This window comes from Colossoma macropomum, unplaced genomic scaffold (genome assembly GCF_904425465.1).
Source record: "Colossoma macropomum unplaced genomic scaffold, Colossoma_macropomum, whole genome shotgun sequence".
Taxonomy (NCBI): Eukaryota; Metazoa; Chordata; class Actinopteri; order Characiformes; family Serrasalmidae; genus Colossoma; species Colossoma macropomum.
In genome coordinates this window covers 25,038,676-25,182,854 of record NW_023494804.1, presented here as the reverse complement: position 1 = coordinate 25,182,854, position 144,179 = coordinate 25,038,676, and the positions used below count along the sequence as shown (strand labels likewise).

Sequence of the window (144,179 nt, the reverse complement as noted above, 5' to 3'; positions counted from 1 at the left end):
TAATAGTTTTCTGTGAGGGTTTTAGAGGCATCAAACACTTCAGAGCTTTAGTTCCTGTCACCACCTCTGTGAGCAATTTCTGTCTTGGTAAGTTTCTCTAAAACAAACCATTTCACATCAAATTACTCTGAATGACTTTGTTTACATCTTAACCATTTAAATCTGCAGAAATTTTGAATTTCCGTTTTCAAAGGGGTGAAATTCTCCTTTAACACAGAGTGATTTTTGATAACCCATCATTATACATTCTAGAATGCTGGTACATAAACTAAAGAGCCCAAAACTGGCCCGCAGAGATGTTTTGGCCTGATAGAAAGTCGGCTAAGCCCCACTCCCCGAACCAATGAGAGAACATGAATTTGTATACTTATTATTTTTAGTTGCTTATTTTTCTTCTAAAATGTTATTTTTGAAGCACCCTTAATAATAAAACATACAATGTAATCAGGGGTGCTTTAACCTGCTCACGCACCCTGGGGCTACAGGTGGTCATGGGCCCTATGAGTCTAGATACACGCGGCATCCAAAACTTAAAACCTTTGTTTTTAATGAATGTGCACACACCGCCACCACCAGTCAGCGACTTCCAGCACTGCCATTCATGATCTTTCCATTACTGCATAAACTTGAACTAAGCTGGCGTGAGCTTTTTATCTGCAATTTTTTTTTTTTAATTCTCTGTTTCACCATAAATTGTGCTGCAGTTACATTCTGGCACCCGTGACTTCTGCACCATTCAAAGTGGAACGGAAATTTGAATAAGAAGTTGGCAAGTAAGATGTTAGTTTCAGTCATAGTCAGTTGGGGTTTGACCTTTGCATTGGTCTATGACAAGTTATATTCTATCGTTTGATCCAGTGGCGTACTCAGAAATAAATCATTGGGTAGGCCTGTTGAAACTTTTAAAATTTCCAAACGCGCGAACCCAAAGAAGATGACGTGACAATAGAGATAAAATCAGACACATGAGCTGTGCAAAGATGAGGAAAAGCAACACAGCAAACTTAAAAACCTAAACCTGATCATCATAAATAAAAACGCATGCTACGGTGTGCATAAAAAATGTTTATGATCCATGCATCTGTTACCCTTGATTCGCTGAAGCCACACTATATGTTTGCTTTGACATTTTCACAAAGCCCATTTCAGCCTTTAAAGTTAAAGAGCTTTGTTAGTACCAAATTTGCAGAAAACTGATGACAACGATGGTAGAAATCGACATATCACCGGTATGGTATCTCACTTTTACATATACTATTCTAATTTGACTGGGTAGACTTGTTATCAATCTGGGGAGGGAGAATAAATAAATCTTATTTAAAAAACAAAACACCAATTTCTGAGGCCCTGAATTACTTGGGGCCCTCTGGGCTTCTGAATGTAATATAATAAAATGAAATGCAAATCTGACCCTTTACGCCATACAATTGTCACTGCAACACACATCTAACAGCATTTATAAGTAGGCCGGTCACAATCATTAAATTTTAGCTGATTTAGCTTATTAACTGCTATATAAATAAGTGTGATTAACAATTTGATTATCTTTTCTTGTTCTTTGTATGCAACTGTTTGAGTACAAGCCTAAAGTGGCCAAATAGGCTGATTAGTTATCTTGCTTCTCAGCTATGTTTACTTGGTAAACTCTGGTTTACAGAGTAAACTCTGGCTCTACTGTTGAAATAATACAGTGCACTTTCACACAGTTACAGAGAATCATGTGTGGAGTCAAAGCGTATATTTTATTCTTGCTAGTGAAAATATAAGCAGATAAACACTCATTCTGCTAGCATATATGCTAACAACATTAGAACTGGCCTAGCTAACCACTAAAACTAACAGCTTACCATTAAACAAACCCACAATGTGTCTTTATGAATGCATTTAAGTAGCTAAGAAGTAATGAGAGCATATAAGTAATTAGCTCAAAACAAGCGGTGACTCCAAACCGCATTCAGTTGTTAAATAATCTCTAATAGACTTACGTGGTTTATGGCACTGTATAACAATGTTTTCTATAAAAATAGATATATATGGACAACTTTCAAACTTAAAGATGGTTTCCACTACTTTAACTGTCTTGTATTATTCCTATTTTGGTACTGGTAAATGTGTATATAGCTGAATATAGCTTATATCTCCTTTATTCCCTTTTTTTGTTTGGTGTTTAATATATGTTTGTGATGTTTTGTGTGTTTGTGAAGTTGTTTATGTCGCTGCTACCGTAACACTGCAATTTCCCCTCAAGATCAATAACATTCCTTCCATCCTTATCCATCCATCCAGCCAGCCATCCATCCATCCATCCATCCATCCACCTCTCCAGCCATCCATCCATCTATCCAGCCATCCATCCATCCAGCCACCTATCCAGCCATCCATCCATCCATCCATCCAGCCAACTCCCCAGCCATCCATCCAGCCATCCATCCACATGGCTGCATGTAAGCTGCATTTCTCAGCTGTTTTAAAATCTTTCTGATTGGATCAGCCTTCAATAAACAAATCATGGCCACTTGCATAAAACAACAAACACTTTTTGCGGAAACGTTTAAGTGGAAAGTAAAGAAAAACTCGATGCTTGTAAATCGTGATTCAGACCTTTAGTTTAAGTTTCAACATTTCAGTTTTTAACAGTTTAAGCAAGTTTAAGCTTTTAGCTTTAAATTAAGATGCGTACTTAAGATGGTTCATGCAAGCGGCTATTGGTCTATAAATGCATCCCAGCTAGACCGCAGCCTAGCATTTGGAGTGCAGCTATAATCTCACTGTTGTCATATCAAAACCAACTCTGTTTATTTATTCATTCATTCATTCAACATCATTTGAAAACAGCCCCTAAATGTTGTGTGAACGTTTCAGGACCAATGGACCAACAGAAATAGTCCAAAATTACATGGACTAAAATCTCGCTACATTACCGTAGATCCTAGTCCTATAAAGTTAACATTTCTAAGATGAGAGGTTTTTCAACAATTTAAGACAATATGGAAGGTTAAGAGCACTTTAGGGCCTTTCTAGGCTGCATCCAGCCACTGCTCACCCTGACTGAGATGAGAGCGTGTAATCACTGGGTTGTCTTTAAGCCCGCTGAGCACTGCCTTGCAAAGATGCTCCACAGGTGGCTGCCTGCAGGCTGGCTTTGATTTTAGGAGATGACAATCAGAGGGCAGAAGCTGTGGGCTCCCTGCTAGCTAACACTGCCAGGCCTGGGCTCTTCACGCCAATTTATGTCGATCGATGCTCCCTTCTTTTGTCTTCAAACGAGCTTTATTCGCAACGTCCGCGCTTTTGATACCACGTATTAGATCGAGAATGAAAGCGTGCAGCGAGCGAATGAGGAAACACGGCAGGAATGTCTGATGTGCATCTCAAAGCCGCAATTTTGGGATACAGGAGGTAAATATACAATGACTAAAGTCTTCCGCCATGTTCAAAGAGAGCGATCTCCACAATGATCTCTTCTTTTCCACCAAAGGCAAAGCTGTCATGTTCTGACTGGACTGGCAACTGTTCTATTGGACAAATCCCCTTTTTTCTTACAAGTGGTATCAGCTGCTTGAAAGCTTTTGCACAAATATTTTTTGATAGTGTTTGTTGTAAAGTTTTGAAACAAACTGCGGGGCCTTATTACACCAATGATTCAGACAGATTTCATGAAAAGCTTTAAAAACGTGGCAAAAATAAAGCTAGTTTGTGTACAGCTGGGTTCTTAGTAAAATAAAATACAGAAGGTTTATAGCACTATGGAGATATTCACTTTCATTATAGCCTACAAGGTCTTTAAAGAACAGTATGAAACTCAGTAGAACTAACACAATAAATGTTAATGAAAAGAATTGATACTAACATTTAATTAGTTTCTTAAGGTTTTTATTAAACCTTACCAAGAAAAGGTTTACTATTTAATTATTACTCTTTGTACTGTGGTAACACATTGTGAAAGCTCAGTGACTCATGAGTTAGGAAAAAAAACTCTTTTTTAGTTACCATCTGTTCAGATACTTTTCTATTACCCTCTATTCACATCCATTTATATATATATATATATATATATATATATATATATGGCCATACAGCTGTATATCCAACCCTGTGACTAGCAGTTAGCAATTAATTTGTGTAATATGGCAAACAAGACCATGACAAAGACAAGACCATTACTACACCTTGTTAAAGAAAAGCCTCCTCCCCTGCTAGCACATTCATTTAATCCCCATTCATTACACAAGAGACATCTGCTTTTATTACTTGGTGGGGTATTGTGCTTATTCTCTTAAAAGGGCCAGTATGCTAGTGCGGTCCACTTATAACATTTATGTAGTTCTATGTACCAAAAATCCTTTGTAATTCATTTTTATTTGAGCATTTCCAACCTCTCTTTATCACCTTATTAAGTGCCTAAACGACTGATATATGTAAATGACTGGCTGCCCTGTTTTGTGCCTCATTTAAAAAAGCAATACAGGCTGAAACACTCCTTATAACTTCAACATGAATGGGTGGAGCTGAAGAGACATATTTATTAAAATGTGTTGGTTTTTCATCATCACAATATAACAAAATGTTCCTTAATATTCCATAACAGCTTCTGGACTGTATGGACTTGCAGAGTGAGTGGTATGTGTTGAAACCTTAACAATGTTTACATAATACAAAGTGTTATTTAAAAAATAATATATATAGATAGATATGGGTTCTCTATCTGCTTGTGTGACTCACCCTCTGACGGCGTGAATCAGGCGGAGTGAGGGGTAGGCCATGCGCACCGGAAGCTTTCGCTTAAGGATGAGGTCATTGACGCCCTCTACGTGCTTCTCTCCGCCCTTCACCATGAAAGCGGGAATCCACAGAACGCTGTCGTTCAGCATGCTGAGCCGCTCCACAAAGTGTTCCCGCACCGTCTCGTTCCGCAGTCCGCCGTACACCCGCTGGATCACAGACGGGTTCATGGTGGTGAAATCCGACTTCAGGCCCACATCCTCTGCGAACTCAACCAGGGGGGCCAGGTTACATCTGAGCGAGAGCCGCAGGAAAAGACAAACGTTAGAGCTGCAATGAAAGGCCCTCAGGCTGCCTATAGGGTGTTAGTCATATGCAATGAAAGAGGTATGAGGCAGCATAAAAATGTGTGCTTCAGTGGATAGAAAAAGGAATGTCCTTGTTCATATGTCAAAGCTAGAACATTTATCAGGCCTGCGTGTCATAACAATAGTTTTCTTCCTTTTTTTCTTTTGGCGAGTCACTTTAATGCAGGGCAGTTTTACAGTTTTTCTGATATGTATACAGACCAGAGATGCACTGATATGGCATTTCTGGGCCAATATGTTAACCAATAATCAACACCCTGTTATGACCAATACTGATTTCAATAAACGAAAATTTAACTTTTTGTACACATTATAATTCATACACTACCATTCAAAAGTTTGTAATCAATGTCTTTAATAATTGATAGACTCAGTTAATTAGTAGGATGCTAGGAAGTTATAAATTAAGTAATGCTAGATGTGTCCAGTATGACAAATGCAGCCACAGACGACTCTAAAATAACTGAGAAAGCTAATAAAATAATCCACTTGCTTATAGAAGGGGCAGGGTAGACCACCAAGACTGTCAGCATCAGATAAACAGTGCTTTCATCTTTAAGAGAGTGGAGAAAACCAAGCCACAACAATGTGTTTATTATTGCTTATCATTACTGGCTCAGAAACTGCCTATCAGTGCAGCCCTACTACAGACAGTATGTATGAGCACTGCAGTGTATATAGAGCACATGTTCCCAAAGCTAGTTTAACCAAAGCAAATGTGAATCTGAGCAACGGCTCTTTATGGACTCTTTAAAAACTCTTTCCCATGGCAATTCTGCCAGACCAAAATAGGGCTGCCGTGATACATCATAGCATAGACCATGCTATTAAATTTTTAAGTAACCACTTAGGAGATCAGCTATCACTTGCAATCTGCCTCAGCCCCTATGTTACAGAAGACTTCGCCATTCAAGGCTGCAGCGAGTGGCTTCAAACCCTCACCTATCAACAAGCCTGTTTCCACACCACCAGATTACCCCAGCTTTTACCATGGGGAGCCAGAGCTTTGGAGGAACTTCAGAAGGTGAGTGCCTCTGCTATTTGGCCTACTTTAAGGAGTCATTTCAGTCTGAGGACTGCAAAGTGGTCTTCGTAAAGTTGTTGCAAGGGCCTGCCTTAGACTGGGCAGCTCATATGTGGGCCTCAAATAGTGAGGCGGCTCACTCACTGAAGAAGTTCTGGGGTCTCTTCCAGCCTGCTTTTGACCCATTGCCAAAGAAGCAGGAGGTTCCTCAAGTTCGGGGTGGGGGCTGAAAGGATATCTCACCAGTCTCTGTGTCGCTGGGTGGGACAATGGGGACATAGTGGACGTGGGGTCCCCTATGGCAGAAGAAGGTCTCTAAGTGCTGCCTAGTGCTCTGGAGATTGCTAGGGAGAGAGAGCATGGTTCTACGGCAACAAGCCAGTCTGGGTCCATGGACGTCGCAGCAGGCTCAGCCTGCACCCGAGGACGTCGGTGCAACCACCTTGTTCCCTGACCAGCTTGCGTCCGAGTTCCTTGACCTGCCTGTTGTCTCAGTTCCTGTTCCTGCGCCCCAGGCGGCTCCAGTTCCAGTTCCTGCGCCCCGGGCGGCTCCACATCCTGTTCCTGCGCCCCAGGCGGCTCCAGTTCCAGTTCCTGCGCCCCGGGCGGCTCCACATCCTGTTCCTGTGCCCCGGGCGGCTCCTGGTCCTATCCTCCAAGCTTCTTCTGTGCTGGTTTCCCGTGCGGCTCCTGTGCTGGCTCTCTGTGTTGATCCAGTGCCAGCTTCCAGAGCTGCTGCTCCCCCTGTTGTGGTCTCCTGTGCTCCTCCTGCACAGGTTCCCAAAGTCGCTTCAGCCAGTCTACAGTGCTGGTCCTGCCCCGTCCCCTCTTACCCAGTTGATGGATTGCCTGCCCCTCTGGAATTTCTACTCGTTGTGACCAGTGGCATCCTCATGGTCCGGGCCCATCCTCTGTGCGCTTCGGGAGCCATGCCTTTAAAAGGGGGTTCTGTCATGTTTCCTACCCCCCCCCACCTTTACGAGAGGCTCGACCTGGACTCCCCCTGGCTCCACCCACTCTCCTCCTCTTCCACACACCTGCAGCTACTTTTGGACTCATTAAGGCTGCAACGTATACTCCTTTTTTTCCCCCGCTGTGTGTTTGTAAAGTCTCTGTGTTCAGTGCCTGAGCCTTTTTCTTGTGTTTGGTTTTCACTGGTTTTGACCCCTGCTACTCTCTTTGTTTTGTCTGATTATAGATCTGCATCTTTTCCTGCCTGCCTGTGTCTTGACCCCGCCTGCTACGACAATGAGTATCGGAATGCCCTTTATAAAGTCACTTCGCACTTACAATCTGCCTCAGCCCCTACGTTACATAAAAAAAACATTTTGTGTGCGTTTCCTCTTCTATTTAGAAGAAATATTTACATCAACTTCCCAAATTAAAAGCTGTTTTTAACTAATGTGTTCTTGTTTTCTTCTATCAATCTTATGTTGTATAGCACATAGAACAAAAGGTCACCAGCAACGAAAAACAGTGACAGATTGAATCTGAAACTCTGCCTGGATCGCACTGACAAATCTCTGGCTTCAAGCCATTTTCCTGCAGACTGGATGAAAGGGGATTCATTTGATTACGCTGACTAAAGCTGCCAAAAATTAACGACTCAGCAGAGATAGGTTACAAGATTGGTGAAGCAATCTGTACCGACAGACTGGGAGACAGATTACGAGACAGGCTTTTACCAGCCGCTGCTTTTCACTCTCGTGCCCTGGTCATTTCTGAGAGAACTCAATACTTGAAGGGAAGCGATAAGTGAATAACAGCCAGAGGGGAAATTACCGTATAACGAAATCATGGCTGTCTATCTCCTTTCCACATCCGCTCTTGAGCAGGACCCCAGAATTTCCCACCACAGCGCAGGTCCTGAACCGCTTGTTCTTCAGCGGGGACACCTCGGGCAGCAGGCTGTGCAGAGTGTGGGACACGTTCAGCGTCCGGCGCCTGTCCAGAATGTAGTGGATAGTGTCTCCAGGTTTAAAGCTGCTCTTGACCACAGACACGTCTCTCTCTGCGTCCAAGAAGCGGAGGATGTCCTTCCTTTTAATGAAGCACAGAACACGTTAGGTGCGGACACATTTTTGCATTGGTGACAGGAACCAGGGGTTACAACATGTGAAACACAAATAAAGCCATTTTATTTCATAATCAAAATGAGCATACTACATACATACTAAATGTAATGAGTAATGCTGATTATGTGAACTTGTGATAAATCCTAAAGAACACATTTTTGCCTTTCAACACCCTGTGTTGTACTTCTCCATGCTGCAAAAGAAAACTGTCTCTCAAGACCACTGCAATACAATTTTTCATGCAATGTATTCATAACTATTTCATGTAAAAGCTTTCTGTGAAGTAGTTTTTAGAAGCATTAAAAAGTCTTCAGACATCTGGTTCCTATCGCCACCACTGTGAGCAATTCCGACTCTGCAAGTTTCTCATTTCACATCAAACCACTCTGAATGACTTTAGTTACATCTTAACCATTTAGTTTTGCAGAAATGAATAAAAAAAATAATAAAATAAATAAATAAATTAAATTTCCCTTTTGAAAACGCCAAGGTCACAAACGCTTGGAAGCAACAAACTTCGTAAAAATAATTTTTCTTTTCTTTTTTTAAAGGGATAATGGACAGTAATACGTTTATGCACAAAAAAAGGTTTTGCTAAATGTCTGCAGCCAGAGTGTACAACAAAATGATTCTTTATCAGTTTATCTCCTGATGATTCTCCTGCAGAGTTCTACTGCAGCTTTAATCAGACGCACCTGATACCCCATTAAGATGCTCCTGAAGGTTTGATGAACCGAATCAGGGCCCATACTTATCAAGGCTCAAAGTAACAACACTGACATAAGATCAAGTGTCATCTGTTCATGTAATTCTCTTTAACATTATGCGAAAGACACAAACCGATCCTGGATTAGCCTTCTTACTGTAAGAACTCTGATAATATGGTGTACCTTATTCTGAGTTTGTAAATAATCAAAAAAAAAAGAAAACAGCTAAGGATCCAGTGGGGGTAACTCCCACTGACTGTACACACAAAACACATGCAAAATGACTCACAGACAAGCAAAAAACACATCTTCATTGCAGCTCACACTTCCTTTAATTAAACAAAGACATAAAACCAAAGCACAGGGGGCTTACGCATATGCAAATGAGATAAGCAGAAAGGTAGGTGGGTGGGTGGATGGTTTATTGGGTATGTAGATAGTTAGCTAGCTAGGTAGGTAGGGTCATATGCAAAAGCTTGGGTGCCCCAGTCCTCATCTTCTCTCTACAGCAAACAGACTTCTTAACATTCTTATTGCATAATGGACCAACAAGGTAGGAGTGTCTAATAGAGTGGACAGTCAGTTGACTCTGTGTTTAAAAACTTCAGCATCTCTGCTGTGTCTGATCCACTCGTACCAGCACAACACACACTAACACACCACCACCATGTCAGTGTGACCGCAGTGCTGAGAATGAACCACCACCCAAGTAATACCTGCTTTGTGGGGGTCCTAACAATTAAAGAACAGGGTGAAAGGGGGCTAACAAAGCACCAATGGACTACAGTCTGTAATTGTACAACTACAAAGTGCACCTATATGGTAGTGGAACTGATAAAATGGACAGTGAGAGTAGATAAAAGGAGGTGGTTTTGATGTCATGGCTGATCGGTGTATAGGGGCATGAGGATATGTGACGTCATGGACAAATATATAAAATAATGTCATAAATACTTCCTTTATGAACCAGAGACTCCTAAAAGCTAACCATAATGACATGTACCAATCATTCATTTTAATGTCCTTATTGCAAAATTAGTTTTGAGGGGCCTAAACTTGATGTCAGTAAAAAAACAGCAGTGCTGTGTTAGTTGTTGGCAAATTTTTCAAACTTTAAAGATCGCTGCTTGCTTTCATGCTTTCGGCCTGTAGTCTATACTACAATTGTCTCATTCTTTTATGCCCCAGGATATTTTTGAATGTAATCTGAAATCTCAGGCATGAGTCAGAGACGGAATAACTGTAGGCTCCTCTGAATCTGATAAATGAGACAGTATTTGCAAGATGTTACAAGCGACTAATGAGGAAGTGTTTGTGACACCCATCTGAGGTGTCTGTGGTGTCAGTGGAGCGTGACATTTCCTCAAACACAAGACAGATAACACACTGCTCAGTAATTACAATGTGCTTGTTTTCCCATCAACAATTGGGAAGAGATAATAAGATCAGGTGTCTAGGGTTTCTCAAAAGCGGTTAAGCAACAGCAGCTAGCTTCCACATTTGCTAGTCAATGGCTGATTTCGCAGTGCTGGTTTAGTGTAGGTCTCTGGCCTAATGGTTATGGATTAGAAAATAGTTTAAGAAACTGTTTTGTTGTTTTGAGCCACTGTGGAAGCACAGTTCCAAGATCTCAACCTGAGACAAGACTGAGATTTTTTCAGAATAAAGCTAAAAATGAAGTAAGGTCATTGTACACTGATTATCATTAACACACACACACACACACACACACACGTTCACACAAATATACGTGTGTGTGTGTATATATATATATATATATATATATGTATATATATATATATATATATGTGTGTGTGTGTGTGTGTGTGTGTATATATATATATATATATATGTGTGTGTGTGTGTGTGTGTGTAAATGATTGTTAAGGTTCTTCTCTGTCTCCTCTTCTCTAAAACTTCACAAAGTCAACTGTATATAAACCCAACAACATGCATCTATTTTTATTATTAAATGAAATTACGCTAATAATAACATTCTGATCTGCCCTCAGAGGATGTTTGAATTTTGGAACATCAGCAGACAAATAATAACCCAACTAAGCCACCATGAAGAGGATCAACTGGTTCCTCAACTGACAGCGAACAGATTTTATTTAAACATGTAGAATAGGGCTGTTTTATTCTATTGAAAGGTGTAGTTGCTTCAGTACTACTAACTGAAAACTGAACTTTTTTTCTTCTGTTTCAGACAGAGGCATCGCATTTGGCTGATCTCCAGAACAATTTCCGAATTTTCCACCTTACCCCAAAACCAAGACAAGAGACTGTTAATGTATGGTTTCAAGACCGGTCTTGAGAACTTCAATTCTGAGGTACATCTGAAAAAATATGTCTTTGAGTATAATTTTGCCTTATAGTGCCCTACATTTACACCACCACCATGAATGTCTTTTTTAAAAATATCTTTTGGCCAAAAGCTTTGTCTCAGAGATCAGGTGACATATTTAAGTATTTCATGTAATAACTCTCTGTGAGGGAGCTTTTAGAGGCATTAAACACTCCAGATGTCTGCTTCCCATCACCACCACTGTGAACAAATCATAGTATAGGGAAATGCATCACAATTATTGTCCACCGCCATGGCCACTACAGATCTGCAGATAGAGATTAGGTTGAAAACTCTGGAGTATTCCTTTAAAACACACACACACTGCTGATATTGGAAGGCAATGAGTTTGTGTTTGTTTGTTTTGCTCTTCACAGTTCCTCTTTGAAAGGCCACAGTGATGTTCAAGAAAACAATAAAGAATAAGAAAGGAGGAAGTAGGCCATAGTCTGCTTGCAAATGATGCAGACAAACAACAATGCAGTAGTTCTGCAAAGTAGCGTAAACAATAGTTTAACTGCAGCCAAAAGCTGCTGTGCTGCACTAAACCAAACCCAAACTATAGCAAATACTATAATAAAAACTATGATAAAACTGTAATAAAGTAATCACTGGGTTATTTTACTTTTCGGATAAGTGCTGCATTTGTTTGTGAAAAAACAATTCAACAATTCAAAGCAATAAAAAGCCCATTTTAAACAGAATTTTCCCTGTTTCAAAATAAAAATGTTTGATGTACAAACCCAATTCCAAAAAAAGTATGAGATGCAAATAGAAACACAAAGCAGTGATTATAAATGTACTTTGACCAATATTTAAACAAAAACAATTCAAAGACATGCTATTTAATGTTTTACCTTATCACCTTCACTGTTTTTTGTAAAATACACGCTCATTCTGAAATTGATGCCTGCAACATGTTAAAAATATTAGGACTATTTAAGACTAGGAACATTGTAAATATTCAAAAAACATATTTCACAGGTGATGGTTATAAAGGGAAATATCCAGGAAAGGTTGAGTCCTTCACGAGCAAGGATCGGTCAAGACTCGCTACTTTGAAAAAAAATGCCAGCAAATAATATAACAGTTTGCAATTAATGTTCCTCAATGAGCGATATTAGGCGTTTCAGCCTTCTCAGTTCTAAATATCATCAAAAGATTGGAAGATTGGATATCAGGGAATCTTGAGAAATATCTGTCTAAAAGGAATGGGCAAAAACCCACAACTGAATTCCAGAGACCTTCGATCCCTCAGACGGCACTGCATTAAAAACCAGCATACTTCTGTGAAGGATATCACTAAATGGGAAAATTGTTGTCAGTTAACACTGTTTGCTGCTGCATCCAAAAATGCTACTGAAGACTGTACTGTGCACAGTGAAAGTCATATGTCAACAATGTCAACTAACACTATGACTTTTTTGGGCTCAAGCTCATCTGAGCTAAACTCATGCACAGTGGAAACATGTTTTATGGTCTGCTGAGTCAACCTTTCAGATTGTTCATGGAAATAGTGGATGCGGAAATAATGGCTGTGTTCTCTGTGACAAAGAAGAAAAAGATGATCTAGACAGTGTAAAGTTCAAAAGCCAGCATCTGTCATGGTACTTGGGGGGTGTATTAGTGGGTAACTTGCACACGAAAACACTATTAACGGTGAAAGATAAATACACATTTTGGGGCAATACATGCTGCCTTCTAGATGCTGTCTTTTACAGGAATTTTCATGTTTATTTCAACACAACAATGCCAAAAACATTCTACATGTGTTACAGCAGCATGGCCACATTAAAAGAAAGCGCCAGACTGCACAATGTGTGAAATACAACAACTTGTACGGCTGCACAGCTGAAGACATTTACGACTGAAGAATGGCAAAATATTCTGCTTTCAAAACTGGATGAGTTTCTGTCTTCAGTCCCCAAACGATTATTTGTGATATTAAAAGGAAAGGTGATGTGACATAGTGGTAAACAAGCTCCTGTCCTTTTTGGGAATGTGTTGCAGGCATCATATTTGGAATAAGCATATGTTTACAAGAAACAATGAAGTTCATAAAGCATAAAATACTGTGTTTTCAGTGAAACTGAATTTACTAATCACTGCTTTCTGTTTATTGGCATTTCACATACTGTCCCAGCTTTTTTGGAAATAGGTTTGTAGTCCATATGGTTAATATATAGTACATAAGCTGCAAAGACATTTTGAACGGACTGTTTTTTGATATGTCACAAAAGCTGTTGTCAGAAGAAAACCTTGTATCTCCAAAATGGTAACTTTACAGGAGAAGGAAAAAACCTACTTTACTTTTAATGTAAGTCAATGGAATCAGACTTTCTTCCCAAGTCATTTTAAGTTATTTGTTATAATCCAGGCAGCACAGTGGTGCAGTGGGTGGCGCTGTTGCCTAACACCAAGAAGGACCTGGGTTCAATTCCCGGCCAGGCGACCAGGGTCCTTTCTGTGTGGAGTTTGCATGTTCTCCCCTTGCCTGCGTGGGATTCCTCCGGGTACTCCGGTTTCCTCCCACGGTCCAAAGACATGCAGTCAGGTCAACTGGACATGCTAAATTGCCCCTGGGTGTGAATGTGTGTGTATGTCTGTTTGTCTGCCCTGCGATGGACTGGTGACCTGCTCCAGCACCCCACCGTGACCCAGAAGGATAAGCGGTTTAGATGATGTATGTATGTATGTTTTAATCCATTCATCCCGAAATTCACAGACAATGTAAAGGGTAACAGGTATTTTCAAATTACGTGAAAAACTGAAAAACATCAAAAATTGAGATAGAAGGTTTTCTTCCAACAACACGCTGAAGTTATAAGAAGTGTTTCAGCCCAGAGTCCTTTTTGAAACACGAACAAACTGAACAAACAGGTCATTCATCCTGAAAATGGTTTATAATTGTTCCTGATAAAAAAAAAAAAAAATCTACATAAGTGTCATAATGTCCTCAGGGAGAAAAATGTAGGATGTGTCTTTTGACATAACAATGCTGCAAACATGTAGTTATGCAAAGCAGCATATAAAAGAACAGCATGTGCACGCTGAGATATTGATGGTGCTTCTTGGGAAAGTTTAAGCCCAGTCTGTGCTGTGTGTCTCAGCAGTCCTGGTTTAACTATTCCCTCTGTGGGCAAACAGGGCCCAGCAGTCTGCACTATTCTTAGCACAAAGAGACATGCAGCGCACACCTAGTACATGTTCCGCTTTTTAGTTAGCACAGATCAAACATGCATAAAAAGCACAATGGAATTTTGTGTGGGACGGATAATCCAATTATTCTCTTTCCAACTGTTACTCAAAAAAGCCTTTTTTAAATCTATTACTGGATACCGTCAAGTGATGGCACTGATTCAATATTTAGCATCAGTCTCAGGTTGACACCAGCAGAACATGCGTCACTGGATATTAAAATAAATTTGATCCGATTCTGTAATAAATATAGCTTTAAAATATCAAAGAATTGTTTGTAGAGCAACAAAAAACAACCGGTGTTGACATATATGTCACCATTAAAAAGTGATTTTATACTATGATAAATTGATTTACATTTTTTTTGTTTAAAATTTGAAGTAGTCTAATTTTGCACACTCAGAAATAGTCTTTCCTGTAAGGTAGCAGAGTCTTTAAGCAGTGTAAATATGGTACTTTTAAGTCACTTTCACATCTATTTTATTCAGTGTGGACCAATCAAACTTGAATTTGGTTTGTTTTGACATCTAAACATAAAGTGTCTCTATATTCATGCAACATAATGCAGCAAAATTACTCATTTTATCAAGAATATATTTGAAGGATTGTGTATATATATATGCCTTTTTCAAACTATGCCCATGTCAAATTACATGTTTTGTTCATTTTCTAACTGAAAAGTCCACGTCCTCCCCTCATTTTCTGGCACTAATTAAAGCTAACAGAAAATAACAGAGCACTTGTGTCCCTGCCAAATTCCTGACCAATCAGTCAACACCCACATGTATTATTTAATGCACTTTAAAAACCCCAAAACCCAAACTCTAATGCGAACTTCATACTAGATATGAAAACAGCCTCAAACAGACAGCTTTTCTGAAGTGCTTCAATTAAAAACAGCTAATGTAAAGCTTTATTGCTGTTGGTATCAGCCAAGCCTTAAGCTTTGAGTATGCGAAGGGGGAAAAGAACAAGTAGTATCATTCTGTCTTCAATATTGACCCACACTCAAACAAGTTGACACTGAAATGTTCGGTGCTGTTCGGGAGCAAGGGCAAAGGTTTAGCGCTCAAATGCCAGCGCTCTGCTAAATGAGGTAAGTGACCTTGATTTTTCAGGGAGGCCGTGCCATCAGCTCATGAAGCTGGTGACACAGATAATGCTTAATGGCAGCTTTCAGAAAGAGCCGGCTCTCGCCTCACTCACCTTATCATGGCGACTAGAGTAGCATTGACCTTCCATCCTTCTTCTGTAGACTGCAAATAGGCAGGCAGGTTCTTGCCAAGGGCTTTCTCACTGCTATTGACCATTAGTCTGGAAGTGCTCAGCTCACTGTAAAAATAGCAAAAAGAGCATGTTGTAGTGGCGTTTTTCCTCAATTTTCACAATTTTCCCTGTCGGATACCCAAGTAAAAGCACAGAACTGCAACTGTGAGGCCATTACACATCAAGGAAGTAAATCGGCCGTGAAAGTCTCATTAATTCACTTTGTTGCTCTGTTGAACTTTTGTCTGGTTGTTAAATGGTGAAAAGCAGGTGAGATGTTCAGAGTACAGTAGTTTGACTCCATTCAGAGTTTACAATACGTAGCAGAAACCTCTTCCCTGGCATGCTGTGAGATCACCACAGACCCATGTTTTTTAGATCATAGCACTGATTACACATGGGTTCACACACATGGGATATGAACCTTCTGCCCTTCTATTGTGCTGTTTTTTTCTTTGTGGGGTTAAAACTGACCCCAAAGATAATAGGAGGGTTAATAGTCTCCTGGTCCACCAGGCTTAAAATAATCGACCAATCACAAGTCAGAATGCTGTCCAGGGTGAACACATGTACAGTGCTATTCTAAGAATTAGACTTTTACTGAGCAAAGTGATAGATTTGACTGATTAATCATTTGGTAAAAGTATTCTGTGGACAACAATACCTGATCTAAACCTTAAGCCAGGATGTTATATTTTAGTGCTTGAGTATGCTACACTCATCCAACGTTTCCTCTGAAATCAAGGCTTTTATTTATATAAATATAAACTCAGATTAATATCACAGTATTTTCTATGATACAGACGATAATGACATGTCACAATATCAAAAAAAAAGTAAAAAATGTATAATAGCAACAATAATAAGGAAAAATAAAAAAAACAAACATTATTAGTATGACTAGTGCTATTATTGTTGCTACTGTTGCCATTATTATTATTATTATTATTATTATTATTATTATTATTGCAGCAATAGCAGCACCCAAAAAATATCCTTCATTGTGTAAATACTACCACACACTCTTGCTTCTTCGGTATGGAAAGTTTTTAGTCTCTCCTGCAGCCTCTCCTCATGTTTTTCACCTCTTTATTCATCCTCAATCCTATTTTGCACCTTGTATTTGGTGTCTAAAGTAATATTCCACTGTTTGCTATATCTAATAAAGACAGCTCACTATTCCAGGCTTGTTAAGTTTATCACATTAAGTTGACTCTGCGACCGTTGGATGGGTTTTACCAGCCAATTCATTTTATCTTCCTCGTGCTTAACCCTCTTGTTGTCCTCAAATTTACTAACATCTTTTTTTTCCTTGCAGTAATTTTAACCTCCAGGTAATATCCGAGTTCTGGTGGGAATTCAGTTTCCCCTCCCCCATGAGGTGTGAACTATCAGTGGTTCTCGCTCTACTACAGGTGTTAGGACCCTAAAGCAGAGGGACGTTCTTTAAAGATTATAAAATGCATGTTATAGTGACTTCAATATCATCTAAAACTACCAAAACAAATGTGTGTAAAATATTGATATGTTTTTTTGTTTTATACAGTTAAAACAGCCCACAAAGAACAATATAGCATACAAAATGTGTACGGGACACTGAAAAGATATTGTGCTAACTTTATGTTCAAAGTGACGGAACTGACTGATTATTCGTTTGGAAAAGGTATATCTGTAGAACTTTCTTGCTGCTCTGCTCTGCTGTGAATGACCAGCGAGCTGTAGCAGTCTGAAACTGACCCAAAATGTCTCCAGACTTAAATGTCTGAAACAGTGTGTAAAAACACAATATATTGATTAAAATAGCAGTATATTTAGAAAGTAGTCCAAACAAAGACGTCCAGTGCCACTGTATTATTCCTACCTGCACAGCACTTTAGAATTAAGTTACCGGATTTGCCAGGAAAACTTCTGGCAACAGAGAAAAACAAGAGTTAAAATGGAAAACGCTGCAAAATAAAAATGCAAGTGTAACCAGCAAAAATAAGAGTGTTCATGATGCTTCACACATGTGGCACACGCCCAACAACGCACTCACTTCGTGCACGCCTGTGTAAACCTATACAGATCACCATAGGAGTGGCTGCACGAGTGCCTCAGCGGTGCAGTTTTGTCTGAAACACCACTTTGTTGAGTTTATAAGCGTTATTTAAGCCGTTCATGCTCATGTTTAGTGTGGGGCGGCGCTGTTTGTGGTTTACTGTATTTGGGCTTATCATGGTATCCATTGCAAAATTCATATCATGAGAGCACGTCACACTGGTATTCACTTTTATACCAGTATACCGCCCACCCCATGTTAATAAGGGGTTCACCAAGATATCTGTATCATATCAGTATCGGCAGATTATTTGCCTATGAAGAAAATACATGAACATTAAGACGTTTCTATTTGTCCGACATTTCAAACAGAGCTTTGATGGCATATTTGTAACGTTTTGTTGCAAAACACATTATAGACCACTTTCAAAAATGATCTTTTTTTCATGCCAACTGTTTTATAGAGTGGATATATGCTTTCCATCAAACATCAGCTATTACGCCTTTTAAAAACTCTATATTCAAAATTGTTACAAATGGACAACCCCATTTCCAAAAAAGTTGGCACACTGTGCAGAATGTAAATAAAAATCGAATGCAGTGATGTGCAAATCACGTAAACCATATTTTTAAAGGAAAATACTACAAAGACATCACAAAGGTACTAGATGGTCCAGAGAACACAGCTCCACTGCTGCTCTAATGCTGGGGGCTTTATACCCCTCCTTGCCAATGCTTGGCATGGGTCATGATGACCTCAGGCTCATATGCAGCTGCTCCAGAGCATCCCATTGTATTGGCAATGCTTCTTTATGGAGATTATATAAGCAGTATGCACAACTGAACACCTGTGTCAGCAATGTGAGCACCTTAAAGTAGCTGAATACACTAATTAGAAAGGATGTCTGAATACTTTTGGATATATACTGTACTTTAACATACAACTCTGTTTAGTTATTTCCCCTGCATCCCATTTATGTCATGTAACTCTATAACTAAACTATATCTTAACTTAAGTTCACCTTTTTGTCCCAACTTGCATCAGTTCTTAAAGTCTAGAACAACAATGTCCTCACACAATCACATTTCGAAGCATAATGGCCTCATGCATGTAGCTTTTCTTGCAAATCAATACAACAGATGTAGAGGCCAACTCTGAACCCACATCCTGTTCTAGAACTCACCTCTAACACAGACTGAGAGAGGTTTACTGCTCTCTTTTGAGATGTGGACACAGAACATCTATTGAGTTAAGTACGTTCAATCTTTAAATCTACACACAGTTATGGTACCACTAGCCGCGCATGAGTCCAGAAAGTGACAACGACTCTTTCTTAGAACAGTATGCAGCTGTTAAATAGAACAGGAACCGTACTCAAGCTTTTCATCACATGCACACCACAGGAAATTGCCCATTGTCCTCACACTAAACAAGCAATGTCACGTCAACAAAGCCTTCAGTAGTCTGGTAATGCTTGAAGATGGAAAATGGAGGCTTTCATTCTAACATTTTCTTTTATTTCTATTCAAAACCTCTTGTTCTTTTTTACCTTTAAATGCACAAAATATGATGGTTTACCCTGAAGGACATTTCTTATATTATGGCAATTGATGTAATTTGTAATGAGACAGTACTAATACCTAAGTACTAAAGGTATAACATCTGTCATATAGACATACATTACGGTGCAAAAGTCAGAGACCACCTGTCATCTTTTTAATTTTCAGTCCAAATGCCAAGTTAATCATTTTTCCCCCAGGAAAAAAAAACATATATTCAACAGAAAACTACGCAAGAGATATTTCTGAGGGAAAAGTCAACTATAAAAAATAAGAGAAAAAACAAGAGTTTCCAAAAGTAGAGTTTAAAATATATTTTAAATATATACAGAGAAAATGGGGCTTCTAACAACCATGCAAGACCAACACAACTGTCCCTATCAGATGAACAGCAATTAAAGCTTTCATCTTTAAGAGAGAGGAGAAAATCAAACTTCACTCTTGCTTCGGATCTGAAAAAATCCGCAAGTGTTTCTGTCCATCCCTCCACTGTGAGAAGATACCACGAGGATATGGGTCTAAAAGGATGTGTAGCTGTCAAGAAGCTGTTACTGAGAAAAGGAAATATATTTGTCAAATGGTCTCTGACTTTTGCACAATATTGTGTAACTAACTGTGTAACTACATTAATTAATTTAGCAGACGCTTTTAACCAGAGCAAGTAATGAAATGTGCAAACAAACAGGCACTGACTTGTCTACTGTAGGTCCTCCATGGATAACAGTGCTTTGTTTCATTCTCTTTTACCTTTACAACTATAATCAGCCTCTTATGTATTCACATCTAAAATCAGCTACTAAAGTGGCGACCAATTAACAGAAAACAGCAGAGAGTGAGGTGCGTGCGTAAGATGGGCTGACATTTGCTGAAGGAGGTGTGTTCCGGTTCTCTATTTTGATCTGTGGCAAAACCGTGAGTGAAAAGGAGGAAACCACATGTTTTGAACTGTCTGCTGCCCCCAATTTGCCCAGCTCATATAGTCATACACAGAGTTTGTGTAAACACAAGCAGACAAGCACGTACTTCCACATACGCAAGCTTGTATTCCTGTCTTTGTGGGGTGGATCCCCTGCCTTCTGTATGACTTAAAGCCATTATAAAAGGGCCCATATCATGGAAAATCTCATTTTTCTATTTTTTTTGTATAAACACTGTTAAAAACTTGGGCTTACTTTCCAGCACATATGGCCAATGTATAGAAAATAAGATGCATAAACAGCCCATTTTGAATAAACTGTTTTCGTGGTGTCACAAAAACCATATATTTACCTACGTCTGCCTATTCAGCCTGCAGTAGTTAAGCCCCGCCCATTCAGGCAGAAGTTATAAGGAGTGTTTTGTAAAACACACACAATAAAGGGCAGCCAATCAGAACATAAACAATTAGTATATATCTGCCTTAAAATTCACATTAAAAATGGCTGATTAATTCAAAGGGATAAACAGGTTGAAAATGGTCATGTAAAATTAATTCTGAATGTTTTTGGTACACAAAACCACACTAACATCATTAGTGGGCCTGCACAAAAAATGTAGAATATGGGCCCTTTAATGTTTATTAAAATATATTTTTATATTAAATGAATGAATGAATGAATGAATAAATGAATGAATGAATGACTACGTGTTTTTTCATGGGGAGCAGCCAAATGTCCCCACAATGTCATAATGTTTTCCATCATTTTGGGGACATTTGCACTCCTCAAAGGGCTAAGAACAAGAGTGCACACACAACACAGACCACAAGCACAATGTCTCAGCACTTCTGTTCTTGCAAGACAAACTGCTTCTCTTTCATTTTCACATGAACCTTGACATGAAATACAATCAACACTCAAAACGAAGAAAAATACTTCCTCACATTTTGCCAGGGACAGTAAGTAGGCTACCGCTTCCAGTCAGTGATTGACACTGGCTTAGTGTGAAGTCTAAAGTGAATCATAATCAGAACAAGCAGAAACTCGCCAGATCACATATTTTAGTTCCTGGAACCTCATCAGGCCTGTATATGACTGGAGGCCCTCACACCACACACAAACACACATTTCCAAACTTTGAAATCAGTCAAGCCTGTAACCAAAACTAAAACCAGAGCCTCTGTTTCATCAGCCCTGTGTCTCACTGTCTGTAATCTAAACAAGAATGACAATTCAACTGAATCCAAATGTAAAACCAGAGGTTATCTATATCTACAACAGCCAGCACAAGAAAGTGAACTGCTCCAGCTCCAAATCTAATCAGTAGCAGACAAAGCCTGATTCTGAGTGATATTTCTTATCTGCATTGGACAAAACGTGTTTGGAGGACAAAATGAGGGCACGGTGCTCAGATGGAAGAAGGGGCTGTAAAGAAATACAAACACCTCAGCCGAGATCATCCCAGCAAAGCCTACGAGGATGAAATGACGATCATGAGTCCAAACAAAGAAGAAATCAGCCTTCACCCCATCCCAGCAGCTAGAGACAGGAGGGAAACTGAGGCTCCAGCAGCTGCACACTGCTCACAGAAACACACAAAGTTCAGAGCTGCACACGAAAAGCAGGTGCTGCCTCGCTTCGAGACAAAGCCAGCCAGACTTTTTTCTTTTTCCTACACCAGCCGCACTCCACTGGCTGCATCAATGGCCACTACAATTGGCTTCAATGGCACGGGGAACGTGTCGTAGCCCCCCTTTACCTTGTGAGTTGGGCTTCCTGATGCTCATCACTTCTCGCTATTTCCGTCGTCTTGTAGAATATCAGGAGAATGCTGATGGTGCAGATGGTCCAGCGTTTCCGCACGAGCCGCATTTCGCACATGAGTCCGGCTGCCTTCGCTGAGATATGGCCACTTTGGTACCGAAGCGCGCACCGGGAGCTCCAGCCAGCCGCCCTACGCTCCCCATCACTCACCCAGCGGCCACTCGCCCTCTCCACACTCGCCGAGCAGCGCTCGGTGATTGGAAGTCGCGTCAGCCAATCCCCTCCCCGATATGCAAATTTGTTTTCCCATCGCGGCCAATGATTACTCGGGAGGGGCGTGTTCTTCTTTTTCCCTGAACTTGGAGATCAGTAGCTCAGACGAAAATGAGAAATCGATAGGAAAGTCCCCCTTGTCTACACAGCTGGTGGGCGCTGTGCTTTTTTGGTTCTTTTTTGTGCTGGGATCGTCAAGAAGTTCAGGCAAATATGCTCTGCTTTCAGTTTTCAGTTCATGCATTTTTAAAATGTACTTTCCTAGCCCTCTTTGTGGCTCCTAAAGTTTGAGATGAGAGATTTGAAATCAGTAATAAGGATAAGATGGTTCTTTAAGGATCCTTAAATAAAGGGAATGGTTGTATTTAGAACCATGAGTTGTATGTAGAACAATTTACATACTTACATACCCTTTTGGTTCCTTGCATGTTAAAATGCTTCTTCAGATTGATAGAGAATGCGTTGTATATGGTTCTCTATAGAGGCTTTTTGTAAACGGTTCTATTTAGCACCAATATACTATAAAGTATATTGTCAAGCTTGTAACAATAGAAGAACCCTTTGTGGTGCTAGCCTGTACAGAACTGTACAACGCATTCCTCATTTATCTGAAGAACCATTTCACAATGCAAATAGCCATTTAAGCATGCAAAGGGTTCTTTGAGTGACCATGGTTCTATATAGATCCATTGGCTTTACTAAAGAACCCTTTGAAGAACCGTCTTTTTTTATAGTGTAGCTCATAGGCACTGTTTTTTTTTTTTTACTTTTCTGTGCAAGGACTGTCAAGAAGATTCCCATTTCAGGAAAATCTACATTGTTTTAAAGTATCAGTGTAAAACCTTTCAAAATGTAGTGCTCCAATTCTCTACTCGGCGTATGAAGTTTGAGATTTTTTTGTTTCAAACAAATCGATGGAGGCCACTCTACCCACTAGGATCAATCTCCACCTAAATGTTTACGTTAGACCACCTATTTGGATTGCAATAATTCTACACAATACTTAGCTGTCTGACAGGCCACTGGCCAAATAAGAGGGTTACACAGGTTGTGTCTCATTTCTGGGAATGCAGCCTTTAAGAGAGCACTTTATGTGCATCATACATACTTTGATAACATATATAATTTGATCTTTTGTTGGAATGGTTTTGATCTTTTAAGTTTTAGAATTAAGTAGTGAATATATAGTGGGGTCCAAAAGTCTGAGCAGGAAAATGCGTCTGTTTTGCACTCTTTCTAATTAAATAGAAATATTTGCTTTACAAATTCTATTATCAGCATAACAATTTGAATGTGAAGTAGAATCTTTGAAATGTTAACATGAATTTCAAAATTGTACAGTATTTCATACGTCCTCCTTTGCTTTGATGACTGTGCACTCAAGCAGACACTGACAGTTTGTGCAAAACCCTCTGATGAGCAGATCCTCCTGAGAGTCGTCTGAACAAGCTTCACTGGAAGAGATCACGCTAAAAAAAACTTTTTGTGCAAAGGCCTAAACATGGTCAGTGTCATGAAGTTGATTCAATTTGAATCATGTGCAAAATCTTTAATATTTCTTCTTCATTTTACTTCTCATAACTTATAAAATTTTTTCAAAATTCTAAAGAGTTTTGTTGTTTATTTCCAAGTTTACATTAAAAACGAAAGCCTTTTGGACCCCACTGTATATTGTTGCAGGTTGTAAAGGATCCATTTGAAAATGGGTATCATGGATGAGATGCATTATGAATGAGAGGGAGATAGACAGTGCAGTCTGTGTAGGGTTAGTGGCGGGCAATATGGCAAAAATATTATATCACAGTACTTCAAGACATTGTCATGATGCATGATCTGCATCATGATATTTAGGTTTTTTGAGATTTAATAAGTTGGAACAGACAAAATAGAACCTGTTGTGCCACATACAGAGATATAACAACAACAACAACAACAACAACAATAATAATAATAATAAATAAACCCACAACTACAATGATTTTTGTTCATTGTTTTACAAACTGCACTGCACTAAATCCAAATAAACAGGCCTAAATATGCTCACTTTGTAATGAAACACAGTCAGTCAGTGTTCTTTAAGTACTGAGCATATCCATGATATGCTCAGAAAAGCATACTTCACATAATTCATCACAATAACGATACTATCATATTGCCCACCCCTAGGGTTGATGGAAGCTAACTGGTGAAGATTGTAGGGGGCCTGGTCACTGCAGGCATCCATTCACCATGGGCATCAGCACAGTTGCTTCCCCTGCTCCCCCCCCCAAGAGTTATGACACTGGGAAATATGCATTTGCACTTTTCCACATTTTCACTTTCAATTTAAACCATTTTCAAATGTTACTCCTAGGCTTCTACTTGGCCCCTGGAGTTTGAGATAAGTGACACAGACAAAATATGAAATCGATAAGAAAGTGCCTCAGCTGGTAGGCACTGTGCTGTCAAAGGATTGTCAAAAATGTCCATGTTTTAGGTGAATGCCCATTGCTCTGAGGCATTAGTTCAAAGCTGTTTAAAATGCAGCATTCCAGTCCTGTACCCGAGCCCTGAGGTTAGAGATTTTTTTCCTTTTTGTGGAAGAACTGTGAACAAGCTCTACAAGTCTTTCAATCAAATAAACTTTGCTTTGAGGCATTAGTCTAAAGCATTTAACATGTACTTTTCAGGGAGGACTGTGAAAAAGCACCCCTGGTTTAGGGCAAACAAGCCATGTTTGCGGACATCATTTTAGTCTAAATCATGTAAAACCCATTGAAAGTGTGAAATTCCCGTCCCTCTTCTTAGCATCGAAAGTGTGAGATCAGTAGCAGAAACAAAATGTGAAATAAAAAAGTCCCCCAGCTGGTAGGTGCTTTTTTTTTTTCTATAAAATGATTGTCGAAAAGGTCCATGCTGTAGTCCCAGCTGGATGACACTGCGCTTTTTGGTCTTTCTTTGTGTAAAGACTGTTAAGAACAGTTTTGAGGTGATTTAAAAGCATTTAAAAGGTGGTATTCTTCTCACCTCATATTGCATTTTAAACATTTTCCCCAATTAGTCATCATTGACATTAGTAGTGCGTGTGATAAGTAAAGGTTGCACAGACGTCCTCGTCTGTTCTTTATGACTCATCTTCTACCCCTTTTGTGGTGATGTACACATGCAATACATGCAACCAGACCTGTGCACAGACATTTAGACCAAAAAATGGCATTTCCCCTCCTTCCTGTGGCAAACCTCCAAGTAACGGTTTGTCTTTTATCACACATCAGAAATAGTGCTGTTAATGGTTAATTGGCAAAACTACTGCTTTAGAAGTAACTGTGCAGTTCTTGTAGCCCCAGATTGCAGAGACACTGACAAAGTTATTACTTACAACTGTATATTTAATTTATGCTCCAAGCTGAGCTAAGCACAAAACACTTTGGCCCTTATTCATCAAAGTTGCGAACACAGATTTGAGTGCCCTGAATGACGGAAACTGTTGTAAAGTGAGAAAGTAATCAGTGATTTTGACCACAATAGGTGAATCAGCTTGAATGCGTGAAAATAAGTGACACCACACAAGTATCTTATTTACATATCTTTTGCAACAGACACACCCCAATTTGCTCCATATGCATATCATTTACATGGAGCAAGCCTTAATTCAGTGAGCCAATAAAGCAATAGTATTTAGGAGCTCATGAGCCAAGTGCACTGCCCACCCACAGGACAGAGCTTAAACATGTTTATAGTGTTAAAATTACAACGATTGAAAATAATAAAATGTGAAATTAACAAACTGTCGCTTTCTTTTTTTGAGATAAAGTGATGTGACTGTAGTTTGATCATTTTCCTTAAACATTGGCTGCTTGAGCAGTAATACTACAGTATATGAGCTTCTGCTGTACTCAGTAAGCTATGTTGCAACATTTGTTTATATCAGTGTGCATGTAAAAAAAATAAGTACATACACTTTAGTACTATATGCATGTTAATGGTGTTATTGTTGTTATGTTCTATTTTTACTGTTATTGCAGATATTGTTGATTGCAATAATTTAGAATCAGGCATTTTTCAGGCTGTTGAAAAAAATTAAGCCAAATTTACATGCACTTCTACCAGACGTGTTTGATCATATAGAAGATGTAACTGATGAACAGCAGAACTATTGGTGGAATTTGCGTGCGCTCATTTTACAATCAAATCTGACCACAAGTTTGATGAACAAGAGTCGTCGTGTTATTTTTGGCTGTTGCAGCGCAAAATTCAGGTTAGTTTGTTCATTCTTCAGAGGAAACGAGGGGCACTTAGGCTCTTACTCCTCTTAAAAGGAGCTCACCTCGTTGATCACCCTTAAGTGCTTTTAAAGGAATTTTCAGTGTTTATTTTAACCTAATCTTTATCTGTAGCATATGGTCGATTAGCATGAACAGTCATTTTCATATATTTCCCCATATTTAAAAAAATGCTTGTATACTTACAATAAAGGTCAATGTATAGGTGCAAAAGCCACAAAGCATTTTCTGAGTCAGCATCCTGTTGTTTTCTATGTACAAGAAAATGCACTGAAATTGTTGTCTGTGGTAAGTGATGGTGCAATGCAGACACAGCAGACAGACATTAGGTTGAAAAAAGCTGGAGTACTCCTTTAAGGCCACATATCTTTTTTATCCTTTAGACAGTACGGCCACAAACCTCAGTGCTAGTTGGTTTACTGTATAGTCCGGCAGACCTGCTTCAGCTATGCCAGCCACATTTTGACTCCCAGCCAGTGACAGCCTGTGGGAAACGGCATATTTCATCCCAGCCATAGCAAATATCTATAATTTTCGTGCATAAAATATGTTCCTTTTGCTGTTTGTAGTTGGAGTGTGGGGTATTTGAAGGCCAGGGCTTAGTCAAGAACTGCATCCCAAAAATCAAACTCAGACCAAACTTAACTTACCTGAAAAGGCATAAGATTTGTCCAAAAAAGTGCTTTCAGTTGAAATTGCAGACACTATCATCCTTATAGGAATAAACTGAAAAGCTGGCACAGATAAAAGCACAATACAGGCATACATGTATGCTCTAAGAGCAGCACATCTGTGCCAGACACCACCCTTGAGAGAGGGGCTTCGGAAAGCAAGTGTGAAAGCATCCAATACAAAGCTGTTCAATAAGCTTTATAGAGGAAACAGGAGATAGCTCATATAGAAGAATGGCTCACTGCACCCACCACGCAGTCCTGCAATAACACAATTGTCTAGGATGCGAAGAGAGGTAAATAAGGCTGGGTAAAGAAAAGCATTATATAAAGGGAGAAGGTAAAAAAGAGACTAAGCCGGCTGCCAAAAGATGACTTTTGCTTGAATCAGAAGCAAAGAAGGGTAATAACACTTATCTGATCTACTGAAGAAAGCCAGGAAGTGTAATTAAATGAAATTGAGGAAGAGTGATGGAAGATGATGGTGATAACGGTTATTGTTCTGCATGGTGTTAATAGAGAGCCTATGTGGTTGGGTGGATCAGAGTAACATGATGTTCAAAGACACAGTACTATGTAAATAGTGGACACGATTCTGTCCTCTTTGGTTGCACAAAGACAGTTTCCTAAACACAAACTAAGGTGAGTTGTAAATTAAAGTGATTTTTCAACTTAAACCTCTGCATCTTCATCTATCTTCTGCATCTGCATGAGTACCAATAGTAATCATGAACAATAATTTCCATGCAAAAAGCTTGCTTAGATTTGTCATTATGAAAAATCTAGTTTTGGGGCTCCCAACCAGTGCTGTCTGTCTAAGGCTTGTTTCATACACACTACCTCTGCATGGCATGAGTGACGCAGAACATCTTGTTTTTCATTTTGGTGCTCATGTTAAGAGGAAATGAAAATGAGCCCAAAATAAAAACATCAAAAATACACCATTTCTACCATTATTACCAGTTCTACAGTTTATGAGCATTATTGAAGGGAATACTAGCAAAATCTTTTGTTCTGTAAATACATTTCCCATTATTAACTTTTTATTGAGAAACGTAACTTATTTGACTATTTTTTCATTTGTAAAAAGAATGTTTGAGAATTTGCTCATTGTTCTGCTCTGCATGCACATACTGTTTGTGTGAAAGACCAGTGCCTGCAAGCTGTAGCAGTCACGCTGCCTCATTGCTCATGGCATGCAAAGACAGCTGCATATAGGGCCAATTTTTACACATACTGCCTCTGCATGGCTTGAGCAATGCGCTATGACTACTTGCAGGCGCTGGTCTTTCACACAAATAGTGATTGCACTTTAGAGCAGTACATGTGTGAAAAAAGTGTTGGCCATATGCAAAAATTGTGAACTCAATTCCTGGTGATGCCGCAGCCATCGTATGACCAGAAGTTCAAACGAGCACATTGTTGCTGTCCTGTAAAAAACTTAATTTAGATTTTTTTCAGCATCATTTCAGCACAGCATCTGTCATTTACATTGTGTGAACTTTTTATGATGAATGGACCAATAAAAACAGTCTAAAATGACCTAGAAAAGAATCTCATTACAACTTACAATTAATTAAAAAAAAATACCTCCTCCTTTAAAGTTACCATTAAGGAGGTTTCCTTTGGGCAGTAACAATAATTGGGCGCATTCTTTCTGGGTGGGTTTGGTGACCCTTCCTCTCGCTCTCATCACTCAGCACAATGCCAGTCAATATGTATCTGTTAGCTAACATGAGAGAATTGGCAGTTAAAAGTCTCCAAGCAAACTGACCTGTTAAACTGTTAGCAGCAGTTTGAAAAGATGTGGTGGTGGAAGAAGAAGCGAATGCTACTGTTCACCCTCGCAGCTTGGTAGCATTGTGTGATAGGAGGAGATCTAGCTAGCAGGTGAAATTAGCAAATAACTAAAGTGAGTTTAGAAAAATCCATAGAAATCTATTCACTATTTTTCATATTCTTGTGTGAATTTTAGCATCATTCACCAAAGTTATTACTGGAAGAAATGCATTAACCCCTGTACATTAAACCTTAAGAGTGTGTATGTGTGTCCACACTATCATATCTACATAACTTACATATTAGTTACTGAATAAGAGAGCAGTACCTGAATAATACTTCATAAGATCAATAACTAAATAATAGTCCTTCAGTTAAAAGGGCTAAGGGGTTAACTAATGTGAAAGAAATGCTCATATTTACTCTGGCACTGCAAGGATCCTTCAGTTTTTGGGAAGTGGACAAAGGATAAATGTCTGTCTGGCAGGGGCTCAGCAGGATCGATGACTCATCAGATAAAGCGAGGAAGGCGAACGCGTCCCTGTGTGTTCTTGTGGCCGACAAATTCCAGTGACTGAATCAAACTAAGAGGACGTACAGAGAGGTGGCTCTGGGACATAGATCAAAGATAAGAGACAGAAAGGCTCTACACAAGTACAAGGGCCTTTCACAGAGAGAGAGATAGAACGGAAAAAAAGGATCGGATCGGATGTGAAGTGACACGGGCCATAAGTCAGTCCGCCTGAGTGGCAGAAAAAAACGCTCCGGCTATAGAGGGAAGAGAAACTACAGGGAAATAGAAACTTTTGAACAGTAGTAAGCCAGACTAAAGAAAATACAGCATTAGGCTGGGTGATATGACAAAAATATAATATCATGTTTGACAACGCTGAAGGTGTTTGGTATTACTAGGATTGTGAGAAGTAGGGCTGTATGATAAATCGTATGTATCATTATTGTGTTACGAGTTTCCGTGATAAACACATTGTTACAGCTGTAACAATAGAACAGAGAGATTAACTCATACACACAGCAGTCATTACATTGCTGGCACAAGCTTTTAGAAGCCTAATGAGTGCGTTTCTGTGCTTGGATTGAACCCTGCTCTCCCTCAAGGGAAATGAGTATCTTAACCATTAGGTTTAACTGCCAATTATAAAACACACACATACAAAGCTCAAACACCGCACCATCCTGTATTAGGATTATTCTCACAACCAGTATTTTGATTTAAGCGTGCAAGGCAATAATTGTTATTTCACAAAAAACATATTTAATAATCCATGCATAGTGGACTATGCAAATAAAGTGTGAACTTTTTTGGTAACATTTTATTTGGATAGTCCACTTTAAATGCTTTGTAGATACCTCATTTACTTTTAAGTTACACTCAAACTAAATATCTACTAAATTGTCTTCAACTCTAAACCTGGCTCTAACCTAACCCTAACCTTAACCTCAACCTAAAACCTAAACCCAACCTTCACCCTGGTCCTAGCCCTAACTCTGGTCCAAATCTTAACCCTAAACCCACCACTGTTTAGAATCAACAGTTTTAACATATAATTTGTTAACAGTTTGAACATCCATAGATAATCTATAGGGGACTATAGTGAACTGTAAAAATAAAGGGAGACTATGTTTTCTGCTTTTTACTGATGCTGAAAAATGAATAACCTGTACTTAGTGGTCCATTTTTACAGAAAATGAAATAAATGAAGGGTGATCTCTGACTTTTGCACACTACTGTACATTTTAGTCGCAGTTATTACTTTTACTTTTTACTTCATTGAAACAAGTCAAGAAACTGTTGAAGGGAAAAATTCAGTTTTTTCAGTTGCTACCACGTTTGTGTTTGCTACCAAAAAAGAGATCATGATTTGAATTTGATGAAGAGTTGTTGTTTGTACAGTCTTGTTTTGTGGAAAACTATACCATGAGACAGCCCACCGCTAAATCAGCGGAGTTAGTCAGAGGGTTAATGGTCCTATACAACAGCACTGTAGGGGTAATGAACTGTGAATACTCAGCTGATGGGCCCAGATTTGGCCAGATCTAAAGATTTGTCACTTCTAATTTGAAGGCAAAGATGACGAGAAGGGCAAACCCAAACAAATTACCCTGTAGAGGGGATTCTGTTCTCCTTTTAAATTGCTCTTTCTTTTTTCCTAATGACTCAGTGACCCATTAGTAATGTCACTGAGCACACAAAAAGCACTTAAAAATGTCAATGGGCTAAGCAGGCCCGTCAAATGGCTTCCTGCCAGGTTATCAATAAATGCTGAATGTTTTTTATTGCTCCAGATCGGTCAATTTGTGCAGAAAGACTTACAGTCTATACAAATTAGAGTTGCCGTAAACAATGTTTTATTTTTCAAGGTTTTCAAGCTGGTTCTTATTTGTACCCATAAACCTGTGAAATGAAATTGAGCTAAGGTTAAGTCTTCCTGCACATACACTTCCTGTATGTCATGTATTTTGCGGTTCAGTAGCTGCACTTCTTGCTGCAGACTCTGAAAGTAATGAAGCAGATGAGTGACAATGCAAACAAAGATGTTATCTCTGTTTATTTAACTTTGTTTAATTTAATAAGCTACTGAGTCATTCTTTGAGCCGTTGTTTGTTTGTTCTCTCACCATGCGACAAGTTCAGGATGTCCTAAGAATCTGATGTTCACCATATTGTTGCTGTTGTGACAACACCTCTTATCTCAGTTATGGTAACTCTCCAGGAGAAAGATACATTTCCTCTACTTTTAATGTAACGTGATTTTATTCCAAGTAATTTTGGAGCATTTAAATGAGTTCATTTATCTTGAAATGCACAATGTAAAAAGCAGCTGTGAACAAAAATCTAAGAAAAATCAAGTTTGGGTTTGGATATGAGAGCAATAACTCTAGAAGACAGCTGAAAGATAGAAGAAGCGTTATCAGTGGTGCATCTCTACTTCCTGTTCCACTGTGTTGTTTTCATGCATGTTGTCTAGTATGAGAAGTATCCCCAAATGAAAACCCCATTATTCCCTGTTCAGCCTTGAGGCAGGACTTCTTCCCAAACAGCACTGTCATGTGACACATTATCATCTATCTGTCTGTCCATCTCTCTCTCACTCTCTCTCTCTCTCTCTCTCTCTTTTATGCTGCTCCTCTCTTTCAGAATCTTCTTCCTTTCTGCTTCTGTCTCTCTCCTCTGTCTCCATCTTTGACTCTGTGCCACTTTCATTCTCTCGCTCTCTCTCACTCTTTCACTCTGTTTTTTGCTCGCTTGCTTTTTTCTCGTTTTCCTCTCGCTCTGCCTCTCCCCCACTGCTACTTTCTCTCTTGTGCCCTGTTCCTCTTTCCCCTCCCTTTTATCTCTCTTTTACTCTCTTACTCTTTTATTCTGCACCTCCCTCTTTCAGTATCTTCTTTTTCTTTGTCTATGCCACTTTCATTTTCTCTCTTTCTGTATATACCACCTCTGTTTGACTCCCACTTTTACTCTCTTACTCTCTATCACTTCCTTCTCTCGTGCAGTCTCACTCTTTGCCTCTCCTACTTTCTCTCACACACACCCTCTCTTTCCCTTTCCCATCTCTCTCCCTTGCTCTCTCTCTCTCTCTCTCTCTCTCTCTCTCTCTATTCACTCTCTTTTTAACCTTAAATTTCTCTTCATCTCTCTTTCTCTTCTTTCTCTCTGTCTCTCTCTCTCTCTCTCTCTCCACCTAATCCCTAAAACAATACCCGTTCATGGCTGCAGATCTCTCGGTCCACTTTAAATGGTGTCCTCCCAGCTGTGCTCCAGCATGACTCCTACCCCCCACCCCCCCGCCACTGCTCTGGATGTGATAAAGCTGAGAACAACGACGTATTTGTCTCAATCAAGCGTGTTTACCCAGCCTTTCACCTCATCGCCCATCAACCCCAACCTAACACGCTCCACTCCATCTCTCAGATCAGATCAAGGGTGTCAGACTCAACCACTAAAAGGGTCATATTAAAAATTCTCAACAAATCCGTAGGCCAGAGAACATCTATGTTTTTATTTAATTTTTAAATAATATTTTGCTGTAACCTGAACTGGCCACTGTTTCTTCAATATATGCCAAAACTGCAACAGCAAAATATACGCACTTGAACTATTACATGAATACATTAAATAAGTAATAAGCTACATTAACTGCAGCTAACTGTAAAATCTCTTTAAATGTCCCCAGGTGCTCGGTCTTTCAAACCTCCATATTTGCTTGAACTAGACACCTGGCATCTTTTCTTTTCTGCAAGTACATTAATTCTTGGGATCAATGAGCTGCTGAGACCCCGCTAAGACCTCTGGCATCGTTTCTGGGATGAAAGGAGGGAACTGGCCTGCTCATATGACCTGTACTTGGCCTTGAGTGCACCATTTCACTGTAGTTCTACCAGCTCCATTTGCATGTACATTGGTGCAAACGGATTACAGAAAACCTCAGAATTGAACTTCTGGGTTTCGAAGTCTGTAAATCGCTTTGCGAACTCTGTGTGATGTGTGACCAGTTTGATAGTAAAATGTGCACCTGGGAAAGCTGTGGTAGTGAGCTCACTTGTGATTGTTTGGCTGGTTGGAAACTGACCCAGGTTATGCTGAGGCATTTGATTCTTCCACAAATGTAGTTTGGTTTGCAAGGCTTTCAATGACCATGATCACTGATGATCATGAACACTGACCAGACGATCACGTCCCTGCATTCACAGGTTAAGCGTGTTTAGATGGTCCATGATGACACACAAAAAAGCTATACCACACAGCCATCTGTCATACTTTAGCTATGAGACTTCTTCACCCTTGCTTTCCATGAAATGGCAAATTTCCTTACACAATTTAAGAGATCTCCTTGACTTATCCAACACACTTCTGTGTGGTAGGGCACACTGGCATATTCAGAATTCATCTCATCAAAAAATTATGGAAATTGATTATGATTCAAACCCATTGCTCTGATGAAATTTCCTGCTTTTGTTACAGCATGCACAACCCATCCATTCTCAGCACCCTACCACAAACGGCCTCTTGGTGTATAGTACGGCAGAAGGCTGTCAGCTCAGATGCACAACTCTCCTCCCGAATTTTTTCTCACACTCTCCCCACCAGCCCTCTTCTATCACTGCACACTGCAGGTGCCCCATCTGTCATCAGTCTCGTAAGTTTCTTCCATGGCAACTTCATGTCATTCACACATTTCTCGACTTCCTGAAAAATGTCCCTTCCAGTGGTCGTGCCATGCACTGGTTTAACACCCAGAAGCTCTTCAGTAACCGATAAGTTGGACTCCACCCCATGAATGAAAATTGACAACTTTCACAAACTTTAAGCATGGACTGCTTCAGAAAAGCACTTTCAGTAAAAGGTCGGACTGATTTAGCTATTTATTCTGTGATGATGAAACTGGCTTTTACTGCAATATCACTCTGTGCTTTTGCCCTCAAAACCATAGCCTGCTATACTTCAAGGACCCTGTTCATCTCTGACACCTGTTGCCTCTGCTGTCTATCCAACTTTCCAAGTTTGTCAGTGTTTTGTCTCGTAATGCCGCCTAATATTGTATTCTTTTATTACAGCCAAACAAGACAGAAAAGTTTATCCTTATTGGAAGTAAAAAGGTATTTGAGCTCCCACCTGTCTTGAAAACTCCTGCATTCACTGTCCATTTTTCTTTTAGTCATTTCTTTAGCTAGCTAGGTGTTTTTTTGACTAACTAAGTGTTTATATTGGATGGACGGCTGCTAAAACCCAGCTAGTGTCTGATGTGGTGATGTGACTGGTGTCTTGTGGTGGTAATATGACTGACATGAACTGTGGTGTAACCGCTGTCTCATAGATTGTTGGTGGGTGAGGGGAGTCAGAGCGCACATTACGTTCCAGTGCATGCTGGGGATTGTAATGCAGCACAGTGAAACGGGCTAATATTAATCGAAAATTCTGCAGGCCGGTTGAGCCAGATCCAGGCCCACGGGCCTTGTTTTTGACATATGGGTCCAAGATTATGTGTTCCCCTCTCGTTCTGTGTAATAACCCAATGAGGGGGGTTCCAGAATGACTGTGGCTGATTTCGATTGCATTTCTTTGCCGTCGTTACACAAAAGCTTTTGCTGAGAACGTGAGCTGTTTACACAGCAAATCTCAGAATGAAAGCAAGGATTAAAGGTGTATCCTGAAAGGCCAGGAGATTCAATAGAGTCTTAATAGAGTATTAGGTGTTATTACTTATTGCATTAGTGCATCTGAGGTCGTGCTATAGTTAAAGGGAAGTGAGAGCAGATTGGCAGTGCTGCTGGATCTTCTTTCATGCATGAGTGTAGCAGTTTAAAACACAAATTGATAGCAGTGATATCTAAACTCTCAGTGTTATTGCTCATCCAACAAAGCAACAGCCATGCAGAAGACATTTATATTCTGATCGATTTATGACTTCTCAGTAAATGTATTTCTCCTTTTCTCTTTTTTGAACTATTACTAATGCTTTTGTTGGACTTCCTGGCTATAACCATTAAAAAGACACGAGTCCTGTCCTAACAGTGTACTTACAGTACATTATAGTCCTTTTTCTACAGATGGATGAAACGAAACTGTCCCTAAATTTTTAATCAGGCTCCATCCATTATGAGGCGTCTTTGTGTCAGAGAGAAGAATGGCAGAAAGCAAGAAAAAATTCCACAAGTGAAGACAAACTCACATTTTTATGGGCTCAATTCAGGCAACAGCCAAGTCTCTGAATTCCCATTAATAGTCCACAAATGAACCCCTTCTATGAAGCAACACTCTCAAACAGCTGAATTTGCTGAGCATATTTTAACTTCTGTTTGTATTTCTAGAAGTGCTGAAACTGTAACTGTAAATGGGCCTGTATCTCAATTCTGCACTCTTATAACACCATAACTTACATATTAGTTTCACAGGCCCATATCCCATATCATGGAAAACTGACATTTTCTTGCTTTTTGAAGTTTAATGTAACATTTATTCACTTTTTAAAAGAATGATTCTGCAAAACTTTCCACTTACCCCAGATGTGGTTGAGCAACCAAGACATGTTTGCTGTCCGAATTTTGCCTCTTAATTTCGTGCTGGATCTACAAGGCAAACTTTGCTAACAAACTCTAGAAGTCTACAATTACCCAAATCATTTCTGTTAATACATCCCAAAAACTTCTCAACCCACTCGAATTACATCCAGGTCTTCACTGAGGTTGCTCTGACTTGTCAAACTTTCTGCCTTTTTAGTCTACTGTGGGTAGCCCACCCATTCATGTTTAAGTCATAAGGAGCATTTCAACCTAGACTGCTCTTTCAATGTGGCACAATAGTGGATGTCAATCAGAACAGAGCTCATTTACATATTTCAGTCTTATAGACACTGTAGCAAAACAGGCTGTTTCAAAGAGATTGTTAGGGATAGATAGAGGTTGGAAGAATGGTAATGTAGAAATAAACTGACTGTGTTTGGTACATAAAACCAGACAAACGTCACAGCGCTATAAGAAAAAATAAAAATATGAGAAAAATTAGGAATGGGTCATTTAAGATTAGCAACTGAACAATAAGTGTGCAGTTTGGGGGAACTTTTATGTACACGATAGGTCTTATAAGCTATACCACACACACACACACACACACACATCATCTCAAGTCAGTTATCCTCCTGGGTTGCGGGGGGTGCTGGAGCCTATCCCAGCGGTCACTGGGCGGAAGGCAGGAAACACCCTGTACAGGCCGCCTGTCCATCGCAGGGCAGATATAAGCTATACCATTATTACTGAAAATTGTCTTATTGATTAATAAATGATAAGTTAATCATAATACTTCTTTGGAGTAATCTGAATATTGAATAATAAGCATAGGGTCCTAAGGGTTAAGATAATGTAACGGTTCTTTTGTCTGATGAGAAATTTTGTGCTGTGTTGTGTTGCATGTACTTCTTGTTTTGTGTTGTAAGAAAAGCAGAAGGATGTAAGAAAGAAACGACATGCCTTGGTGAGCCAGAAAATGTATCTGAATTCAATCAGGCTTATGTCTGTGGGATTTGTTTGTCTTGTTACTGGTGGCAGCAGTTAATATATGTGCAAATGGTCTCTCATTCCGGTGGGGCTGCATTTCCATAACGCGTGACTGATTGGTGGTGACAGTTTAATTTTTCCAATCCTGCAATCAGACAGAGTGAAATCTGACGTCCTTTACTAAACTGGGAGGATGTCCATCATACCTGTTTCCCTGCTGAGTAGAGACGAGCTGACATAGAGCCGGTCCACTTTCAGCAGCACTGAGACAGGCCTGTGCCAGAGCAGCTACTGCTGTCTTCTTTGTCTGCTGGCTTTTTGGGGTGAAGAAAAAGACTTTGACAGTTGGTGCCTATCATCGAGTTCCGCTGTTAAAAGCAATAGTTCTGCGAAAGGATCAAATTTACAATTTTTAGAATTTTCCCCTTCAAATGTGGTCTGTCAGCCAAGACATTTGTTTTTCACTGCTACAAGGCTAATGTAGCTAAAAATAAATGGAAACTTTGCATAATTAGCACTGTGAAAGCTACATGCCTAAATAATCACACACTTGCTTTAAACCATGTCAAATTGTTCGGGGGGAAATTCCACTGATTTTTCAAAACATTTTGCATAATTCTGTAAATAAGATGTAAACAAAGTCATTCAGACTGGCTTGAGGCGAAATACTCTGCATTAGAGCAGCTGAGTCATTTTGTTCACAGTGGAGGTGATGGGAAACAGACGTATGAAGCATTTGATGCCCCTAAAAGCTCCGTCACAGAGTAATTTATTACATGAAGTGGTTAGAAATATGCTGCCTGATCCCTGAGACATTGTATTATGATAGATTTGAGAGAAGCTCTTGGCTTTCCTTTAACACATACATGGTGTAGAGGTATATGCACAGTGAGGCGAAAGAGTTTTTTTTTTTTTAATTGACCACTATTTTACTGTTAACAACATCACATATAAAACTCAGAACAAATGTGTATGTTCACTGGTGGCTTTGGATAATAAACAAAATATATTTGTGTTCTCTGTGATGGACTGGCGAGGGTCCAGGGTGTATCCTGCCTTCCGCCCAATGACAGCTGGGATAGGCTCCAGCACCCCACCGCGACCCAGAAGGATAAGTGGTTTAGATGATGTATGTATGTATTTGTGTTCTAGACATTGTGACCCCTGGTTCCTATCACCACCACTGTAAAGAAATGAGCCAGTAAGGTTCTGTGCAATGAACCATTTCACTTCAAAACACTCTAAACAACTTTGCTCATGTCTCAACAAATTAATTATGCAGAAAAATCTGGAATTCCCTTTTAATAAGAGTACTGAAATGGGAAGTAGGTGTTGTTATTCCATTGTTAGCACAATTTATTTTGGTAAATAATGTTTTTAATATTGTGAAATTGTAAAAACATTACGTGTAAAAACACCAATCACTGAATGGATTGTCATTCCTGTTACATGAAATGTTCCACTGAGTGTGTTTTAATGAGAAAACCTACAGTTTGCAAGATGCCAATTAGTGATTGTAGGCTTTCATTACTTGTTAGCTACAACAGGCTTTAGCTTGTAGCAAACTTCAGACACCAAATACATCTCAGCTGACTGACTACATATGAGGTAAAGAGTAAAACAGAGTAAATTAATTTTTGCTTTAATAGTTAGAATTTTGTAACACTTTACTGTAGGGTGCTGTTCATAAAGCTAGATGACACCTACATAAGGATGTCATGACAACTGACATAACCCTACATAAATGTTTATAAATACTTATTCCAATAGGCGTCATTCGCTAGAAAGTAGCCTTTATGACAGATGACGCCTGTTGGAATAAGCATTTATAAACAGTTATGTAGGGTTATGTCAGTTGCCATTGCAAGCTTATGTAGGTGCCATGTAGTCTTATGAACAGCACCTTACAGTAAAGTGTTACTGAAAGTTTTTGTATTCATTCTTACTGCCTGCTCATTTATTCTACCTCGTCCTCATTCAGAAGAAACAGCATATGAGAGGCTGTCCTCAGATACTTCGTTATTATCACACAGCAGATGCTGTGATGCTTTTAGTCGCCTAAAACGTGCTGGAAACAAATGTGTCCTGTTCCTTTCCCACACAAATATTGGCCGCAGTGTAAATTTGAGCAATGTGTTGTGGGTGTATGAGTAATCGGTGCTCCTTCGAGACATCCACCAGCTGTGCTTTCGTATTAGCTCGGTTAACGTGGAGAAATTGTGCGTGTATGTGTGTATACGTGCATGCGCGTGTATGCTTAACAAAGCCATACAGCTCAGTGATCGATCTGAGCTGCAGAGCTTTGAGTAAATTCCCCAGTCTGGCCTGCCGGATCATACAAATGACAGGCAGTAATGAAAACAGAGGGCCTGCTGCTGTAGACACGGAGGCCCGCAGAGAAGCTGGGCCGAAAACACACTCCACACACCCTGAGCTGAGAGGGGGAGATGATGGGAGGGGAGAAAAAAAGAACTATTTCCTTCAGCAAAACAGACCCTTTTTTTGCAGCTTTAAAAAACCATGCAGTGAGAACACAGTGTCAGCATACGGAAGCTGATGGAGTGGGGCTTTGTGGTGCGTTTGGGTTTCTCTTGAATTATGTTAAGCTCCAACACTGAGCTCAGCTGGCTTGGTTTCTTATACAAGGCCTGTGGGTTGATGAAATGTGCATGATGTTAAGCCGCCATGCGTCTCTTGATTTCTTAACTTTCTGTTGGTTAATCCTATTCCCTCCTACACTGAGAAAAGGATGCACTGAATTTACTTGTTTGATTCAAGTGTGTTTATAATTTTTGCATGAATGCAATGCAAGTCTTTCTCTTAACTTATTTTTGCTAATAACTGTTAAAATTATATTAATGTCTAGATGAAGCACATTCAATGTGTTACATTTTTCATTGTACTTCAAGCATCACTGGTTGCTAGAAATGCATTTAAAGGTTAATTGCTGATTAACTGGTGCTGATGAACTGTTCTGATTGGCTGCGCTATGTTGTGCCATGATCAAAAGCATTCTGGCCTGAAATACTCCTTATAACTTCAGTGTGAATGGGGGAGTGCACAAATGGAGGCTGAATAGCAGGTTATATGTAAAAAAAATTTTTTTTAAAAGATTTTACAAAAAATACCCAATTAATTAAGAATTGGTATATACAGACTGTGTGGACTGGGGACTGAACAGTAGGTTTTAAAACTTTAATAGTGTTTACATACTACATCAAGCTCATTTATTTTATAAAAGTGAGAACATTTTGTTTTCCCATGATATAGACTACAAAAGATCATGGAAAGGAAAAATTACAACCTAAAGAAACTTACGAATGTAAAGCATTTTGAAGATATTTTCATCAGACAGTATAGTCATGTTACAGAGGAAAGTGAATGTAGTGTTAAGATTTTCTCAAAGCAGCCTAAAAGCTGGGATTTGGACCCTCATCTCTAGCATACAAGAATGTAATGTTATCCACTATGTTATCTAACTATTATGACCCACAGAGTTCTAACTGTGTTAAGAATTTCTACAGAGCCCTGCAAAACATCCTATTTTACAATAACACAAATTTGGTTTAGTAAGTTCTCGCGGTGCCCTGCGATGGACTGGCGACCTGTCCAGGGTGTATCCTGCCTTCCGCCCAATGACAGCTGGGATAGGCTCCAGCACCCCACCGCGACCCAGAAGGATAAGCGGTTTAGATGATGTATGTATGTATGTAAGTTCTCATGGTGAAAGTGAAAGTTCCTTTCACGGACAACATGTTGGTTGTTGTTCTTTAAGATAACTACATTATGTACTGAGAAATGTTCTTAAAGAGACAGGATTTTCAGAGGTGATGTGATGTGTGAAGACTGGAGTTACTGAGGCGAAATCTCTATAGCCGGTAGTGAACCAGGGGATGCTCGAGAGTGAAGAAGCACCACTAGCTCTATTCTGAGAGCAAAGGGGCAGCAGCAGAAGCCCCCTAGGGCCTATTTGTGCACATACCTACCTTCCTCTCCACTGGACAGTAAACCTAAACCATTTTAAGTCTGATATCCATCCGCTGCATCTGTAGCGTATACTCAGTTCTGCCACACATGTCCATTGCCTTTAAATATAAGCATGCTTTTAGTAAATGGGCTCAAAGCTCTTTTTTGTACGTACAGGAAAATGACTGTCTGTGATAACTGGCCATATGCAACAAGTGCAGCAGATAGAGATTAGGTTGAAAAGCACTGGAGAAGACTCTTTGCAGAAATTTTACAGTTCCAGGCTGTGAATGGATGTGGGCACTTTTCACTTTTTCGCAAGCTTCTTAATTGAATGTTCTGTTCCATCTTAAATACTACAGCTCGTACAGGCGCCACAACGTAAGTGCAGCACCACTTTAGATGGAATGGAAAATTTGCAAAACAAGCTGGCAAATAGGAAGCCAACTTCAGGACAGCTTTATTTCAAAGTTGATAGTTTACTCTGCACATTTCTTTCTGGACGGTTTTTCAAACGTTGGACATTATCGAGCAGGCTTCACTCAGCGTTTGACAGTGGAGAGACAAGGAGGGCAGTTCCACCCTTATTAGCATCACAACTCCAACTGCAACCTGTAAGTAGCTAGCAATGCATTGTAATTTTATCCACTCTTTGACAGTTGAAGCCAATTTCAATTGAAAGTTTCACAGTGAGCTAACAACGTTAATTTATTTTGTGTTGTCAGGAAAGCAAGAAGCTAGTATAGTTAGAATTAGCTACTAGCAAGCTGCAAGTAACTAGCATAGCTAACTTAATACTATGACGACCTAGCTTTTGTACACAGAGGTTTGTTTTATTTTCCTGTTTGTGTCTTTTTTGACGTCTGTGTGAGCCGTCACAGTGCCTCGCTATAAACCAGTAAATCAGAGCCGAGCTCATCATATTATTCATGAACCCACCAAAAAAGGGAAAACAGCTTGTTTCATTCTGGGGCCAAATCATAGAGTTGTAAATGGGCATTTTTCACCCCGACCAAAGTGACATACCTTCTTTGTAAACATCAGAGAACAATTTAAAATGATGAATAAATGCATTCTATAGCACCTTTAAGACCATTGGTGGTCCTCTATTGCTTTGTAAGACAGTCGCTGAAGGATATCATAAAGTCTCTGAAAAGAGCATAAAAATCTTCTCAGAGCATTTTTGGTGGTAAATGGAGGAAAGGAAATCATTAAGTTCTACAGAGGTAATTCTGAAGGGAACACAGGACCTTTACGCTGTCTCTGCAGCGATGATGGCGGGGACTGCAGCAGGGGGCTGCACTGAGATTCTGTTAAAGGTGGAACATGTGGGAGTAAAAGCGTAGGAGGGAAGGGTCCCTCAGGACTTGGTTATGGATCTGCTTGGCCTTTAGGCTAGAAATGCTGTGCTCTTTCATGGCCAATCAAAAATTATAGGCTTAAAGCCAAAGTTCTGTAAAAAAAATCGAATTTACCCATTTTCCCCTTTACCCTGATATATAATCAGCTGGCCAAGACCCGTTTGGTGTCCGAAGTTTGCTTCTTTAGTTTTCTACTGGAGCTATGAGTCTAGCGTGGCTCACAAGTAATGCAAGCTGATGTCCCACAAATTAGCATTTTGCCAACTGCATGTCTAAATCATCCCACACACATCCCAAAGTGTGTCAAGCTGTTAAGCAATCTCTAACAGACTTGCTTATGTGATTTCTGACACTGTGTGACAGACAGACAGAGGTACGTCTTATAGCTAAAGACATAGTAGCAGCCTTGAATTTTGTCCATACTTTTATTCATACTTAACAACATGACACACTTCAGTGTACATGTGAGATTTAGACACACAGTTTGCAGAATGTGACCTCATTGGTTAAGCTTGCATTACTCGTTAGCCATATTAGCCTCACAGCTCTGGTGCAAGAACCAAAGAAGCAAAACTCAGATACCAAACTTTTCTTTGCTGTTCTGCTCAAAAAAACAAAAAACAAAAACAGCACAGACCAACATGAATTCCATGCTGGTCGAAGCTGGTTTAGGTTGGTTTATGCTGGTCTAGTGCCTGTCTGTAGCTGGTTCAGCTGACCACCCAGCATACCAGCATCCAAGGCACAACATATTGCTGGTGACCAGCAATATTGGTCTATGTTGTTTTTTCTAGCAGGGTGATTGGCTACATTTGGGATAAGTGCCAAGATGGCTGATACTACCATTTTAGCTTTGTAATGTATTTTTGAAATAGAAAACAATAAGTCATGCTGTGTCTAAAACCACATAATCAAGTCAAGGTTATTTAATAATTTAGACATGCAGTTTGCACAATTCAGTTCTTGTGGTGAACAGGTTTTCATTTCTTGTTTAGACACATGCTCTGCAAAAAAGTTTGGAACCAAAAATAAAACAAAAAATTGCTCCTGCTTTTAGTTGTTGACTACATGATTGACTTTTGTCGATTTTTTGGCATGAAGTTGCCACCATGCTAACTTGTTGGGTATTAAGCTTATTGTTTAGCCTCAGAGCAGAAGTGGAAAGCTAAAAAAGCAGACTTCACCAAACATGTCTTAAGTGATCAACTGTATTTTGGATCAATTTTTTCAATTTTCAATTGCATTTTTTTAATCGTTTTAATTTTCACCTGATGTTTACAGCAGGGTAGACAGCGTGCTTTTAAACCTGCACTACTGGGATAATAATTTTGCTTACCTACAGCATATACTGTAGGTACTCTATTGCCTTCAGGACTCTACAGCATATCTTGGAAGTACTGCAATTCTGAAGACATGCTACAGCGTGTTATTACCAGGCTGATGTTGATTAGCCAACTGGCCCATAGCTGTACAACATAAATGTACGAAAACACTTTCAGAGAAAATCAATGCACAGCACAGCATGAAATTAAGAAAGACTGTCTGAACTGTGACATCCACTTAGAAATCGTACATAAACATCATTACAGCATATAGATTGCTGTATTTGTCAAATCTTGTTATTTGCAGCAAGGCCCCTGAACATGACTGGCAGTGTAATTACAGTGGGTGCCTTGACATGGAGATGTGTCCTTGTGGAAACTCACTGTACGAAAATCAACACTGTTTCTGTAGCTTCCACCACCCACGTAGTTCATTCTCCAACATGTTCGCACTGTAGTGGCAGACAGTTAATAAGGTGCAAGTGGATGTTTTCTCACATTGTTTGCTCCAATCTCTTGTTGTCTCTACTTTTTATCATTAACTTCTTCACAGTATTCACTGCATTTTCACAGAGTAAGAGACATTTGTTATCCTCAGCGCGTATTTTGGCACATATTCGCTTTGAAACAAAATGCTCTTGGTGAGGTTGTGGAGTGAAACAGTTTACAGGTTTCTTGTAAACCTATCAACTACTTCAACTTTGTCACATCAACCAAATCAAATGTTTTTTGTTGTCCGTTAAAGTGAGATGTGAAAGTTATGATGAAGCTGACATTTTCTTTGTAATTTAATGATATTACAAGTTAAAAAGTTTTATCTTGTTTTAAAGTTCAGAGGAAATTCCTGTACTATTATGGGCTCTTTGCAGCTGATTTTCTGCTTCTATTTATTAAAGAGATATTTCTGCATTTTTTAATTTAATCTGTCTCCTGTATCTGTATCCATTATCCTCAGGGCCTAAAAAGAAATAAAAAATGCATGTACAGTTTATTTTTATTCAGTATAATTATCAATCCTGTTGTGGGGGGCTGTCTGTGTGTCTGCCCTGCGATGGACTGGCAAACTGTCCAGGGTGTTTCCTGCCTTCTGCCCAATGACCGCTGGAATAGGCTCCAGCTCCCCTCCATGACCCAGAAGGATAAGCGGCTTAGAAAGTGTGTGTGTGTGTGTTTTATAATGTTACACTTCATTTTGTTACTGAATTTGTTACTGTTGTTTTAAAAAACACTATTCTAAACAGAAAATAAAAATTATGAAATTACATATACTATATATGTAAACACAATACATATTAAGTATTGTAGCATCCCACTACTGGCTTGTGCTGCTGTGGGGCGCATGAGTCCTGGCCATGCAGAGTGACCGTGCATAGAGGCTCTCGGCAGTAGAGTATGTGAGTGGAGTGGAGCAACAGACATTTTTGCTTGCTCAAAGCTTTTCTGTAATCAATTCGCTCCAGCTCCACTCCAGGTTTTCTATTTTTCACTCCTCACTAACACGTCAGAGAAACTGCTCAGCATCCACACCATATGATCCATTCTGATGATAAATATTTTATGTCATCAATGTATGGACAAGATACTGCACACCTCATGTAATTAACTATATCATTTATGGCCATTATTAAACGAAAAAATACTTAAATATACTGTGCTACACAGGTTTTTATCAGTAGGTAAAGGCTTGAATTGATGAACCAATCACAAGCTAGATAATTGCCCTGGGTAAACAAACACATGTGCTTTTAATACCATCTTCTTTATCATTCTCACAGCAAAATGGATGACACGAGACTAACTAACTCATATTATCTGTAGGTCTTTGTGAGATCAGTGAGAATTTCCAGTATGTAGGTCTGCTGAACAGCTCCGCAGTGCAGACGCTGTGTATGAATGGCCCTTGTGTGCAGCTGTAGCAGTCACTGCCGTACACACGTCACACAGAGATAGTCAATGTGGAAAAAAAGACTGTCTGGCTCGTGAGATCAAGCGTTACAGGAGTGATTTTGAGTAAAAAAGAACACTGGGTATTATTCAGCAACTGTTTTTAAGAACAAATTTCTTAAAACCTACTTACATAGTTTTCACGAAGGGTGCGGTGTGCCGCTGCACTCCCCAGGGACTCTGTTTGGACTTTGTGAAGTCGCTGGGATGGCTCATCTTGAATCCCCGCTCTGCCATGGGAGTGCAGGAGGCATGACCCTGCAGAGTGGACATACACAAAGGCTCTTGGGAAGCGCTGGTGGTAGTAGAGACGTTAATCGTAAATAAGTTGTTGTTAGCTTAAAGATGTGCATATGTAGTTTGTGCGATTCAGTGCTGGGCTGTGGGGTAGATAGTGAAGCGTTACTGCCTACCATAAAGTGACATGTCAACTAGCACTGAGCGGCGGTTCACCCTTGCTGCTTGTTCAGTAAGAGAGCATTCGCCTTTAAAGCATAATGTTTCCGTGCTTTCTGACTGACGGCACAGCATGTTTGTACTCTCACTGTGTGAGAATGTACCTCTTATAGTCTTCAAATTAAACATGGAGTGCTTTAAATGTCCATGTTTAATCTAGAACAGTCAAAAATGTTTGTATATAACGTTGTATCTCATTAGCTTGGCACCAACGTAGCCTAAATCCCATTGGGGATTCTAGTAGATTAGCACTATCACAGAGGTGGTCCTCGTTTTTTTAATTTATGGCCCAAACTGAAGGCCTCTAATAAGTCACAATTCGCCACTGTCTGTATCATATCTTTCATTACCATGGATAGTGAATTCAAAACGTTTTCATGAGCTGTAGGAAACCTGTGATCTCAAAACTCACACTTATAATAGAAGGTAATTGGCAGCTGGTAAATTCCATGAACAAATGTTTTAAATATGTGAATATTTAATATAAATCTGAAACTATAACCCTTACACTGTAATAACACAGGTCACATGAAGAACCAGACTGTCTTAACAAAGATGTTCTTATGATGATTTACCCAATTTCAAAATACTGAAGGGATACAGTGAGACAGGACTTTTAATATTTTTGTTTTCCAGAGGTTTTCTGGAAACCTCCACCCACACCACTACGCAGGAAGTGCATTACCACATATTCTTCCTCTAGAAAACTTTTCCAAAAGAAAGAAAAAACGATACAGATTTTACAGCTTAATTTTAGAACACTTTTCATTAAAGAACATAAAAGTTTTCTTCCCCCCCACCCCCCCCGCCCCCCCAAAAAAAAAAAACCAAAACAAAACAAAACATAAAGGTTTATTGATGGTATTTAGCACCTGCCCGTTGGATTCTGCCCTAAGCGTGTTTCTAGTCAATAGCTTTTCTGCTCTTTTGTAAATAAAGGGAAACTGATTAAAATACTGTCTATAATAATCATAGATATATCTATGATAATAATCATAATAATAGACTATATGCTACAGATACGCCAGATACAGACTATTAAAAAACCCTAGAATATTCCCTTCATTTCCTAAGATCCATAAAGAGAATATGACTCATAAACTGAACTCAGATACTATAGAGCGCCTTGAAACCCCCAGGACTGATTACATTCATCACCCCTGCTGCGTCTGGGCCAGAATGGCCTTAAAGTGCATAGGCCTGTGAAATAAACAACTGTGGAAACACAATGGGAATGAAAACTAGAGCTAAAGCGTCATCCCCACCCTTCTCTTCCTCTTTTCCAGGAGATGACCAGGAGCTGGACCGCTCTGCTGATTCCCTCTGCTGGGAAGCCATTCATCAACTCCACGGTCACGTCACGCAGGAAACAACACGACCAGAAGGCAGCATGTAAACAGAAAAAAGCCTCTCGGGCTCTTTAGAAGTGTTAAAGTGGGTAAATTACATTGTTTTGTGCTGATAATAGACCGCATGACGATAGATAAACTTCAATACATTATGACAATATATATATTCTAGGCGTCCAACCTACACATTTGATAGTCTCGTAACCAAAGCAGGATATTAGCATACTTTGCTTATAAGCTAAAATAGGGTCATGTGCTGCCTTCGCCACACGATGGCGCACTTCTCAAACTCTTGCTTTACAGAATTTGCAAAGCCACCGTGCTAATGAATAATTTCCTTAGAATCCAGTGTGGCTAGAATTAAATCTTTTTCTGTGTACTTATTCAATAATTTGTCACTATTATATAATTCTAATCTAATTATTTTACAACTTTTGACTTTGACAACTTTGAATTTCACAACTTGATTTTTTTTTATTTATGTAAGACTTTTTAAAGACAAGTGTCAACCAGAGTAAGTACAGACAGAATTAAAACAGAAATAAATCAAGTAAATGAAAAAATTCATGAATGAAGCAATAAAATGGAAAATGGGAGACAAAACCACAGAGGATTTGATGCTATAGACATATACTAATAACTCAAGTGCCTGGGAGAAACTAGATTTAAAAATGTCTGTTGTGAAAATAAAACCAAAACAACAACAACAACAAAGGGTAGGCTGCTCCATAATCTTAGGGCTGCAACAGAAAAGTCTGTGTCACCTTTGTACCTCATAATAACAAGTAAACTATTATTAGCTAGTATTTAAAAGGGCCAATTCCATGGAAAACCAATTTTTTTTTTTACATAAAAAAGAGTTATATTGTATAGAGTAATATTAAGAGTGATATTGTATGTATTGTATGTAAACAGTGTTAACAGTGTTTGAAAATGTAGTATTTCCTCCAGACTCAATATATTTGATTGACTGATTTTTGAATGAGACACAATACAGGGCAGCCAACCAAAGCAGACGTCATTACATATATCAGCTTTAAAGGCACAGTAACAAAAACAACTTTTTTAATTGTAAGAGATAAAGAGAGGCTGAAAAATAGTCATGTAAAAAGTAATTACGACTGTTTTTAGTACATAAACCACAAAAATGTTACAAGTGGACCTAAAATAAAACTGTAGGTCCTTTAAGAACTAAATGTCATTGGATTAGATAATCAGTGAGAAACATTGTGTAAATATATCCAATTTGATGCACTGTAAATGTGTCCATGTATGTTTGCTTGGTTCTTGGTAATATTTATCCTTTGACCTAACTTATGTTGGTTAAAAACAAACCTTAAATATTTACTTATCAGTTGTGATAAAGGCCATTTGGGGGTATGTATTGTTTTTGCCCTCCCTTGGCACATAGTAAAGTGGCACTTACGCTCAAGTGCAAATGATTTCATATTAATAGCCCATGTATTACCTAGTCATGAATGAAGACGCTGATAAATGGAGCCTAAGACACAAAGCTTATTGTTATTGCCTGTTTTGCTACCATGGAAAAGGTGTGGGCGTACTGCATGGCGAGGAAGGCCATGAGTGTGCGTGTCAAGGATAGAGAGAAAGAGTATGTGTGCTTGTGTTCTTAAATGTAAGCCTATCCAGAACCCAGAAGCTTGAGACGCATTACTGTTCAGGGCTTTGGGAGATATAGCCAATTGAGTTTAATTAACAACTGATAGCTTAGTCTTCCCTGTTATGAATAACTAATTTCCTCTGGTCTCGTGAGACAGTCTGCTCGAGCCTAATGAATAATTTGCCAGTGTAGGCAGAACCGAACCCAACAGCTTCATACAGGCCACAGCCTATATAATATTTGACTAGGGTGGTAAAACACTAACAGCATTCAGTCCTAAAAATAAACGCTCAAATACTGATCTATCATGGTGTGTCATTCTATCTTAACTTTGTTATGTTTGTTCACTGATATGTTTGCTCTGTATATTATGTATATTATACTGTGTCTATTTAATGTGTGTATATGATTTGTGTCTATCTATCTATTTATCTATCTATAGTATTAGTATCAGTAAACTTCCCCATAAAATGTACATCAGTATTTCACTCTAGAGAAGCTTTCTGACTCAGATTTCCATACAGTGGTGGTCACAGGAACCAGGGGTTGCCTTAAAACAGCCTGCATACCACTCCACCAATGATGCGTTTTAAAATATACATTTTAGGCAAAAGCTTTATCACAGAACTATTGTAAACAATGTCTCAGGCATCAGGCAATATAATCATATGTAATAACTATACGTCTGGTTCCTATCACCACCACTGTGAACAACTCTGACTCAGTAAGTTTTCCTAGAACAGACATTTCACAGCAATCCACTCTGAACGACTTCGTTTACATCTCAACGACTTAATTATGCAAACATTTTGAAAAATCCGTGGAATTTCTCCTAAAAACGGCAGGTTAATTTGACGGCGTCGATGTTTATTCAGTACTGATGCTGTAGGTATCAATACTGTGGTGGGTGCCTGTTCAGTCACTATGAGTCTTGTGTTGTATATATTAAGCCATTTTATCCTTAATTTTGAGGCTGTGTAATCTCGCTGAATGATGGTTAAACTGGAACCCTAAAGATTTCACTGACCCAGTTTCGAAAAGGTGAAGCACACTGTTCTTCACACGGGTATTATTATCGTTTTTAAGCGCTGTTAGACCTGTACGTGCCTGTGGTCACATATTTCCCTCAGCGCTCTCCATCGATTCCTCAGACTCGATTAGCTCGGTCTGTTCCGAAGAGACAGGGAAATGAGCAGAGAGAGTGAGAACACGGAGGCGCCTCAGAGCAGCGAGAAAACTGCGAAAGGTAAATCGTTACTGTTTTAAAACACGCAGTACAGCAATTATTTACTTTGTATATACTTTGTATATAAGTTAGAAGAAAAAACAGCCCTCAGTTGTGTTATTTGTATGAGAGAAACAAAGTTAGTTAACGTTAATGTTAACCTTCTTTACTTTCTCCTTTCACTCGTTCTTTGCAAGTTCACTCAACTTTGTTCACGGCAGAAATTAGCAGGCTGGCTAACATTAGCTAAATACGATAAACACATTACCGCGGGTTGTGACTTAGTATCTGTAGGAAAAGTGTAACGTTAGTTACAAAAATTGTGCGGTTCTTCGTCACTTATCCAGACCTTTTGGCTAAGCAGCTGTTGAGCTGGTGTGTGTTGATGTTCGTGTCGATGTTGGTCTCGGAGGATGGAGACAGAAGCTGTTTATGTTTTATCTGTCTCTTATGTTGGCTTTGGGGCGTTTTTTATCACTTTTCAAATGTTAACTAAAGTTACCAAAGCTAGCTTTAGTTAAGGGACACTCGTAACTATAATTGACCTGCCTTATGAGATATGAAAATGAGTCGTTTATGACACCCAGGACACCTTATACCACATTGTCGTGGTTGTCGTGGCAGCTGGTCTCACTCGAAGACCCACTGAATGTGCACTAGAGCTGGACGATATGGGAAAAAAGTATCGCGATCCTACAGAATTTTTTGTGATACACGATATGCCACGATATTTTTTTTTTTTCTGAAATCTGATCATTTAGAAATTTGTAATTTTTCACTATGATAAATGATGTCATATTGCCCATTGGCTGGTGTCATTTAAAGCATAATTAGTTCCAAGCTGAGGTCTAAAGCCATACTCAAGTTAATAATTTGCTACTTCAATTAAAGAATGACCCAAGTAGAAGGAAAAAGTACCTTTCTAAAAACAACTTGGGTAGAATATTGCCACCTTAAAACAGTAGCAGGTCAAAAAACTACTTAAGTACTAAGTAACTTGTAAGAAACTTATTAGCAAGGATCCATAATGAAATCAGAATCATATCAGTATCAGCAGGTAATTGTTTAAAAAAACACTGGCAACGGACAAATGTGTAAATTTTTGATTAAGCATTTTGTTGTACTCCAGAAAAGCCGAATGTTTAGGTAACACTTGGGCTGTTTGAATTTTATTTACTTTACTACATTTATAACCTTTCAGAAATAAGTAGTCGGTGTGGATGTAGTCCCAGTGTCTATATTTTATTAATTATTATTTATCGGCATTGGTGCGTTCTTAGTACAGCATCTATTAGCATAAGAACCGAAGTTTGTTAGGCTCTATATTTCTCTCATGGTAATACTGTTGGTCTAAAATAAAATTAATGATTAACCTCAAAAGTCAGGGAAATGACCAATCACAAAACAGTACAGATGTTTTCACCAGCATAATGAAATTAAACCCGAGAAAAAACATAGCAGAAACACCAGATATAATACTCACACTCATTACCCTATTTGTCAGGTACGCCTAAAATATAGGTGCTTTTTGTAGATTTACAATTACTGTGTATCCCATGTGTTGATACACGATGTATCCATTACCTATTAACCTGTCCATCAATGTAAAGAGGCCACCATAGGACCACCTCCGAGCAGGTGTTATTTTGGTGCATTCTCAGCACTACAGTGACGCTTACATAGTAGTGTTGTGCTGGTACGAGTTCATCATGTACAGCAATGCTGCTGGAGTGTTTTTTTGTGAACGATTGTTTTATTGTCTTTTGGCATATATGTTGGTGCGAATGTTATCATAAAATCACTCAACATCCCCATTCTGTCCCCACCTCACTCTTTCACCCAGGGTGTGTTGGTAGACTACAGAATTTACATTTAGGATTTACATTTGTCATTAGTTAGTTTTGGACCATGAGATCACTGTTGGCTGGATATTTTAGTTTGCTGGACTGTTCTCAATCCAGCAGTGACGCTGAAGTGTTTACAAACCCTTGTGTGTAATGTGTTATAAACTTGCCTTACCTTGCTAAATTGTGCATCAATTGGGCTACAGCAGTAACTGTACTTACAAAGTGCACCTATGTAGTAGGTGTTTCATGTGTGTTTTGTTATTTTGTACACCACCTGTAAATGTTATGACTAAAATGTACTAAATAGACAGTAGATTCCTTTTTCTCACAAGTGTGCACAGAAGTATTATAATCAAAAATACTCAGGAAAGTACAAACCCATCAACATTATACATAAATACATTTGCCATCGACACTGTAAATTTAGCTACCCGCCTCTTTCTATAACCATCTGTGATTCTTATTTTTTATTTTTATTTTTTAAGAAGATGCACATCTGAAAACACTCTTTATAATGCAACATTTACATGTGTCTAGTTTTGGTTAACCTAATCATTGCTGTAATTGGAGTGTTAAGGCTGTTAAAGCTCTCCGCAGTCTTGTGGGGGTTTAATATGGAAACGTTGGATGAAACCAGCGACTCGCAGTGACAGTAATGGGAGTCTGAAAAGTAAACTGACCATTATACTTAATATACTAATTATTAATGAGATGACCAGTAAAGCACTACTTTTTTTAGTCTAGCAAAAGTATCAGAGAAATGGTAGACAAACTGTTTTGATTTCTTTTCATATTTAAGAATCATGTGCTAATTTCGGCTAACAAATGGTAAAATAACCCCTATTTAAGAAAATTAGGAATATAAAAATTAGGAAAAACACCATAAAAACGATCAGTTTCCAGTCTATTAATACCTAATTTATTATTCATAGCTTTTTGAAATAAGCAGAAAAATTCTATTGAAAGTGTTGTCTTTCTAAACTTAAATCATTTACACTTTTGCCACGGTTTTGTCAATGCAACATCAAAACAAATGTAAGAGCATTGTACATGAAGTGTAACGGTCATTGAATGTAAATGAAGTGTTAATGTGATTTACAGTTAAGCAATTATTTGCTTTAAATAGTGGAGTAAAATGACAATTATAACTCCAGACATCTAATGATTTTTCTGTATATATGGTAGGAATAACCAGTAACACAGCTTTATAATGAAATTACAGTGTAAGTCACATTCTAGATAACAGTCAGTTGCAGATCTTCAAGTTTTGTTTAAGTGTGGTTTTATGTGTCAAAAACGTTCATAATTTATTTCTACATCATATGTTTCACCCTCTCCAGCCCTTAGACTTAAACACACTGTTTTTGTAAAAGGTACCTGTTAAAACTAGCAGACCCGTATTGTGCCTCATTCAAAACACAGTACAGGCTGAAACGCTCCTTAGCTCTGCACTGGCAGAGCTAAACTGCTGTGGGCTGAATAGGTGGATTTATGTAAGTAAGATGGTTTTCGTGACATCACAAAAAACAATGGGCAGTTCTTGCAGCTTAGTTTTCATATATGGACAGGGTGAATGATGTTTTGATACTTTAACAGTGTCTACATCAAACTGATACGCCCGTTTAAGCATTACGAAGATCTCTATTTTCTTAAAGAGATAAAAAACATAAACAATGCTACAGAAAGACCCACTCTGTTTCATGCCTGTCCAATTGCAGCAGCTCAAGCGCCACGGTTGCTTGCTTACGTTCAGAAGGTGCCTGGCTGTCGGCGGCCACATGCAGCTGTTACCATAGTTTCCTCCCGGCCGACTCCTCTGTGTGATGATGATGTCAGCGAGCATGCTGAGCTGAGCCGCCTCTCTCTCTCTCTCTCTCTCTCTCTCTCTCTCTCTCTCCCCCTCTTTCTCCCTCTCTCTCTGTTCCTCTCCCTCTTCCCCCTCTCTCAGTCTTGCTCTCCCCAGTGACTCATTGGCAGCAGAGAAGCAGCTGTCCTCTCTCCTCTCCTTGGCTTTCTCTCCTTCTTCACTGTGCTACAGAACCCGATGTGACAAGCAGGTAGGCGAGCCTGTCCGTGGGGGTCGGTGCTCTGTGGACAAATTTTTAGCACTTCTCTCCAGCTTTCACGTCACGGTGGTGGCAGTTGCTGTCTGTTGCTGCGTCTTTTAATGCTGAAGCTGAACTGAAGTGTTGCTCTTCGTGAAGATGGTGTTTTGTGACTAAGATGTAGTATAACATGCTCATCCTTTTAAATCTGAATATGAAAGTAGGTTTAAATAGGTTAGTATCCCTCTCGTTGTGGTTGAAGCTTGCGTTACTGTTTTTTTACTTGGGGTTGGAGAAGAGAAAAGAGCCTTTTTTTCAATCTAGGAGCAATCTAGAGAACCTCAGTGCTGTGGCTGATTGATGTTTGCAGTTACCAGTGGTGTATGTTGCTGAGGAAACTGCAGAGATCGATAGAAATTGCTGTTATGAGTTTGAAAGTGGTTTTATACGTGTTCCTTTTCCTTCTTCTGACAAATGTTCTGTAGATCTTCTCCTGCACATCCACAGCCATTGAAAACAAACTTATAGTCCCATAGCGGACTGAAATATTATCTCAGGAAGCTGTAGAACAGTGATGGCTATTTGAGAAGTCACACGGTGAAATGATACTCTATATCTGATATAACTTTAGATAGAAGTTCGTATTCTTTGTGTTGGAAACATAATTCTTAACATCTGTTGACCTAAAATGAGTCATACTGATGATCCGTTTAGCTTTTTAAGGTTCTTTATGGACTGGACTATATGGATTGGTTTACAGATATTGTTTTGTGTTGTATTTCACTTAAGGATGTTTTGATGACCTTTAAGCTTCCTTGTTGAAGCTGATAGCGCTTTGGTAAGGAAATAGCTTTTGCCTCCGGACTCTGCTTAATCACACAGTCTAACCTGTAATGCTTCTGACAAGAACGACGCAAACGCTGAACTGTTGCCTTCATGAAAGATTAGAACATGGATTTTTTACTGTGTTTTTATTGTGTGGTGTTCTGATTTTAAAGAAAGGTTAATGCTTTGTCATCAGCTGTTTATTTATTTACCCAAGGTGGAAAATAATTTATATTTAATTTATCTACTGCAGCTACACTATTTGTTTCTGTTTTATCTTTTGTTCTGACATTTCAACATCATCTGTCAGTCTTCCTGATCTTTTCTAATGGATTTGAAAGAAATAAGTGCAGCTTGTGGCACTTTTAAGCTTTACCAAATTCAGGCTAAGCTTTAGGTCTTGTGGATTAGATCATTTAGGTAAATAAATGAATCTGAGCTACATCATGGATCGATCTATATTTAGTGAATGAGCCTCCGTTACGCATACGATCTTTCCCGCAGTGAGAAGAGTGCTTTTGCTCTACAATAATGTCGACTTTTATTACATCTTATTTCAATTTTCAAAGCATTTATTTCCAAAAGCATGTTCATCTGGGATTTGTTTTATTTGAATTTTTACATTAAAGGAGCTTTTTGCTTATGTTGCCCTTTCTGGTTGTGTTTGCCAGACAGTAATGTTGGCTTTTATTAGGCCTACATTTCATCTCTTTTGGAAGGCATGGTTATGTGGGTTTAGTTTGTTTAATCTGGGTTTTGTTTGCATTTTTGTTTGTTGTATTTTTATGTAAAATATGATACAGATTAGCTCTATTTGCTCATATTGTTCCCACTGGTTGCCCTATCGCTAGTTGCACACAACCCTGATGCTGCTACTTTAGCGTTGCATTATCTCGTAAAGTACACAGTGACAGTGCTTTTCTGTTGACTCGCTGGCTTCCTAGTAGTGAAAGAGCGAGGCTGGTGCCACTTTGGCATATGGACACTGCCTGCTGTTGGACCGGCCTCTCCGCCTCCAGAGCTGGCAACACGGAGGGTCTTCTTTCCCTACATCGCCCTCACTCTCTCTCTCTTTGCCTCTCTGTTTCCTCCCTGCCCAGACTCTGCCGCATGGCATGGTTCCATGCTCTCCGCATTTCATCCGCCTCTGTGCTCTTGGCTCACTGGAGCAGCGTTGAGGCAATGGGACAGAGTGATCAGAGAGATTCTCTCTATAGTGCAGATAAACTGTTTTATTTCGATAACTAGATGTGGTCCCCAGCTGTTGATGTAGGATGTGAGAAAGTCCAGACAATCCATGAATTCCAAGAGAATTCCAAGAATGGAACTCATAATTGATAGTTTTACACTGGAGCAGACAAGTTAAGTTTAAATTACTCTACAATTGACCTTTTTCTGCGTGCTCTGCCCTCAAATCTGTCCTTTTATGACGACCGCTGGACAAGCTTTAAAGAAAACCCATTGAAAAATTGTGGCATGCTTTGTTTAGACTTCCTGCATATCATTATTTCTGTATAAATACTAAGCTATTGAGGTGGATTGTAGCTAATCCAAACTGGGTAGTTTGGAAACATTAGCTCAGTTACACAACAGAAACAAAAACAATATGTCCAGTTCAGCCTGTCAACTTGCATGTGTACACAAAATAAACATCATTTGAAATTCATAATGTTCTCTAAATGTATTCATTTTGGAAAAAATGAGGTTCAGTTTAATATGAATGGAATCTGTTAATGTTCTGTGAGGCTTATCTAACATCGAAGGAATGCCGTTGTGGGCGGAGCCTAGATAGGCCAGTTACAGTGTCACTAGAACAAGGGCAACTGTTTCATCAGTCGTGGAGTTGAGTGAGACAAATGCCAGTTATTTAACATCTAGAAACACATCTCTCTAAATGCCTCTCTGAATGAACAGTGCGTGGGAAGACCCTCATCACAGTGAGCCGGGTGGGCTGATGTGTTACTGGATGATGGATTGATGTTATAGGGAAAAGTCCTTATTTACATAACGGAGGGCTCGTAGGCCAGAGTGCTGTCAGTCTGCCGAATGTCAGCAGCGAATGGAACGTGGCGGAGGAGCCAGACAGAGTCCAAATGAAACAGCAGTCATGTCTACAAGACTCAGTCAAGCACTAAATGAAGAAAGTGCTCGAGCCACTGCACTTGACAAATGTTTGGTTTTGTTACAGTGCTGCGTTGTCATTCTGGGAAAGATAAATTGCTGATGGTTATATGGAGAGCGAAGTCATGCTTGCGTGTACTTGCGCAAGTGTTTTTTAAAGAATGCTCGGTCTCTGTCGTGGCTGTGGCTTAAACAAGATTGTTTATTGTTTACTTTCTGAAGGTATGTAAAAAAAACAATGATGTTATTTATTTTGCTATACTATACAAATGGAATTACATTTTGTTATACTATACAACACAGAAAAACATTGCCAGGCTAGTCTGTATTAATGTGAGACCAAATATTCTCTATAGAGTTTATATCTGGACCCTGACCAGCCCAAAGCCATCAGTAAAAAACATTTCTTTTAAGGCTTGCCCATTTTTTTGCATGGGAGTGTACATTTTTGTGTTGTCAGGTTTCAGACATTTTTTGTTTTAGTGCCAAGAAATAACAACAAAATGCCAAAAAAGGATATATTTCTTTGTGCAGTGAAAAAAACCATGAAATTCAAACCATAGTAAAATATCTTCTTCTTGCGGACTAAACGTGGTATCGTTTAAAAAATTAAAATCTATGTTTATGTTGGGCTATCAGTGCGAAATAATTCATAACGAATTACACCGTGCCATTGTTATCGCCACAATAACTGTGACTAAGTGTGATTACGATGCTCTGGTTATTTAGCAGCCTCATTTCTTTACGTCATGTGGCCTAGAAGAGGAGTGAGTGGATGAGGCTGCTAGCAGGCATTACGTTAATTTCCCTCAGTGCATGTGGGGGGGATTATTCTGCTGAACGGTCCTCGGCATACGGAGGGTAAGCCCATTTCTGAGGATCTGCCAATCTCGTTCTTCTCTACACTTTCTCCCTGAACAAATTGTTTGTTTGTCTTGTTTGAGTTGCCCCTCCCTTCATTTGCTCAGTGGTACATGCTGTTTGGCATCTGCTATTGCGAAACAAGTGTGCTTTGTTATGTTCTCACGACTAGAGTATCAACATCTGTTTTTACATGCAGTTAATTTCATTGAGGCTGCTGTCTCCTGTTGCTGAACTGAATGTGGAAGAGTAGTAGGGACGTACAGTGTGTTGTTTCTTCATTGTTAAGGCCATGGTACGCTTAATATTAGCCAACCACTTCTTTTGATTTTGCACAGCAAGGTCATGACAGCAGCCGAGGCGACTATGTTACTGCTTAATTTGAGAAGACAGAATTCGTTTTCTATCCTGGAGTACAATAAATACGTCAAATATCGGATTGAAATATCAGATCTAGATGCCCATCAATTCTTCTAGCATTTATATGCTGATAATAGGGGTGTAATGGTACACTCAGCCTACGATTTGATTGGGTCCACGGTAACGGGTTCACTTTTGCGTATTTTGGCTCAAACAGTGCAGTTACATTAGATGCCACATCTCCACAATGCACATTCTCACAGTTTTGCATTGTGATAACACAATGTCACAATGCATTGTTAAACCCCTAGCTGATATCAGTAATGGTCCGATATGATCATATATATTATGAGCAGGCAGTATATTTATCATTATCATAAAAAAATTACATCATAATATGTGTGTTTTATTTTAACATATCATGGGTATTATTAGTATTTAAAGGACACTGAATAACTGAATACTTCATTATAAACAGAGAACAGAATTAGTCCTGTTTAATTAGATTTAGTGCAGTATTGGACAAAAATAAATGTGCTCAGACTTTTATAGTATTTTTTAAATGTGGTACTGCTGGGGCTTTGTTTCTGGTACTATGGCACAAAGGGTTCTGCCATTGTTATGAGTCATCGAACCTTTTGTGCTAGGAGAACATTTTGCAGAAATGTTGGAAAGAACCTGCAGGCCACTAAAATAGTGCAATCTGGGCTTGTTGATGTCTGCCGGGGACGATGCGTAATTAACAGCTGACAGGACTGATCAGTTAGCCGTGAGAGGAAGTTAAGATGATTGGCATATTAGAAAGAGTTAATTTTTTCTTTTCTTTTTTTTTGTTTTCGGCTCGTTTCCATTTTGATGATGCGCAGTGTAGCGTGCCGCGTGGCAGTTGGCACATTCACCATCTCTCCTTCTCTCTCTTTGTCTCTCTCTCTCTGTCACTCTCTCCCTTTTGTACACTCCAAACAGCCGCCTTGCATCCCGAAGCGCTGGTGATGTCTCCTCAGTCTGGTGGTCAACAGCCGGACAGTGGCTTTATGGGTTCCTTTTTGCTGGCAGGAGTTGTGATTGGATTAGTGGACTCTGACAGAGGCTTTGTGTCTTTCTCTCTCTCTGTCTTTCTTTCTCTCTCACTGTTATTTTTTTGTCTTGCTGTGTTTCCACGGATGGCTCTTATCCCCTCTGTATGTATTTTTCATGACGGACGAGGAGCAGGACAGAAGATTTAGCTGCTCAGAGAGATTTTGCGGCAGTGGCGCCTTGCAGTGGGCTAAATAAACACACTACCATACAAGAATTTGAAAGCGCTTGTTATATTGATAGTTTTAGTATTTTATATGCAATAATAACTTTCACAGTGTACTTAGACAACACCAAAAGGTAATTTTAGATGTTTTATTCAATATTTGAAGTATTTTGGGAACAACAAGAAGTTCAGTGATCACTTCTGGATTGTGTATATTATATTCTATTGGGATCTATTGTGCAGTTTAGTGGTATAATATTGGCATATTAGTTACTTGGTTGGCCTACCGGCTATTTTGGTGGTCAGAAATGATAGTAACATGGGTGGAGTGATGTAACAGGGACTGTGACATATAAAATCTGCCAGTGCAAGGGTTCTTATCGCAAACACAAGTGAAATTTGTATCTTTATGCACAGGTGTAAAGAAATGTCCAGTTAAGCGTTTTTGTGGACTAATATTATTTATATCACCCCTCTGAAATATAAATAGGTAAATCTCCCAAATATTAACTAAACATAATTATTTTTTTATAACAAATAAGTAAAACAACTTAGTTATGACTACTAAATGTGAACCATACAGCTGATGTGTCTAGAATCTGATTGGCTAAACCACGTTTTAGGGGTGCGGGAAAAAATTGATTCTTAGATGCATCGCGATGTGGATGCCAAAAATAGATTTTATAAATATTTAATTTCTAATGTAATGTTGACGGAACGCAAAAGGCGGAACTTGGAAGTGGGTAAGTGCAGCGCCCAGACAGTCTGTGGCGGCACATAACAAAAACACTACTGGATGAGCGAGAAATCTGACCGGCTCCCTCTGCATTAAAGCCGGGTTAGATCAGGAGTCACAACACAAATGATAAGAAGAGCCATTTAGACCTTTCAACAAAAATCAAACCAGCTTGGAAGCCGCAACATTTAATGTCCAGTATGTCTCAGTATGTGATAATGTCCTAGTTTAGACTAAACAATATAAACAAAAACACAGATTTACTTTGCTCTGCTTTAAGCTTTAACTACAACCGCTTTCCTCCCATCTCAGACAGAAAACTTTTCCTCAGAAGTTGATCAGTTAAATGTCTCTCAACGTTCGACTGTTTTGCGAGGCTGAAGTCGCTTCTTATTCTCCAGCTTCTTGTTCGAATTTACCCGTTCCACCTTAAATTCTAACTGTGGCGCCGAATGTAAATGCGGCACCATTTAAGGTGGAATGGGAGAATTGAATCTGACTTCAGCTTCGCCACTTTTTAGTGTGTGACAGTCTCTCATTGCAGGTTTAACGTACCAGGAAACCAACTGCGCTGCTTATAAATGCGAATAACGCATCGCTGCTGGTGACCTGCAGTCCGCACGGCGGTTCTCAGTCGTTGCGAAACAGGGCTTTCGTGCTATGTTTCACACGACCCGTCTCAAAGACACCTTACCGACACAGCGATTCCCCTGCCCCACTCTTTACAACAAGACCAAAACCGAAGTTATAAAATCACTAAACAAAACAGGTAGAATAGCTGTAACGTGTGGACATCCATTACTACTGGATCTTATTTCACCGTAACTGCGCATTTTATCGCAGATGAGTGGCAGCAGCATCTCGTGCTCCAAACAAGAGCACTGAATGGGAGCCTTCTAGTTCACTTGCCACATCACTTCCATTTGTTTTATTAAAAAAGATATTGGAAGTAAATTCATTATGGATCATTACAAATACTTTGCTTTACAAGTACCAAGTCACTTTAAATAACAACACTGAGTCACTTAGTCACTTTAAAATGTATATTGTCTCTACATTCTGTGTATATTTTGTGTATATTTAATATATTTCAGTTGGTTTTTCTTGTATTTTTATTTTTACTTATTTACTTTCTGTAGAGTGATTAGCTGAGCCTCACCACAAGCATTTCAATGCATAAATGTCCTGACATGTTGTATAAGTGACAAATAAACTTGAAACTTGAACTCAAAACTTGAGCTCACACAGTGAGAAATATAAATACTATATAGAAAAAAAAGATGCATCGAGATGCATTGATAATCATTTTATAATCGCATCGCAGCTCTCTGAATCGTAATCGAATCGTGAGGTGCCTAGAGATTCCCACCCCTACCACGTTTGAACCTGTTGTAAGACAATATTTAGGCACATGGCAGTACAAAATACAGAAAATATGGATGGGAAATAAAGATAGAGTTGTACAGGTGTAGTCTTCACTGTTTTGCTAGAATGCAACGTTTATAGACATGTGTACAAAGAAGTGGATTCAGTGGGGCATCATGACTAGTGCTGCATTGCCTGAGCTGCTCTGCACTGAGTTTGAGCCTGTACTGTTTTTCAGGAAAATACTAAAATATATCTGCCACCCAATGTGCGCCAGTGCCGCTATTTTACACCTTATTTTTCCGTTTGTGCTATTACCATGAAAATAGAGCCCTTAAAATTGTACTTATGAAGATATTTTGCAATACGTTTTGTCAAATTTAGATGCTGACTTTATTATCTATTCATTCTTGAAATCTGTACAGCTTTCTATCGTTTTATAATCATCTATAGCTCTGTTAATTATTCTGGGTACATTTAAAATATCTAAATAATTGTAACTTGCAACTTACACAGGACTGGCATATTAAAATCACATTGCATGTAACCAGCCAAATTGGTTTTATATTATTGAAATATTGCAAAAATTGACCGTAAATTTTGGAAATGGTGATTCCAAACTTTTGAATGGTAATGTATCTAATCTTCTTTTCCTTTTCCTTCCTCTGATTGTGTCTCCAGGTTTTGACAGAAGCCCTGACGTTGAATCTGTGATATGAGCCATCTGACCTAAGGAGGAGTGAGAAACTGCACGTTTTCCCCCCTCCCTCTCTCTCTCCCTCTCTCTCTCTTTCAAGCTGCTTGCTCAGTCTTTCCCCTTCACTATCTCACTCTCACTCTCCCTCCTTCTCTCTCCCTCTTTCTTGTTCCCCTCTTGGTGACAGAAAGCTGTGGCCCAGCTGTCACTGTGCAACTGGGCAGCCCTTTGCCTGACTCTCAGACACGGCAGGCGTCGCTGGCACTTTCGAGCCAAGCAGAGCGAGTGAGTGAGAGAAGGGAGGGGGAGGGAGAGAGAACCTGAGGGCAATCCCACCTCTGTTTGCATTCAAGAAGGGATTACGGAGGAGAAGAGAAGTGGAGGTGAAACAAGGAGCCGAGTACCTAGCGGAAGAAAGCAGTGGATCTTTGGTGTGGCGTATGGAGCCAGGGCAGGTTTGATGCTGTGAGAGGTGTACTAAGCTCAGCTAACCAACCATTTCACTGGCCATCAGCCCAGCGGTCTGAACTGACTCACCCAGCCACCTGAGAGAGAGAGGGGGAGAAAGAGAGAGAGATAAAGGATATGGGTGTCCTGGTGTGTAGCGTGCTTGTGCTGGCTCTTGTTGGCCAAAGCCACAGTGTCAGAAACCCACTGGACAGGTTCAAAAGGTAAGAGAGATTTTCCTTCTTTTATTGACTACAACAAACAAAAAGTCCACAAACTGTTGCTCTCAATATCAAAACTAACTGTAATGTGACATTTTAAGTGAAAATGCTTTTCATCGTAGCATCTTTTGGTCAAGCACTTGTTTTACTTTCTTCTCTTTGCTATGTACACTATGAGAAATACAGTATTCACTATAATAGCCAAATAGTTAATTCAAGAACTGCCCCTTATTGTTGTATATGGTGTGTTCTGATGCTTTACCATGTATTTACCATTTATGTTCAGATTTCAGGAGGCAGCGTGGTCTGACCCAAACGACTGCTCCCAGACCAGGCAACCTTTCGTCCTGTCCAACCCCTCCAACTTCTCCCTGGACCTCCGCATGCCTGGGGTTATCCCAACAGTGGTAAGAATCTTGAAAACGGCAAAAGATTCTTCCTGATTAGATAGTTTATGCATGGAAAGATAATACATAAGAGGAGAACTGAATGGAGTTCCATTGAGTAAAATGATCAGAAATTCAATTTGATGATTTATTTAACAGTCACTCTTAAGGAAAAGTTAAAGGTTCCAGTTTTAGATCTTGGCAAAAGTGTCAGATAGAAGTTTTGCTCACGACACTGCACTGGCATGTGTGGGGCTGGGTTGCTGTTTATGACGGGCCTGAAGCTTGTTATCCTCTGGGAGAGTGCAGCGGGGCCTGGGTTGGATCTCCTGCAGTGTTTGTGTACTCCTTATTGATCAGGCCGTAATGTAGTCATTAAATCTTGACTCATTGCTGCAGACGAAAGCTAATTGGCGCTCCTGGCTGGCTCTCCAAACGCTGCATTGTTTTCCATGGCACAGCCGAACCTCGTTCCCCTCCGTCTGTGGAGAAAAAGGGAGGATTTTTTGTGGCTAATGAAGTCGGAGGTGAACGTGGGAGCTTTCTGTGCTGGCTTCCAGCTTCATTGACTGAGCTCCAGCATCTGAAAGTTTGGGGGGTTGGGAAGGGGCCATTGCTATTATTATTCTTCAAGCAGGTCTATGAGTCATCGACGAGTGATTCATCGCAGGCTCTCAGTGATAACTCTGCTGGGAGGAGGAAGTGGGGGGTGTGTGGATGTAATATCACCGAGGAAACAAGGCTTCAGCCCTAGTGGCCAGCTTCATCTATATTAAGCTATTGATCAGCTGGGGATGACCTTTGCTTGCCTCAGGAGGTGTCACTGAAGTCATTTTTGCCTGCTGATGCTTTTCTACTGTCTGGGTTTTTTGAATACTTCGGGCTTTGGTTGCTAGGATTGAATTAGATGCTGGTGGCAGAAAAATACATGTAATATATATATAGTATATTTCGTACTATGTTGCATATCATGCTGTCCAGGTTTTTTTAGATTTTTATTTTTCTACATCATGTGAACACAGCGGCTGCTGTTTATACTGTGTGAAAATTTCGTGATGAGTAGATCAATAGAATAAAGGATAAAGTCACTTTGCATTAACTTACATTAAAAGTTAAGTATGTTTTTGCATTCTCCTGTAAACGTCCTATTTTTCTTTGGACAGTGGTGATATATTAATGGGACATTTTACATTACTTATGGTTTCAGCTGCTTTGGTTCTCCTGAAAATGTGTATGTATAAAATGTTGTAAAGAACTGAGTTGTAATATGTTGCCTGAGGTGCATATCTTTTAAAATGTATAGTTCCAAGCAGCAAAACTACTACAGTCTAATTCTAATATAAATATATTATTATAATATTTTATTATAAAATTATAGTATTTTTTTGTTTGTTTGTTTTGGTAAAAGTTATTGTAGTTTATGGTTCTGTTGTTCAATGTATTCATGTATTTCCAAAAACGTTAATAAATTTGGTCAAAATTTTGAAGGCCAATCTTTAACCCTTGCACATCATTAATTCACTAATATGCTCTTAATGTGCAGTACGATGTTCTGCAGTCAGAATATCCAGCATTGCATTTGCAGTACTGCTGTTTTGTCCATAATGTGCGGCCGACCTGGGACTGAAAGAACTTCTCCAAGGTTGGCTCTGTCTAGCGGTGTTTGTTTGAAGATTTGATGTTGTAGCAGAAATAAACAAAACTCTGCTCCTTCTAAACTTTCACTTAGCAATTTGGCCTGTATTAGCGATTCAGTTCACCTTTGCGTCTGCAGAATGGGAACCCCAGCACCCCACATAAAAAAATGATTTGGTCTTGTTTTCCTGAAGCAGGAACTCAGAGGAATAGATATAATATAGGAATAGGAACAGCCACAAGCCTTTAGCCATGACCAAGCAATTACAGTGTTTTGCTGCAAACGACTTACTGTCATGTTTGTTAGTAATATGTGGCTGAATTAGTGCTTTTAGTCAACTTCATTTTCTCACACAAACATCCACATTCATTGTTGTCGTTGGTGGCGTCATCTCTGCTGTGAGGCTGATGGAGTTATTTTCAGAACTGAGGTTTGTCCTGTTTGAGCTGGCTAGCAGTAAAGAGGTCAGAGAGAGAGAGAGAGATAAACAGAAATGGAAGGAGGGAGAGAGAGAGAAAGATGAAGAGTGAGAGATGGAAAGAAAAAGAAAAACAGACAGATAGAGAGAAAGAGTGATAGAAACTCAGAGAAAGATAAACATACGAGAGACAGAACAATACAGAGAAGAGAGAGATAGAAAGAACAATGGAGTGAGACGAGTGAGCAAGATAGAGGATGGATAGAGAAAGAAAGACTGGGACAGATAGAGAAGGAGATAAACAGAGAGAAAGATAACCATAGAGCGAGAGAAAAATAAGCATAAAGAGGGAGAGACAAATAAAGAGAAGCAAAAAGAGGTAGAGGTAGAAAGATAGTGGTATAGGGAGAGAGACAGACAGACAGTTAGACAGATAGAGAAATGGACTGAAAGAGAGAGAAAAGAGATAGGGACAAAGAGAGATAAAGAGATGGAGAGAAAGAGAGAATGAGGGGGATAAACAGAAAGACAGTGAGAGAGAGAATGAGAGAGATAAAGAGAGAGACAGAGAAAAGGAGGATAAAGACTCAGAAAGACAGGAAGAGGTGGCAGAGAGAGACAGACCAAAAGAGAGAGAAATAGAAAAAGAGAAATAGAAAGAGATAGAGAATGAGAGAGAGAGAGAGAAGGAGAAGGGCAATATAGTTCAAAACATAGAGAGAGAAAAGAGAGAGAGAGAGATTAAATCCATTGAGTCTAGGCAGGACCCACCCAGTCATCTCCCTTATTGGATTAAGTGCATTGTCTTGGCCTCTTGCTGAAATACCGTCTGGTGGTGGCGTGTTATGCAAGGTCAGTCAGAGGGAGTGTGATTTAAGACGTACGTGGAGCGGTGTGTTAGGACAGAGCGTTGGGATGAGGTCTGTTTGCAGTTGTCGTCCTGCTCGTCCGCTGCCCGTCTGAATCATATCAGCAGTCTGCTGTCATCTCTTTGGCTGGCTGTTGAATTAGAGATGCGCTCAGCACTGTAGAGGCAGTGGCTGCTGCTGCTGCCTGCCCTACAAAATGAGTCATAATAACAAGTTTCATTTACAAGTGTAATGAAGAGCAGGGGTAGGTAAAATGACCTCAAACATCACACTGTTCACACATCACATTTAAACAGCACAATATTTTGACAGCACTGACTACAACATAAATGTAAAGTGCCCATATCATATACATACATCACACTGAATTTCTCTCTCTTTTTACATAAAAGAAACTTGTGACGACATGAAAAACATTTTTTAGCATTTAGCTAATTTATAGCATTTTGCACAAACCCAGTTCACTACCACCATAGCGTTATCACTACAGTTTGGGATTAGCAGCATTCAGACTTCTGTCATTCAGCTCTTCTGTGGGATGTGCATGTTCTTATTTGCCAAGAACATCTCGTTAAACAGGATGTTACCTCCTCAGCATGAATGGCCGACAGCGCCTTCATTTCTCAATCATGTACGAAATACACAAACAGTTCTCATTTTGCTTTGCTGACTATGCCGTGTCTCTTGAGAGATCTGCCATAGAATTACATACAAATTACACTCACATTTGTGAAAACAAAAAATTCAGCTTAAAAAAAAAAAAAAGCATTGAAGTTTCAAGTAGTGTTTTACTCCAGACTGCACACAATTAGGGCTGCTGATACTAATATTTGATAATATTTGATAAATTTGCTTATTAAAATATAAAAAAATGGAAAATTCATTCGCATAATGGTCTGGTTTACCGCTTTTGTAAACCCAGGCACTTCTGCACACTGGACTCTGTTTGGGCTACTTGTGATTTGGCACAGGGTCAGGTCTCGCACAGTTCCAGGTGACAGTATCAGTTTTAACTCCAGGTTCAGGATAAATAAGTTTCAAGACTTTTCCAGAGTCTGCAGGCAAGCTAGCTGTCCAGAGCTGTAGGAAAATAATTCCGACTGCACGGAATAATTGAGAATAATCAATAGCCCTAGAAACAATACACAGCAGCCAATCAGAAGAGAGGTCATTTACACAGTCATACAGGCACAGTAACAAAAGCAGCCTGTTTCAGGAATAAAAAGTTGCTGGAGAATGATCATGTAAAAATAGATTTGAAAAGCGGTACAGGAAAAGTATAGATGCCTTTGAACTTTGGTATCGGTGAACACTTTTAAATACCTTTTACAGAAAAAAAACAAACAAATCAAACCTCCGCTCTCACTCGAAGCCCAGAACACTGAACTGAAGCTGTTTTATTTTGGACATATTCTGAGAAGAACCAGTTCTTTGGAAAATACCATTTTTCTGGGACAGCCAGCAACAAGATGGATGGAGGCAGTCAGAGGAATCATGAGCAAGCAAGTAAAAAGCCTAAAGACCCAAACAGAAGACAGAGCCTTCTGGAGAAACAGTATCCATATGGTCACCAGGAGTCAGAACCAACTTGATGACGTTTACAAATAATACAAGCGAATTATGACTGTTTTCAGTATATAAACCCACACAAACGTCATACGTGAATTTTAGGGCTAAAAATAAAATGTAGGGTATGGACCCTTTAAAAGATAGTATCATGTCGTCAGTACCAACAGTCCAAAATACAGCATGACTCATAGACAGCTTTACTATGATGTAAATGCCACAGTGGAAGAACTATTTTGGGTGCTTGGCCACATTTGTGATATTCTTGGAAAAGTGTTCCTAGATAACAGATGTTCATTGTTGTCTTTTTTTCAGTCGGATTCCTACTACTGTATGGCTGTGCCTGTGCCCACATCACGGGAGGCCTATATAGGTGAGTGACCACTGCATGATATTTCAGAAGGAAATCTATTGTGTGAAATTGGCAAATCAGAAAGAACAAACTTGTTGAAAGTGGATTAATGTGTTGATTTTTTTTCAAAAGAATATTGTTGCTATTGTAACAAAACGATCAGTTTATCAGAGAAGAAAATAAATGTCAACTTGAAAGAACAACAGTTAAACATGATTTCATTCCAAGCAATTGTGGACCATTTCTATTGGTCCATTATTCATTTTATGCTCATACAATCTAAAGGGCAGGTGGCATTTTGAAATGGGGTAAGAAAGGAAAAGAAAGAAACGTAAGGATGCTTTGATATGACAGAAGTGATATGTTGGTATTTTTCTCAAATCTTGGTTAAAATGCCTGTCTTGGTTGAAATGTCATGGCCCACATTTAGAAGCACTGCAGAGTATTTAATCCGTGAACTTTTAATCTAGTCAGACAAATTGACGTAGAACAGTTCAATAAGATAAACACAATCTCATCTCAGTATATTACATTTTTTAAATGAGATTCCGGTTGCTATTGGTGACGTTTCTCGCAGTATATCTGCTTGTGTCTTCACTGGTGTAGATCTTTGCACAGTTCCTCAAGTCCAGAAAAATCCCATAACACTGAATTGACCTATAGCCGTGCGAGTGGCTGCAGTTTCCAGCTGCCACATAAACCCAAGCTCACAGAGTGTATTTGTCCAGTCCCGGCAGAATGAGATTACCACCCAGCCGGGCGCATTCTTCCCACACCCTCACTGGCAGTACAATAAAGAGAGCCTGTCTCCAGCCCTGTTAAAATATATTGGACAGGTTCTCACACAAAAGCGAAGGGTCTTCACAGCTGTACCCAAAACCCTAACTGTCCTTATTTTCCATTCAGTGCTGCTTGCTGCTTATCGATTCTGCTCGTCAGTGCAGTGCTCTGTTTGACTTAAGAAGGCCTGATCAAACACTGGTAGTGATTCACAAATTAATATGTTCATATTTAATTTAGGGAATGCTCTAGATGTAACAGACGTAGGCCTTTGTCTCCTTTAGAACCATCTTGAGACCGTTTGTTAGCTATCTAGTGCATTTAGTGGTTAGTTAGTAGTCACAACATAGTCAACATCGTCACGTTCCGTTTATCACATTCTACCTCATATGTGGTATAGTGACAGACAATTGGTAGAAACCACAAGCTTTAACCCTCGTGTGGTGTTGATGTTTTTGTTCCTCAGTGGTCTTGTGGACCCACCGCATTATTGTTTTTTTTAAATCAATACAACAATTATGCAAAAATACCGGATGTTTAAAATATCACAATGGGCCAGCGTAGGGTTCTCCTTTAGCAGCTGTAGCCAGTCAGCAGCCTGTCCGTGTTGTCCACCCTCACACACACGCACACACATATACAAACACAAGCTCAGATACACACACACTAACAGCAGGCCATGTAGGAGGAGAACAGAGTGAAGGGACGCAGCACTTCCACACTTTTATTTCCCACGGGCTCACTCCAGCACCACATGAGTAATATAAATTGTTGGGGCTGTACAGTGTGAAGTCATTAAAAATGTGTTATTTTATATGTTCTTCAAAGAAAATAAGCAAAGGCCGAGGAAACTGGGGTAAAAGAATAATAAATTGCATAATTTTTTTCTTTTGGTAAACATTGAAAACAGTTTGTTTAACATTGTGTTTCAAATAGAGAAGCACCAAAATTTTAATCACTGAAAAAAGAAGGCAGATAATTTTGACTGGAAAAAAAAACAAAGAGAAAGCAGGCCTACAACAGAGTGTCAAAATCTAAGACTTTGCAAATAATTTCAAATGGGGTTGAAATGAGAAATAGTGATTAAAGACGCTGTTTCTTTCCTTAGTTCTTCTGTGCTAGTTGGGTGCAGGTGCATTCAATTTGAACGGCTGCTAATCAACAGTGAAAATGTTTCAGGGTTTCTATGGGGGACGTGAGACAAGCATTTTGTATTCGCTGTTCATGCTAAGTATTAGGTGTTATAAGAAAGTTTAAAACATATCCTGCTCAAAATGTAGAATAAGAAAAACAACAGGAGCAGAAAAGAAACGTTCTGACAAGCACGCCAGTGGCATCTGTAGCCACAGCTTTTGAAATAACCAAAAAATAAAAATAAAAAAGATTACCGTGCCAAAGTTGTAACCCAAACTTATGTGAAATTATAACCTAAAAAATTAAGGAATTCATTGCCTTGGTTGTATTGGTAATAATTTTAGTAAATGTATTTTCTGTGAATCATTTTCATTTATTGTCAGCCTTTTTTTATTTTGGGCCCTGCGTGTCCTGAATTTTGTTTTCTGCCAACTTCATCATTATATATACTATATCTGCCTCCCTAATTTCATAAAGTATGTCCCATGCATGAACGTGAATTTTCTGTGTTTAAAGCAATGTTCAGTCAGTATTTGTTTTACAGGAGGAGGTTCTATGTAATGTTATTTGTAAGGCTGATTCATACGTGATAATGTATCTGAGTAATTTCCCCAAATTCCCGCAGGTGGAAGATTATTGCCTGGTTGTTTACATCAGTGTTATGCAACATACTCAATAACAAAAACAACACAGCACACAGACATGTCCATTAGGAGGTTTTGTTATTAAATTAGTGTGAGGTGGATTGGATCAGGACTGCTATTATTGAGGAAGCTCTGGAATCTCAAGTCAGGCATATTAAGAAACGTGGGCAATTATATAACCCTTATAGATAATATTTGCATACATACACTGTTGCGCTTGTATGTATATTTACACTATATGGACAAAAGTATTGGGACACCCACACGTTACACCTACAGGAGCTTTTATGACATCCCATTCTAAATCCATATGCATTAATATGGAGTTGTTCCCCCCCTTTGCAGCTATAACAGCTTCCACTCTTCTGGGAAGCTTTCTACAAGATTTTGGAGAGTGTCTGTGAGAATTTTTGCCCATTTATCCAGAAAAGCATTTTTGACGAGAGGGCCTGACTCACAATCTCTAGTTCATCCCAAAGGTGTTCGATGGGATTGAGATCAGGGCTCTGTGCAAGCTTTAATTCATTGAGCTCTTTAGAACGACCCATTCTTTCACAAATGTTTATAAAGGCAGACTGCATAGGTATGTGGTTGATTTTATACCCCTATGGCAAAGAGACTGAATGAAACAACTGAATTCAATGATTAAGAGGTGTGTCCCAATACTTATGTCCATATAGTGTACCTTGTACTTGTGACTCCTTTCTCCTTTCTTACCATTGTTAAGTAGACCTCATCTGTCACTATCAGTTGTTTGACACTGTCAGTAGCAGCATGCAGTAGTGCTGCCGTCACACTCTGCACTCCATTCCGCTTAGAACTGCTTCAGCAACCCGTCTGGTCTCTGTCATGTGGAGTCAGCTATCCTCTGTTTGTATAATGAAATCAAAAGCCCTTACGGGCAGTTGGAAGAAGATCAAAGCAGCTACCTATGGACAATTTAACGTGAAATGCGATATTATGCAGCATGTGAGCCTCATATTCTGCTTAGCTTTGAATAAACTCTCCGTAACTCACAGATATGTGTTTTTGCTTTGAAAGCAGAACTTTGTCTCTTGCTTTTACAAAGCAATTAACACCAATGCACTGAGAGGAAGAGAGCACTAAGCAGTTTTTGGAGGGCATATTGTGATTAACTTGAGCAAATTACTTACAAGAGATTTATTTTGAATCTCCCAGTGGCTGTGGTTTATTTACGTTTGGTGCAGCCTGAATAATTTGGGTCCCATGCAGCCTAAATAATAGCCTTTTATATGGTTTGAATGTGAAGGATATTTAGTATGGGACGGGCATCTTTCTGCCAGGAGTTTTGCATGTTGATTAGTCTCCAGTTGGTTTACAGTGCCTGCTGTGGTCTCAGTCTGAAACGGCAGGTTCTGTTACATTTGTTGTAAATGTAGGTCCACGTTTGCTTATATGACTTCACATGTTTTGAGGTCAGTGGTAGATGCCTTTATATCACATTTACAGACATTCTTGTGGTACAGAGTAGGTCTGGCTACAGTACTGAGGCCAGTGGCCAACTCACCTTGGGAATCTTACCATCTTCCAATTGATGGCCATGAGATAGGAAAGTTATATGCTAGTTATACTTATTTGGGCTAGAACATTCTGGGCTAGAATCCCTCTGAGGCAGCAGAGGTCGAAGAAGTTAAAGCAGCACTTCTGATGTTCATATCTTGCTGCCCTAGAGCTGAACAGGCCTGGCACATCATGATCTTGGTAGACTGTAATTTAGTTCTCCTAACAGGAGAGTGGTTAGTGTCAAAAGTTAGCACTATAACAACAGCAAATGACAGTAGGCAGGGATGTTTCATACATCATTTTAGCTCAAAGTAGAAAATGAAAGTGAATGTCTTACGGTGGCTCTCAGTTAAAACCTTAACAGCTGTTGTTCATGGGTTTCTCCAGCTGTTTTTTTGTCTCCTGTTTGAGACAGAAGAGCGTCTTTTTTCTAGAGTGTTATTGCTCTTCTCCAAATCAGCTATAAGTGAGACTAATTACAGGGGAGGACCAACCATTAATAAACGCAAGGCAGCGGTAGCTCCTTCTAGGAATATACAATGATATCAGAATCATATTGTTATTGGTAAATAATAGTTAAAAAAATAGTGGCATCATACAGATATTTAGATTTGATTTTTTAAAGCCAATATTTGATGATATTTCCAAATGGATCAAGTCCTACATTTTATGAATGTGTATATATCTGCATCGGCTTCGACATCAACAAATACATACATGGAAAAACATTGGCATTGGCTCGGGATTCCCATATTGATGCATCCCTAGTTCTGTCCTCAGGCCTCTGCATCTTCTTGTGATAATATGGCTGCCACGTTGGCACTTTGTGCTGCGATTTAGTGTGGAAGAAAACATTAGTGATCTAAAAGTTGTCCTACAAGCAGAGCTCCTGCAGTATTTCCAGTTTCAGGTTTCCAATGTCAAAGTGTCCTGTGCTATTAAGCTAGAAGCCATGATCAGATCCTGACAAGATGTTCCCTGGCCATGTGAAGCTTTAAAAAGAACAGAAAAGAAAGGCTATCTAGTGAACCTATTGTAGGTGGTTGTATCAAAGGAAGAGGAGAGTTACTCTCTGAAAAAACAGCACTGTGCTGTCGCTGTTCCTCTTGAGGTGTAATTGTCTTCTCTGAAACTGTCAGCAGCATTGATTAGTCTTGATTGATGATGGCTGTCAGTCCTGGAGTCATCAAGCCAACATAGGTTGTCGGATACATCAAGACACAAGTTCTAAATGTTACAGCTCGTAAGATGAATTACTGATGCTTTCTGGCTTAAGTACTTTGTTCTCTTTTAACAGTGGTGCTAGCCAACAGTGGGGGCTGAAAGCATGTGGGGAAACCATGCTTGGCCCTCACCAACACACTAGATTAATTTCACAGCCATTTGATGATGTGCACTTCCTATGAATTTGCCTGTGAAAGAGTTAAGCCACACCTTGGCTTCTTTTGAAATTTGGATTTTCTTGCTGTTACTTTTCAGTGAAGTATGAAATACCAGTAAGGTTTTGTTTTGCTCATTAGTTTTGGGTATATTTTGCAACACTCAGGTTTCTATGTATTAGGCCTTTTGCTTTAGTTTCAGGTGCAAATTGGACGCATTCTGCCTGCGTTATGTACAAAGTTGCTGCACAATACTGAACGCGCAGTTTATTGGCTGTGAACATTGTAAAACACAAAATACGCTTCTCTCCCTCTTGCATATGCCATTAAGAGAGAGCTGTTCAAAATATGGGAGGATTGTGCAAAAAGTAGGGGGAGATAATACATGTGTGGCTGACAACATGTTCTGCTCGATTAACAAAAATTGCAACATGGGGCATCCGGTTTTATGCTGATTTTCCTCCACCCTTTAAAACCAAAATTTGTGTTAGAGTCTCATAAGACATATTGTTAAAAGACTTCTGACACAGTGGTTAGATGAAGGCACAAGCCTCGAACATATGCAGACAGAATCTTTACCATCAGAAAAATGCTGTTTTAACGATTGGGATTAATTGTATGTATGTGAGAAAATTGGGTGCAAAAAATGCCATGATGCATCACACAGAGTCTGTGTTATCTTTTCACGAACTCTGTTTTCATAGCTGGAGGAAATTAAAGCACATGCAGAATGTTTTTGTGGGAAGTAAATTGATTTATTCATATAGCTGTCTCTTTGTTTCTGAGCTTTGATTTTCTGTTTCATCTCCAGCTTGTTGATGGTGCCATTATTTCACTACTCTGTTAAACTCTGTGCCTCAGAAGTGAGCAGTTAGTGGGTGGGGCTATGCAAAATTTGTGTGATAAGCTGCAGTCTTAGTAAACAGAATATTAAATTCAGGTGAATCTTGGATGCAGATTGGGGTTACTTTAAGACATTTTGTGCTACGCCTGTGCTTGTACATGTGTCTGGCCCTCAGTTTCATGGTCATCAAAGTGTCTTGCTTGGTATGAAGAGTAGGTTTTGATTGGAAAGTTTTCTTTTGATAAGGCATGTACAGAAATGTAAAGGTGGTTTAAACAGCTGAAAGGTTTAAATGCTGATGAGCTCTGACATGACAGCAAGGGGATGAATGTGTGGGCGTTGCTGATATTCACAAGGCAGCACAGTCACTAATATTGTCACAAATATTTACGTGTTATTGCTTTCATCAGAATAAACCTGTTTACATTTAATGCATGTTAAATGTTCATTTGTATTAAAATCATTTTTGAAACCTAGTTGCCCCTGAATTTAGAAACATTTGAGTACTATTTATATGTTCTTTTAAACTTGACCATAGTATGTTTGAGTTAGGAGAATGCAGCAAGCAAAGATGTGCAACACACATAAATGGCTTTCGTGCAGACCTTCTGCTGTAGTATGATTCCCTAGCATGTGCCATGTTCTGGCCTTTATCGTCCTAATCAAAATGGAGGTGCTGGCTGCTGTATTAGCTTTGGCTGCAGTGTAGATTATAGAATGATGACAGCCATCCTGTGATGCAGAAAGCCAATCAGTGGCTCTTCACAGCCACATAAGCCTGCTCTAATGTTGCTCAGTGAGGCGACTAAAGAGTGTATTGATATTAGCCGGTGGAGGCAGCCAGCCACACGGATGGCTGTGGTCTGCTTTTTGTCGTGTGGGGGGGTGAGGGTTTTTATGACAAGTGATGACTCTATCCCCTCGCAACCTTCAGCAGTCTTCCGGGCAGGGACCATGATCTTGCTGCTGAGCTTTGATTAATGCCAAAGCATTTTGCTACCTCATTAGAGGCTGCACTCACCAAAGACTGAGTGTTAATATGTGTGTCTGTGTGATATAGAGAGCGTGTCTGTGTAAGAATTACTGCCCACTGTGCACAGATCCCCTTCCAGACGGAAAAGATTTGACCTCAGTCAGGGGGAGATTTGGAAAAAGAATGCCAATCTGGGATCACAGGCCGTCTCAAATATCTAAAACATCTGCCAATATTACCTTTATAAGCTTCTTTATAGGAGATGTGGATACTGATACTTATTTTTTTTATAGGAAATTACTTCACTGAAACAATAATTTATCCAAAAATCACATTTACATAAATTTCCTTTTACCCCAAGTGTAGTCTGTAATGGCAGAGTAGACGAGGAGACTGGGTGCATTTGCAAGTTAGCTTTATTAGAGATTGAGATGGTTGACAAATGGAGACAATAAGCAGGCAGAAACAAATAAAGCAAATGAATCAGTGAGAAAGAAAGAAACAAAGGAGAGCTAGAGTACAGAACTAAGAAACTGCACAGAGCTAAAATACAGACAGTAAGAAGCAATGCAAAGCCCAGCAAACACGAGACGCGTGTTAAAGTGAAGGCTGCAGCTATGGAAACACCTTGGTAGGCTCCTCTTCAGTGCTCAGTCATGCACATTCAAGATGTGACAAGTGCAAAAACATTGACTTAAAATGTACATTTCATTATAAACTCTACTGGTCGAGCATTTTGGCCCTCGTGGCAATTTCCACCATTTTTCTGTCGGTTTTGTGCTGCACGTGATAGATTGTAGGTGACTGAAGGTCTGGAAGAGTCCTTCGAATTGTCAGCCACATTTGGAAAAAGCCTACAAAACGGCACAACCTTCAGTGACGTAACAACCAAGAAATATAGCCTTCCTCAGCTGCATCCTTAGCTTTGAGACACATCTAGGGATTTAAAATGCTGTCACAAAAACGAGAAACAGCTGAGAACACTCAATAACAGGGCAGGGTTACGAACAAAACACAGGTAAGACGTGGTAATAAGAGGGTGGTGCTAGAGAGATGAGCCTGGAGCAGAGAGAGGAACGGACTAAACCTGTCTAGGGGAACTGTGACGTAGTTAATGAGCCATGTGTAGTGTTCGAAGTTACCTTATTTAGTTTGCAACGTAGCTAACATCTAATAGTAGCTTATTGTCACTAAGATAGTATTGTGCAAACTGAATGCCTAAATCATGACACATGCCTTTACTTGTGTTGTTAAGTAGTGGTGGGCAATATGACAATATTTATTGTATGTCACATTATGCCACAGTATGCTTTTCTGAGCATATTGTGGATATCATCAGTACTTAGAGAACAGTAACCAACTGCATATTTCATTACAAAGACATTAGAATTAACCCTGTTTAATCTTTATATTGATAGTTTTTGATAATATTTTTAAAATTTAGCACTACTGCTTCATTTTTCTCTGTTACTTCTTACCAAACCTCAGAAAAATGAAACATTATGATACATATTGTGTATCAAAATATTGTATTTTTGCTGTATTACTCATTTTGTTGTTAAGTAATTTTATATAGACTTGCTAATGGGGTTTCTGATGCTGCATAACAGCTTAAACAGTAGGAGCGGTCATCTTAATGCCTGAATTTTGTTTTTTTTTCTGTACATTAAACATGTCTTGGCTGATCAAACACACTCGGAGTAAGAAGAAAATTGTGTACACTTGGTTGAATCATTGTTTTAAATACTAATAAAATAGGTCGTGGATAGAGTGCTATGATTTGCTTTAATTTATATTTGCAATGTAGTGGTTAATTCCTGATTAATTGAGAAGATACTGAAACCATTTTTTATGTAATTTGCACCATATTATTTGAGTGATAAGTCTATCCAGGTCTGTGGAGTAGTACAGCGGTACGTGCTATGCATATCTCAGACAACGTCAGAGCTTTTTGTTTGATCTGACCAGCCTTGGCCATCAATCAAACGAGTCCATCCATTATTCATAACTCGATTAAGCTTGCCGGGAGAGAGAGGCTGGTGCTGGGCGTGTCAATCAGCATCATACGGGGAGTCTATTGATTTTCCGTCCTTAATAATGCTCTCCTGGAAGTTGTGTTACTGAGCTTGTGGCAGCACTATGATAAGCTTTGAGTTTACAATCAGAGAGCACAGTGGATTTGCATAGGTAGAAGTGTTTCATTTGTGGACCCCTGTTGATGCAATTGCAACATCTGACAGCCATTTCTTGTTGAGTTTTAAGGAGCAGTCACTTCAAAATTATCTACGTTATTCTAATAAAGTGTTTCATTTAAAATTCCTCCTTATCAAAGTTCCTTTCCTTTTGTAATGTATATTAAAGGGGAATTCCACAGATTTTTCTACATTTCTACATAATTAAATCAAGATGCAAACAAAGTCATCCAGAGTGTTTTAATGTGAAATGTTTTGTTATGTAAAAACTTACCAATTCGATTTTTTTTACAATGGTGGTGGACAGGAACCAGGGGTCACAATGTCTACAACACAAATATGACCTTTTTATTTTCTATCCAAAACCACCAATGACCCTACACATGTCTTCTGAGTTTTAAATACACTGTTGATCATAGAAAAATAGTATTAAATCTGAAAAAAATAATTTTCTTTGGGGACTATTTTGCCTTACAACACCCTGCATGTTGCTCTTCCTTCTGAATGTTGTATTATGTCTCGGGCATCAGACAATGATTTCATAACCCTGTCATGTAATAGCTTTCTGTGAGGTAGTTTTAGAGGCGTTAAAACTCTTCGGACGTTTGGTTTCAATCACTGCTGTGAACGATAATGACTCTGTAAGTTTCATTAGAATGGCACATTTCACATCAAACCACTCTGAGTGACTTTGTTTACATCATAATAATTTAATTATGCAAAAAAATAAGTGGAATTCCCTTGAAATGGCAAAAAAAAAAGTTATTTTATACCTCATTCTGAATGCAGTGCTGACACTGTACTGTCTCTCTCTCTTCAGTGGACTTTGTGCCTCATGCCTCCATGGACACGGCCCACCACATGCTCTTATATGGCTGCAGAACCCCCTACTCCACCAAAGGCTACTGGTAAGTGCCTAACTGGAGATAATTTTTCACCTTTAAAGTTGAATTGATGGACAATACTGATGCATTGTCTCCTCAGGGATCAATAAAGTATCTTTATTATCATCTATCTATCTAATTTACACTTGCAGCTCAGCATGAAGGAGTGGTATTTTAGATGTATGGATTTGCCATTTTCTTGTAACCAAAGCTGACAAATAGCTTTGTTGACCATAATTTATAAACTCTTTGAGAGAGAAAGGGAGAAAAAACAGAAAAGCATGTATGAAATTATGAAAACAAATGGGGCAAATGTATCATTACAAGCTGCTGGAGAGCACAAATTGATTTTATTTAGGCTTGTGCACTAAGTGTTAGTGTTGCACCATTAACAAAATCAAGCAGCCCACTTTGGCTTCGTCGTGCCGTGTTACCGAGGCAGCTAATGCGTGGGATGACTGCTGTGTCCCGAGAGAGAGAGAAAGCAAGCATGAGACTCTCTCTAATAAACCCGCCTGTTACCATGGTAACCGCTGCCACCTTGACAACAGGGATTCTCAGAGCTGGCCCGTGGGCCGAGGAGTGTTGGGGGGTGTTCCTTTCTCATCTCCAGCCCCCTCAGCCCCCTCAGCCCCACCCCTCTACCCGTCGCTTTCTCCTCTTTGGGCTGTGTGATAAGAAACACAAAGAGAACATTAGTCAAATCAAGACTGTTTTAGGCCAGAACATCACACAAAAACCTTTAGTGCCTCAGCAAAGAAAAAACCAAGGCCCCGTTTCCAACCAGCTAATGAGATTGCACCACAAAGCCTGTGGGGTTTCTTAGTCGGTTTTGTCATTGAAATGCAGTGGCGGTGAATATGAATGCGCCTTTTGGGAACAGCGAGAATTAAATGTATATTTTTAAACCCAAGAGTTTACTCGGCTGCTTTTATTTTCACTTTAGGTTCATCGCATTTGAATTGCTACCGTGGCAGACTCTTCACCGCCTTGTATTTTTGACAATCTGCCCCCACTCTTGTTAATGTAGCCCTGCTTTTCATCAAAAATTCATCTCCCAAGATTCCACCAAGGCCCCCTCCTTCAGAACGGCATCAGGCATTCAGTGTCAAACATGGGGAGAGGCTGCGAACTGCCTGTGAGGCTCCTGAAATCAAAGAGGCTCCAGAGGATCAGTGGGGTGTGTGTGAAAAATAGGCCAGACCATGTGACTCACTATCACATCCAACACCAGCATGCCCACAGTGAGCCAGCGAAGCTTTGAAAGACAGAAAAAGACTGTCCTAGACATTGAACAGGATAGGCCTGTGTGCAGATGTGACAAAAACGATGCAGCAGATATATTGAAATGAGGCTTAGATGTCTAGAGTTATTATTGTCATTTTGCTATGTGTTTGATTCATATGGCATGATTACCTATATATAATTAATTCGCCTATATATTCATTAATTGAAAGTCATTAATTACATAGTTATCTTAGTAATGAATTTTTATGTTCTGTATTGCGCTGCACTTCCAACTAATAGTGGGTGGTCTACTGCTTCATCTGGTACACCGGTTGAAATTCTTGCTGATGTATGAATTTTGTCAACCATAATACTAAATAAAACACATTAGTCAAAAAACTCTACATGCCACTGTTCAAATTATGTTTTGTTGATTTTCTTAGTAAAAATTAGTCAACACGTTCTTAACATGGAAAAAACCTAAATATTGTGCAGATTTTAGTGCACAATTTCTTTTTATTTGCGTATGAGTGTAACAGATTGGAAAAATGAAAAACATACACAGTAAAATGTGCCATAACTTTTGCACAGACCACATTTATGTTTTTTTTTTTTTCTCAATATGTTAAATTCAGCAAATAAACAATAACTGTGCATTAAAATGTACAGACTTTCTGTAGAGCAGGGGTGTCCAATCTTATCCGCTGCAGGTTTTCACTCCAACAAAGCAGAGCACACCTGATCAGTTGTCATGGAGTTTGCCCAGGGGAGCTCACACTTTTGCAGCTGAATATAAATACACTATACCGTGATGTACTGAAACATTCTGAAATTTCAGTCGTACATACATTTGCTGACAAGCAAAGTTGTATGCACCACAACTTTTCATCAAATTATAATAAAATATCACCTCTTCTGCTTACAAACACAATTATGGTATTGATAGAAAGTGAAAAATACCCACATTCAAGAAAAGGTCTCTGCCATTTTTAATGAGCTCTGAGTAGGAAGTAATTAGCCAAAATGTAAGAGACATTTTAAAATGTGTTTGGAGGTACTAGGATCGTTAGAAACAAGAAAAACATTTTGTGCTGAATAATGGGAGTTAGGTAAAAGTATGCTTTTAAATTAGGCATGATTGTCACAAAAACGCCTTAATTTCCAGAATGTGGTTTGATGGTTTAGCTGGATTTCTTTAATAGTGATTTATTAGCTGAAACATGGTATAGGATGAAAATATTCAGATTTGATGTCAGAAATGATCCATCATGACAATGTGTGGTAGCACCCGTGGCTGCACATTCTGTCTCATGTAGATGGGAATTCCTGCGTTAGTGCACTGGCTCACCATTATAATTTGAGTTGTCTGTGTACAGTGAAGATAATTAGAAATACTCTGTGTCTTATGTCACTCACAGTTTTGTGTTAAAATTCTTTGCAGCATCTCTATCCCCAAATGTAACCCTGTTTACGCATGTCATCAGCGTATTTATTTATATTGCCATTAGTGTTGTGTGTCTACTATTAATAGTGGAGCTGAATAATGAAGCTCAGCTGCAGCTGGTTGTACTGACTGGTGTGTATGTTTGCTCACGTGTTTGTGCAGGGATTGTGGAACAGAGCAGGGCACCTGTGAGGACGAGGCCAAGATCATGTATGCCTGGGCCAGGGATGCCCCTCCCACCAAACTCCCTAAAGGTGCTCTCTCTCTCTCTCTGTCTTTCTCTCTCTCGGCCACTTCGGAATGGCCAATAAATTTTAAGAATAGGAAAGTTTTGTTTTGCTTATGGAGACCTCAGAGGTGAGCTCAACTCATCTGTTGTGTTCCTTCTGTGAAAATGTTCCCTCTGTTGTGGGACAGCATTGTCCATCAACAATATTCCCCAAAATCAGCCGATTCTAGGTATGCTTGTTGGATTTGTTGGATATATTCACTCTCCTTTGAATGTACTACATACTATATAAAACTCAGAAATCAGTTAGAATTGTTTTTTAATGTGCAGTTGGGGCACAGTTGGTCCTTCTATCTGGGCACTCTTTTAGGTATTCTTCTATTTGACTGAATTTCACAAATTGCTTTTGCATTACCTGAGGCTAAACACTTAACAGAATCACAATATAACCGAAATAACTGACATAATTTTATATTTATAGTTTTGTTTTAGTCTCCAGTTTTTTTATTTCAACAGTCTTTGACTGACTCATGTGATCGTCAGTCCTCCATTGTCACATTTGTCAAATTCAAATAAATATCAGAATCTCACAGTCTTAAATAATATAAATACTGTAGCACTAGAGGTGGAGTTACCCAGAATTATTTTGAGTTTTGGTTTCTAGGATTAATTACCTGTTTTTTTTCTTATTTTTCATTAGTTCTCTTCATAAAGAAAATATTTGTTTTGTATTGTAACAAAAGATATGTCATCCTCATGCTCAAGGTTAGGTATGGATGCTTTTTATGTCTTTTGCTCAATTAACAGGAGGTTATGAATTCTAGTCCTGGCAATAGTTATTATTGTTTGCAGATAACGATAAAACCACAGGTTATGGATATTAGTCAATATTATTGCCCAACTGATATATCAGTCATCTTATAACATATATCTCACTTGAATGTCAAGTTAAATTGAATCCATGATGTGGAAGTGGCTAAGACCCGCCTACTTTGATAGGAAAGGGTGATTTTAACTGGCCTGCAAAATGACCAGTCACAAACAGCGGAATTTACAAAGAAAATTACACAAAGTGTAATATTTCTTATCTTTCCTGTTTGCTCTCTTCTCCTTTCTTTCTTCTCTTTCCACTTTGTAACTCTCTGGCCGTGCCTCTTGATCGCTTTTGTCCTCATCCTATCACTGACCCCAAACTTGCCAGATCATTCTTAATCAGAGGACTTACCCTGGGCCATTGTAATTACTCTCTAGTGACTGTCTTTATCAACTTATCTGCAAAGAAAAGACAGCCGCAGGGCCAGTAATTGGTTTCTCGTCTACTATTCACTACTCTTTCTCTCTCTCTCCTTGTCTTTCTTTAACATGCTTTCTTACCTGATCTCCCACTGTGTCTAACGTTAACACTCGTGCTCCTTTCTTTCCAGATGTTGGCTTTAAAGTTGGCGGAGATACCAGAATTACCTACTTTGTGCTGCAAATTCACTATGGTGATGTCAAAAACTTTAGAGGTAAGTTTATTGTTCTCAACAACAGCCTGGAGCTCAGGCAGCATACTGATGCAGAGTAGCTCTGAATGAATACTGGCACAGTGGTGCTGTTTCTGAGCCAAGTAATAATGAGAAAACAAAGTGAGGGAACTTGGTGAAACCAATTTGTCTGCTGTCACATTCTTATTTCTTGATTTTGATTTTGATTGGTTTGAATATTTAATTTGTTATTCTGTTCAAATTACATTTAATATGGTTTGTGGAAATATAGGAGTGGGTGCTTTGTTCATAATTATGACTAGAGTGCTTAATTTGCCTCAGAGGTATTTCCTCTCTCATTTGTAAGAAGCGATCTGTCAAAATTTCTAAAGGTATCTCATTGCTGTCTTCACGAAAACCAACACTGAAACAAACTTTTTAAAAACATTTTGTTAACTTCAATGTCCGGTAATGCAACAAGATTTTGTTGGGTAATTTTCATAATTTTTTGGTCCGTTTAGAGCTCTGTAGAGACTTGACTATTAATGCTGCACCTGCCCTTTTCAACCATATATCTTATTCATCTCTCCCCGCAAAAACTAGTGTCAATCCTGCCCACACTTGCCCACAAACCTACCACACGTAATGCCGCCCACACCCACCAACTTTGGGTTAGTCCTTGTCTGCACTTGCCTGCATTGTAGCCTTTCTAATCTGCATTAGTGGTGTAGAGCATGCCAACTCAACTCCTGTGACACAGCAGAACAGCCTCCAGACCCATCATACCTCCACATACCCAGCCACAAAAAAAGATTTGAATTGTTCGAAAGGATCAAGAAAATATTTTGTGTATTTTTAAGCAAAACAAAACCATGAGATATCACTCACTGCACCAGAGTGATCTGTATCAACATTATATTATTAGCTAATAACGCTATTAAGTGTCTATAAGCCAAAATGAAATTAATCCCAACATAGATTACTATAGCTAGATTAGTTACTGCGGCATGCAATGATGTAAGTTGATAAGATAATTTTGTGCATAAATGTCTTACTAGTGGAGGTAATAGAGCTTCATTATGTTTATGCATTGTGTGATAATTACTAACATGTTTTTCTTTGCGGCACACTTGCACAAGCAGCCAATAATTGTCCAAGTCAGCCCCACCAAACAAGCCATAATAGGTGTCTGCATGATCCTAAAACCTTTCGGCTCCTTAGCTGTTATCACAGCAGTGCCCCTAAACTAATCCTGCTCACAAATTATTTTGCATATCACGTGGAACCTGTGGGTAAACCCACCTTTTGCAGACCTCTAGGGCCATGAATTGTTCACACATTGTAAGGGGCAGCGAGCATCTTCAAATGGTGTGAACAATAAAGAGCTATGATGTTTTGATATGGCAGTATTTTAGGCCTTTCAAAGACCATACGATTTTGGTGCACAGCAACTGGTTCTTCTTAGTAACATTTTAAAGCAGCAGTAAATGCAATGTCCACTAATAAGCTAAGCTAACCACAGGCAGCTAAATAAAGGATGACACAGGCTTCTGTGTTTTTTTTTTCCTTGCCTTTGTTAACATGCAGAGAGACTTGTTGCTGGATACAGTTTAATAGACAGCTCCAGAGAATCTTCTAACACTGCTTAGCTATTTGCAGTACTTCACACACTGTTTCACTCGCCTCTCTGAAAATGCCCTGCGCTAAGAGTAATTTAAGAACATGCTCTCTGAACATTTGCCTTTTTTGGGGTGAAACCATTGACCTACTCATTATTTTCTCCACCTGCCTGCCTGTCTTTTACTTCAAAGGCTGAGCATTTTTTTATTTTTGAGCTGAGCCAGCGAGAGGGATTCATCACCTCTGTGTTATTTTATGGTACATTGATTCAGGCAAAAAATGATGTAGAGGAATATGGTTTTGGGGTTGCTGTCTTTGCATGTGGACTGTGAGGTAAATTATGATGATCAGCCTGGGCTGATGTCTTGTCTTGGTTTTAGATCACCATAGAGACTGCTCAGGACTTACTCTAAGAATGACTTCCAAACCGTAAGTATCTGAACCCCATTGTTTTTCTTAATTGCTGTTTTTTTTTGTTTAGTTAACTTCAGAATTCTCTCAGGGATTATAAACCTTCATGCTTTAATAGTCACTGTATTTAATTGGACGTTGTAGCTCAGTAAACGTCAGAATTAGATTCACTGAAGCAGTTGTTTTTCTTATAAGCTACTCATTAATTGTGACTGAAGACATCTTAGCTATTAGATCTGTCAACTTAAGACCGCTTTTTTAAGAAGGATGTTTAATTATAAGCCTCGTGTCCATTTGTAGCATGTGCTGCCACAATAATTTGCCATTTCCACTGGAAATGAACTGAGTGGTGCTCTAAATGGACTCAGTTTTTGTCCTTATATTTTCAGTTCAGTTTTTATCCTCAATATAGCTGTGCACTATCCAGCACCCAGCAGGAGCTAAATCAGTTAATAACAAAATCATGAACTGAATCTCTCCTACTGTGGGATTCCCACGTCTAATGCTAAGACTCATTTCTAATGAAGAACTGAGTAAGAACACAAGTGTGCGAGGGGCTGAGACTGCATCGTTGATCCAAATTCAGCCTAGGCACTTTGTTTCACACTTACTGGTAGTGGAGATAGATAAGTGAATATGACTGAGTCTTGACCTGAGTTTTCCTTTCTCTCTTGTATTTGCTCTGCTCACACACAAAGCACTGTCCATTTAAGCCTGTCCTACTTATTAATACGCTCTTACTTAATGTATGCTTAATGTGATGTACAAGCACTTTATTAGGAACGCCCGTACACCTACTCATTCATGCAATTATCTAATCAGCCAATCATGTGGCAGCAGCACAGTGCATAAAATCATGCAGATACGGGCCAGCAGCTTCAGGTAATGTCACATCAGCCATCAGAATGGGACAAAAATGTGATCTCAGTGACTTTGACCATGGCATGATTGTTGGTGCCAGACGGGCTGGTTTGAGTATTTCTGTAACTTCACAACAGACTCTAAAGTTTACTCAGAATGGTGCAATAAAGGAAAAACATGAGCGGCAGCTGTTTGGTAACATCTTTTTCATGAGAAAGACCAATGGAGAATGAATAGACTGGTTCTAGCCAAGTTCAGTGTTCTTTAGTGGCCTTCCCAATCACAGAATGTGAATCCAATAGAACATCTTTGGGATGTGAAAGAACAGAAGATTTTCATCATAAAAGTGCACAAGAAAAATCTACAGGAATTGCATGATGCAGTCACCACCATGGACCGGAATCTCAAAGAAATGTTTGTAACATCTTGTGGAATCTATGGCACAAAGAATTGAGGCTGTTTTGAGAGCAAACGGAGGCCCTAGCCAGCGTTAGTATAGTGTTCCCAATAAAGCAATCGGTGAGCATACGTTTAGATACTTTGTAGGACAGTTGAGTTCTCATACATTCAAAAATATCGAACATTATTAACAAAGTCATTACTTTTCACCCCCCTTTGCGAGATCCAGAGGCTGTTTGGCCAGAAACGATGCTAACTGCATCAGTTCAGAGATGGTCAGAATTCAGCAACTGTAATCACCTTGATAGCTATTATGACAGCAATGATCTTATTAATGTAAAGTTTAAAATTTTCTCTTTTTCAACACCTGACTGCTTTTTGGTTGTTTGTCTATTGTAAATACAATGTATTTGGATTGTTCTACCAAACTGGCAGAAGTGACCATTTTAGCTCATTTTGAGCATAACTGAACCCTTGAACAGTTGTACACACATTGAATCATATTATTTTTCAATAAAAGTCAAAAAGGTTTACTTAATCACAGAAAACGTGTTTCGATAGTGACATTTCTTAAGGTTACACACTTTAACCTTATGTTTAGACTTTGGGACACATTTTATTCAAAACATTGGGATCTAAAAGGCTTGTTATTGATTTGTTTCATCAGAGTAACAATAAAATGCAAATGTGAAGTGTATTCCTGTTCATATGTTTGCTTGTTCAACATGTAAACAGTCACTTTATTAAAGGAGAAGAGTAGATTAATAGGCAGAAATATCTGCTTATTGTACTTTGGCATCATTGGGTTAAAGAATCATTTAAATTCCAGAATAATTATCAGAAACATACCCCTTGTGTATCTACCCGACTGTCAGTTCAGCCATGCATTCTGTAATAAGGGTTTCAAAAACCTGTGGGACGGAGAAGAATTAGCAGAGCTGAACAAATCTGTGTACAAATAGCTCTGACTGAGAAATCATTACAGTCTCGCAAGCTGAAGTATGGGAATCCTTGATAACCCATGAATGCATAGAACAGATCTATTTTAAGATTTTAGCTCTTTGATGCTCAAATGTTTAGTGAAATGAATGTGATGTCACTAGGGTGAGGATCTGATGTCATTTTACATTTTCCCGTGCAGACAGCCCTATATTGCTGGCATGTATCTGATGATGTCTGTGGATACAGTCATCCCTCCAGGAAATACAGGTAAGGAGCTGCTGCCCAATCTAACACCCTGTATTGCTTAGAGGAACAAACTGGACGACAAATCCATAATCTCATCTACTGGCTACTTCAGAGAAGAGCATTTTGTTTGGTCATCACAGCCTGCGGGTCTGCAGCTTAGTGATTGCAAACAGTTCGTTCTTAGAGCGCTCACTATCCTTTGGCCTGTATCTATGCAGAGATCGATAAAACAGGTTAAAGAGTGGTTTCTTTTGAGACTACACAAAGAAATTAAAAGTAAGGTCAATTCAGAATTTCACCTTCTGCATTGCTTTTTAAAACATTCTCAACTTTAGTCAAAACTCAAGTTTAGTCAAAAGTTGTCTTAACTTACCGTTGAATCACTTAATCAAAGTTAAATGTATAAAATGCAGTATAAGTGAACAGTGAATGTGGTTGCCTCCTTATACCTTATATGGGAGGGGTAGGAGAACTCAGTAGAAAGCCACCAAATATTTAATCAATTTCAGTTTATAAAAAGTGTTTTTTTGCATAAGCTCAATTTTTTGTTCCTTAAAAAGGACAACATTTGACTAAAGTTGAGAAAATTAAAAAAAAGCTATACAGAACAGAAGATATAAAAAGTTGATATAAAAGTTGACCATACTTTTAATTTTTTTCAGTAAAGGCCCCTTTATACTGTTGAATATGTGTAAATTCTTTGTGCCACAGAAATTGAAATAGTACTTGATGCAGTACTTACTACAACATGTTGCTGCTTGTTTCTTCACAGTTACCAATGCAGACATTGCTTGCACTTACGAGTCGTATCCGATGCACCCTTTTGCCTTCAGGACCCACACTCATCGCCTTGGTGAGTTGCTTCATTTACAGGGACAGAATATTTTAATTTAATTTAAAAAAATATTTTTTGCCTTTAATTCCATGCTAATATACTGAACAGAATTCATTTAATGTCCCAAAAATAATAAATGTTTTATGTGTGGGCTCCAGGCAAAGTCGTTAGCGGTTACAGAATTCGAAATGGACAGTGGACATTGATTGGGCGTCAATCCCCGCAGTTACCACAGGTACTCCTTTAAAAACATACACCATCGTTCTCCACTGTTTGTGTGACAGGTTACATCACCTTACACTCTCCAAAAAGAACATCACATGGTACAGCTAAAGACAACATATTTAGAGTTAATTTTAACTTTTTTTTACTTTTTTTGTTACGTTTTCATTTAAATCACTGTTTTCTGAGTCAGATATATGCTATGTACTAAATGCTCCATAACAAACTCAAAAGTAAAATGATGAACTTGTGGTTCAATTAGTTTCAATATACTATCATTTATTTTAATAATATATTGCAAAAGGGGAACTTTAGATGTGTTTTTTTTTAAAGCTTTACCTAGTTTTCCCCTCTGCTTAGTGGTGGCCAATTATCACTCTCAAGCTATGTCTGGTGAGTAGGAATTGGCCTCTCAGTGATACCAAGCTGGGAGGGTGAAGGCTAGCATGTGCTTCCTCTGAGACATGTAAAGAGCCATCACATCTTTTCAAACTTCTGGAAACACAACAACATTGAACTGCTCAACACGCTTAGAGGAGAACAGTGCAAATCCTGTGATTTCAGTTAATGCATGCTCACATTGCGTCGCATCTTGTTGAGAGATGGGGGGAGAGGGAGGACCATCCTTTCCACCCAGAGACAGCCAGGGCAGTAATGCTTATTTTAGAACCCTGGCCATGGATGGCTATGGTATCACCAGTGATCTACCTTAATAGGTCCAGCACTTATGCAGCATTTACATTGCTCTCATTAATTTCTATGGAGACAGATTATAGTTGTGCACATGAATTTGTGGGAGTGGCAGTGCCACTTTTCTCATTTTTATGCAAATAAGCAGTGAGTTTTGCTGGCCGGCAACCAATCAGATGTGAAAATGTTCCATAGTGTGATGTGTCGTGGGTCATATCCACATTCAAACTACACACTGAAATAAGTGTTGATGAAAGATGGTAGAGAAAGTAGCGGGAGATTTATATATTAAATCACATTTTTGAAAGGAATATTAGACTAGGCTCACACTGCAGGTAAAGAAGGCCCAAATCCCATCTTTTTCTTCATATGTGACATAGATTTGTCCATTATGTGACTATGTGAACAGAAAATAACACATAGAATCTGACACACTTTTATATGTGGTACTGAAATGTGATACAAGTTTGATACACAGCAATGTGAGCTTTGTCTGAAGAGTCATGCAGTGTTTTATCTCAGTCCAACTTAATTTTCATCATAATTTTGTGCATGCATGAACAGACCCTTTATGGTAGTGTCTTGCCTACGGTTACGCTTTACATCTTTTGCTTTGGTGGATGAGAGATACAAACACAGGCGGTGTAAACAAATAAGCACAGCGCTTTCTAATGAGAAGGATCGAATTACCAGATGTTTAAAGTCTTCAAGGATATTTTTTCACAAGAATAAAGAAACAAAAGGCCCAAATGAACCTCGCCTAGATCAAATCTCTTTCTCTGTTTTGGCGCTGAGTTTGTGCCTATTTCCTAGCATTCTTCTTCATGACAGGTAAAACAAGCACAGAAGTTCAGAGTTTTGTCTGTAAACTCTGTGGTCATTTTGGCAACTGCTGTCTGTCCTTCAGGTTAAAGTATCAGTTTGTACATGCTAAAGTTCAGTCTCATTGAAATTGAGAGTGTTCATGTGAAGATGTGTATGCGGTCAGTTCAGAAGGGTGATCTGTTCACACTGACATAGCCCACATTAAAAAAGATCATGTGAATAACCAAACAACAAAATCGGATTTGGGCAATAAATCGTATTTAGGCCACTTTTACTGGCGCTCTCAATGTAGCCTAAACATTTTCTCACCTGCATTTTATCAGTGCACAGAACTAGCCTGGAACTCTACCTGGACAGCTAAACTTGTTTGCATTTTTGGGACGTGGTCACAAAGTGGCCAACATTTGGCAAGGTGAGCATTTTGCTTTGCTGCAATATAAATGCTGCATTTAGACTAATGTGTCTCACATTTTAACACAAATAAAATAGTGATAACACAAGAAGTGTTTTGTTCTTTAACACCATTTCTGACAGTTAATTTTAGCCACATTTTAACACCATCCCCTTGTTAAGAATATTTTAAGTGGACTTTGAGTGATCTGGCTTATTGAGGCAGTTCCAGCAGTTGGCTCAGTCTATGGCAGATGGCATGTCTCTCTAAGTGAAAGGTCAGGATTAAATGTCACGTGCAGGCCGTGCTGTGACAGCAACACTTCCTCTCATGCAGAGCTGCAGCTCAGCCTCGGCAGGAAGCAACGGCTGAGCCGGGCCCTAAGCACATAAGAACATTAGACAGATTAGAAACACAAAGAGGCCCTTTTGTCCTGCATCGCTCACACTTTTATATTGTGCTGCAGCTCACTGATGCATAAGACGATGCAGGAAGTGCATGCATGCAATAAGCCTCTGCAGTTTTTCCTTCATCATGACCTTGACTGTGGCAAAGTGTGGGATCTTATGTGGCTGAGCAGTTATGTTGGATGAAGGAAAGCACACCACAGTGCTGTATTTGTTTACTTTGGCACAGGCAGTTATAATCTGTACATGTACATGATCAGAGTTTATTACAGTTGGTTTCACAGCACAATTCTACAAGGCATAAACTGGTGCAATTTTATTAGTAAACATGTACTTGTGATGTACTGTTCACTGCTTTGGCCACCTTTAATTTGAGCGAGATAACAGTCATGTGCCCTGCAGATTCAGCAGTTCCTAGTTGTGCTGGGCTGAAAACCATGACAATTTTGCTCGTATTCAAAAGTAAGCAAGTTTTTTTTTAATTATATTTTGCTATAATGTCTGCCCTGCGATGGACAGGCGACCTGTCCAGGGTGCTGCCTTCCGCCCAATGAAAGCTGGGATAGGCTCTAGCACCCCACCGCGACCCAGAAGGATCAGCGGTTTAGATGATGTGTGTGTGTGTGTGTGTGTGTGTGTGTGTGTGTGTGTGTGTGTGTGTGTATGTGTGTATACTATAATGAAACATGAGCCTTAACATGAGCGCTTTTCTAAGGATGCTTTATTAATGATGTGATTGTGAAGGTGGAGATATGCAACTAGGCTAACAACCCAAGCTGGTATTGAAAACATTTACAAGATATTTCTCTGTTCTCAATGTTGCCTCGCGAAAATAACATTAGCTTCTCATCCACTGAGGATAAAAAACTTTGAAGATGATAAATCATCTGTTAGCTCTACTGTTAGCAGTAGCTCATTAGCAGTTAACTCTTTAGCTCTGTTATTCAACCACAGTGACCCAAAGATTGCCCTTGGTTATTTTCGTATAATGAATGTCAAAGCAAACTATTGTGGAACAAAATATGGCTTATTCAAGAAGTTTGAGACATGATTGCAAATGTATACCTCATCTAGCCTTCTAGCTCCAGTGAACCAGATTAAGTGTTTGGTTATTGTCAGGCAAAAAGCCTATTTTTTATTCCCTCCATTGAACAGAATATGATTTAATAGCTCGTTAAGATACTCAGATATCAGAGTCAGAAAGTACATCCCCAGTCGTGACAACCATAGTTCCTATTAAAAGCTTTTTTTGAATTATTGATAGTTCTGCTTTCTTTTGGTCCCAGCTTACATTAAGGTCACGGTAGGCCTGCCAAAAATGTCTAAATATATTTTCAGTTTTGTAGGATATAAATCCATTCAGTGCTGACTTTGTGGTGGAATCAGGAACTTTCTTCACCCCAGGCATAGTTACAGATTAATCCACTAAAGGCTTCCACAAACAGGCTTTAAGGTTTTAATGTAATCGACTCTTTTTGCGATATCATGTTTGAAATTCATTCCCGCTCATGCATGTGCTCCTCTGTTCCCTTCCATTACATTTGATAATCAAATCAGAGGAGAAGAGACCGAGGGTGAGTGAAGTGGAGACAAAAGGCTGGGATTAAAATAGCGTTTTTTCTGTGCCCCGGAGCCAGTAGGCATTCTTACAGTGGCTCTCCACTGCACGCAGCATCCATGCTCTCTGCCCAGCACAGGGACCCTACTGAAACCAACCTCATACAGTATAATCCTGTAATTGTATTATAATGCATTCCAGTGCTTTATAAGTACATTTGTATGTTCGGTAGAGTCAAAAGGTTTTTGTTTAATGTCACAGCTTTTGCAGTCCTGGCCATGCTTCACTGAGAACAGCACTAGGAATGGACACTCAAAGAGTGACCCCAAATACAGTTAATTTACTGTACCTCTCATTTTTTAGAGTTGTTACTACACAGACTGCTGATTCACATGGAGCTGATGGAGAGGATTTCACCACTGTGTGATGGAATGTAAAAAAAAGGGCGTAAGCTTTAAAAATTGCATTACTCACTACAGTTTCATCATTTTGGCAACATTTTGGGAAAGTCCTTTTCCTCTTCAAGCATGGCTGAGCCCCTGTGCAAAAAGCAATGTCCATAAAGACATGCTTTGACAAATTTGGTGCGGAGGAACTCCAGTGGCCTGTAGAGAGCCAAGACGTCAAGTCCACTGATCACTTTTTGAGATGAATTGGAACGTCAGTTGAGACCTAGGACTTCTCATCCAACATCAGTGTCTAACCTCACAAATGCTCTTTTGACAGAATGTGTGCAAATTCTCACAGATACACTCCAAAATATTGTGGAAAGCCCTCCCTGAAGATTGCAGGCTGTTATAGCTGCAAAGAGGGGGCCAGTCTTTATATTAATACCTGGTTTTGGAAAGGGATGTCCAGCAAGCTCATATAGGTGTGATGGCCAGTGTCTGCATACTTTTGAGCATACAGTGTATTTGTTTTTTATTTGCTGTTATTCTCCAGTAGTTTTAGTTATACAGTGTTTTACTGACAGCTATGACTGTCAGCTCTCAATTGTCACACTTCTTGAGCAGTCTTTAATAATACAAATATTGTACCACTAGGAGTGGAGCTACTCACAACTCTTTCTGGTTTTGGTTTCTGTTAATTACTTCTTGCTTTTCTTTAGTTCTCTTCATAAAAACTGTTTTTCTAAGCACTCTGAAATGGCATTCCAGAGACTTTGTAGCCTTTATTTCAACCCATGGTGGTAGAAGTCATTATCACTGCTGGTAAAAGATTCCTCTCTCATGGCTCATTGAAACAAGCAGAGAGTTTTGCCAAAAATGTTTATTCTAAACTTTATTCTAAATACAATGTTTGTGATTATAATTAGAAGAGGAGAACCATCTCTTACATTTTTGCCATGTCACTTGTCATTGGTTGACATCAAAACAAACAAATAAAAGTCAGAAACGTAGACTCGAACTTGTCAATAAAGAATGTAAATCAGATTTAAACCTAATTTGTGAAATAAGTAAGCATGTGATCAAATATGTTATAATGCAATTACATTTAAATAGTATAGCAAAGCAATAATAGTTTAAAATAATCCTTTCATAGGTTAAATAATGTATAAAAAGTGTGGAGTGAAGAAGTACAACAGCAGGGCACCTTATTTCACCCACTTCTCTAAGTGTCTTGAAAAAGACACCACCTGGGGAAACCTGCACATGTATGACTGTTGTGTCCAAGCTGGTTTAAAGATGGTAGACAGTTTTTGGCTTAAATGATTATATACCTCATTCTAGAAGAGTGAAGCAGGTTTGTTTTCTCCTTTGAAGGTGAAATATCTTGTATGTCATGTCAAGCAACACTCCCACCTGAGTTTCTGAACAGGATGCAGAGATTATTTATAGCAGTATACTGCATGCTGGTGTTTATTTTCTTTTGTTCCAGAACTTTCTGTGGTTTTGGTTCGCCATCTAAAACATTTTTTTAAGGTGCTCTGACTCCAGCAGTACGAAAAGAGCTCTGGATTCATTCACCAGGTCTCTGAATTAATCTTACCTCAACCATGAAATTGCCTTTACCTTCACAGATGATTTGTTTTTCTAGTTTAATTTAAGAAAGGCTTATCTTTGTATTTCATCATGCATCTGTTATTGAATTAGGTTTGTGATTTTGCATTAGATTTCAGCTCTTAGTATTTCAGTTGTTTATCTGTTCTGTCATATCTGTGTTGTTATGAATGCATAATGTTGTCTTTTTGAAAATAGTCAAACTGGGCTGAGATGGACGGTGAGAATGGAATGAGTGTGGCCTGTGCTGCAGTCCTGGTTTGACTGTTATGCATTTGAGCTCTCTAAATTTTTGTGAGGGTGATCAGGAGCTGTGTGTGTTTGTCCTAGGCCTTTTATCCGGCCAGCAATGACATTGAAGTGAAATACGGAGACACGCTAGCTGCCCGCTGTGTTTTCACAGGAGAGGGAAGGACCACTAAAACACGAATCGGGTGAGTTTAAGTCCTAGCCGGTAATTTATGTGTTCTCTCTTTTTTCCAGTCCTAGGAGTTCTGCTGCTTCATTATTTAATATAATAGCACCACATTTAAAAGCATAATTGTAATGTCAAATCTAAGATGGATTAATGCACGGCCCACTCTGCCTGGTAGAAGTGTTTTAACAGCTTTTGTTTTACCGGCTCTCCCTGTAGTGTAAATGAGAATGTGAGTAGGTTTATTGTTTGGAGAGTGGTGGCTGTGTGTGGTGTGGGCATTGCGGTGGTGGTTTGCTCTAAGGATGGACGATATGATGATATTTTGTCATTATGATAAGGTCAAAATAGGTTTTCCTGATTTAGTCAGTATTTCTACAACACTGAATTGAATGCAAAGTGAAGGCTTCATTAAAACCTTTTAAGGATTTAGGGTAATTTGCAGAGACACACTTGTAAACAACAATTGTTAACAACAAGTTTGATTAGATGCAAGCCATTTATACCATCATCTTATTTATATTTTGTTTTTCAGTCTATTTTATTATTATCCTGAAGTAATATAAAAAATACTGTGCATTGTACATATCCCGAATTGTTTGTAATCCTCAGAAAAATAAAATATTATGATTTTATAGTGAGTACATTGATAGGTATTGCAATATTATACTAAATAAAGCGATACATTGAATAACCTTCATACTCTATAATTTTCATGTGAATAAAAAGTATTATATCAGCACAGTTCTGTCTTTCTTTTCGTTCTTTTGACAAAAATAGTGTTCATGTAATACACTATCATTCAAAAGTTTGTAATGACTGTCATTAATAGTTGTTATTCAGTCGTAACTTAAACAGTGTGGATGAAAATGTTGTGAAGTAGACTCCAAAACGTAAACCATTGGTTTATTCACAACTTAAAAGTTTTTGGGAACAACAAATAGTGAAAAGTAGTAAACTATATTAAATGGTAAACTGTAATGATCTATTTAAATTTCTTGTCATGAAATAACTGTAAATAGCTTTTTGATCTGGATTTTAATTTTAATTTTACGGCTTTCTCAATTGTTATTGAGTCATTTACAGCTCTGTTCAGCTTCAGAAATTTCTTTTGCAGCTTCCTACAAGTTATTTAGCATAATATTTTAATTATTTTATAGATGTATCTGCAACAAAATTGGTTTTACATGGTTGAAAACAGACCTGTCCAGGGTGTATCCTGACAGTGATGACAGCTGGGATAGGCTCCAGCACCCCACCGCGACCCAGAAGGATAAGTGGTCTAGATGATGTGTGTATGTGTGGTTGAAAACAGTGAATCTAAACTTTTGACTGGTATTGTTTGATTTTCATGTGGAAATTAAGTATTTAAATTAGGTAAAAGTGATGCCTCACTTATTTCTGTGTACATTTCTGCCATATCGTCCACCCGTGGTTTGCTCTGAGTTGTGAGTGTGACTCTCTTGGGCTCTGTGTGCTGTTGGATTCAGCGGAGTGTATGACAACCGGTCATCAGTACAGCTGTCAGTCTGACCAGCGTGGCAGTCTGTCACAGCTCCTCCCTGGTTACTGTCTGTCTGTCTTTCCGTGTGCACTCTGAGGTGTCTAAAGAATTGTGCAGCGAGCAGGAAAGCTCTGTTGCTCTGTTGTCTCAAGGGGAACCTGCATTTTTCATCATTCTCTTTTTCAAGTGGGTGTGTGTGTGTTACATGTGTCTGCCTCGTCATTCTTGTTGCCATGGTGATTAGGGGAGTGCACAGTGGTGATGGCAGAGAGAGCATTGACGCATCTCTGAGGAAGCGGCTGTCCCAGTGCACGGAGAAAAACACTTCCCTTCATCTCCTGGCAAAGATGTGATTTATTTAAATGGCTATAAGGAAATGGAAGAAAGCAGTGACGATCCTTCCTATTCGATCAAACGAGCAGGTCAGAAAAGTCAATGCAAAATCCATTGGCTTTTCCCAAGCTCAGTTCAGTTAAAAAGCCTATATCATGGAAAACTAAATTTCTTCTCTTTTTAGAAATAAAAGTGTTTGATGTACTATATAAACATTTTACATTTTTAGAAAATATCGTTTACTCATATGGTCCATACATACTTTTTGAATTCATTGTTTTTGTGATGTCACAAAAACCATTGCATTTAGTTTAGCCCCGCCCATTCACACAGAAAATGTCTGTAACTTTTTCTGCTCAATCCAACTGAAATGGGTATGTGATGGCCATTCGCTCTTAACTCTCTTAGTGGCACCTCCAACGATGAGATGTGTAATTTCTACATCATGTACTACATGGACAACAAGCATTCCGTGCCTTACATGGACTGCATGGACCACGGCAGCAGCAGCCTGTTCAGAAACATCCCGAACGAAGCTAACGTCCCGATCCCCGTCAGCCCAGACCACATGATGTCTATGATGCATGGCTCAGCTCATAAAGGTACACTCTTAATCAGCTTACTTTTTTTGAAGACTTCCTGCCATGATGCTATAACTTGGGCTGCATTTACATTTATAGTTTGGTTCAGTTGGTCTGGACCAAAGCAGAAAAAGATACATTTTATTCTCATTCACTTTGTGTTCATCCCCACATATTTGACACTGAACCAAAAGATGTAAACAAAAGTCATAACAATAAAAAAGTTACAATTGATTGAGCAGAATTATGACGTATGTTTGGGATAATACTTCTCAAAATTTCTGAATCATGCTGTACTCTTAGCTGGTGGGTTCTATGTCTTTCTGTGATATCTGTGATAGTCACACTTGATGTACGAATGATGTACGCAATGGCAGTTTGAATACTGGTACTGTTACAGTAAGGTACAGGTGTACAGGTTATGCAAATAAATGTGTATCGCCTTCCGTTTTTAGTATTTATCATTCAGTTTTATTGATCTTATGTAATTATGCAGGGTAACGGGACAGAACCAGACAGATGCTTGCAGGTAAAAATGAGGCTTTACTTGTTAGATTGTTATCAATACTCATAGTCAGGAAACAGGCAAAGGTCAAATCCAGAAAGAGCGCAATACAAAAAAGGACAAACATAACAAAGAAGAGATCTGGCAAACAAAGTACAAACGAAAAGGCAAAGTCCAAAAGTCCAAAAACATGGTCAAAATACACAAGAAGGCAAACTCACAGATGAAAACCCTCAGTAGCACCACAGGGAGAAACAATACCACGCAAAGTACTAATCTAAAACCAGGGCTTATGAACTAACTGAGTCTAATCACATGACAAGGTAGACTGTTAAGACAGATCAGTACTCAGGTGACAGTGAACGATGATTGGTGGATTGCGGAGGTCTCAGTCAGGTGGTCTCCCAGGGAAATCGAGTTCCTGAGTGAGTCTGAGCCAGAGGAATATGTGACAGCAGGTGTACTAGGGTGAACTACTGTCTTTCCAAAAAGATTATAAGAGGCTCCTGAGTGGCGCAACCGTCTAAGTGTTGGCCCCATCATCAGGAGATTGCGAGTTCAATCCCTGGTGATGCTACAGCCATAGTCGGGAGTCCAAGAGAGCACAATTGGCCTCACTCTCTCTGGGTGGGTAGGATGGCCCCCCTTCTCCCCCATCACTCAATGCGATGCTAGTCAGCGCAGGCGTCTGTTAGCTGACGTAACAAATCTGGCGGTTGGTGCTTCCCTCCGAGTGTGTTCAGCTGTCCAATGACATTGCGTCATTGTGGTGTCTGGTTTCACAGGTCTTGGAGGAGGCCTGTGCTAGCCTTCACCCTCCTAGCATTGGTTGTATTGTGTGATTGGGGGAGTCCTAACTAGCGGGTGGAATTGGAAACGACTAAATTGGGGAGAGAAAAATTGGGTAAAAATTAAAAAAAAAAAAAAGATTGTAAGAGGAGACATTGCTTACAGAATGGTTTGAAGGCACAACTTTGGTTTAGTAACCATTCCACAATGCAAGCATACGTCTGCAGCTAGCTAAAAAGCCCTGTTTCGCAATGACTGAGAACTCGTGTGCAGACTGCAGGTCACATAGCAATGAGGTTTCGCCTGGCTAGTAGCGAACGAAAAAGGAAAAGAGAAAGACAGACGAACATTTGGAGATGAATGGACTTATTCGCTTTTATAAGCAGCACAGTTGGTTTCCTGGTAAGTTAAATCTGCAACGAGAGACTGTCGAACACTAAAATGTTGCGAAGATTAAGTCGCTTCTCTTTCTAATTTTCCCGTTCCACCTTAAATGGTGCTGCATTTACATTCGGCACCTCAGTCAGAATTTAAGGTGGAATGGGAAAGTTCAGCAAGAAGCTGGCGAGTGAGACGCGACTTCAGCCTCGTGAAACAGTCAAACGCTGAGAGACATTTTACAAGAAACTATTCAACTTTTGAGGAAAAGTTTTCTGGCGGAGATGGAAGAAAAGCGGCTAAAGCTTAAAGCAGAGCAAAGTAAGTCTGCGTTTTCGTTTATATTTTTTAGCCTAAAGTAGGACATTATCACATACTGAGACATACTGGACATTAAATGTTGTGGCTCCCAAGGTGGTTTGATTTTTGTTGAAAGGACAAAATGTCTCTTCTTATCATTTGGGTTGTGACTCCTGATCTAACCTGGCTTTAATGCAGAGGGAGCCGGTCGGAATATCTCGCTCATCCAGTTGTGTTTGTTATGTGCGCGTCCCGGAGTGTCTGGGCGCTGCACTTACCCACTTCCAAGTTCCGCCCTTTGCGTTCCGTCAACATTACGTTATAAATTAAATATTTATAAAAAAATATTTTTCCCGCACCCCTAATTCATTGCATCAATAAATCTTAAATTTCACCACCGTTTGGTTTAGATCACATTTGATTCATTTTAGAATTATTCTAAAAAATGAACTGACTATGAATAGGACTGAACGAACTATTTGAGCAGTAATGGTATATAGACAACTTTTTGGGGAATTTTTACATTTGAAAATTGTATAGTGGTAAAAAAAAAACGCATACTTTACTGAATGCCAATATAATCAATTGTAATCGATTCTAACATTGCAAAATTGATGCCTTTTTGAATTGCCACCTCCAGATCAGTACATTACAATGTATTACTGCATTTTTACACCGCTACAGGGAAGCAAAAAATCAGACCCATGTAGATTTTTCATTCTCCCTGTTTTTGTTCCTCTGGATTTAATGAAGTACTCGTGAAATGCAACATTTAGAAGCACCTATGATTCAACTCTTGTTAAACGTCAAGCACCGAATATCAGATTTTGTTTTTTACTCAGTGGCCATTTATTAATCATTCCTGCTCTGATTTCATTAGGTGTGAAGCAAGGCTCTTTTCGCAGTCCTTTGATTGTTTCTCTGTTCGTTTATTTTTCAAAGACGGCGAGGATGACTCAGTGCTCCAGCAGCCGAAGAGGGAGGAGGAGGAGGTTCTGGATCAGGGTAAGTCGTCTTTCAGAGTGACGGCAAATTACTGAGCTAACGAGGAGCTGAGCCTGTTTCTCACTGGCTGATTGAGGCAGACTGCACTGGCGCACATCATTATATCCTGTATTTAAAAAACAGCACTGACACTTGATAGTTTATTTTTTGAGATGCTTTTTTGATATGGTTTCAGCTCAGCATTTCAAAACATAGACTGTAGTGAAAAGAGTTAGGATCACAACACAATTAAATGAACACAAGTCATGCACAAGCCTATTAGAGGTTATTTAGCTTTCATATGGCTCTTTATTGCCTTCTGGTTACTCAGGTTTTCTCTTTCTTCCCATATGCCGAGTGTGACGGTGTAAACAGAGTTTAAGTGACTGGAGATATCACGTCTGAAGGTCCAAGGTTGACGTTTGAAGCAGCGTTGCTGTGGTAACCATTCTTAGCCTGCCTTGTGCATGAAGAACCCCTCCCTAAGGAGCCCTTTTGATTTATATTTGTTAGTCTCCGAGGTGAATTGTGACACATTTGTGTCACGTTGATCGTTAAGCCACTGTAAGCCTAATGGTGGTGTTGGGTTAGATGTACTTGCAGCATCGGTAACCTTTCACTGAGCGAGGTGAAGCGACGGACGAGGAAAGGGCGAAACATGCCTCTTTTGGTCTCTCTTTCTTTTTCTCACCTCTCTCTGTCTTCTTTCTCGCTCCCTTGCTTGCAGTCTTCTTCCTCACTTCCCCTCTCTCTCCCTCATCTCTCATCTCGCTATCTCTGTCTCCCTCTGCCTCCCAGATGAACTGGAGATAAGAGTGGAAGCGAATGCAGATTGGGGCAGTGTGCTTTGATGTTGTGCGGCTGGCGTCTGCATTGTGCAGCGCTTTATTAGAGATGGTTTCGGGACATGGGCCTTTAATCCTCGCACACCTGCTGAGAGCTCACAGCAGGCAGAGAACACAGCGCCATCACCATCGCACTAATCAGCATAACAGAGAAGAGTTTCTGCTGCTTGTTTCTAATGCGGCAGAACCCAAGGACGGCGCTGTCATATCAGCCAGAAACTGAATATATGAAAGTCAATGGGATTGTTGCAGCATTGACAGATGCTTGCGTCATAATAATAATAATAATAATAATAATAATAATAACAATAATAATAATGTGATAGATTAGAAACGGATAGAAAGAAATATCAGACAATTTATTTAATTTATAGGCAAAACGTCCTTAAACTACGTTTTTCAAAAACAGAACATGCAACAACTTAGTATAATAAAGAAATAAGCCATGAGAGGTTGTGCGTTACTGTGATTTTATCACGATGAAGGGTGTTCTGAGGCACAGCGTGAAGCGGAATGCCTGAAACTCCCCTCCCTGTGATAAAACGTGCTTTTATAAAACAGTGGCCAGCATAAAATATGATAAAATACACATTTTTTTCAGAAAATAATTTGTCATTATTAATAGTAAAGTATAAAGTATAATAAAGAATTCTGCCAAATGTAATTCCTTTAGAGTTTGGTATCTTTGCCAAACGGCCATGGACCGCTGAATGAGGAGAAGAACATTCGGTTGACCATCGCTGTATACTGCGGTCATTTCATAAACTTTTTAACTTTTTGTTGCATAACAGTGAACGTATGATAACGTGGCACTGTTTAATCCAAAACATTCGCTTTATAAGTACTTTTTGGTCACCAAATTATCACAGCAAGCTTATATAGGCCAAATCCAGTAGCGCGCCTCTTCTCATGCCGGGGCTGAATTTCAAATGGCTCCCTGCTCCCTACATAGTGTACTACGTAGGAATTTAACTGCTGGCTACTGCACCCCAGCAATGCATAATATAGCAACAAAATAGTTAGATAATCATAAAAAGTCATTTGGGATTCAGCCACATCTTTACACTATCTGGTTGCACTATTTGGTTGTAGAAGCTAGAATTTCATAGCTAGCACACTACTTAGGGAGTATATAAGGTGTTTGGGATTGAGCCTGGAGCTGACACAACTTCTCACTGAAACACAGACATTTGAAGTGTGTAATCCATTCAAGTGAATCATATAGTAAGTACTTCAATTCAAGCCTGTCATATTGATGATGGAGTTGTTCATGCTGTTAGCTATCTTTTAGCCTGTTAGCTAGCTGGCTAGCCTAGTTCTAGTTAAGGAAATAATCTGTCAGCCCCTCAGTTTAAACAACAAATGGGTCTTTACTTCATAAGTACACTTAGTGGCTCATGTGCCATTAGAATCAAAGATTATTCCATATAGCACAGGGATTTTTTTGTTAATGTGGCGCAGTAATACACAGTTTAGCTGTTGTGAGGCGGTTACAGGTGTGCGCATATTGTGTATTTTACAACAGCTTCAAACGCTGCTCAGCCAATAAAATTTTAGGACCAGTACTATCTGTTTTATAATATCATTTGTTTACATGCTTTATCTTTTAGGAGACTTGCTTTTAGCTTTTCAAGAAAATCTGCGGGGACATTTTCCACACCTCCAAAGTTCAGTCATAGAAGTTGGTTTCATTTTCTGCTACTCATGATCCACATAATCCCAAACACATTCAATGATGTTGAGAATTTAAGAGGGTCAGTACATTCTTCTGAAAACGCTTCTCTGTTTGATTTGCAAATTTTCATCTTTGTCTGTCTCCTTTTCTCAGTAAGAGCTTCTTGACAGCTACACATCTTTGAGACCCATAGCCCTTAGTTGTCTTCACACAGTGGATGGACAGAAACGCCTGTGGATTATTTAAGATCTGAAGCAAGAGTGGAGCTTGATTTTCTCCTCTCTCTCAAAGATGAAAGCTTTAAGTGCTGTTTATCTGATGGTGATGGTTTTGGTGATCTACCAGGTCTTGCACAACTGTAGGAGTCCAGTTATCTCTGTAACTATTAATTCCAGTTATGGAAACTCCAGCTCACTTCTTTTCATTTGACTTTTACATTTCGTATGCATTGAATAGATTATTTTATCTAATCCCTTAATATACCTGAAATATCTCTTCAAGAATGAATAACTTGTTTTTACTGGCACTTTCAAATGTATTGAAAAAATTGAAAAAATAATTTATTGATCAATACTTTATTGATCCCCAAGGGGAATTTAGGTGCCACAGCAGCTGAAAAAACATTATTAATAATAATAATAATAATAATAATATTTGCACAAGACGCTGGAGGTGCATATATGAATCTAACTGAAAAAACTCCTCATGAATGGACCTGTATTCTTTAATTGCTTTTAAAACTGAATTGTGATGCGCTTAACAGCCGTGATTTTTAATCCAAATGATACTGTGTATTAGTGCCCCTAAGCGTGATTTAATAGTATCCTCAATTTTAAATCCATTACACGTAGGGATTAGAGGAGCATCCTGACTCCCCTCTCTTTTCAGCTGATCTGTGGCAAATGCCGTGTCGTAAACTGGCACCGGCTGACTCATGAGTGGAGTTGTTATCACTAAAGGAGCATGTGTCGGCCCACTGAGGAAAGGGAACATGCTGGCAGATACAGTTATGAAGTGAGCTGGAACGGAGTGCGGATCGGTGGCCCGGCGCCAGGCTGTGGGGTATTTAAGCGACCAGATTGCACCGGCAGTCCTCCCGAGATCCAGCCTCCATTTGCGTTGCGTGTTTTTTTTTTTTTCAGTGGAACGCTCCATTTCCTAGCAGCACAGGCACGGGCCTGCGCAGGCTTTACGACTTCATAACATACACTGGTACACAAGGACAGGCAAAATGATGGTGAATAGGACTGTTGAAAGAGTTTCTAGTAGGGCTGCACAATATGGACAAAATGGTAGTATTACAGTAGTATCGCAAAAATATTGCATATTAAATGTTGAGACCAAAAATAATTAACTTTTTCTGGATTACCTGAATATCTTAAATTGACAAAACATCCACAGATTGGTCTGGGTGTGCAGTATGCAGTAAAAAAGCATCTCGCTCTCGTTCATACAGCTCATAGATTCTTCTTACAGTGGAGGTTCTCGAGGGGAGCTGGAGCTTTCCACTTGGCTGTTGCCTTTGTTAGTTTGCTGCTTGTTGATTTTTTTTCACGGGTCTCCTGCAAGAACTGTCCTGAGGCATCTGCTGAAAGGGCTGAAGGTATCTCTTGAAAAGCTATTTAATAATTGTATTTCAGTGACTTCAGTGGATTCTATCATAGCAGCATACAGCGTGCAAGCAGCTCCAGCCTGGGGCTGTGGATGGTGTGAAATGTCAGACTAGGAAAATACGCTAACGACATAAAAAAAAATCAGTAGCGTTAATAATTTGCTGCGTTACTTACACATAATCTTTGATGAGTAAGGAATTTATTGTAAGTAATCTTTGGTTGTTTGTAAAAATTAAAGTAATCTTTAAAGGCCGTTTAAAAGCTGTATTTCAAAGAGAGGGCTGCGGTTGCGAAATTTGTGGTGTTTGTAATTTGCTGCATAACTTTAACCGCCGTTCTAAAAATTTAATCAAACCTGATATACTGACCACATCAAAATAATCCTGTCATCGGTCAGGTCAGATGTGCTGTGCTGAAGCTTGCTCAGCATAGCAAAACAGATTTTACCTCTCCATTAGGAAACATGGAAAATGTTTACCTTTTTGTCTGAACACTTCATGTTCAGTAACATAAAACGCTGTCTTCTGTGGATGAGAGGCTGACTTACAGAGAAAAACACTACATTTTCAGGAATATCTGTATGTGTATGGTCAGTCTGAGTGTGTACTGCACTCCTCTGAGACTGTTGACCTGCTAGACTGTGCTGCTGCAGTGTGTTTGGAATAGATGGAGTTTGTGCCGTCTTGATTCTCTCTGGGAATATTGTGACCAAGATTGAAGATTGAGTTGCTGTTGCCATTTTGTTAACACCCCACAGTGTTGTCCAGCCACACTCTTTGTCCTCAGGACACGTTTTTGCCCACTCAGTCACCATCTGAGTCATACTCCACTAAAGGACTTTCAGTTTCTCGGTCTGCAGAACTGTCCTAGCCCACACAGAGTTTTTTGTGCATGGCTCAGTTTTTTTAATGAATTTTGTTATACAATGTTGAGTGTTCTTTTGTCCCTTTCTGCTCCTTTTCTGAGCGGAAAGGGAAGCTTTCTTGCAGTCCCATCACATTGTTTAAACAGGCAGTACTGTAAGCAAACACACTAAGCCATTCAGCCTTGGCAAATCCATAAGTCAGCCAGGCTTAATCTACTTTGTTCCCTGTTGATACAGAGGATCATGGTTTTGATGGTATAGTGCAATGTTTAGACATGCTAGGACTGAATTGTTGGTTTAAATGTCGTTGTTATAGTTTATTACTTAATATGTAGCATCATAGTGCACGTAATGTTGTGGATATAATGTAATACTGTTCAGTTAATTATTCAAAAATATATTTTTCTTTAAAAAATTACTTGGTTGATTTATACATTGCTGTGCAAAAGTCATAGTCTATTTATTTAATTTCCAGTCAAAATTACCATTAAGGACAAGTTTATCGTTCAGCATCAGGAAAAATGCAGAAAACATATGTAACGGAAAATAACACAGAAGCTTCAACAACTACATATAATATAACTTTTTTTACTATTTAGTGTGTCCACTTTGCCTTTATTACAGCTTCCATTCCTTTCTGTAGGCTTGCTTTTAGTTTTTCAAAGAAATCTGCAGGAATATTTTTCCACACCTCCAAAGTTTAGTCTAAGAAGTTGCTTCTTCTGCTACTCGTGATCCAAGTGATCCCAAACACATTCAGTGATGTTAAGGTCTGGTGTCTGGAGTGGTCAGTCCATTGTTCTGAAAACACCAGCAGCTTCTTTGTTTGATTTGACAATTTTCTTCTTTTTTGTCTTTACTTTTCTCAGTAAGGGCTGCTTGACAGCTACACATCCTTAAAGACCCATAGCATTGAGCTGTGTTCTCACAGTGGAAGGATGGACAGAAACTCCTGTGGAGTTTTCGGATCTGAAGCAAGAGTGGAGCTTGATTTTCTCCCCTCTCTCAAAGATGAAAGCTTGAAGTATTGTTTTTCTGATTGCGACCGTTTTGGTGGTCCACCAGGTCTTGCACGTTATTAGGACAATTTCGCTATACCTTTTAATCTTTTTTGTTTTTTAATTCCAGTTTTTGGAACCCTTTTTTTATACTTATTATGCTAAGGGATTATCTAAATCTCTTCAGAAATATTGCCTCAAATGAATGTGTACTCATTGGCCATTTTGACTGGAAATAAAATAAATGAAGTGTGTTCTCTGACTGTGCAGTACTATATATTTCTCAAAATAAAATTATTGTAATAGGAGACTGTTACACCAGTTAATGTTTGTGAATGCTCCAGAAATCAAGACTGCCTCTTAAGAGGTGATGGCACTGCGAGATGTAAGCAAGGACTTTGTTGGTCAAGCGTAGCTAAGCAGCTCTTTCTCATTTTATGTATTTTCCATCCATGACAAACAGAATCCCTCTGTTGCCATGGTTCCTCAGAACCTTAGAATGACAGCCAGCGAGCTTGGCGACCTCATTGGTCCAAAATGCAGTCCTTTAGAAAAGATGCTTTAGTTTCTTTGTTTCCACTGGGTGCCCCCCCCGACTGAGACTCCCTACTGTGACACACTTTACATGTCCTTTGAAGAGTCTGCATGTGAATATCACTGAAGAGACTGAAGACAGTACTTGAACATCCTTCAGTTACACTCTTCAATTAAAGTAGTGCATGCTGACAGCTTAGATTTGAATCTATTGTCCAAGCTTAGATCAAAAGAGATTTTTAAAAGGGCTGCATCTCATTCAGCCTCCCTGTACTCTAAGGGTTTGTCTGTGGGCCCACACTTGACTCACATAACTACATAATTTACATACTACTTTCAGAGTACTTACTAAGTAGTTTTTAGTAATGTAGTAGTATTGTAGTAGTAAGGATGAAGCATTAAGATTAAGAACTGAATAATATGCCTGTAGTTTAAGGAGTTATCTTCAGTTTTTATTAGTCAGTAGACAAAAGAGCCCTCAATCTTCACTCAAAGAACAAAGTCATACTGTTCACTCTAGATAGCTGCCTCTATTAACGTCAAATGCCAGCAGACAGTTAAAAATCCGTATCATGCAAAATCATGAAATTTTGTTTTTTGAAATAAGAGTTTGATGTAGCATATAAACATTAGTAAAGTTGCAGCCTGTAACATTCGCACCCCAGTCCATACAGTCGAGGCATAAGATGCAAAACTAAGATGCAAAAAACCTGTTTTGAATCCATTTTTTTTGTGATTTTTTCCACAAAAATAAAAGAACACATATATGCGCGTATTCAGCCTACAGCAGTTTAGCTCCGACCATTCACATTAAAGTTTTAAGGACTGTTGCAGCCTGGACTGTTTTTTTAAGTGAGATACAATACAGGACAGCCAATCAGAGCACAGATCATTTACATATACCAGACTTAAAGGCCAGTATAGCAAAAACAGCCTGTTTAGTTCTAAGGAATAAAGAGAGGTTTGATATAAAATGTTATATATATATATATATATATATATGTGTGTGTGTGTGTGTGTGTGTGTGTGCGTGTAAATAAGGATAAAAATGTAGGATAAGGCCTCATAAAGTGTCTTGAGCCTGGACAAATTGCAATGAAAAAAGTGCTTTGAATTTATGCATTGATTTCATATATTTTATTCATGTATTCATTACATATTGAAATCAAGTAAATCTGACACACTGTTTTTTCCAGTGTGGGCTCATGAACTCTCATTCACAAGATTGGTGTAAGTCAGCCTCTTGCTTGTAGCATTGTGGGTAAATAAAACACTGTGCATGCACTCAGCCAGCAGCTCTTGGTGATGAATCAAAAACACTAAGCTATGATGCTGTCACAAACTCTAAAGATTAAAATAGATCTGACCGCCATAAGCTCCTTGCTCCTCATTACCCTTTCACAGAACAAGATTACTGAATATCTCATATAACTTGCATCATGCAGTATTAAAAGCCCGGCTGTAGTCCACATGAAAGTCCACAGCCAACTGGGACTGTAGGAGGAAGAATATGCATTCAGCTATACAGTGTAATATATTAGTAAGTCTTATGCAACTCCTTGCAGTCTGTTCCAAGTGAAGCTCCTACTACTGTATTAAACCCTGAAATTTTATCATGACAAACTCAGCAGGATTTTTCTTGCATGTGTTGTGTAAATGTCTCAGGCTGGGTGGCCTTTAGCTAGCTATATGCATCAGCACATTGAATTGTTTGAACCAAGGCTGGTGTTTGCTGCAGTTCTTCAGTTTCCAGAACATGGTATGATTCTACAAACTAGTGATATAAACTCAAAATACAGGCTTCTCTGTTTATCAGTTGGATACAGTACAGCACTATTTATAGAAATTAATTCCCACTTTGGCTTTAGATCTGAACAAACCCACTGCCGTCCATCCTTCTGCTGTGAGAAGACAACACTGTGGGTCTGAAAGGATGTGTAGCTACCAAGAAGCCCTCACTGAGAAAAGAAAATAGACAAAAGCAGGAAAATTTGCAAGTCATATAAAGATGCTGCTGGTGTTCTCAGAACAATAGACTGGCCACCCAAAGTCTCAACGTCACTGAATGTGTTTACAATTATTTGGATCATGAGAAGCAGAAAATGCAACCAATTTTTAAGACTGAACTTTTTGGGGTTTTTTTTTATAGTATCCCTGCAGATTTCTGTGAAAAACAAAGCAAGTCTTGCTTTGTCAAATGAATGGAAGCTCTAAGAACGCAAAAGATAGACACACTAAATACTGAAATATTGATATTATACATAGCTGTTGAGGCTTCTGTGTAATTATAGTTCTGTTAAATATGTCTTCCGCTTTTTTCCCTGATGCCAAAAAATGGATAACATGCACTTAATGTGCATGTTAACTAAAAGTTGAATAAAATGTCAGTAGTAGACTTCCTAGTCATAGACTGACACTTATTCAGTCTGTCTGGTGCTTGGAGAAATGCTCATTCATTGAAACTGAAATGTATTGGTTTTAGTATTTAATATATTAGCATTGATTTTATGCTAGAGTTCTCATTACTGAGTGGAGCTGGTCTTTAGAGATGCTTTTTAGGTGATAATTTTACACAGTTGCCTCCACAATTGCCTAAATAAGAGACATTATAAAAGGCGGAGGAGAAATATGAATAGGATGGTGGTTGTCTTACAGAAAGTCTCCTCCTTCAATAGAAAGAGTTCACTGTTGTTGGTAAAGGCAGAGAAACCACCATTTTTGCTGAGATACGCACATGGCCAGTAGCCAAAATGATGTGAAAATTTTTTTTTTGTACGTTTATGCGTTTTTGTCAAAAGTATTATTGAAATGTTAACATGGCTTTCAGTTTCAGGTTTATATGTTTACCCTCTTTCAAGTACGTAGGAGCATGGACTGAAATAACTGCCCAGGGTCATTGCTAGGAAAGCAGGCAGGAGGACAGACTTTCCTATAAGGACTTTGCATTAATGTAGCTACTCAGCCAAGACATTTTGGTGGCTAAAATTTGCTTCTTTAGTTTTGTACTGGAGCTACAAGGCTCATGGACTAATGGAAGCTTATATTCCAGTTAGCATTGTGTCAACTGCATGATTGAATTATATATAAAAAATATCAGACATTTTGTCCACTTTATAGCAAAAATGCTCAATTGCAGGAGTTGCTTTTTGTTTATAGAGCTTCAGGCCTGAGATTTGGACACGGCATTGAGTCTTTTGTTTCAGTATGGTCTACAGTATGGTCCCCAGCCCTTTGCTGCTAATGACTGTGGTGGTTAGAGCAGTGGATGGGGATGGGGATGAGGGCACGTCCGAGTGTGAGTGTAACTCTGTCTCCACGGCAGCCAGCTGGAGCTGAAACACTCATTATCTCAGTCCTCTCTAGCTCACAGCCGGACACCTTGATAAATCACTTTCTATATTTGCCTTTGCCGTTATTAGAACACAAATCCAGGCAGTGTCAGTCAGGGCCCTTCGGTTTGTCTCTGTGTGTTTGCTGGCCGGCTGATGGATGAGCTCAATAAATAAGAAGCGCCCTTCACTCGTATATCACAAGGGGGTGTGGCTTTGCGTCTCTGTATGTGCCAAAGAGCCAATCAGGAAGCAAAGGTGTTTATCAGTGAGAAACAGTGAGATGTTGCTCTGATGTATTTTCATATCAGATGGAGATGGAGAAAGATGAATGAAATCTGTGTTGTTTTGTCTGAATATTCTCTAATAATTTTCTACTTTTTCATGTTTGCAATCTTTTGGATTTGTTCAGTGTTCATAAATAATTAGAACAGAAGCTGTTTTGTCCAATCTGTCCAGTGGCTTAAGGTTCCAAGGTCCTCTTTAAATGCAGCAGAGGAGGTGCAGTAGTTATGGAGCTTTCACTGGGCTTTGATGAAACATGTTTGAATGAGAGGCTGTGCTTTCTAATGAGGAGCTGACCTTTTCCAGCCAAATGACCTGTCATTCCCTGACTGAATACAAAGTAGTCTTATTTTTTGTGCAGAAAGCCTGTGTAGATCTATAATCTCCCACAGGAAGTTTTTAGATTATACCATTAGTGAATTAGACAGTTTGGTGTGATTAGTGGTTATTTTTAAGCGGGGGTGTAAATGTCTGACCTCACAATTCAATTCAGTGATGATTCTTTAGGAAATTATTTAGGGCATTAGGAAACCTCAAATGTCAGGGCAATTTGATATGGTTAGATTATTTTGGTATTATTGGTACGGTATAAATTATTTGTAAAAATGCACAAATATGACTGGGTAAACTATTTATAGTAGGGCTATGTGATAAATTGTGACATTTCTGTGATTAACACATGATTAATGACTGTGATGAGAGAACGAATCAAATCATATTCAGTTGGGAACATAGTGTTAGAACCAAAGACCCCATTTACGCCTGGTCACTTCATGGGTCTTGACTATCAGGATTATATCTGGATGAAAATAAAAATAACCAAAACCCCTCTCAGTACAACCACAACTCCTCCCCATGTATTATGACTATGAGGAAGATAATCACACCGGACCAACAAAGTGCTTAACAGCAATATGGACAGACGCTACTGTGCAAACAAGCTGCAGATGAAGAGGCCGATAAACAACTGGTAATTGGTTGCCGTGTAATAACGGATTTGCATATTGCATCCTACACAGCAATCAGATTCAGTCCATCCAACCATTTGCCAAGTGTCAAGCATGTGGCTAAAATCTTATCAAGATACAATCCAGATACTAGTCACATGAAGTGACCAGGTGTAAACGAGGTCAAAAAGTGCCTCCCTGTGTTTGGTTTGAACCATGCTGTCCTGCAACAGTAATGGCTTTTGTCACAACAGACTTGCATCACAATAAGAAGTGCTTTAAGGAATTAAATAAACATTTTTGTATGCCAATATAGAAAAAGCTGTTAAGGGAATGCTGAATATTTTTCAGCCTTAGATTGCACAAATCATGCTTGTAGTTCTGATGTAAGTAGTTATGAAGTTGTAGTCACTTTGCACAAGAAAAAGTGATTTTGTAATTTTGTATTTTTGCTATTTGTTTAAATGAGAGGTTAGTTAGATTTTAGTTTACACAGCAAAAAAATCACAATTTATCTCTTTTCATACCGTCATTGTGATAAACAAACGCTTTATTGAACTTTGCATTTGATGTTCTTATCATACTTGCCTAATTTACACAGTAGTCAAATATAGACAATAAAAACAGTACATGTAACAAGTTTGAAAATAGTATGATATCGCATACTTTATTGGATATTATTATTAACCGTTCTAACTTTACAAAATTAGTACAGTTGAATTGCCACTTTCAGATTGATCCATCAGGATGCATCAATGCGTTTTTACACCCCAATGACTAATTAATGGTTATATGATGCCTATTCTAAAGGTTGAGAGTGATACATAGTGATCCCAGTGGTGTGGCTCTCTCAGAAAGTGAGTAGGAGGTCCATTTGGTGCCTATGAAACTGAGACTCTAGTGTAGAACTGCACAGATTGTCCTTTCCACTCACACCTACAGAGATTAATTCCTGCTTCTCTCCATCACACCTTGTCTACTGTCTACAGTGCTGTAAAACTGTTATCTTCTATCGGACAGGCTCCATCGAATCCACTGACTCTCCCTTGCTTCCCTTACAGCTCTATTCACACAGCCAATTCTTCTTCTTTTCCTCCTTCTCCTTCTTCTCCTCCGTTTTCTCTTTCTCTCCTTTTGTCTGTCCTGCTTTTTTTCCCTTCCTCTATTTTTCCTGTGCAGGTGACTTCTATTCCCTTCTCTCCAAACTCCTAGGGGAGAGGGAGGACATTGTCCATGTGCATAAGTATAACCCCGCAGAGGCAGCCAAGGCCCAGGCGGATTTGGTGGCTGAAATTGATAGCATAATGCAAAAGAAAGACCTTGGCTGGCCCGGGCCCAGGTTAGGCTACAAACAGAGGGAGGATGCAGTACTGGTGAGGGACAGAGTGCACAAGTTTCACCATTTAGAGTCCACTGTCAGGCCTCCGGGGACCAAGACAGTACCCGCCAGACAGCCGAGCGCAGGGGTGGCAAAGGCCAAAAAACAAGGTGGGTCTTGGTATCGATTCGCAAAAAAAAAAAAGAAAAGCATTTTTGCCCTGGTTTCATTCAAGGCATGGTGTTGTCCATGTGAATGCTTTTTTTTGAAACCCATGCCTGCCCATCTCATTCCGATCATTAATCTTTTGATATCGAGGCGAGTGAGCTCACGGTGTAGGCTTACTTAGCTTTATAGTCGAGTACAGAAGAGTTGGCTGACTGGAAGATGAGATTTTTTTTGTTTAGACAGTTCTTCTGCATGCTCTGCTCTCATCACATTACAGACATTAATCTCAGTGGGAAGATGCTGAGATGGTGAGAGTGATATGAAAAATCTGGGCCATCTCTATAGGCTCTTTGTCACTGCAGTTTTTTTTGGCTAACGGGAAAAAGAACAGAAAAGGCAAACTAAGGGAGAGCGAATTGGAAGAAGGTAGCCTACTTTGCTGCCTTACATTTTTCAGGTACAGTTGGGAAAAAGGTGTTGCTATTGAAACAAAAATAGTAACTTCAGGAGAAGCACAAAAACATTCTTATCTTTAATGTGTGTTAATGTAATGAGATTTTATGCCAACTCATCTTGGAACACTTCTATTGGTCCATAAGTCATGAAATTTTCAAACATGGTAAAAGGAAGCTGGTATTTTTATAGGGTGTAAAAATATTTTAAAAATGAAAAAGGTTTCGATCTGACATCAGTGATATACAGTACTGCACAAAATCAGAGAGCACCCATCAGACCAAAGTCAAAATGGCTATTAAGTTCAAGTTATTTATTTTTCGAGTGATCTTTCAGAAGACATTATATATAAAATAATCCACTTTCGTAAGGAAGGGGAAAATAAGTGAAAAAAAACAGGAATTTCCAGAACTGGGGATCAAAAAAGTAACACAAGATATAGAAAAAATGCAAGACATGGTAGACCACCAAAACTGATGCATCAGATGAACAGTACTTAAAGCTTTCATCTTTGAGTCATATGAGAAAACCAAACTCCACTCTTGCTTCTGAAAAAATTGACTGAGAAAAGGAAATGGACAAAAAAAAAAGATAATAAGACAAAGCTGTTGTTCTTAGAACAATAGGCTGACCACCACAGAGTCCAGACCTCAAAGTCATTGAATGTGTTTGGCGTTACTTGGAAAATGCAAACTTTTCAAACTTTGGAGATGTGACAAAATATCCTAGCAGATTTGATACTGAAAAATGAAAAACATGTATTTAATGGCTGTTTTGACTGGAAATGAGTCTATATACATGAAGGGCTGTCTGACTTTTGCACAGTACTGTATGTGCACTCTCTCTTGTTACTGCGTTAGAGTGACTTTTCTTACGTTTAGGTCTTTAAAAAAATATCTCCACTTGTTTCCTTACTGCAGTAGATGTTGTTTGAGTTACGCTTAAGCAGGGTGGTGTGTAGCATTTCCATCAATGTCTGGCATTCAATAGCAACTAAATTGCCTCTTTTGTTTTGTATTAATTGCCTGCTGGTGCGGTCCATGACTTGTTTGAGTCCGGGGGCCCCAAGACATGCCAAACTTTATGCAACATCAATACACGTCTATTGGATCGCTGTCATGGTGCTATTGATTAGCCCCTGAGATCTAATTACAAATCCAGAAGGGGGCAAACGAATAAAATTTCATGTATTTTGCTGCTGCGAGGTGGTACGAAAAGCCTGGTTTGTTCACTTGCATTCCAGTGTCGGTAATTGCTGTGCCTGTTCATGTCTTGCTGGGAATAATTCATGAAGGCTGGTTGTGTTGTGTTGTGTTTGTGCAAGGCTATTGCAGCCATGGCCTTGAGTTCAGCACAATGTTGGGAGTAGCTGGCAAGAGTACATATCAAGCAGAACGAAAGAAAGAGACTGCGTTCAGTTAGCCCGGTGTCTGTTTCATGCACAGTGGCTTAGTGTACGTGTGTGGACATGTATTTTTGCTCTGTTATTGACCCAGAAGAGAACTGTACACCAGTGTGGATGTTAGACATTTATGACTGTGCTGAGAAAAATCCTTTAGACAGGACCTTTAAAATGCGCTCACTTCCACTGTGGCCGTGTATCATCTGAATCATACATATTTTATGTATCTTCATCCATAAGAGCCCTGCATTTTCTCCAAGACTTTAAAGCACTCTTCGTTTTTTTGGACTTTCAGGCAACTTCAATCAATATCGCCTTTAGCACAGCCTGAATGCTGCTGCTAGCATGAAGGAGAGCAGTTTATTCCTCAGTTTACTAGTTATCCCTTGTTAATTCTTACATTTGTTGCCAAGACAACAGAACTCATCAGGCCTATTAGTGGCGTTCGTCATTTCTTCCAGTGTGTGGTAGGGATTGTGTTCATTAATCATGATGCTGGTGCTTGGAAAAGGCATGGTTATTGTTTGTTGTTCAGTGATTTCACGCTCCATTACTAATGCATGTGATTCATAGTGCTCTAAAGGCATTTCCCTACAGTGCAGGGAAGTGCTATCTCTAAATATTTCTTGCCTCTTGAACTGAAACTGTTTCATCAAAGAGGTGCAGGCTGTATCTCATTTAAAGTCCTATCGCATACTGCAGAGGTAGAATCACTGAGGTGTGAAAGTATATTTATTTAATCATTTTTGTAATATATGGCTCTACCGCCTATGCTGGTAAGGCACCCAGAGCCAGACATGCTGCAGTTTTTTATGTCTTCATAAAAAAGATTATGAAGGTTTTGTCATTGCCTTTGTTAGTTTATTGGAATTTAAACTAGGGATGCATGATGCATTTAGAATTGTATCTGTGTCGGTCGGCAGATTTGCTTAAATAAAAAGTATCGGCACTGGACACACGTTTAGATCTGATATTTCATACCGAGATTTGATCCTTTATTTATTGTACTCCAGAAAATCAGAATGTTTAAGTGATGCTCGGCAACTGTTCTAAAATTTCTGTATTTTATGCATTTTTAACCCTCTACAATTAAGTATTACATTCCTCTGTAAATGCAGATGGAGTTCTAATTTACATTGTGTGACTGTTTATGTAGATTTTCAGTCGTGTACAAAAATTTGTATGCCCCTGGTCTATTTACATGTTTTGTTGATTTTCTGAAATATATATAAAATATACATACATACATTATGAAAATATAAATAAGCATCCTCTACAGAGAATTCACATCTGCACATTTTAATGCACAACTCCTGTTCATTCACTGAATTTAACGTGTTGGAAAAAAAATCAATCTTAAAAGTTTTTGTTCCCTGCAGAGGGCATATTAACTAATTTCCACATAGAAAATGAACAGAACATGTAATTTGACCAAAGACATTTAAACTGTTGCATATGACTGTATATATGTGACAAATATTAGATATCGAATATATCGTATAATCCCCATATCAGTGCATCAATAGTTTAAACCCTTTCCTTTGCTGCTTTTTAGTTATAGGCATGTTATTCTTTTATCCTTTTAGCCTCGGCAAAGATGTATTTCTGACTCTGGATCTCCTTTCAAACCCGTCGCATTTGATCTAGTTACAGTTTTGAACTGTAAACTGTAATGGTAGTTCAGTAGCAGGATGAAGCTTTGACCCCCATTACTTAAACTCTCATATTTTGCTATTGTTGGTCAGCAGTGCTAAGCTCCCAGCACTCAGACGTGTATAGGAGCGGAAAAAATCCACATTAGCGGCTAATCCTTCAATAGACCTGAGTGTGACTATGCCAAGGCCTCATAAAGGTGTTTGCACACATGCGTTTCCATTGGCTGCAGTTCTGCATTCATTTGAATTTGATGCCTCATCCTTTTCCACTTCTCTCTCAGGCCTTTGTCGGCCCTGATGACTGCCTGCCAGCAGCTCATGCACGGCTGTCTAACAAACGCTTCCATCCAGTGAGTGGCAAGAACAGTGCACATGAAATGCTTTGATTTCAGACAGTGAATCAGGCCCAAGTTAGCAGATTGCTGGATAGCGTTACAGTGTTAAATGAAGCTTGAGACCAAACAACAGAGCTTTGTGTTTGAATCAGGCAGTCATCAGGTTTTCTCTTCTGTTATGTTACACCATCGTAAGTGATTACACCACCATATGCCATCCTCTTTATGTTTTATTCTGTGGCAGAACCTGTGACGGTGTTTACCCAGTGAAGCTGAAGTTAGCTACTTATTTGCCAGCTTCTTATTCAAATTTTCCGTTCCACACGAAATGGTGTTACTGGTGCTAGAATGTAACTGCTGCATCATTTAAGCTGGAACCATAATTTCAAATAAGAGGCTGGTGAATAGGAAGCCAACTTTGTTTTTGCAAAAGGTTGTTGGCTCATTTGTTTGTATATATGTATGTGTGTGTGTGTGTGTGTGTGTGTGTGCGTTTGTGTGTGTGTGTAGGGGCCCATCTGGAGGAGCTGGATAGCTGGCCGGAGGTTGAGCTGCAGCTGGGCCAGGTGTCTGGTTTGGCTCTGGACTCTGATGATAACCTGGTCATCTTCCACAGAGGAGACCACAGATGGGGAGTCAAGTATGTACTGAGCTGCTCCCAGCATTTAAGCACTATTCAAACTCAGATTAGTTTTATCTGGGGAGGAACTATAATTGAAATGACTAGCAGTGAGAACCATGAGTTTAATCTAGTATAAATCGATAATGTCTGTAGTTTTCACAGTCTGACGGTAATAACTGTAGACTGAATAACCTTCTGAAATTGGCTGAACACAGTCTCTGCAGTGATAGTAGTCCTGTTCCAGTCCACCTTACACACTAATGTATTAACAAAACTTGCTAAAACCTTACACACTAATGTAATAACAAAACTTGCTAGTAGACACTGTTGTTGTTGTTATTGAATGCGTCCTGTGGTGTAATACTGATGCGAACAATGCTATGACCTCTGTCTGTGGTAATCTGGGAAAATTACAGCAATGTGACTTGGCCAGTCAAATCCATTACAAATTGTATTACAGAACCTACCATGGTTAGGCTAACCTAGTTACAATAGTGTTTTACTTGTGCTTGGGTCATTTTAGGCCAAACAAATCCGTGTATCGACTTAGCGTAAATTTTTTTGCCCAGAGCTGTGTTTCCGAACTGCAGTCCTGGTGTGGCCCTCCACTATATCAGTGTTTTCCTGTGCTGTAGGACATGTTATTCAACTCATCAATTAATTATCAAGCTGTTAAGTATGTGAACTAGGTGTATTACAGTAAAGAAGACAGTGTAGGAGTTCTCGGACTGGGATTGTTTAACACTCACACTAATGCCTTCATGCAAATTTGTATTGTAATTCTATGATTAAAAAAAGGTTACTGTGGGGTTCCATCCATAAGCTACATGACACCTACATTGTCATAACAATTGACATAACTCTACATAAATGTTTACAAATGCTTATTCCAATAGGCATTGTTCCCTGTGAAGGATACATCTGCCAGTTTTGATCAAAGTTAGCTAAAGTAGCCTTCATGACAGATAATGTGTATTGGAATAAGCAGTTATAAACATTTATGTACAGTTATGTCAGTTCTCATGGTAAGGTTATGTAGGTATCATGTTGCCTCTTGAATAGTACACTACAGTAAAGTTTCCAATAGGCATTGTTCCCTGTGAAGGATACATCTGCCAGTTTTGATCAAAGTTAGCTAAAGTAGCCTTCATGACAGATAATGTGTATTGGAATAAGCAGTTATAAACATTTATGTACAGTTATGTCAGTTCTCATGGTAAGGTTATGTAGGTATCATGTTGCCTCTTGAATAGTACACTACAGTAAAGTGTTATGCTAGGCCAAATGCTAATCACATTAGCCAAGATAGTGTTGCACTGTTTTTTCACCTGCCCTTTTCTTTACCCTCCGAACTCTTTAAAGAAATACAAACAATTCTGCAACTGTTAGACTGGTCAGTATAATATTTACACATGCTGATATGTGAAAGAAAACCACCGCTGTAGATGAAGGTTAATGGGAAGAGCTGTGTCTTTACGACCAGATCAGTCATTTCTTTCCTACTCTTGCTTTTTTATTCATTCCCCTGCAGCAGGACACTCCGTCAAATATTTATAGTTTGCAAACCTCCAGCAGAAAAATATGAGCGCAGTCATCTTTTCAAAATTCACAGAGGCTTTTGGCATGCGTTTCCAAATTGAATTAGACAAAGCGTCCTTGCCTGCTATGCTAGCCTGGTTGGGGCAGATTCATTACAGCCTGCTGCGTCTTTGTGAGTGCATTTGCTCAAAGACTGTTTGCACTGGACGGGGGATAAACAGAGTTACTGTTTTGGTTCTGAAGTCATTAGACTTGCTCAAGGCCTGCGGCCATGACTGAGGTGTCATTAGGCTAAAGCCAGTGCTAGTCACGTCTGGCCTGCTAATCCACAAAGCTCCAGCAGAACGCTTCAGCATTATGATAAACCGATCTGAATTCAGAGCAAGTGATGAATGAATGCTGATAGTCACTCATAATCTTCTCATTATTTGGTTGGGTGTGTCTATATTGGGCAACCCTTCATATCTTTCTTTCTGTGAGAGGATTGAAAAGAACACTTGCGGTTTATGTGAAGTGATCAGTATCTTGATGGCGTAGGCTGGAGTGATAGATAACAAAGCATGTCCTTATGTAACCACAGCATGTTTGTAAGAGCATGCATCTATATTTAGACCTGTATTAGTGATGGTGTGCGTTTAAGCCATTTATGTTATTAACAAATGTACAATGTTAGCATTGTGGAAACTTGAGCAACCCCATTTATTGGTAACACCATTAAAACCCATAATACCGGACATTTCTTGACATGATACAGGGCGAGATTCCTGTAACTCCCCTTGCAAATGGCTGTTGGCCATTGTTACTGGTAAACCACACAATTTCACAAGTGCTTTCAGAACCTCAGTGTACTAACTGAATTTTGTTCACAGAGCTCAATACTTTAATGTTCCTGTTAAAATGATCTGACACTTCATTTTAACAAAGGCATCACCAATATGAAAATTTTGTCACCTGTACCGATTTTACAGAGCTAAAGTTAAAGGGTAACGCTGTCAAAAATGTCATTACATCTGTTATAAACAAACTTACTTGCATTCTACAACAGTGCCACATTGGTCTGTAATTTGAGTGATCCAACGAGATCCATGATTTCAATCCAGTATGAATCCACAACGCCTGTTTGTTTTTACAATTCTTCTAGCTTGTGATTGGGCCATTGCTTCAAGCCTATACAGTCTGAAAAAAAAAGCCTGTGTAGCACTAGTTGTTCATTCAATTATGGCCATAAATTAATGAAATAAATTGCTGTTTTTGTGCATACATTCAAGGCATAAAATAAATATCTTTAGAATGAATCATATGGAGGGGGCAGGGATTGGGGTTTCTCTGACATATGAGTGTGGAGTGTGCGGAAATAGAAAATCCGGAGTGGAAGTGGGTCAGTGTTTACAGAACACTCTGAGTGAGGAGCGGAAATGTCTGCTGTTCCACTCCACTCACATACTCTGGTGCAGAATACGGCATAACCCAACAAATACATTAACATATTAAACTCTACTTTTAGTTACCTTTAAGTTCATAGTCAGATGTGATTGATGGTTTTTAATTAGTTAATTTTGTAAACTTAAATAAACAGCGGAAACTCATAATATGTTAAATGTAATAATGTAAATATTACAGTGCTGGAGGAGCTTCATAGCAGATATGTTAGCAATTTTGTTGGTTTCTGTTAATTAGCTCTAATTCTTCGTTGTCTTAGTTCTCTTCACATGAATGTTTTGTTTTCTAACATAGTATCCTAATGCTAAGTTAGGTTTGGATACATTTAGCATAATTTTGTAATTTCTACCATGTTGCTGCTTAGCAGTTCAGCCTGTATTGCTATAATAATGGTAAATAACTGGAGATTGCCAGTTAAGTAGTCTCTGTAATATTGGTGCTTATTGGTTTTAATACATTTGTGGGGCCTTAAAACTAATTGAATTCATTGCCCAACTGATGTGTTGTTCTGGCCCTATTTTAAACACAGTGTAGTGCTTAGAAAACATCACATGATGGAACTTTAATTATAGCATTATGAATAAAAAGTCATATTGTGAAACAAGGCAAAAGGCCAAAAGATTAAAAGCATATCCATAAGCCTCTTTTATCCATTATGTCTCGTAGCTGTACATACTCATCCAGTCCCCACTTGCCCTATTCCAGCAGGGGGAGGAACGTTGACATACAGCTGCTGTAGTGAATTTGGAGAGACTGTTAATTACCCCGGCCTGCTCTCCGCTCCACTCATCCAACCCTGATCATTTCCATAGAGCTGCAGCATTAACACTGTACTGCTGAGCCTCTGGATGAAGGGCAGTTCTGATGCCAGGAATCCAGAGGTGAAACTACCCCTGCCTCTGTGCTCCTGGGTCAGCCCTGCTGTGCTTCTGCTAAAGCCAGAGTGTAAAGGAGATTGGAGTGGGAGAGGGAGCGTGGAAAAGAGTGAGAGAAATGGAGAGAGTGGAATTAATGGGTTGGGTCTCTAGGTGAAGAGAGGAAGCCCTCTTAAATCCATTCATCCTCTGCCCCTAACCACTCTAGATCTTGTTGCAGAGTTGGGCAGAAATTCATCATTGGGAACGAGTGGGGATGGAGCATTCCCTGCAGAATTACAGAATGGAGCTTTAGTTTAGTTCTCTATGCAAAACGATTAGATAAAGAAGTGATTTAGTGGCTGTTCCTGGCTAGGCTGGTTGGCGGGGTTATTTGTTATGCATAACTGGTTACGTTGGGAGGTCCGCAGGGAGGCCACAGCTAAAGAGGGTGATGGATCAAGTGCTTACTGGATATGCATGAGGATACAGATAGGATATGGTTATTATAGTATTCCTGTAGGCTTTCTTTACTGTCACAAATTTTTGCACTGTTTTTATTTTTATTTTTTTGCACTCATCACACAAACACTCTTGCCCTTAAGGGCCTCAAGACTGGGGATAACTTCATTGTGCCCTTACTTTTTCTCCTGTTTTACAGAAATACTTCAGCATTTTTTTCAATCTAATCTCTGTTGCTTCATCTGTAGCGTGCAGTCGTCTGCCACAGACACCAATTTTAATACATATTACTGGACTTACACAAAAAACAGAAAACCAGGTGACTTAAACACACCCAGTTGTAATAGAATGTAACAGGATAACTGCTTATATTATAAATGAGCTTGGAGTCAGCACATGTTCTGTTTTTTTTTAAGTATAGGGAAACACATTAAAATTGTCTGTGGTGAACAACCATATGCTGCAGATGTGGCAGAAGGAGGTTAAAAAAATGTTGTATAAATATTTTTTAAAAATATTTTGCAGTCTTAAAGTCTTAAACTAAGATGACAGATATTTGTTGCATTAACTGTTATGAAGCCTGATTCCTAAGTAATGGAACTTACAGGACAGAGGCCTAGTTAAGAACCATGTCACCATGCTGTGAAGTGCAGTTTAGTTTGAGGAGACTTATATGACAGCGGATATGAGCAGCTAACTCTGATTTTGACACTTGTAGCTACACAGCTCTCCTTAGCAGAAATTGTTCATCAAAATAATGCTCAAGTGAAAATACAGACAGGGAACCTTTACTTTTACTCAAGTAATATTTTACCTAGAGTATTCTACTTTTACTGAAGTACAAGATTTTTGTACCTACATATTTATGAATTTGCATATATGTATTTATACATATGGGAAAATGATCACTTGCATCCAAGGACATCAAAATCTTCCAGAGAACTGATATATGGTGTCCTTAACTAGGCCTCTGCCTATATCCATTTCTTTGATGCTTCATAACAGTATTATAAACTTTAGTTTAAGGCTTATGTCAGTGCATTGCCAATTTCTTCATAAAACATCTTGTTTCATATTGCGATTAATGGCAAAACTGATCACAAATACTCGTGTATTGCTTTGTAATCATATTATCTGATGCTTATGCATGTCTTATGAAGTGCCTGTCTAGGTAGCCCCAATTAAAGTGCCATTGATTTGCCTTTCCGACTGAAATTCTAACTTGTTTGGCTTTTCTAATGTCTAATATCTGCATTTTCTTGCCACATTCATTCACAATCAGGTATTTAGTTTAGTCATATTAATGGACTGCTTTTCTCTGGCAGCTCTTTTGACAACAGTGCGTTATACCAGCAAAAGTCCCTCGGCCCCATTCAGCAGTCAACCATTTTGGTGGTGGATCCAGTCAAAGGCAATGTGCTCAAGGCCTCAGGGAGAAACATGTAAGTATCAGTGCTTGTCTCTGAAATTGGGATAACTGATTCATTTTGCTGTGTTTACTCAACATTTTCAACAGACCTCTAAAGTTGTGTCATCATTCTGTAACTGGCATCATGCCCACATTAAGATATTAGGAGTTTTTTCTCAGATTTCAGATTTTTCTGTTTCTCTAAGAAAAATGAATGCTGTTGTTAAGATATCACAGCTGTCGAGCTGTGTGGTAAACAAAATGTTCCAAACTTGTTATGCGCATCATTATGTGAATTTTTCATTCAGATGTCACTAGATCCTCTAAATTAGGATGTAGTTAAAATATGTGTAAAACTAAAAGTCCAGCATACTGAACTGATGTCATAAGACTGGCAGCTTCGCCAAAATAATCTAAGCAAGCCAGCGGGTTTTATCAAATGTAGTACCAAAGTTGTTTTGGTAATGGTAGCCTACAGTCTGTAGCTGGTATAGGAATACAATAGTGTTTAGACTTACTTTGTGCAATGTCATTTAAAGGAATATTAGCTTGCTTTTGTCGCATTATTCATATTTTGGCTGTCAAATGACCTTGTAGTTTAGTAGATCCAATGACATTTGAAGGAAAAATATACACGACAAAAAGTTTTGGGTTTGAAACATTTTTGTTTACCACAGGAAATGATTTTCAAAAACGCTGTTCATTTTTCCTATATAGAAAACCAACTTAAACCCATAGTTTTTAATATGGTCATGACGCTGGCCACAGAATGGTGCATGACTGTCTATTATTAAAGTTACTGAAGCATTTTTTTCTATTTTTTGTTTCGTAACAGGTTTTATTTGCCACATGGGATTACCACAGATAAAGACAATAATTATTGGGTGACTGATGTAGCTCTTCATCAGGTAAAGGAGACTTTTAAAGTCAGCTACAAAAGCTTTTAGCAAGTCTGCTTCCTCTCAACCTGATCTCTGAAGCGTTATGCATTGCACTGTGTGTATGTTGGCTTGAAAATTAATTGAGCTTGCATGAAAAGGTGACCTATTTTAGCTCAGCCTCTTTCAACATACGTAGCAGCATTGTGTTACAGGTTGACTGTGGTTGTTAAGCCATCTGTTGTTGCACTTTTCCCCTGGTGTTAGGTGTTTAAACTGAGCAAAGATGAAAAGGAGAAGCCGCTGCTGGTGCTGGGTGAGGCTTTTAAACCAGGCAGCGATAGGAGCCATTTCTGCCAGCCTACTGATGTAGCTGTAGACCCTGAAACTGGCAACATCTTTGTGTCTGATGGCTACTGCAACAGCAGGATCCTCAAATTCTCACCAGAGGGCAAATATCTCTCTGACTGGGGAGCAGGTACACACCCTAAGACACTGCAGTTTCTGTTTACATTATTTAGAAAGAGCTGGAGAGAAGAGTAGACAATACAACCACAATGTGTACAGGTGATATGATGATGTGTACAGGTGAAATGATACAGTGCAACTTAAGAATACTCCTAAGCAAGTCACTGTCCTGTGAATGTAATGTAGAAGGTTCACAGAGTTTGAGAAGGTCCAGAGAAGAAACTCCCTTTTTTCGTGTGAAAATAAATAAATACATCACTGTACTTCAGATTAAGTTGATGCCCTATATGGTGCCTCGTTTAAAAAGCAGTATGGGCTGAAACATTTCTAATAATGTGAGCTGAAGTGCTGTATGCTGACTAGATGGACATATGTAAATGTTTTTTTTTGTTTGTTTGTTTTTTGTTTTTTGAGAGAGCTTTTTCTTATAATAGTAATTATTTATTTGTTGAGGTCTTTGTACGACAGCCAGAACACAATGAATTAATGAATACAGCCTCTTTCTTGAATGAAGAAAACTATAATAAAATATTTTTTTTCCTAGACATAACTACACTGTTTTCACATCTTTTTATTGATGTTTGTTATTAAGTGAATCTATCCAACTCAAAAATAGAAAACAATGCATTATATTATACAACATTACCCAGTATTAGTTGTTGATTTTTAGTAGGATATGTCATGTTTTTTAATGTTAACTGTATTCTGCTTTGTTACTCTTGTGTGTCTTGTCTTTAGGCTGGTTGGACAGGCGACGACGTGTGCCATTCCAGATCCCCCACAGCCTGGCCTTTTTGCCGGACAAGCGTGAGCTGCTAGTGGCTGACCGAGAGAACGGCCGTGTTCAGTGCTTCATGGCTGACACCGGCGAGTTTGTGAAGGAGATCAAGAGAGATGAGTTTGGAGGAGAGGTGTTTGCTGTGTCCTACGCACCTGTGCATGGTGAGCTTGAAAACCATCCAGATCTGTACAAGGCACAGTGCTACTCGCTCTGTTGAGTGAGTGCTGGTTTAACAGCGCAAGAGTAACTTTTCTCAAGATGAAGATGTTAGAAAGAACCTGAACTGATGGTTTAATCATGGCTATGATTATACAGCTATACAGCTTTCTCAGTTATTATGGAAACAAATACATCTCCACTCATCATATTTTTTTTGTTTTTGTAGCTTCTTACGATTTGTTTGAAACCTATAGAATATTAGCATCATATTAAAATAATTTTCTAATCTGCAACTAAATTGATTTTGTTGAAAACGGTGAGTTTTTTTTCCTCTTCTCCTTTGACTTAGAGGCTGAATACCTACCTCATTGAAATAATATTCCATACAGCTGCAATGCAACATATAAATACTGCAGTCCATATAAAACAAGTGCGAATCTATCTGTCTTGGGCGTCTGTCACTGCTCACCGCTGCATCAGTTCCAATTCACTGCCTCCTAGTTTAATATGAATCGTTGGTTAAATCGAGCAGCCCCTTTGACAGCTCCTTTGATGATTAATGCAAAAGCTGTATCAATATTTATGTGGAACTGTTTCTGGGGCGACACGTCTCTCATGCTAATGTGCTGTTTCAGGTGGGCTAGTCTATGTAGTGAATGGAGAATCTCCATACGGCCACTCTGCCCCTCTCCGAGGCTTCGTACTCAATTATTCAACCAATGAGATCCTGGACATGTTCGCACCGGACACACAGGTGCTAACACACACATACATACACACTAGGGTGGGCAATATAAAGGTATGATTTCACTAAATGATAAATTATATCACAATGTGTTTGTCTGAACAACAGCTTGTGTCATGAAAGTAAGCAGAATTGGCTATGCTTAATTAAATGTAGTGGTGCACAGTAAATGAAATGTGGTTAATTACTGTGGTTTTAACATAATCTGTTTTTTGTGTCATATTTTCATGTGTTTTATAACATTTCATGCATTAAAAGAATTAAAAAATCAAAAAAGGAGTAAAATGAGTAAAAGTAAAAGGAGTGAAAAATCTAATTTACACACATTCTCACTTATCCCAGATCAGCCAAGACATGTTTGGTCTCCAAATATTGTTTTTTTAGTTTAGCACAGGAGCAGAGAGGCTAATGTTGCTAACACACACTGGAAGTTGCCTAAATCTTTTTTTGTAAATGTGTTCCCAGAACTTGTCTCAGCCTTCTAAAACTGCATTCATTAAGGCTGCACAGACTTATCGATGTAGTTTAGGACACAGTATGACTTACTGTAAATTGTAAAATTGAACAAAACTTCACTCTTTAATTGAACACAGTGGGCAGCCACTTTAGACAGGTGTTGTGCTGAATTGTTTTTTTTAATAATCTTCAGTTTTATAACTGAAGATGTATGTTTATAAATAAGAACAACATAAATTGTGAATGTAATCTAGACTCCCTATGTTTACGTGATGCACATGACTATAAAGTGGATTTTCAGCACCTGTAGGTCTTTAAATGGCTGACCACAGTGTTCCACTAAATGGTGAGGTTTTTTCATTTTTATAGTTCACAGTAAGTCAAACTGTGTTCTACAAGTTTGTTTGACCTTAATGAAAACCTAGATGCGGTTTGAGAGAAGTTTTGAGGATGTATTTATGGAAAGGATTTGGGTGGCTTGTCTTCTAGTGTTTGTTTGCAACTTTAGCCTTGAAGCTCCAGCGCTAACCTAAAGAATCAACATGTGGACATCAGAGCGTCTTGGCTGAATAACTACATCAGAGGTAATTGTAAAATTATGTCCTGTAATTTTTCTGTTTTAAGAGTGAATAGAAATATTAAATGTCATGTATATCATAAATATACCTATTTTCATGTATCGTGATTTTTTTTTTACATATCACCCACATAACACACACCATGTTTCACAGGCACAGTGATGGCTACTCCACCTAACACAAAAGCCTCAGCTTTATCTGAAAATCCCTCATATTCACCCAGAGCATGAAACAGGGATTTCTCCTTTAGCTTTATACCTTTCTTACGAAACCATGAAACATCCAGGCCTGGTGTTGTTTATTGACAAGGGTGGATATGATATGTAATGTGAAGGTATAATCTAGTTCTGTTCTCCTGCTTTGGTATGATAAGCTCTCTTAACAAACACGGTAAAACCCAGCTTAGCTGGGCTGGAACAGCATTACAAGTGATTACATGGTTGTAGCATAGCCTGCCTGACTTTGGCTGTGATAGTTTAACTGCTGTGAAATGCACCATGGGATCTAGGGCTGCATAGTCTTTAACCGTGTCACATTCACTGATTGAACAATAATGGGTTTTTTAATAGATTGTGAGGCATATCATAATAATCACTATACTAAAATTTTGTCTGATGGGGTCATATTGGTACAGTGACCATTCTGTGTCCCTGCAATATTGTACATTTAGGTCCAAACAAGCCTGTAGTGTTTAAAATGTAAGAGACTGTAGAGGAAGGTAATGTTTGCCTTTCGGGTAAAGTATTTTATGCACTGGAAAGCTTGACTCACTGTAAACCTGACCGCTTACCCAAAGCACTGTTGCTATAACAACACTAAAAGTTTGATTTGTCAAGGCCTACATTTCATAATGCTTTATGACTGGACTATATTGACGAGGGAGAAGCACACAACGCCATATTAGATTGAACAAGGCTATACTTAGAATTTGATTGCATTTAATATATGTGCAAATAGATGTGTGTGCATATTCTCTGAAATGACTATGTACAGCTTTCCTATAAACATTTATTGATTAGTCTGAAAGCTTTTGTTCCTGATTGATTATCCTGTCTGAGGTGAATTCATTTTGTGCTTCCTCCCTCTGATACCACTTAAAGGAATTGAACCAAGTTGCTGACTGCCACTGGACATTGTCATCTTCATCAGGCTAACATCTTTTTTCCAGTCACAGCAGAATGACATCATCATGTCTGAGTGTCTGACTGCCAGTCTCTCTGATTAGATGGACAGTATTATGCAAAAATTACAGACCACCTTTCATGTTTTAAATTCTTAATCAAAACAGCCAGAAAGTTATTTGTTTTCCAGAGGATATTTTGGAGGAGATGTGATATAAGATAACCCACAGGAAGTGGAAAATCGAAGTATAAATTAGTGAAAAAACAGGAATTTCCAAAATTATAAAAAAAAAAAAATTATCACAAGATACAGAAAAAACGGGACACGTAACAACCATGCAAGACCTGGTCGACCACCAACACTGTCAATATTTGATGACAGACCTGAAAAAATACACAAGTGCTTCTGTCCATCCTTTCACTATGAGAAGACAACACTATGGGTCTGAAAAGACGTGTAGCTGCTAAGAAATATATATACATTATAAGTTAATGTAATGCACCTTTGTACCTTTAGGGTAAAAATTGGACCCTAAGGACCATGTTCTACCTTTGATGGTCCGTTTACATTGTTTGAGCCTTATGGGACAAAAAATGTACCTGTACAGTAACTTTTTCTGACTGTACTGTATGTTGAAATTGCTGTATTACTGCAATTGCTGATTGTAATGCATTTGTAAACATGAATAATTAACATATAACAGTAGCATATGGTGCCACACTATAAGTGTAACGTATAGTAAAAGTTAGCCGATAGCACTGAATTTGTTGAATTGTTTGCGTTTACTACAGATGAGTTTGCTGTTAGTCAAGTTTGACCCCACTTCTGGCCATTTATTTGTGCTCAGTGGTGCTGCTAATATTGTGAATGTTGTCTCTTTTGGGATGTCTTCCACTATTAAAGGCAGTGTTTATCTCCGTTCTGTGCTCTTCTAAAATACATTTGAAAAACCCTTAGTGAACTGTAGCATGGCAGACATGGAGGAGCTGGTGCTTTTTGGAGTTTTTAATCCGCATTTTTTACTACAATGTAATACAGCTCTTAAAATCTAATGTGGAATGTCTTTTGTGTGTTGTTTTATTTTATTCAGAAGTTCAAAATGCCTCATGACATCGTCGTCACCAAGGACGGGAGTGTCTTTGTTGGGGATGCTGCCTCAGACTCAGTCATAAAATTTGTGCCATCTGAAAGTAAGTTTTGTTTAATTTCTTCTCTTTTAATATCATAGCTGTCATAACAAAACATTGTATTTCTAAAATGGTAACTTATAGGAGAAAGAAATAAACATTGTCCTGTAATTTGCAAACATTTCTGTGTATCCATTCATCATGAAATATCATGTCACACAATGAGCTGGCGTTTTCAAATAATAAAAAAATAAGTTATGATGATTTGATATGACAGTGAGGATACACTCATCTCACTACACAAGTGCTTAGATGATAGTATGATTGGATTTAAGAAACATTAATAAGGTTATATTAGGTTTCAAGGTTATGTTAATGTTAACTGTATTATCCATAAATTATATTAATAAAATTCCAAAGCCCTTGACACATATAGTTCTGTTCAGAAGTCTTATGCAGCCATGAACATAGTTTAAAACTATTTATCTCTGCTGTATGTGTATTTTGCCAGTAAAACACTATATAACAGAATGAGTGCAAATAAACTCAAATACAGTAAAACGTAGCAAGATCGTTTTTAAAAAAGTTATTAATATCTTGATTACAAGAATGCAGCCATTGTTTGAATTTGTTCATTTCCATCAGCAGCACCTGACTTACTTAGATTGATTGGAAAAACTAGGTATAGGATGGTAACTGTACTAGGTTTCCTGAATGAGAGCTTTGGAAATGGTTAACACACTGTCACTGTCGAATATTGTTTATTCGTCTTGATTCCAATGTGTTTTTAATCAAATAAACACATACTGCCCAGGCAAGTGGCTTTAGATATCACATTCTCAGATTTTTATAGATTTCTAGTGATCACAGTAATTAAATGCAGTTTAGTGTAGTTTAGATTGATGTACACATACGTTAAAGACTGCGCTTGTGAATGCCTCATACAGTATAGCTGTCCTTCATGTTCGTGATCCTGGAGTGGTGTGATGAGAGCGGGGGTGTTTTTCACAGTGTCAGTCAGGCAGTTGTCCCTTGTTTACAAAGAGATGTGCTGTGGACATGGCGGTACATTCATAAGATCCTGAATACAGCCTTGAGATGACTCATAGCCAGCACCGTCATGTCTTTTGAGCGCTGTTCAAAGTGAAAAACACTGCTGTTTCCAACAGTGACTTTTTAGGCCTTCACAAGTTCAGCTCTTACATAAGGGCCTCATTCGAGAGAAGGTGCCTTTAATGAACAGCTATTAAATGTCCTTGAAGAGTATACAGACCTTTTGTTTTTACACAGAAAATAAGCATCACTTTTTTCCCTTTTCCCTTTCAGGAGCAGAACATCGTTCAGTTAAAAAAGGAGGAATCGAGGTACAGGAAATTGAAGGTACACAATTTCTAACGGTTGTTTTCACTTTTGTCCTACTCGACTGACTGCGGCACACCATTTATCAGTGCCATGTCCTTTGCTTCCAGTTTTTTTTCCTCATTCTGTGGATGGGGAAACAAACAAAACTTGGCGTGCCAGTTGACATTTCAGACTGTCAGGGCCTGCGTGTAGAAACGTGTAAAGAGAATAGTGAGGGCTTTAAGGCTGTTTCTAACACACTCTGCACTAGATAATGACAGAGTGCTGCAGGCTTCACAGCCACACACTCTTCTCTCTGTCTGCGGGCTGAAATGAACTTCATGTTTACCTTGTCAGAGAGCAGGTATTTGCTTAATTATACCGCAAACCTAAGCTAACAGTTACATTGTCTCTAGTTGTTTAAGCAGTTCTTTCCTGTAATGGAGTAATGACTCTATTCGGCTATAATTGGCTATAATAGACTGACAATAGTACAAAAGCACACTGGCAAATTTTGGCCTGTTGACATTGACATTTTTAATTAATCACAGTGCTTTAACTGTTTTTTTTTTCACCTTAGATCATATTTCATCATAAAAGGAAAGTGTTCATTTTTAAGGTTTTTATGGTGTTATGGTTTAATTGATGGCTTGCATAGCTGCAATGAAAAGCAGGTCAGACTTAGCTGAAAAAGTCTGGAGGGCAGATTAATACTAAATGGGTACAAATTCCCCCTAATTTTAAACAAATTATACATGCAAAAAGACAAATGTATAGTCGTGTGCAAGACTTAGGCACCCCAGTCAAATGACATGTTTAGTTGAAAAAAACTGAACACATCAACAAGCATGTAATGTGACAAGCTTTTGCATACAACTGTATCCAACTTTTTTTAAATTATAATTGTAATTCTGCAGAAGTTACATAACATGAAACAACCTAAAGTACAGCACGTTTAACTGCTTCCTTTTAGAAACAGAGACGTTCGTCCAGGCCAATTTGAAGCCCATCCACAAGCCATTGGAGCAGTCACCCAAGGCCACAGTGCAGAAGCTCCCAGAGGTTCCAGAGAAAGAGCCAGTTCCAGCGCAGCAGGCCAAGACTCCAGAAGAGAAGGAGAAAGAGAAGGGGAAGATTGCGAACAAGGCCAGTGCTCAGGGTTTGTCTCCTGGAGTCATCACCACTTTGCTCCTGCTCCTCCCTCTGGTGCTGGTCATCACCATTGGTGTCTTCATCCGCTGGAAGAAAAGCAGGATGTATGGAGGTAACTAGCACAGAGATAGGGCTGCAACACTTAGTCAACAAAGTCAACGAGTTGTACATAAAAACAAAAAAGTGCTCTGTAACACTGTAATGCAATCTGTTGAAATGATGTACACAATCAGCAGATTGTAGTGCACTATTGGAAGCACTGTGGGCAATATGGACTTTATTATTTTGTGCACCATAAAAGAGGTATAACTTGTTACACAGATGGTACAGCTGTGATGGGGCTAAGTTAAAGGAAACCACAGAAGATGTAATTGTTGGATTAGTTAATCAATTAATCAGTTAATAGCCAGTAGCCTGTATTTTCTTGTCAAACAAATTAAGATTATCATATCTCCTTGAAAGGCAATGAATGAAGTGCATCCTCATTGATACCCATTAGTCTAACCAGCAGTCAGTCACTTTGTTTCTTGCATTGCATGTACGCCTGAGTGTAACTGATAACAGTTTCAGATGCCACATGTTTTGCAGTGACCCGTGGATTCTGGTGTGCACTTACCTGCTTGTGTGGAGACATTCTTAAAAGTGGGGGGGTGTTCCAAAGGGTGCCAAAAATGGTTCTGTATGCTTCATTTCGTGCCATAGACGAACAGCTTCTGGTTACCTAAAGAACCTTTCAATGGATGGTTCTTTTAAAGAACAATTTTTATAAATGTGTGAGAAGCCTTTTCGTTTAAAGAAGCTCAACATAAAAGCTCCACATAATGGAAAAGTTCTGTACCAATTAAGGTTCTTGGTAACATTTTATTTAGATAGCCCATTGCTGATGCCTTGCATTTAACTTGCTTTGTATATATAATTAAACTAAATATTCATTAAATTTACCTTAATTTTCTGTAAAGTGGCCCTAATCCTAATCCTGCCCATAACCTCAATCCCAAAACATAAACATAACCCTCAACCTGGTCCTAATCCTAATCCCATTGCTGTTGAGAATCAGTTTTCCCCAGATTGTTGTTAATAATTTCAGCATCTGTAGATAATCTGTTGCGTGCTATCCAAATAAAGAGGAGCCTAGGACACATCCAAACCAAGTACACATCCAAACAATGAGCTATTTGGGAACCTTTATTTTTAAGACTTTATGTATTTTCTGGAACAATATTGTAAATGTAGAAAGTTTGCAAAGTAATGCAAGGCTGAAATGGCCCTCATTCAGTATATCACATAAGTGTCCACTCATGGGCACAGTGGTTGAATGGTATAGTTTGAGATTTCCTACAGTCCAAAAGAAGTGATTGAATCTTGTACGATAGTCCAGTGAGCTGACGCAAGTAGTTAACAAATGTATATGATGACTCATGCCTACAAAAGATGGATCTGATGTACGTGTCTCTCTTGTGTGTTTTTTAACAGATGGCCATGAAGTGAAGCTGGAGCCATCAGGATCCTCAGGAGGACTCTTGGGTAAACTCAGAGGTGAGTGAGGAACACCATTCACGGTTCCTCTTCAGCAATAAGATATCGCTTTATTTATAGTTCAGTTGCGGTCTTTATACTCTGATTAAGCTTCCAAATCAAACGTGAAGAAACTTGAGATATAAAAAAATGTGTATTTAAGACAGCTGTGCTTAAAGTTTCAAATTTAAATCAAATGTAAGCAGTTTTTCCCCTGAATGTTGTAAATCAGCCAAGACATGTTGGGTGTACTGGAGCTATGAGACTAATGGAAGCTTATGCTCCATTGTGCATTGTACAAACTGCATGCCTAAATCATCACTCACTTACCTCAAATCACATCAAATTGTTACATAATATTGAGTAGACTTCTTTCTGTGGTCTGAAGATTGCTTTAGCCACTGTTATGTGACATATTTCCATCCATTTTTAAGATTACAATATTAAGTCGTACAGTGTCAGAAACCAGAAGCAGTGCCACAAGAAAAATCTACCCATGAGAAACAGTGTTGTATTTCTGCCAGCAGTGTGTTGCTATATATCTTTAATGCTTCCAATAAATCTAAAATAAACAAAAATTAAAACATTTCTTCAATCCAGTGACTGTATCTTGCAGCGGAATGGCTGGTGGAATGGCCAATAAGGTGTCTGCAGAAGAAGGTTAAATGAGACAGAATTTTTCGTTTTTTTTTAACATTGAAGTAATTCAGTTAGTACCATTAAGGCATTGATATCCAGCTGAGTGTGTGATGAGTTAGGCAAGCAGTTTGCATGGTGCTACAAGCTTCCATTACTTGTTAGCTACATTAGCCTTTTAGCTCCAGTGCAAGACTAAAGAATCAAACTTCAGACACCAAACATGTCTTGGCTGTTGGGCTACTTTTAGAGTAAGAGAAAACTGGCACTGATTTTTTTTGACCCAGCTATCACTTTAACTAATTGATGAGGCTTTTCTGTAAAGATCAAAAGACAGAAGTACTGGAAGCTTTTTGTTTGCAGAAGATAATGCAAGCATGTCTCCACCCAATCAAGTGATGTATTCTGAAGTCCAAGATATTGCTGCAGCCTTTAAGAGAGACCCACTGTGGTCAGAAAGCCTCTCAAACAGGCACCATCTGTTTACATTCCGCACAGCGGCTGGATGGACCCCGTTTGGTCCCTGAGGGCTGAACTTCTGCTCTCCTCCAAGGTCAACTGCCAACTGCTTGTGTGAAGTTTCCACCCTCCTGTGTGTATATGAATGCTGGGCCCTGTCATTCAGACACAGACATGCTGTGCTGTTTCAGTTTATGTACAGAGTGCTGGCTCCTATGACTCTGCAGCAATGTAGGGCCAGAGTTTAGACTAAGCTCCCTTCAGCTAAGAGCTAGCAAGTAACTCGCTAATTGGCAAGGGCCCAGCTTTTAAAATGTGCTCTGAAGCGCAGAGCCCCTGAGGGTACTTTTTAGATGGTATTGAGAGATCCAATAAATGTAATTCATAATACTTTGCGAGCTGTCACTTTTTTAATGGTAGGGTATGTTCTCTAAACGACTTTCATATCAGATGGAACAGGGAAATGAACAGACGGTTCATTGGCTGCAGCTTAACTCAAGTGATGATAAAGTGGCCAGAGAGGTATAATCAGACGCTGCAGGTGTGTGCGTGTCGGGCGCTGTGAACAAAACACACAGGTTTATGACTTTTCATCTGAGCTCTTACATATAGTACAGGCCAAAAGTTTGAAAGTCACTTTGTAAAAATAAACATTATACACTCACTGGATGCTTTATTGGGTGCATTTACAATATAGGTGCTCTACGATCACATAGTTTATCTGTTTCTCTACATAACTTTTTAGTCCCCCGCTTTTTCCCATTTATCAGTGGTCAAGACCCCCATAGGACCACTTCGAAAAGTAATTTTTGGGTGGTGGGTCATTCTCAGTATTCTGGGGCTGATGTGTTAAGCCTTTAGTGTGTTGTGTTATGTACAAAACTGGTGTACGATCCAAAATTGCTTGGGCATAGTAAAACATATATGCATTTTAATGGAGGGCCACATAAAATGTAGGAGGGGTGGGGATATTACATGTGCAGCTGATTACATATTCCACTTCGTTGACTGAAGTTTGAGCAACTCACCCAGCCATTTTGGTGCAGATTTCTCTTCGCCTTTTAAAGATTTGTAATAGATTTGTATCAGGGTCTTAAAAAAACACATGATGAAAAATGTCAACTATCAGAATAACACTGTTTACATTGTTAGGATCGGATGTATATATGTGAGAAGACGCAGTGCAGAATATGCTTTAATATGGCCGCAGTATGCGCATGCAGTCTGCTTTATTGTTTCTCAATGTTTTTCTTAGCAGGGGTTAAACACAACCCCTGCAGAATGTTTTGCTGTAAAGGAACTTATTATTAACACTGCTATCTCCTTACAACCGAATCTGTGCCAAACGAGCAAGCAGTTAGTGCACCGGGAAATTTGTGTGGGCAGAAACTGATCACTGATGAAGGAACAGAGCAGGGGTGGGAACTCCGGTCCTGGAAGTCTGGATTCCTGCACAGTTTGGTGATTGTACTGCTGAAGCAAACCTGATTCAACTCCTCAGTTAATTGCCAGGATCAGCTGGTGTGTTTGAGCGGGGAAACCAGCAAACTGTGCTGGCTCTCAGTTCCCACACCTCTGGACTTGAGGACAACTAAATCAAACTGTGCAGCAACAGATGAGCTATCATCTCTAATGTCTCCAAACTGTACTAAGAAAGAACCCACCACCCAAAAATACTTGCTCAGTGGCTATCCTGTGGGGGTCTGATCATTGGAGAAAGAAAGGCTAAGAAATTATAGACAGAAACAGATGGACTACAACCTGTAACTGTAGAACTACAAAGTGCTCCAATATAATAACGTGTGTGCGTGTGTGTGTGGTATATGGGGGGGTATATGTATACGTGTGTGTGTGGTGTATGTGTGTGTGTGTGTGTGTGTGTGTGTGTGTGTATGTATATATGTTAGAGTACATGACCGTACATCAATATTTTGGCCAAACTTCCTAGGTAACAGTAAAAATGTCATGTATTGATTGTTGGTAAACTGACATAATGCGAAAATACTTTAGAAACTAAAAAAAAATTGCTGCTTGCTTTTTTCTTCTTGTCATCAAAAACTGGGCTTTTTCCTAAAACTTCAGTTTTAACTGTCAGTCAAAATGAGCTACTGTACTGTATGTCTGTGCATGAAGCACCTTCTTCAAAAACCTCACAGTGCTTTTACCTACTCTGTTGTCATGGAGCTCAATTAGGCCACATCTCAGCACTCTGACCTTTTCTCTATCTTCCTCCAGGCAAGGCTGCAGGGACGCTAAACTTGGGGAATTTCTTTGCCTCCCACAAAGGCTACACACGGCAGGGTTTTGACCGACTTAGCACAGAGGGCAGCGACCTGGAGAAGGACGACGAGGACGCCACTGACTCTGAGAACGAGGAGTATTCAGCCCCGCCTCCCCCGGTGTCCGCGTCCCGGTGAGCCGTCCCATTTCAAAGCCGCCCCCCGTCCCCCAACGCTCGCAACGTCAGGATGTACTGCAATCATATATATAACTGTTCGTATTGGCTGCCAATATATTTTATTTATTTGTGCGAAAACCTTTTTCTCAGTAGGGATGTTTGACTGCCACTTTAATTTATGATTTTAAGGGACCATGTAGAGGAGCAAAACACTGGTAGACTTAAGCAGAAATCTTTAGGGTTATTTTTAATGGAAGGGAAGGAACGAGGTAGAGTTGTTTTTTTATATTATGGTCGACAAACTTCTTCCAGTAATTTATCAACTTGTTAGCTCTTTTACGTTTTCAGGTAACTGGTCCAGACATTTGTTTGATCTCCTATCTGTACATTTGTGCCTTTTTGATTCTGTATTTTTCGCCTTCTGCAGCACCTATATTACTACAAATGTGCCACTTATTTCAAAGCGCTGCTACTGTCACCTGTATTTTGATTTTTGTTGTGCCGCATTCAGAAAAGAAAGAAAAAAAGATTATGTATCTAAATCTGTATTTACTACATTTTTCCAAGCAGGATGTGAGATGTGTCTGATATTTGTTGTGACATACTGAGGTTTTATTGCAAGAATACTATTTTCAGTAACAATGTTATTTGTGTAATAAAGTGTCTGCAAAGCATCACTCTTCTGGCACGCGTCTTTAATCGTGTGGATGTTGTGTTTTCAGATATTTGACAGCTTCACATAAGAGGAGCATAATTAGCAGGTATACAAATATATAAATAAATATGTAAGTATGGATGGAAAGTTGTTATAGAAATAATTCAGTCCACAGTAAAAATTCACATGGCTTACATCAAACACCTTTTTATCACATTTCTATCAATTCTGCCAAACTTCAGTAAATATTCATGTGTGTCTCCGCCACACTGAAAAATAAATACGTACTGTCAGACAAAAGTTTGGAGACCTACTCATAGAACAGGATTTTTTCCCCAAAACTATATAACAGTTCATATGGAGTTACTCCAGTCAGAAATGCTGGCCTACCAATTTTGCATTTATTCAGCTGATTGAGTTAAATGAATGAATGAGTTCACTTCCAATGAACTTTCAATGAGAAATGCAGTAATTGGGATGAAAGGATGATTGTTGTTCCAGCTCCACATTTTCCAGCTGTAACTTTTAGTGAAGTACTAGTTTAAAAAATATATTGTTTAAAATTTTTTATGTATTTTTTTACATAAATTCATACATGAGTGTTAATTCCATATATATCAGATTCCCTTTTTTGAGACATCCTTGTTTATGTCCAGACAGTTACGAGGTTCTTGGAAAAGATTATGAAAAAAAACTACTATTCATGAGCTCTGTTTGCTCCAGCATCATCTAAATCATGTTCAGTGTTGTTTAACTCATGGCTTCATTTTTCACGATATGTAAGAATCTAACCAGATCACTTTTATGAAATCCATTCAGGTAAAGGAGAAAAACAATTCAGATGAGATCTCTTCCTGCTGTTTATTTCACTCAGCCAAGATTCCGCTACAGAAAACAGAGCTGCAGTGCCATCTAGTGTCCATCTCTTAAAACTACATTTCATTCATCATAAACGAACCTTTTTTGAGAGTCTGTTCTCACTAGTGTTTTCTATAGTAATACACTGAATATCTATTTTTTTTTTTTATTAAACTGATGTGTCTTTGATGCTGAAAGTGCAAAATATATTGCAGTAAATAAGTGTGTAGAACAGGAACTACTTTTCCTTCCGCTCTCGACTCCACATACACACACCGGCGTAGAGAGCCGCACGCGGCGGAGTGAATACTTTCTAAGGGTACATCATATGGTGTTGTTTCACTCCATTAAAGAGTCAATTTAGGTGGCAGTTTGTTTAAAACTAATTAAAAAAGCTTCACTGATTTCATTGTAGAAATCATAAAGCATTCTCTTTTACACGCTTCCGTGGCGAACTGTGAAGTTTGAGAACTAGTCCTTAACTCAGTTAAGGCCATAAATATAATGCTCTTTCTAAAACATTGATCAGGCTACCATTTGTACTTGCAATTACTGATGTATCTCCAGGACTTGAGACTCAAGAAGGCCTAGAATGACGTTGTTTCTCACAAAATTCTTCCCACACGATTAAAATCAAAATGCTTTTGTTTCAGTTCTTGTGTTAGTGGTTAATTTGACATTACACATTATACAACAGTGATTTCCGACGGCTCAATCTCCTTGGTTGAGATGCCTTTTAGCTGTGCCGTTATTTGTGATCACAGCACTTTTTTGATTACAGCTGTATCATTCCGCTGAGCGCCGTTGCTAAGTAATGACTGCTTTGCAGCCAACCGTTAGTACGTTAATACGTCACCACAAACACAGAAGATGAATAAGTTACATGATTTCTATCTAGCTGTGCAGCAACCAAACAAACTGGAATAAGCCAGAAACGAATAGACTACAATTCAGCAATCAAGATGGGCTTTTTTACTTACAGAAGTAATTCCCAATATTAAAGCGCTGCTGCCTGCGACCAAATCACAGTCATGGAAATATTCGTGATAATGCCAGAGAACTTGTAGAGAGGATAATTACCACCCTGTAATGTTTCTCAAACGCTAGAGGGCGCTCCTGAGTCCAAAAAGAATGGGTTAAGATGGAGCATTTAAGACAAGATAACCCTTTATTAGTCCCACAACGGGGAAATTCTCAATCGAGAGTCATATATCATCAATCAATTCTCAATTCACAATCATAGTTTATAAATGCTTAAACAATTTTATTGTAAAACAATACATTTATTTCATGAACACAGAACAGCATTAAACATTTTAACACCGCTGTTACATTCTTAAGAGCTTCTGAACTCGAGTTATGGGAGTTTAAAACAGCACATCATGTACATCCATGACGTCAGTGAGCGTGAACAGCCAATGAGCTGCTCCGCTCGGCAACCAATCAGCACTCAGTAGTGTCCTGCTGCACAAAACCTGTTTGCTGTAGAATAATTATTTATTAATAATAATAGTTTCAAGCTGCCTTAAATGACTTGAAATCAAGGAATTTATTATCATATCACTATAGTATCTGTAGCTACACACAAAATAGGGTAAACTACGTTTATGATGGTTCAGTATCTGTTGTATCCGTTTATCTTAAAGTGGATTCGAGGAGTCGACGCCATTGATTCCACAGCAGGAGTGAGAGTCTTGCATCACCAGCGCCTGGCCTGAAATAAACCACAACGCAACGCGACGCCTAGATCACGCCCCGCTTATGACGTCATCTCAGTGACATCGCGCCCCCACTATCTAAAGACGCGACCTCCAGGTTTTATTTGCATTTCGACCAAAACACAAGGCAACGACTGTTTCTAAGAAGCCCCAGCTACCAAAGTCCATCTCCAGGTGGGTTAGGAGGTCCACTTTGTCCAAAGCTGCAGCATTACAGACACATATGTCTCAGAGAAGATGTGCTGGGTTCTTTAGAGCTCCTCCAAAGGGTCAACTTGAATGAATTGCGAAACATCAGTGAAACTTGTGACACCTGTGGAGTTACCAGACTTGGACGGAATGAGAACGTGGCATCTTCTACCTCCCTGGACACCTGAAGCTTTTAACAACATCTCCTAAATGATACTTTTATCATTTCTAAAGCATTTTCTTCAATAAAGATTCTTCAAAGCACTCACTGTTTTCACATGTAATTTATTTTCTGAACAGAACATTAGGAAGCATTTCAGAGATATTAGCATGATTTAGCAGAGAATCAACACAAACCTAAGAGTGTTTATGCACAGGGATGCGTGTTGTACCTGTATTGTTACAGTTTTATGCTTTTTGTGTGAGATATTTATGTCTAAAAACTTTAAGCAAGATTTCTTTGCTTTTTCCTTTAAGCCAAAGTGAGTCCTAAATGTGTAGACTGTAAAAAAACAACTTAAAGTAAGTAAACTTACTGCAATACAGTTTTGAGTTCACTGAACTGAAGTTACCAGAACACAAATCTGTCTTATGCTCTTATTTGAAATTCAGTGAACTCAACATTTCATTGTAGCAAGATGACTGTTTACACTGTCTAAAACATCATCTTTGAATGGCAGCAACAAATAGTGAGGTAAGAAATAGTGAGGGTTAGGGATACACAGTGAATGGCTGGTCTTTCATCTAATGTTTATACCTGCAGTGGATTGTGTAAGTATTTAAGGCTCCCCAAGCTTTATGGTCTGAGGGAGACCATCTCTGTTTATGTGGTAGTTGATGAGGAGCGGTGGATGGATTGATTTTGATCCTAACATCTAATTATCACTACTGTTTTCTTTCAGCAACATGAATGTCTGTATTTTATAAAACAGAATGTGCCTTTAATGCTGAAAATGAGAAAACATATTGTGGCTTATAAAAATATGTGATAGGAATGTCCCATCTGCCCACATACTGTATAATGGCAGATCATTTGGAGTCATTTTAATCATTTAAACGTTTTAAATATTGAAATAAAAATTTTACTTGGCAGTTTATTTGGTACTAATGCAAGATCTCTTAAATCTAATTTTCTGAATTTCACGATAAAATACTTTTAATCATATCACTATCTGCATGACTGGAATGATAGCCTTGGTATTGCTGCACTGTTTGGAAAATGCTGGCTCAGAGCTACAGCTCCACCTGCTGTACAACGCTTATTCCTTCTGTGACCCCTCCAGATACAATAAAAACCTAACTAGTAAAGCAATGCTTGATATACTTTCCCTCAAGACTTGCTTATGAATGATGAATAAACAAAAGCACAATAGTTCCTTTAAACATGTGATACATACAGTAGTTTGTAAAATACATGGGATACTTTGTGACCAAAATACAGAACCTCCTTATTCCAAACGTCCAGTGTACTGGATATTTTTCCCAGCTATTCTAGGTCTATTGAAGCAGCTATGTCACCACACTCACTGCTGTGTGTGTTTTGAAATTCTTTCGTATATTGCTCTTTACAGAGCCCTGCTGGTGACATACCATATATATATACATATACACACACACACACACACACACACACACACACACACATATATATAAAATTGAATTAAAGAAGAGCTACAGATCCCTGATGTCACCAGCAGGGATCTGTAGCTCTTCTTTAATTCAAAGCCTGTGATGTTAGTGAAGCCTGTTACTCGTCTGGCACAGCCAATCGGATTTTAAGAACAGGCCCAGTTTTGTAATACACTGTAAATTGGGGGCATCGCTGTCTTCAAATTGAACAGCCAGACATAGTGGTGGACTTCATCAATATTTTATCGAAAATATGAAGCCAAGCTGGAACTTATGAAATGCTCCCGGTGTTGGAAGCAATCCTGGGTTACAGGTCCGCACATTTTTTAGCTATGGTGCCCTTGATGGCCGAGTCTGTCAATGAGAAAACAACTGCAGGTGAACAACTGCCACCAAAATCATTTTGATACTGAAAATTAAATCAGGGGTCAGGTTTTACATGTTCAGTAACTTTGATCATCAATATACAGAGGGTTCGCAAAATGAATGACTGCAGTCAAAGGACAATGCTGCTGTTTTTCTTCAGCATCTGCCCATTGGCTTCTGTTGTCAACTGTTGGAGAAAATATAGGTTAATGCAACAAATTTGCCTTTTGGTAATCGACTGTACAATAAAACTGCTAACAATACAGACACAGAAGACGGTCATTAGGTTGAAAAAGTCTGTAGCGTTCCTGTAGTTTTCTCTTTATGTCTGTTCGCCTGTCCATTTCTCAGCCATCAGTTTAACAATAAATCAATAAATACACTGACCAAATATTCTGAGACATTCCTGTTTTGGCATACTATTGAAAAAATTGTTCCATCATGTATTGAGATTGAACAGTACAGTTAATGCTGCCATCTCGCCCAACAGCAATGGGATTTACTATTTCTTTGCACAACAACTTACTCAGCCACTGAGCAGACGAAGCAAGTTCTTTAAGAAGGAGATTCCATGCCCACGTTCCATAACTCACCTTCCATTTCCCCCTTGTTATTCACTACGACCACTCCGAAATAACAGACAAAGTGTCTTCTGACTAAAATCCACCCTGAATGACTTTATATGTTATCCATTAAATTATGTAGAATTAAAAAAAAAATGGTGGAAAAAATTGGTGGAAAAAACTGGTGGAGTTCCCCTTTAATTACTGGCTGATATGAAAAGCTATATGCTGCTTTACTGTTCTCCATTGACACACTCAGACTCTACACAGGATTGTGTGCAGAATCAGAGAAAGCTTCAGTTTTTCTTTGTCCAGTGTAAAAATATGAGCAAAACAAGTGTTCTGTGTCTGCTAGCATAAGTGCTAATAGAGTTCGCTTCTTAACTACACACTTAAAAAAGATGCTTCTTCAAGGGTTCTTCAGCAAAGGGAGTGGTTCTATTTGGAATCATGAGTTTTATATCATACCATCTGCATGTTTAAATGGTTCTTTGCGTGGTGAAGTGGTTCTTCAGATTGATGGAGAATGTGCTGTATGCGGTTCTACATAGCATCAAAAAGGGTCCTGCTATTGTTACGATGTCAAGCTTGTCACAATAGAAGAATACTTTTTGGTGCTATATAGAACCATTTTCAAAAAGGATGCAAATGGTTCTATGTAGAGCTTATGGTTTGAAATAGGACCTGGAAACATACAGGTACGTTTTCTTTGCTTTTTTGGTGAAAAACGTTTTTGGATGCACTGAAAATTGTTTTACATAAAAGAATTTTGCTGAATAATTTTATATTTGTCCTGTGTATATCACATTATTTTTGTTTGGGAAAATTACTCATATGCAGAATACACATTATACACACCTACACATTATACCCAAACACACATTAAATCAGTAAACACCCACTACGCAGAGGCCTTTCTTTTTTATCCACTTCTTAAATACCATTTGTTTGTGTGTTTCCAGCAATTCAGCTATCAAGGACGTAACACATCATTTAGAGCAATTATGCTTTCAGCTCTTTAAGCCCCAGTCAGGAGTTACTGGCACAGCGCAGTGGGAACAGGACCACACCGCCTGTCAAAAATTCAGGAACACCTACCTCTTTAGTATGTTTTCTTTGTCACTTTGCAATAACGTAACATATTAAATAGAAATCTGTTTAGATCTTGTCATTTTCAATGGAAAATGGCATGAGCACTGCTTTGGCAAGAATTACACAATCCATGCATTTTATCCCCTTGTTAAATGCCAACACTCATCAGCACTCAAACCTTTCAGCTGTTTGAACCACGTTTGGAGTGAAAGAGTTTTATTATGTGCTTTTAGATACCAAATGAACCCATATATCAAACTGTCAGCCATCACTTTCATGAAAGTATGAAAAATAGTGATGCTGCTGTCAGAAGTAATTTATTGATGATGTTTATTTAATTTACTGATATTTCATTTCACAAAAATCAAAGTGGTTCTCAACGGTGCCATTCATTTGTTGCTCACTTGGCT

At 39.0% G+C, this 144,179-nt stretch overlaps 2 protein-coding genes across 8 annotated transcripts in view; one reads left to right on the top strand and one right to left on the bottom strand.

The window, feature by feature from the left end:
• Positions 1–22,221, bottom strand: part of st8sia4 (ST8 alpha-N-acetyl-neuraminide alpha-2,8-sialyltransferase 4) — a 27,581-nt gene extending 5,360 nt beyond the window's left edge. The window contains exons 1-4 of the mRNA XM_036595737.1: positions 21,981–22,221; positions 15,648–15,773; positions 7,897–8,154; positions 4,723–5,016 (exon numbers count right to left, since the gene is read on the bottom strand). Of these exons, the coding sequence (XP_036451630.1) occupies positions 4,723–5,016; positions 7,897–8,154; positions 15,648–15,773; positions 21,981–22,102 (800 nt within the window). The 5' untranslated portion in view covers positions 22,103–22,221. The remainder of the gene's footprint in view (positions 1–4,722; positions 5,017–7,896; positions 8,155–15,647; positions 15,774–21,980) is intronic.
• Positions 22,222–50,147: 27,926 nt separating this feature from the next.
• pam (peptidylglycine alpha-amidating monooxygenase) lies at positions 50,148–137,376 on the top strand. 7 transcript variants are annotated; one of them, XM_036595117.1, is made up of 28 exons: positions 50,165–50,247; positions 54,022–54,130; positions 62,311–62,368; positions 62,514–62,997; positions 63,281–63,401; positions 68,185–68,242; positions 78,512–78,599; positions 81,409–81,500; positions 82,900–82,983; positions 84,942–84,990; positions 87,374–87,441; positions 88,193–88,273; positions 88,414–88,490; positions 94,679–94,782; positions 97,009–97,202; positions 100,096–100,158; positions 112,408–112,716; positions 117,070–117,199; positions 122,802–122,918; positions 123,720–123,792; positions 124,030–124,240; positions 124,969–125,172; positions 125,806–125,924; positions 129,162–129,261; positions 130,525–130,578; positions 131,513–131,803; positions 133,165–133,227; positions 136,537–137,376. In XM_036595117.1, the coding sequence occupies exons 4-28, from the start codon at positions 62,912–62,914 to the stop codon at positions 136,716–136,718; spliced, it is 3,018 nt and encodes a 1,005-aa protein (XP_036451010.1). In that variant the 5' UTR covers positions 50,165–50,247; positions 54,022–54,130; positions 62,311–62,368; positions 62,514–62,911; the 3' UTR covers positions 136,719–137,376. The 7 variants fall into 7 exon arrangements, with proteins under 7 accessions (XP_036451009.1, XP_036451006.1, XP_036451012.1 ...); XM_036595116.1 differs by lacking the exon at positions 54,022–54,130 and having other exon boundaries at positions 50,148–50,247; XM_036595114.1 differs by having other exon boundaries at positions 62,311–62,997.
• The last annotated feature ends 6,803 nt before the right edge of the window (positions 137,377–144,179 follow it).

What these genes read in the sequence shown, in the direction of transcription:
- pam (XM_036595116.1), top strand. Translation starts at nt 62,912, where the DNA reads ATGGGTGTCCTGGTGTGTAGCGTGCTTGTGCTGGCTCTTGTTGGCCAA. An exon ending in TACTCCACCAAAGGCTACTG is followed by an intron (nt 78,600 to 81,408) that starts GTAAGTGCCTAA and finishes GTGTTTGTGCAG; the next exon opens with GGATTGTGGAACAGAGCAGG. An exon ending in TCCCACCAAACTCCCTAAAG is followed by an intron (nt 81,501 to 82,899) that starts GTGCTCTCTCTC and finishes CTTTCTTTCCAG; the next exon opens with ATGTTGGCTTTAAAGTTGGC.